The 144179-nt window shown below is 44.0% G+C and overlaps 2 protein-coding genes across 3 annotated transcripts in view; both read right to left on the reverse strand.

Annotated features, from left to right (window-relative positions):
* Positions 1 to 7253: 7253 nt before the first annotated feature.
* On the reverse strand, positions 7254 to 51910 carry CHMP5 (charged multivesicular body protein 5). Its single transcript, XM_068236690.1, has 8 exons — positions 51660 to 51910; positions 46178 to 46282; positions 33367 to 33413; positions 24597 to 24690; positions 19181 to 19252; positions 18963 to 19071; positions 12939 to 13051; positions 7254 to 9832 (listed from the first exon to the last, which is right to left on the reverse strand). Exons 1-8 carry the CDS (start codon positions 51726 to 51728, stop codon positions 9782 to 9784), a joined length of 660 nt encoding a protein of 219 aa, XP_068092791.1. The 5' UTR covers positions 51729 to 51910; the 3' UTR covers positions 7254 to 9781.
* A 74517-nt stretch (positions 51911 to 126427) lies between these two features.
* NFX1 (nuclear transcription factor, X-box binding 1) overlaps positions 126428 to 144179 on the reverse strand; it is a 188055-nt gene continuing 170303 nt past the window's right edge. For both annotated transcript variants that reach the window (XM_068236697.1, XM_068236696.1), the window contains exons 23-24: positions 136600 to 136704; positions 126428 to 129866 (exon numbers count right to left, since the gene is read on the reverse strand). In XM_068236697.1, the coding sequence (XP_068092798.1) occupies positions 129791 to 129866; positions 136600 to 136704 (181 nt within the window). In that variant the 3' untranslated portion in view covers positions 126428 to 129790. The remainder of the gene's footprint in view (positions 129867 to 136599; positions 136705 to 144179) is intronic.

Consider the following 144179-nt stretch of genomic DNA (forward strand, 5'->3'; position numbering starts at 1 on the left):
TTTTTTGTCACAAGTTAGCGGAAAATGACACTTTGTGAAAAAAAACAATTAAAATCAATTTCCACTAAGTGTCATTTTCCGCTAACTTGTGACAAAAAATAAAATCTTCTATGAACTCACCATACTCCTAATGGAATACCTTGGGGTGTCTTCTTTCTAGAATAGGGTCATTTGTGGGGTTCCTATACTGCCCTGGCATTTTAGGGGCCCTAAACCGTGAGGAGTAGTCTTGAAACCAAATGTCGCAAAATGACCTGTGAAATCCTAAAGGTACTCATTGGACTTTGGGCCCCTTAGCGTACTTAGGGTGTAAAAAAGTGCCACACATGTGGTACCGCCGTACTCAGGAGAAGTAGTATAATGTGTGATTTTTTTTTTACACACAATTGTCCATTTACAGAGCGATTTCTCCCACCCAGCATGGGTATGTGTAAAAATACACCCCAAAACACATTATACTACTTCTCCTGAGTACGGCGGTACCACATGTGTGACACTTTTTTGCATCCTAGGTGCGCTAAGGGGCCCAACGTCCTATTCACAGGTCATTTTGAGGCATTTGTTTTCTAGACTACTCCTCACGGTTTAGGGCCCCTAAAATGCCAGGGCAGTATAGGAACCCCACAAGTGACCCCATTTTAGAAAGAAGACACCCCAAAATGAAACTTTGTGAAAAACAAACAATAAAAATCAATTTCCGCTAACTTTTGACAAAAAATAAAATTTTCTATGAACTCGTCATACACCTAACAGAATACCTTGGGGTGTCTTTTTTCTAAAATGGGGTTACTTGTGGGGTTCCTATACCGCCCTGTCATTTTACGGGCCCAAAACCGTGAGTAGTCTGGAAACCAAATGTCTCAAAATGACTGTTCAGGGGTATAAGCATCTGCAAATTTTGATGACAGGTGGTCTATGAGGGGGCGAATTTTGTGGAACCGGTCATAAGCAGGGTGGCCTTTTAGATGACAGGTTGTATTGGGCCTGATCTGATGGATAGGAGTGCTAGGGGGTTGACAGGAGGTGATTGATGGGTGTCTCAGGGGGTGGTTAGAGGGGAAAATAGATGCAATCAATGCACTGGGGAGGTGATCGGAAGGGGGTCTGAGAGGGATCTGAGGGTTTGGCTGAGTGATCAGGAGCCCACACGGGGCAAATTAGGGCCTGATCTGATGGGTAGGTGTGCTAGGGGGTGACAGGAGGTGATTGATAGGTGTCTCAAGGTGTGATTAGAGGGGGGAATAGATGCAAGCAATGCACTGGCGAGGTGATCAGGGCTGGGGTCTGAGGGCGTTCTGAGGGTGTGGGCGGGTGATTGAGTGCCCTAGGGGCAGATAGGGGTCTAATCTGATAGGTAGCAGTGACAGGGGGTGATTGATGGGTAATTAGTGGGTGTTTAGGGTAGAGAACAGATGTAAACACTGCACTTGGGAGGTGATCTGACGTCGGATCTGCGGGCGATCTATTGGTGTGTGATCAGATTGCCCGCAAGGGGCAGGTTAGGGGCTGAGTGATGGGTGGCAGTGACAGGGGGTGATTGATGGGTGATTGACAGGTGATCAGGGGGATAGATGCATACAGTACACAGGGGGGTGATCAGGAGGGAGCAGAGGGCAGTTTAGGGCATAAAAAAAATAGTGTTTACAGATAGTGACAGGGAGTGATTGATGGGTGATTAGGGAGGTGATTGGGTGCAAACAGTGGTCTGGGGGGTGGGGAGGGGGGGGGGGTCTGAGGGGTGCGGTGGGCAATCAGGGGGCAGGAAATCAGTGTGCTTGGGTGCAGACTAGGGTGGCTGCAGCCTGCCCTGGTGGTCCCTCGGACACTGGGACCACCAGGGCAGGAGGCAGCCTGTATAATACACTGTACATTACAAAGTGTATTATACACTTTGTATGCGGCGATCCGGGTGCTAGTAACCCGCCGGCGCTTCCGAACGGCCGGCGGGTTACAGCGCGAGGTGGGCAGAGCCAGTCCCCGGCGGAGGATCGCGTCACGAATTACGCGATCGCTCCGCCCATGCCCGTACAAGGACCGCCGCCTCTGTGCATGCGGCGGTCCTTGCGGGATCCACTTGCCGGTCGCCTCTGTGCAGTAGGCGGTCGGCCAGTGGTTAATGTTAGCTTTGAGTTGCGAAAACTTTAAATTTTGCTCTGTATGCTTCTGCCCAGCCCCTGGAGAGCCTCACTTTTTGTTTTAAAGGGAACCTAACCTGAGGAGGATATGGATTTTTCCTTTTTAAAATAGCCTGACTCTCTTGCTGATCCTGTGTCTCTCATACTTTTAGCCACAGCCCCTGAACAAGCATGCAGATCAGGTGCTCTGACTGAAGTTAGACTGGATTAGCTGCATGCTTGTTTCAGGTGTGCGATTCAGCCACTGTTGTAGCCAAAGTGATCAGCGAGACTGCCAAGCAACTGGTATTGTTTAAAAGAAAACATCCATATCCCTCTCAGTTAAGGTTCCCTTTAAGCCTGATAAAAGTGGGCTGCCATTTATTTAAAGCACACTTGAATTGAAAAAAAAAATAAATTAGATTTTTACTTACCTCGGGTTCCCTACAGTACCCGTAGTCTCTATGGTCTCTCGTCATCCTCCTGCGCGCCACTGCCCCGTCAAAGATCTGCGAGTTGAGCTCTAGTCTGTTATAAACGCTTTTTATATAGATATTTCGTAAAAGGTTTTTTGCTATAGTATATGCTAATTTCCTGGAGTTTTAGAGATATTAGTTGTGAATGGAGAGAACAGTTCCAATCTCCTGTGGTGTTCATTTCGGGGTATATGTGCGTGCAAAGCCAACATTCACTGCTGACTGGGCCGAAACAATGGAGTGGACAGAGTAGTAGAACATGTGCGGCCGGTGGTCAGAGGAGCATGTGGTGCATGTGGTACATGTGCAAGCTGAGCTGGTCTGTAACACAGTGAGCAAAAGCTTTTGGTGAGCGCAAATAGTTACTACACGAGTCCGCTGGTGAAGCGGTGTACCGATGTTGTGGACAACCAATTGTAAGAGGCTTACGGTGGAAGATTGATTTATCATGTTATAAATGGTTTAAAGTAGCAATGCATTATTGTTGTCAGTCTTATCTGTTTATATTCAGGCTGGTTGCACCCTAGGGATTGGGGGCTGCACCGTGATTGCCGCATCTTTCTGTGCCATCACTCCTCTGGGAGATTCTTCATATCAGCCAGGCTCCCCTACTTCATATCCTGATCTGTTGTCACATGTAGTGCCGGATTTTCCATAACCCACTGTAGGTGCATGATGGAGAGGCGGCTCAGTCCTGTCCTCAGCTATGCAGGGTCTCCAGTGCAACATAAATGAAAGGTCACTCTGGCTACCTAATACTTTGGGCCCTTTTCCACTAGCAATCATTAGCACTTGCACTAACCGCTAGAGATGGCAATTCAGCAAGTCCCTGACCTTAGCATCGCAATTGACGCAAGTGGAAAAGGGACACTTGTGGCTACCTGTGTTGGGCAGGGGAAGTAGCAAGTCAGCACACTTGTGGTGCGATTTGTGGGTTCAAGGAGGGTGAAGTCTAGAGTGCAAAAACATCTGTGCCTGTAGACTCCTGTAATGTAAATCCAGGCCTGGTCACTTGGTTTTGCCTTGATCTCTCAATTTCTTTCCACAAACAGAATTTTCTTGAGATTTCTTAAGTCTACAAAATATTATTCACCCAGTGAGAATACGACTCCTCAGGTCCGTTGGACTACAAATAACAATGGTCATAAGCAGGAAGGAGTCTGATGTGGAAAGTCTAACAGAGGGTGCAGTAATGGCGTGCAGCACAGGAGGATTACTGATAATCAGCCTGGAAGACCATGTGGGGAGGGGGAGAGCCTACTCCTAAAGCAATATATCCAACAACTTAACTGTGTGCAATAGTGAATAAAGCTTTGTTTTTATGTAACTGTATTGCACCATAAAGGGTTATTATATTTGAGGTGCATTGCATTTAATGATGGAGAATGCCCATGTGTAGGAGAAGCAATGATAAGGTGAAGGTATAATATTCCACAGGCGCTTATAGCCATTACAGTGTGTGATACCATGGACTTGGTGAGTCGTATTCCTACTGGGAGATCTTGATAGAGGATTGAAAAGGTTGAATTACAGGTAACGTTGAATGTCCATCTTTGCATGCTATTGAGGAAGAATCAATCACTCCAGTTGACTGGAGCACACCAATAAAACAGGTGCATGCGTTTAGGGAATGTTTCTTTAAAATACTTTAAGATAGGAGTTTTAACCTTTGTTTATTCCAACCTGGAATTTGGAAGTTTCACCTCAGCTCTACTGTATATTTCTGTGGTAGAGTAGATAAAGTGGTGTGTTAGAAGCAGTTAAGATACCAGAAAGACCATAATGTAAGCATACGGTTGAGCCTGGTGGATTTATTAACTGGAGACGCCAAAACCATATAGCCTGAATGAGAAGTTTAGTGTCTATGCTTTTTTTTTTCAACTGCGCTGCAAATGTAACAGCAGTGTATCTGCTCTCTGGGTTTGGGGGAACATGAATTGGTTGCGTATAGGCGTGTTTTGGACTATTAAGGTTCGATGGCTCTGAAAATAATCTGCCAACACATTTTGTCTCCCTATCAGGTATTCAGAGGGATGCGGAACATTCTTTTTATAACAGACAAAGTAACGGCTGTGTCATATATGAACAGCCAGAGGGACAAGAAGGCATCTCTCTGGGTCAGGAACTTTTTTCTTTGGGTGGAAAGGACTGTACTGCCCATAAAAGTCATGGACAGTCTGATGTCCTCAGACATTTCCCTTGTTTGAGCAATGATATACATCTACAAATGTGTAGTATGTGTGATTAGGCTTTGCTGGATCTCCATTCTTAAAATGGACCACTGAAGCAAGAATATGGAGGCTGTCATATTCATTTCCTTTTAAAACAATACCAGTTGCCTTTCAGCCCTGCTGATCTATTTGGCTTTTGTGGTGTCTAAATAACACCAGAAACAAGAATGCAGCTAATCTTGCCAGATCTAACGATGTCAGAAATGCCTGATCTGCTGCATACTTGTTAATGGTCTATGTTTAAAAGTACTGGTATTAGAGGCAGGGGATCAGCAGGATAGCCAGGCAAATGGTATTGCTCAAAAGGAAATATGGCAGGCTCCATATCCTTCTCGCTTTAGTTGTCCTTTAAAGGTAACCTAAGGTAAGAGTGATATGGAGGCTGCCATATGTATTTCTTTTTAAACAATGCAAGTTGCCTGGCCATCCCCCTAATCCTTTATCTCTAATACTTTAGCCATTGACCCTGAACAAGCATGCAGATCAAGTGCTCTGACTGGATTAGTTGAATGCTTGTTTCAGGGTTGGGACTCAAACTACTGATGCCAGAAGATCAGCAGGACCCCAGGCAACTGGTATTGTTTAAAAGGTAATAAATATGGCAGCCTCCATATCACTTTCGGCTCCACCTTATAAAAAAACTAATAAATCAAACACACACAAGAAACAGGATGGTGGCTCTCTCACACCCAATTATTACCCCATTGATTGAAAACACTTGGATTTTCATATCATAGTTACATAGTTACATAGTTATTTTGGTTGAAAAAAGACATACGTCCATCGAGTTCAACCAGTATAAAGTACAACACCAGCCTGCTCCCTCACATATCCCTGTTGATCCAGAGGAAGGCGAAAAAACCCTTACAAGGCATGGTCCAATTAGCCCCTAAAGGGAAAAATTCCTTCCCGACTCCAGATGGCAATCAGATAAAATCCCTGGATCAACATCATTAGGCATTACCTAGTAATTGTAGCCATGGATGTCTTTCAACGCAAGGAAAGCATCTAAGCCCCCTTTAAATGCAGGTATAGAGTTTGCCATAACGACTTCCTGTGGCAATGCATTCCACATCTTAATCACTCTTACTGTAAAGAACCCTTTCCTAAATAAATGGCTAAAACATTTTTCCTCCATGCGCAGATCATGTCCTCTAGTCCTTTGAGAAGGCCTAGGGACAAAAAGCTCATCCGCCAAGGTATTATATTGCCCTCTGATGTATTTATACATGTTAATTAGATCCCCTCTAAGGCGTCTTTTCTCTAGACTAAATAAACCCAGTTTATGTAACCTTTCTCGATAAGTGAGACCTTCCATCCCACGCATCAATTTTGTTGCTCGTCTCTGCACCTGCTCTAAAACTGCAATATCTTTTTTGTAATGTGGTGCCCAGAACTGAATTCCATATTCCAGATGTGGCCTTACTAGAGAGTTAAACAGGGGCAATATTATGCTAGCATCTCGAGTTTTTATTTCCCTTTTAATGCATCCCAAAATTTTGTTAGCTTTAGCTGCAGCTGCTTGGCATTGAGTACGATTATTTAACTTGTTGTCAATGAGTACTCCTAAGTCCTTCTCCAAGTTTGATGTCCCCAACTGTATCCCATTTATTTTGTATGGTGCTAGACCATTAGTACGTCCAAAATGCATGACCTTACATTTGTCAACATTGAATTTCATCTGCCATGTATGTGTCCATATAGCCATCCTATCCAGATCCTGTTGCAATATGACACTATCTTCCTGAGAGTTAATGATTCTGCACAATTTTGTATCATCTGCAAAAATAGCAACATTGCTCACTACTGCATCTACTAGGTCATTAATAAATAAATTGAAGAGCACTGGACCCAGAACAGACCCCTGTGGGACCCCACTGCTAACAGTCTCCCATTTTGAGTATGATTGATTGACCACAACTCTTTGTTTTCTGTCCATTAGCCAGTTCCCTATCCATGAACACAGACTCTTCCCCAGTCCTTGCATCCTCAACTTTTGCACCAGACTTTTGTGGGGAACAGTGTCGAAGGCCTTTGCAAAGTCCAAGTATATCACATCTACAGCATTCCCAATATCCATATTAGCATTCACTACCTCATAAAAGCTGAGCATGTTAGTCAAACAGGACCTGTCTTTAGTAAACCCATGTTGATGCTGAGAAATAAGATAATTTTCTACTATGAAGTCATGTATAGTATCTCTTAGTAACCCCTCAAATAGTTTGCATACAACTGATGTTAAACTTACAGGTCTATAATTTCCTGGATCAGATTTTTTGCCCTTCTTAAATAATGGGAAAACGTGGGCTGTACGCCAATCCACTGGGACTCTGCCAGTTGCAAGAGAGTCACAAAAGATAAAATGATATGATAATCTTAGGGTCCACACAAACTGATTTTTTTTTCAACAAAATTACAAAATATAAATGGTCTTATTTCGTTTTAGGCTTTATTAATTTAATTTTAGAACTGGTTTAAAAATCAAAAACAAGGTCACAAACAAGTAAAAATATGGGGGAGGGGGGGAAGGAAGATTACTTCACATGGCCTGGGCTCACAAAAACATGCCTTGCTGTAGCATCCACAATGAACGTCAGTGGTGGCAGCATAGCTGATAACAGAGCTCCAAACCTCAAAGGCTGAACACCTCCCAACAGTGTGAGGTCTTTCCACTCACATAGCACTAGCCTCATCCCTCCAATGAACCCAACACTAACCTTAGGTCTCGAACATGCAAGATAGTATTTATCCCTGATGGAGGAATAATCTAATCACATCAGCCCTTGACGCAGAGCGAACAAGTCTAGTTATGGATCAGAAATGACCATAAACCTGTTTCTTGGTCCTAAAATGATCAAACAAGGTAGTCTAAATGTTGTTCTGCACATAACACTTTTTCTGTTGGGGGGTCAAATCCATATTAGGTACAAACCCAACAAAACTTGTTGGTCACAAAAGATTTGATTGGAGAACCATGATACACACACATACATACATACATACATACATACATACATACATACATACTAGTTTGGCATTCCTGTCCAGTTGATTACCAATTTGATACAACGTTTGGAAAGGTTGATCACTTGAAAGGTGGCCACAAGCTTCCTCCAAAAGCCAGACATAAATCCTATGTTCACACTAACCTTATTACCTTTTCTAAGCAATACCAGTTGCCTGGCAGCCCTACTGAACCTCTGCCTCTAATACGTTTAATCATAGACTCTGAACCAGGCTGCATCTGATATTGTCAGATCTGACTGTTAGCTGATGCTGGTGCTGATAGGTGTACTGCTGAGTGTGGATGTCTAGGTCAGTGGCTGGGTACTGATAGAGGAGTGAATGGGTGCTGATAGGTGTACAGCTGAGTGTGGATGTCTAGATAGGTGGCTGGGTGCAGATAGGGGAGTAAATGGATGCCGATAGGTGTACAGCATGTGGATGTCTAGGTCGGTGGCTGGGTGCCGATAGGGAAGTGAATGGGTGCTGATAGGTGTACAGCTGAGCGTGGATGTCTAGGTCGCTGGCTGGGTGCTTATAGTGTGGATAAATAAGGGAAACAGTGGTGTTGTCCAGATAACTTTGGATTACATTAGAGCAGCCTTTCTCAACCTTTTTACCTTGGAGGAACCTTGTAAATAACTTTTGGATCTCAAGGAACCCCTGCAAACAAGTTTTTGGTCTCGAGGAACCCCTACATTTATTTTTCAGGAGGCTTGGTCTTAAAAGTAGGTTAGGCTGCTAATTTCACTATCTCCTATTACACTGCCACTCATTATACTGTCTCCTGACCCCCCAATTTAGTGCTTCTTGTTACAGTACCACCTATTATAGTGTGCTCTATTATACTTCCCCCCCCCCCCCCACGATGGGGTAAAATGCCAAGGAACCCCTGCAGAGTCCTCAAGGAACCCTGGGGTTCCAGGGAACCCTGGTTGAGAAAGCCTGCATTAGAGGATCATCGAAGACCAGAAATACATTGAAACGTGATGAAGGTTTTCTCTCCCACAGGTATTTAATTTTCTGATAGAAATAAGGCTTTACACAAAATAGATCAGTGCAAGACATGACTTTTTTAATTAGTATACGTATCAGTAAGATGCAATGCTTTATTTTTCATAATTGCCAGAGCTATAAAACCATTTAAGCAGTCAAGTGCAAATATGTAAAACAAAAGTTTTTAAATTATTGTTATGAAATTGTAAATGATATAATACATTTCTACATGTAGCAAGTTGTAGTTAGTTTTATGCCCAAAGTCTGCTTTTACTTTTGTCTCAAATTTGTACTTGTGGCATAAATGAAAAAAATGCAGCAGCAGCCACAGGACCATTGCGACTGCATTAGTCCCGAGCTCCTGTAGGTTTGGTAGAGAATATGAATCCACGTCAGTGCAGCTGTTTGTGTGGATTTTATCTTGTGACCACAGCTTTAGATCATTGTAAGCCTACCACAGGAATTATACGTATATGAAGGCTCCTAATCCACATACGTAACAATGATGCTAGTTTGATCACACAATGATGCTCATGAGGACATAACTTCTGTATCAAGTCAAAAAGGTACAAACCAGGATATACCAGTGAAAGAATAAATGGTTTTACCCACTTCTTAAAATGTATGCAAAGTATACAGGTTTTATCTTCAATCTTAATCCAAGAAGAAAGACGACATTGCTGAATGACCAGTCCAGGTAGAGGGCAAAAAACGGAGAACTATATAGGATGCCTGGGTCTGTGGTGTAAAGATCCTTTTCCAGCGAATCACAAAAAGGTACACTCAATTTCCCCATAAACGATAAAAGGGGGATTTGCGCCAGGTTAAAAATGAGTTTCTGATTTTTGTTCCACTACACAATAGTAATGTTAGATAAATGTAAAGAACAGAAATAAAGACAAAGCAATCCAAAGGGAAAATTGCAGTTCATTGACCCAGCAGTTTGTACCATGTTTTCCACTTATGTAGCAGGGATCTGTGGTAACCCGAATTCATCCACTAGAACGCCATCCTGTAAACAGAGGAAAACAGCATGGAACAGGTTGGCTTGATATTTCTTTAAGACAGTCATGAATGATAGTATCCTCTGAGACAATTAACAGGAACTAAGACAAAGCAAAATAACTGTGGAATAATTGCTTACAGGTTAGGAGGCATGATTTGTTAGTCACAGACTTAAGCCTGGTACACACTTTCAATTATGATTGGCCAACCACTGACCAATTTTACCACTTCCATGTAGTATGAGGGTCAACAGATATGAAATACTTGAGCAGGTTGTGTAGGTAAAACTTCATATTACATGTAGGTGGTATAATTGGTCAGGGACTGGCCAATCATAATTCAAAGTGTGTACCAGGCTTAAAACTACGGACACATCTTCAATTTTGATTGGCCAATTACTGACCAATGTTACTACCTCCATGTAGTATATGGGCTTAAGCTGTTCATAGTATTCAAATCCTGCTGAACCTCATGCTACATGAAGGTGGTAAAATTGATCAGTGATTGGCTAATCATTGGCCAATTTTACCACCTCCATGTAGTATGAGGGCCAACAGATTTTGAATACATTGGGCAGATTGAGTAGATAAGCTCTCATACCACATGGAAGTGGTACAATTGGATGTGAAGGTGGCCACTAATCCAATTTATAGCAAAAAAAAAAAAAAAAACGTTCAAGCGATCAGATAATTCTAATTAGAAGTGAAATAATGTAATGCATCGTTCAGCACACCATCATCGAACCAATCTTTGCATCCTATCACAACCAACAAGAATATCCAAATTCTGGTTAGCCGAAAATCCAATCAGCCAACTTTATAATCATTCGTAATAGATTGTGCCAATCAACGGAGATTTACAACCAATCCCATAACATTCAATCAGAATTATACGATCGCTTGAACGATTTTTCACTAGATTGGACCGTTAGTGGCCACCTTTATGGAGTGAAACCAAAGCTATCCGCAGTACGCTGCAGCACCATTTTGAAAATGTGTCCAGGCGCATGTTCTAGAGGTGGAAATGAGCTCTATTCCCTTACATTGGATGGTGCTGTGCAGCTCCACACCCCACTGCAAGCGTCATGCGTGTCACGCTACACGAATGGGCGTGAAGGGATGTTGCTACACTAGAACTGGCATGCAGCCTCAGTGTTGGAGAATGGCAGCCATTATCTGAGGCAATTTAAACTCCATTCTCCAAAGCTCAGCTATCCAATTTGTCAGTCAGTGAAGACAATCCTGCTATTATTATTTAGTATTGTATATAGAGCCGACATCTTCTGCAGTACTGTACAGAGTATTAACAGTCTTGCTGCTAACTGTCCCTCACAGGGGCTCACAAATCCAAACCATAGTAATAGGTCAATTTAATGTAATGTCCATGGAATCTATGTAATATTGGACCAATTTTATAGGGGGAAGCAAATTAATGTGTGTGTGTGCGCGCGTCCACTACACCACCGTGCTGCCCCATCCTGCTATGGTATGACATGCCTCAGAATATCAAGTGGACACGCAGTACAAAATATTGTCTCATAACACTTGTGACATTTAACTGTTGGCAAGGTTGCATATCATGCATCCTTATCTGCCTGCACACAGGGACTGCCCGCCAAGCCCAAGCAAAGGCTTCTTGCATCTGCACAGGCACAAGCCATCTTGTGCATTGCGGACACATGTTCATGTACAGGAGCAGGCTGTGAGCTTCCAAGGGGTGCCAACATCCAGCGGTGGTCTGCAGGACACTGCAAGACCTCTGGAAGATCTAGATCAGGGGTCTCAAACTCGCGGCCCATTTGCGGCCCTCGATACAATATTTTGTGGCCCTCGCAGGCAAAAGCTTCCTTATAGTTCGCCTCAGTGCTCCCAAATAATCTGCCGCATCCCCGCCGCTAAACAAGGGCTGCAGAGCCCCCAAATCGCCCGGGGGGCAATCCGCCAGCATTTCCTGGAAGGGGCAGGGCTTTCAGTTTCAGCTCTGCCCCTCCTGACGTCAATCGCCGCACGGATCGCCGCTTCTCCCCGCCCCTCTCTGTGAAGGAAGAGTGAGAGGGGCGGGCAGAGGCGGCGATGCGCCGCGATTGGGAAATTCCTTTTGCGGCCCAGCCTCATCCTGACTTTGCCTCCTGCGGCCCCCAGGTAAATTGAGTTTGAGACCACTGATCTAGAGGCTTCCCTCTACCAAGGTAAGTATCTAACTTTTGCCTCCCTTAAAGTTACAAATTTGCTTTAAAGAGAACCCGAGGCGGGGTTCTCACAATGCTAGCTGCATACAGAGGCTGGGTCTGCCTATAGAGCCCAGCCTCTGTTGCCATTTTAATCCCCCCTAAAACACAGCCGCGCTGCTCACACAGCTTGTCAGAGCGGGCTGTGTTTATCTCTTTACTGTCACTCTCGCCGCTCCCCCGCCACCTGCAGAGCTCCGGTCACCGCCCGCGTCCCTTCCCTCGCCGATGATTGGAGGGAAAGGACCTGGGCGGGGACCGGAGCTCTGCAGGAGGAGCGGCGGGAGTGACAGTAAAGAGATAAACACAGCCCGCACAACGCGGCTGTGTTTTAGGGGGGGGGGGGGGATTACAGAGCGCAGGGGGGATTTAGGGGGGATTAAAATAGCAACAGAGGCTGGGCTCTATAGGTAGACCCAGCCTCTGTATGGGGATTGCATTGTGAGAACCCCGCCTCGGGTTCTCTTTAAGCTACACAAAATTGAACTTCAGTAAGGTGCCCAATAATAACCATCTCTGCGGAGAATCTAGCATGTGTACAGCGGGCCCCTAATCCCCCTCAGAGCATTAGCGAGCCATCTTCTAGACTGACTTGACTCGGCTGAGGGCATTATTTTCCCCACTCACCCCACCTGCTCTTGTGTTCCTTGTGCAAAGCTCCATTGGCCCTCCTTCCCTCCCGTATAGCAACAAAAAACATTGCTAGCCATTAGACTAGCGACAAATCTGTATAGCCTTGGCCCTTTAACAGTCAGTTGCATGAGGTATTGAGTCCGGATCCCTGCTAGACGACATGCCTCATACATGTATTCCTATAAATAAGCATGCAACTGGTATAGTCAGAACAATGATCTGCATATTCTTTTTGGGATGATGAATGAAATACCTTGTTTTTAGAGTCGCTGGGAACACCCTCTGGAATAGCTGGGGCTGAGGCTGCTTCATCCAGGTATGAACTGTCTTCATCAGCCAGCAATTCATCTCCCAATGCATCAAGTTCTGTATATAAAGTACATAAACCGAGAAGAGTTTGAAATAAAATAAAATAATTTGCCAATTTACTACAGTCTCATGTCCATGTGAAACAATTACTTCAAAAAGTACATTCACCCTATCAAATCTAACTTGTTATGATGTTTATTTTTATATTGGGGGGACAATAAGATTAGACTTTTCAAGTGGCTTTGTTGTGCAGCACAAATTGCAATTTGCTGGCATACAATGAAAAAAACAAAAAATAAGTAATCTGATCCTAGATCATCTTACTGCTGCCATGTCTACAAACCACAAGATCTATAAGGCCTGGAACCCACTAGCAAGCGCTTTTCTTAGCCTTTTGTGAGCGCTTGTGATTTGAAAAGCTCTTGCTAATGTAATACTATGGGTGTAATCCCACTTGAGCGATAGCATTACATCAGCAAGAGCTTTACAAATCACTGGCGCTTAGAAAGCGCTGCAAGTGGGTTCCAGGACTTAAAGAGAACATTAACCACTTAAGGACTGCAGTCATAAAAACCCTTAAGGACCAGAGCATTTTTTTCCATTCAGACCACTGCAGCTTTAACGGTTTATTGCTCGGTCATACAACCTACCACCTAAATGAATTTTACCTCTTTTTCTTGTCACGAATACAGCTTTCTTTTGGTGCTATTTGATTGCTGCTGCGATTTTTAGTTTTTATTATATTTATCAAAAAAGACATTTTGTCAAAAAATTATTTTTTTAACTTTCTGTGATAACATTTGTCAAATAAAGTAAAATTTCTGTATACATTTTTGTCCAAATTTATTGTGCTACATGTCTTTGATAGAAAAAAAAAAAAATAAAAAAAAAAAATTGGTGTATATTTATTGGTTTGGGTAAAAGTTATAGCTTTTACAAACTATGGTGCAAAAAGTGAATTTTCCCATTTTGAAGCATCTCCGACTTTTCTGACCACCTGTCATGTTTCATGAGGTGCTAAATTCCAGGATAGTATAAATACCCCCCAAATGACCCCATTTTGGAAAGAAGACATCCCAAAGTATTCACTGAGAGGCATGGTGAGTTCATAGAAGATTTTATTTTTTGTCACAAGTTAGCGGGAAATGACACTTTGAGACAAAAAAAAAAAAAAAAAAAAAAGTTTCCATTTCTGCTAACTTGTGACAAAAAAAAAAAAAAAAAAAAAAATGAAATCTGCCACGGACTCACCATGCGCCTCTCTGAATACCTTGAAGTGTCTACTTTCCAAAATGGGGTCATTTGTGGGGTGTGTTTACTGTCCTGGCATTTTGGGGGGTGCTAAATTGTAAGCACCCCTGTAAAGCCTAAAGGTGCTCATTGGACTTTGGGCCCCTTAGCGCAGTTAGGCTGCAAAAAAAGTGCCACACGTGGTATCGCTGTACTCAGGAGAAGTAGTATAATGTGTTTTGGGGTGTGTTTTTACACATACCCATGCTGGTATGAAAGAAGACACCCCAAGGTATTCCATTAGTAGTATGGTGAGTTTATAGAAGATTTTATTTTTTGTCACAAGTTAGCGGAAATTGATTTTTTTTTATTAATAAAGTGTCATTTTTCACTAACTTGTGACAAAAAAATAAAACCTTCTATGAACTCACCATACTACTAACGGAATACCTTGGGGTGTCTTCTTTCTAAAATGGGGTCACTTGTGGGGTTCCTACACTGCCCTAGCATTTTAGGGGCCCTAAACGTGAGGAGTAGTCTGGAAAGCAAATGCCTCAAAATGACCTGTGAATAGGACGTTGGGCCCCTTAGCGCACCTAGACTGCAAAAAAGTGTCACATGTGGTATCGCCGTACTCAGGAGAAGTAGTATAATGCGTTTTGGGGTGTATTTTTACACATACCCATGCTGGGTTGGAGAAATCTCTCTAAATGGATATAAATTGTGTGTAAAAAACAAAACAAACAAAAAAAAAAAAAAAACACATTGTCATTTACAGAGATATTTCTCCCACCCAGCATGGGTATGTGTAAAAATACACCCCAAAACACATTAAACTACTTCTCCTGAGTACGGCGATACCACGTGTGATACTTTTTTGCAGCCTAGGTGCGCTAAGGGGCCCAACGTCCTATTCACAGGTCATTTTGAGGCATTTGGTTTCTAGACTACTCACGATTTAGGGCCCCTAAAATGCCAGGGCAGTATAGGAACCCCACAAGTGACCCCATTTTAGAAAGAAGACACCCCAAGGTATTCCGTTAGGTGTATGACTAGTTCATAGAAGATTTTATTTTTTGTCAAAAGTTAGTGGAAAATGACACTTTGTGAAAAAAAAATAAAAATCAATTTCCGCTAACTTTTGACAAAAAATAAAATCTTCTATGAACTAGTCATACACCTAACGGAATACCTTGGGGTGTCTTTCTAAAATGGGGTCACTTGTGGGGTTCCTATACTGCCCTGACATTTTAGGGGCCCAAAACCGTGAGGAGTAGTCTGGAAACCAAATGCCTCAAAATGACTGTTCAGGGGTATAAGCATCTGCAAATTTTGATGACAGGTGGTCTGTGAGGGGGCGAATTTTGTGGAACCGGTCATAAGCAGGGTGGCCTCTTAGATGACAGGTTGTAATGGGCCTGATCTGATGGATAGGAGTGCTAGGGGGGGGGGGGGGGGGGGTGACAGGAGGTGATTGATGGGTGTCTCAGGGGGTGATTAGAAGGGAAAATAGATGCAATCAATGCACTGGGGAGGTGATCGGAAGGGGGTCTAAGGGGGATCTGAGGGTTTGGCCGAGTGATCAGGAGCCCACACGGGGCAAATTAGGGCCTGATCTGATGGGTAGGTGTGCTAGGGGGTGACAGGTGGTGACAGGAGGTGATTGATAGGTGTCTCAAGGTGTGATTAGAGGGGGGAATAGATGCAAGCAATGCACTGGCGAGGTGATCAGGGCTGGGGTCTGAGAGCGTTCTGATGGTGTGGGCGGGTGACTGGGTGCCCTAGGGGCAGATAGGGGTCTGATCTGATGGGTAGCAGTGACAGGGGGTGATTGATGGGTAATTAGTGGGTGTTTAGAGGAGAGAACAGATGTAAACAATGCACTTGGGAGATGATCTGAGGTCGGGTCTGCAGGCGATCTGATGGTGTGGGTGGGTGATCAGATTGCCCGCAAGGGGCAGGTTAGGGGCTAATTGATGGGTGGCAGGGGTGATTGATGGGTGAATGACAGGTGATCAGTGGGTAATTACAGGGGGGATAGATGCATACAGTACACAAGGGGGGGGGGGTCTGGGGAGAATCTGAGGGGTAGGGGGGGGGGTGATCAGGAGCCCCCAGGGGGCAGTTAGGACCTAAAATAAAAATATAGCGTTGACAGATAGTGATTGATTGGTGATTAGGGGAGTGATTGGGTGCAAACAGTGGTCTGGGGGGTGGGCGGGCAGGATCAGTGTGTTTGGTGCAAACTAGGGTGGCTGTAGCCTGCCCTGGTGGTCCCTTGGACACTGGGACCACCAGTGCAGGAGGCAGCCTGAATAATACACTTTGTATACATTACAAAGTGTATTATACACTTTGTATGCGGCGATCGTGGGGTTAACAACCCACCGGCGCTTCCGAACGGCCGGCGGGCTGTCGTCGCGGGTGGGCGGAGCCTATTGCCGGCGGATGCGCGCGCCCCGCCCCGGAAGAGACCCAGGACCCGATGCCAATGTGCGTTACGTGGTCCTGGGCATGCCACTTTGCCGCCGCCTATATACAGTGGGCGGTCGGCAAGTGGTTAAAGAGAATCTGTATTGTTAAAATCGCACAAAGGTAAACATACCAGTGCGTTAAGGGACATCTCCTATTACCCTCTGACACAATTTCACCGCTCCTCGCCGCATTAAAAGTGGTTAAAAACAGTTTTTAAAAGTTTGTTTATAAACAAACAAAATGGCCACCAAAACAGGAAGTAGGTTGATGTACAGTATGTCCACACATAGAAAATACATTCATACACAAGCAGGCTGTATACACCCTTCCTTTTGAATCTCAAGAGATCATTTGTGTGTTTCTTTCCCCCTGCAGCTATCTTCCACTGAAGTGTCAGGCTGTTTCTTCCTGCAGAGTGCAGACAGCTCTGCCTGTATGTAATTCCTCAGTATGTGAAAGCCCAGCCAGCTCAGAGGAGGATTTATCCAGCTTGTAAAAGATAAGAGAGAAGAGAGAAGCTGCTCTAATCTAAATAACCCACAGGCAGTGTGCAGAGAGGGGCCAGGACGGGGGAGATGCATCACAGAACCACAACACAGAAGAACTTGGCAGCCTTCCAGACACAGGCTGACAAGTCTGACAAGAGAGAGATAAGTTGATTTATTACAGAGACTGTGATAGTAGAACGTGCTGCAGTAAGCCAGAACACATTAGAATAGCTTTTGGAAGTTGTAGGATGATAAAAAACAGGATGCAATTTTTGTTACAGAGTCTCTTTAAGTAAAAAAAAAAAAAAAAAAAAAAAAGGGAGTTTTATTCACCTGGGGCATCCAATAGGCCCCTGCAGCTGTCCGGTGCCCTCGCCGTGTCCCTCCGATCCTCCTGTCCCTGCCGGCAGCCACTTCCGGTTTCGCCGCCAGGAGCCGATAGGCTGGGAACGCGAGTGATTCTTCGCGTTCCCAGCCACAATATCGCCCTCTATGCTGCTATAGCATATAACACATAGCATATAGCATATAGCAGCATAGGGGGCGCTATTGTGGCTGGGAACGCGAAGAATCACTCACGTTCCCAGCCTATCGGCTCCTGACGGCAAAACCGGAAGTAGCTGCCGGCGAGGACAGGAGGATTGGAGGGACACGGCGAGGGCACCGGACAGCTGCAGGGGGCTGTTGGAAGCCCCAGGTGAATAAAACTTTTTTTTTTTTTTTGACTTTAGGATCACTTTAAAGTCAGTTTCCCAACTCTTACTGCTAGCTGTGTTAAGGTGATTATACACTATGCAATGGAGCCTGATCCAGCAAACTGAGAATTTCCAAATCAAGAATCCTTCCGGGAATAGCAGTTCTACGTTTATCACTCGATTTTGGGGGAAAATATATTGTTTTATTGATAATAAAAAAAAAAAAACTGATTGATGTTGTAATTTTTAACCCTTAATTGTTTGATTTGACGTGTTTATCAAATTATGAGTCTATCAATTAAGAAGAGTTGTGCATTGCCTGCATTAAATTGCATCAATGCTGACAAACTCAGCAGGAAAGGAGCCCAGCCGTTGCCTTATAAACTTGTCGAGAAAAGCAATAGACAATCAGGGTGTTTCTGGAGGGAGACTGGTCATATGTGGCTCTTTGGGAAACAGACAATCACATATTAAATTTAAATCACCTACTTTGGTAGGTCAAGGTACTTCTTTGACACTTAACAGAAAATATTTAAAACTGCCCTGAAGATAAACTCAAGATATTAGTAGTAGGTGTAGTAGAAATTGTATATAGAAGTTCTCTGGAGTGCCACATTCTTCTTTTCAATTTAAGAGTGTTAAGTTTGATATCTGAAGTATGCAGATCCACATGTCTAATGTAAAATCTAGTTCATTTAGCTCCCAACAAAAATATATAATTTGTATTTGAGCTTTTCAACACTCTCGTTGTCAAGAAGTTTGCATAGCCAGATAAAAGTGTTAGGTGTCAATTTACTTTTCAGGAGAGCTGCCAGCTGTTTATATTGCAGTTCAACTGTTTAATCTACATAGATAAAGCACTGGGCTACCAACTACTGCAATGAAAAGGGAGTTGTTCCCCACTTTTTATTTTTTTAAATTGTGACACTATCTGCCTCTCCTTTCACCTTTTTTCTAACTTTTTACACTTTTTTTTTCTAACTTAATGATTACTACTTCCACCAAAATGTTTTTTCGTTTAATTGAAGGACCACAGGATAGGCTGCTCTATTGCCTGTGTTCATTTTTATTTTTCCTTACCTGCTTCAAGGTCATCCTCATCGATTTCTGGTGTTCCATAACTCCGGCTCAGTGCTTCTTGGATTTCATTTGCATCTTCCATCATATCTTCCAGTTGATCGTGCAAATCCTACAAACAGTATCCAAGCCTTTAGTTGATTTACAAACCTACACCAATAAATGCTGTAACACAGTGGCATAAACTGCTTTATGCATCATGCAAGGTTCTTCAAGTTTACCTCAATCTGATCAATTTTGACAGTCTTGTAGGCTTTCTTCATTTCCTTTGCCCCAATTTTCATAGCATCCACCTTAAGTTATCAAATAAAAAAACAAAATCAGGCCATTTCTACTTACAGTTTACATAACTAAATACTACAAGGAAAGTCTAGTGAAGAAAATGGTCAGTAGGAAATAGTCTTCAGCTGTCTAGTGTAGGGACAATAGGCCACTCCTATGTGATATTCCTCTAACATGCCAACCTGCACATTACTACATATTTCAGCAGGGGGTGCCAAAACCATAACCTCAATGCAGAAAAGCTACAATTCATTCAGTGAAACACAAATTACACATCAGGGGTTTATATTTTCATTACTAAATACCATGTAAATGTGCATACACTTTAATTACCTTTTATGATTTATGCGACTATTCTTTTAATTAACAATTTGACAAATGTCATCAGTTTTATTTAAAGATTGTTTTGCTTTCTAATTGGACCGGTGTCCTTTATTACAGCTTGTGAAGATTTCATAACCTCATTTGATAGATTTTCATGGTTTCTGCTCTTTGAGTCATGTTGGCTTTTTGTATCTCTCATGAAGTTTATTAGCAATACATCCCTAAATAAATGTCAGCTCCTAACTGCTACTGTCCTTACAAAGCCAAATAAGAGTGCTGCATTCCTTACAGGGATCCTCTGAAATATGGAACAAATAACAGGGCGATCTAGCAGAAAGAGCGATACCTATATGAGAGCTTTAGGCAGGGGGCAATCTTGATTTTCAGATTTCTGCATGCGGTTTCTGACAGTGCTGCATTGCTGTCAGTTGTTTATCTGCATGTCAAGTGTGAACTAGTCCAATTATTAACATTGGTTCTTAGTTTTTCTATGCTGTATTCAAGAGAAAAACAGACAAGTGTGACCCCTGCCTAACAGAAGAAAGCACAGTAAATACACCAACTTTACCTGGCAAATCGCAGCCCATTGCCGATTTCCAGCCAAATACCAAAGTGAATTTGCCGTCAGTGAGGCTAGGTACACACACACACACACACACACACACACACACACACACACACACACACACACACACACACACACCAGAATGACTGAACTGCAATGGAGACTGGACATAAATTTTAACCAATTAGCAGCTTCTAAGAAATTAGCGTTTGAGAAATGTGCACCGCTTTTGACCTCAGCCAGAACTTGTTGGGCTATAAATTCTTGGAATGCTTTGATGTTTCTCTGCTAGTAGAAAATATAGAAACTGAAAGCAAAAGTCCTGTTATCTCACACTGCCCCCTGGTGACAAGTGGCCATAAATACACATTATAGCAGTACTAATTAGTAGCCAGAAAATGTAACAAATTAAAACTAAAAAAAATGTGCTAAAATAAATTGGCCTGGAGCACTTGCAAGGCTTTAAAGGGAAGGTTCAGGGAGGGTGGGTAAAAAATAAAAATCAAATTCCACTTACCTGGGGCTTCCTCCAGCCCGTGGCAGGCAGGAGGTGCCCTCGCCGCCGCTCCGCAGGCTCCCGGTGGTCTCCGGTGGCGCGCCCGACCTGGCCAGGCCGCCTGCCAGGTCGGGCTCTTCTGCGCTCCAAGGCCCGGAACTTCTGCGTCCCACGCCGGCGCTCTGACGTCATTGGACGTCCTCCGTGCTCTACTGCGCATGCGCAGTAGTTCTGCGCATGCGCAGTAGAGCACGGAGGACGTCCGATGACGTCAGAGCGCCGGCGTGGGACGCAGAAGTTCCGGGCCTTGGAGCGCAGAAGAGCCCGACCTGGCAGCCGGCCTGGCCAGGTCGGGTGCGCCACCGGAGACCACCGGGAGCCTGCGGAGCGGCGGCGAGGGCACCTCCTGCCTGCCACGGGCTGGAGGAAGCCCCAGGTAAGTGGAATTTGATTTTTATTTTTTACCCACCCTCCCTGAACCTTCCCTTTAACCACTCCAGCCTAACTGGACAAAATTATTCATCCAAATAGGCTGCGCGCACTCCCGCGGGTCACACGTGCGCTCCCGCAGGCCCCCCGTGTACGCTCCCGCTACCGGCCGTTAGCCCAGCGAACAGTGAAAGGGATTATAGATCCCTTTCACTGATCGGATCCCCCCGGAGAAAAGCCGACAGCGTCTCTCCAGACGCTGCAGCTTTTTTGCGTTCCAAAAAGTTCCCCTGCTTCAATCTTCTTCCTGGGAGCAAGCTCGATCGCTCCTAGGACTATTTGACTGTAAATAGTAAATTACACCCACATACATTTTACATTACACAAATACACTTTTTTACATTAAAAAAAATAACTGTTTACCTCCCACACCAAAAATTACCCACATACAATTTGTAATTAAAAAAAAAATGTTTTACAATAATAAAAAAACCATAGTTACCTAAGGGTCTGAACTTTATAAATATGCATGTCAAAGCAGTGTATGAATCTATTTTTTAAAAATTATTGGCTTGTAAATAGTGATGGACGCAAATTGAAAAATTGCTCCTTTACTTCAAAATAAAATATGGTCGCCATACATTGTGATAGGGACATAATTTAAATGGTGTAATAAGCAGGACAAATTGGCAAATAAAGTACATGGGTTTTAATTATGGTAGCATGTATAAATTTCAAACTATAATGGCCAAAAGCTGAGAAATAATTTTTTTCCATTTCTTTCTTAATATTCCTGTTAAAATTGATTTAGAATAAATTAATTTTCAGCAAAATGTATCACCCACAGAAAGCCTAATTGGTGGCAGAAAAAACAAGATATAGATCCATTCATTGTGCCGAGTAGTGATAAAGTTATTGGCAAATGAATGGGAGGTGAAAGTTGCTCAGATGCAAAAAAATTTTTAACCCTGTAGGCTGAAGTGGTTAAAGAGAACCCGAGGTGTGTTTAAAGAATGTTATCTGCATACAGAGACTGGATTTGCCTATACAGCCCAACCTCTGTTGCTATCCCAAACCTCACTAAGGTCCCCCTGCACTCTGCAATCCCTCATAAATCAGGCTGAGGCTGTGTTTACATCTGTAGTGTCAGTCTCAGCTGCTCCCCCGCCTCCTGCATAGCTCCGGTCCCTGCCCCCGTCCCTTCCCTCCAATCAGCAGAGAGGGAAGGGATGCAGGCGGAGACTGGAGTTCTGCAGGAGGCGGTGAGAGCAGCAGACTGACACTATAGAGATAAACACAGCCAGCTCTGACAAGCTGTTTGTCAGCAGCGTGGCTGTGATTTATGAGGGATTGCAGAGTGCAGGGGGACCTTAGGGGGGTTTGGGATAGCAACAGAGGCTGGGCTGTATAGGCAGATCCAGCCTCTGTATGCAGATAATATTCTTCAAACCCACCTCGGGTTCTCTTTAAATAAATTGGCTGCTAAAGGGTTAATGCAAAGCCTGTATGCAGCGAGTTAGAATTCTGCAATCCGCTACAGCGCAGTACTGTGGACAGGCCCACAGAATTGTATGGGCAGTAAATCGACATGCAATATTATTCTGCAACACAACTAACCACTGTGAACAGGGCCTTAAACATATAGGGGTTGATTCACTAAAAGTAATATTGCGAACAACCTCCTGTTGCTCACGCTAATCAACACAACTTAATTTGGTGTCTCTGCACGCTAGTGGCAGCTTAGCGTGCGTTACTAAACAACGACCGCTGCTTACTAATGCCATCGCGCCCGCTATGTTAATTAACATAGTTAGCTATACAAGGAGAGGTAGATATACAGTATAGTCAGGTCCATAAATATTGGGACATCGACATTTCTAACATTTTTGGCTCTATACGCAGCCACAATGGATTTGAAATGAAACGACCATGATGCGCTTTAACTGCAGACTGTCAGCTTTAATTTGAGGATATTTACATCCAAATCAGGTGAACGGTGTCGAATTACAGTTTGCATATGTCCCTACCACTTGTTAAGGGAGCAAAAGCAATGGGACAATTGACTTCTCAGCTGTTCCATGGCCAGGTGTGCGTAACCTAGATTATCTGACGAAGGTGTGGAACGCCGAAACACGTCATAACGTTACCAGCACACGTTTACCCCACGGTGGGGCACCCAGGATCTGCATCCACCTGATCCACTCAACACCGATGGCCACGGTAGTTTGAGGCTGCACCCACCCGGGAAAGATTGAAGGGCTATACAGTATACGCCCAGCTACATGCTTGTTTGCCTGGTTATCCAGTAAGTGTACCTTTTATTGCGCATTACCATATGGGCTTCCTTCTATAAAATATGTGCAAAGGAAATCTCACTTGCCTTTCTACACAAAAAACTAAAAAAACACCCCTCTATAAATTGCAACTTTCCCACAGCCTAATACAAGTAAATGAAAAGCAGCACCAGTTTATAAAGCATGGCATGAGCCACTGTAGCACACCACCCAGCCACTTTGCCCCATCTACATTACAGGACATGGGACCCCCTAGGTCGTTTTTTTGCAGCATTTTGGGATTGTCCACATTTGCCAAAAATGCTTTGAAAAGCGATTTTTGCAGTGATTGGGGGGGGGGGGGGGTTAAACTATTACAAATTTAAATAAAAGTTATTTACTCTTACCAGGTGTCCATAATTTTCAGCTTCTGTCTGTAGCCCCGTTCCCTAGCATATGAGGTCACAGGCGCTTCACTGATTAATCCTACAGAGCACCTATAACCTCTTCCTTTAAGGGGAGGGGCATCGGGTGGAAGACAGACATCCAACACCGGGTAAGTCTAATATAAAGGTTTTTTTTTTGTTTTGTTTTTTTTTTTAAATAAAAAGCAATCGTGAATCTGAAATGGTGTACAGTTTACTGTACAGTGTTTCTAAGCGCTGGGAAATGTAATCGCCCTAGGAATCGCTGCACACAGTGCTGTGGTGATCTTAAAAGCAATGCAGCGATTTTTAGAGGGTTCCAAGTCTTATGGTGCATACCTCATGGAGGGTAAAATCCTGGCAGAGATGCAACTGCTAGGATTTACTGAACCAAACCCTGGCAGTAAAGTTAATTGCGCCTTTCAGTAGAACTAATGCAGCTCCTTAGGCTAGGTTTGCACTTGTGGCGCACAGGCAACATGCACATCATTTTCCAGCACACCATGCATATTTGTTTCCATTGCAATGCACAGTTTGACAAAATAGTTGGCAAGGGAAATGAGAATCTTGTGTATTGAGTAAAAGAGTGCTGCATGCTGTAAGCAGCATGCAGAAATCACATTAAATGTGAACATGCCCAATCGTTAACATGGGCAGTCACATCTAATGCGGGGAAGAACACCACCTCCATTAGTATGAATCCATCCTTACAGCATTATACAGTCCAATTTAGCACTCAAAATTTGTTTGATAGGCTGAAATCACCAAAGTAAACATATGGGTAAAATTAACACCCGACGCTCCAAAAATAGGAGGTTATGAGATCCATAAAATAAAACATACCGTTGTTTTTGTATCTTTCAGTGTTTGGATAGTATAATTGGCTTGTTCCATGTTAAAAGATTGTTGGTTTAAGTTATCTCTCTGCTGTTCATACCTGAAATGATATGTTTAGACATTGAGCAAGGATGAGAAAAAATTCAAGCAGGTAAAGTTTAGGAACACAAAAAGGTTAGAAACCATTACAAGTTCCTAGGAGTAATACATGATTCAATATTCAACATACCCATGGCTCCATATGTGCATATTTATCAACAGGGTTACCAAATGGTACATCTATTTGCCATACTGGAGAGTTCAGAATAATGAAGGATAATAAGCATTTAAAAATATCTAAAGTAGTGTTGCATTGTCCTCAACGGTAGGCTTGTAGCAACTATACATTTTTCTCCTCTAGCTGGCAGATCTGATTACAGAGGCTGTCACTGGGACAGAAAGCTTAAAGTGTACCTAAAGCCAACTAAAGAAAAAGAGTTTCACTTACCGGTACCTGGGGCTTCTACCAGCCCCCTGTAGCTGTCCCGTGCCAGTCCACACAACCATCCTCTGTTCTCCCGCTGCGATTTAGTTTTGGTTTTGCCAACTAGGAGTCAACGGCCACTGCGCAGCCCTGGCCACGCCTATCCTTTGTGTTCCCATCCACGCTGGATCGTTGAGGACCGGCACCAGCACAGGACGGCTGCAGGGGGCTAGTAGAAGCCCCAGGTAAGTGAAACTCTTTCTTTAGTTGGCTTTAGGTTTCCTTTAATATCTCAATCACTAGCAATTAAGCACTGAATCACTAGTGACTAAGCAAATCAGGGTCAACACTGGTATAAACTCGAGACTGTTGTAGTCTTAAATGGGGGAAAAAAAAAAAAAGATCCCTTTAGTTGCCTTTCATCTCCCCATGACCTTGCCACACCAACTCACCAACTACTTCCATTTCCGCCCTCCTTACCCCGGTCATGTACCACTAGAAATGGTCAATAAGATGCTAAAATGTTCGACTTCCATGAAAATTGTATGCCGCTCTAAACAGGGCCAAATAAACTTGCAGGAAGTGCATTTCATAAATTGTTCTGTGATTATTCTGTGATTGCAATTCTCATTCAAGCGAATGAGAACCATGACGCCATCTCCAGGAAAAAGCTACATGTAGCACGTTTGCAATCATCGGAAATTGCAAACGTGCCTCAATCACTGCACTGTGAGTAATCCCATAGGATACTTGTGCAACAGCTCTTTGCCGATCGCCAGCGGTCAGCAAAGCACAAATGGCGAGCAAAAAGATCCCGAGTGTGACTGAGGCTTAAGAATGTGTACTTGGCAAGCAGGGTTGCTATAGATTTAGTGTGTACATCTACCCTCATACTCAAAAACAGAACCACAATCCCCTGAACATACTGCTCAGCCAGTGCTTAGGTGGATCAGTATGTACAATGGGCCTGGCTCCAGCATATCCAGAAGGCTCAAGCTTCAATGCAGATGTGAAAGGGTACAATTTTTAGTGAACAATCATTTTTCAGATCTTATTGAATAAAAACATAAACTGGAGGACCTAATCAGTCTTAAAGAGACTCCGTAACAAAAATTGCATCCTGTTTTTTATCATCCTACAAGTTTCAAAAGCTATTCTCATGTGTTCTGGCTTACTGCAGCACGTTCTACTATCACAGTCTCTGTAATAAATCAATGCATCTTTCCCCTGTCAGACTTGTCGGCCTGTGTCTGGAAGGCTGCCAAGTTCTTCAGTGTTGTGGTTCTGCTATGAACTCCCCCTTCCAGGCCCCTCTATGCACACTGCCTGTGTATTATTTAGATTAGGGCAGCTTCTCTCTTCTCTTTTACAAGCTCTGAGCTGGCTGGGCTTTCACATACTGAGGAAATTCAGACAAGGGCAAAGCTGTTTGCAGGAAGAAAAGAGCAGCCTGAAACTTCAGTGCATGAGAGATGCAGGGGGAAAGAAACACACAAATGATCTCTTGAGATTCAAAAGGAATGCTGTATACAGCCTGCTTGTGTATGGATGTATTTTCTATGTGTGGGCATACTGTACATCAACCTACTTCCTGTTTTGGTGGCCATTTTGTTTGTTTATAAACAAACTTTTTAAAACTGTTTTTAACCACTTTTAATGCGGCGAGGCGCAGCGAAATTGTGACAGAGGGTAATAGGAGATGTCCCCTAACGCACTGGTATGTTTACTTTTGTGCGATTTTAACAATACAGATTCTCTTTAAACAACTGCATTATTGGTCACTTCCTAAAAGAAATGATTGATCGGCGAGGCGTATGAAAAAAAAAAAAAAATTACTTATTTATTTTTTTATTAAATAAAGTTATAAAAAATAAACATCTGGGGTGCGATCAGACCCCACCAACAGAGCTTTCTCTGAAAAGGAAAAGGAAGAGGGGGGGAAATCACTGGTGTGCCGAGTTGGATGGCCCTGCAGCGAGGCCTTAAAGCTGCAGTGGTCAATTAAGTGAGAAATGGCCTGGTCTTTAGGGGGTTTCACAGGTCCTCAAGTGGTTAAAAGGAAATAAATATGGCAGCCTCCATATTCTTCTTGCTTCAGTTGACCTCTAAATGCCGTGGATTAATCAACCAATCAATCACTGCCGCACGGACGTGAGTCTCACGTCCACGGTTGGTGCTGCTGCAGCCACGTGAGACTCACGTCCGTGCAGTTTGTGGGTCTGCGCATGCGATCGCGATGGTGCCGGCGACAGTGGGGATTGGTGGCAAGGGACAGAAGTCCCCTGAGCCAATCCGTACTTGTCCGACCATTCTTGTTCAAAAACCGTGATCATTCTCAAATGGTGCTGCCTCGCTCCCTCCCGCTCGCTGCTCCCGCCGCCGATCATTAGATGAATAAATGGGAACTAAGTTCCCATTCATTAATCTCCCCTCTAGGTCCATGTGATCGCCAGTAGCAAAGATATGCCTGGGTTACTGCCGAAGAAACACAGCCTAGCATTACTTCCTATTTAGCATACTTATTGTACGCAATAGGAAATAATGCGTGAGGACATCTTGTGGCCAAATAGTAAAATTACACCTACAGACTTTAGGGCAGGCATGGACAAACTTGGTTCTCCAGCTGTTGAGGAAATACAAGTCCCACAATACATTGCAGGAGTCTGACAGCCACAGTCATGACTCAAAGGCAAATACATTGTGGGAGTTGTAGTTCCTTAACAGCTGGAGGGCCAAGTTTGCCCATGCCTGCTTTAGGGACTAAAAAGGTTTTAAAGTGACAATGACGCGAAAAAAAATTATGATATAACAAACTGGTTGTGTAGTATTGGCTAATTAATAGAACATTAGTAGCAAAGAAAATAATCTCATTTTTATTTTCAGTTATATAGGTGTTTTTTTTTATAACATTGCATCATTCTCTAATATGTGTAGTTTACACTCAACACTCAGAATTCTAAATGATTTCACAGAGCAAGCTAATGACCTTTTGAACTTTCCTCTGCAGAAAAAAAATACAGTGACAGACAGTTGAGATAAGCTTCAGAAGACAGAACTCTCTGCTTTTTCAAGTCAGAGAGTTCAGTGAAACTTTTTTGCATAGATAACAACTGGAGTTTCTTAAAGGGAATGTCCAAGCAAAATAAAAAAAATGGTATTCACTTACCTGGGGCTTCTACCAGCCCCATGCAGCCATCCTGTGCCCTCGTAGTCACTCACTGCTGCTCCAGTCCCCCGCCGGCAGCTTGCCGACCTCGGAGGTCGGCGGGACGCATTGCGTACATTTTTACGCATTCCCGCTAGTGCAGGAACATTAACACATACATTTTTACGCATTACTGGTTCAATGCGTAAAAATGTACGCATTGAACCAGTTTCCATGGGAACAAGTAAAAAAAAAAAAATTCAAATTGGACTTTTAGTTTTTGAGAACATTGATTTAAAAAAAAAAAAAAAAAAAAATGGCTTTTAAACTTGTATAAGCAGGTACAGAGGGCAGAGGAGGACACTGGAGGCACAATGTTCCAACTTAAGAACAGATTCAGGTTAAGAACAAGCCTACAGTCCCCATCTCAGTCGTTAACCGGGGACTACCTGTACTGTATCTGGTAGTGGGACAAATCAGTGGCAATATGTTCAAGTTCCCCCGATACCACATAGAATGGAGGTGAACAGGCTTCACACATACAGATTCACCCACAAGTTTAAGTAGCAGTAGCAGCAGTAAGTAATTTGTATTACCAAATGGTCAAAGGACAGTATGCGTTTAAAGGGAACATGAAGCGATAGGCATATGACGGCTGCCATATTTATTTACATTTAAACAATACCAGTTGCCCGAGTAGTGTCTGAATCATACACCTGAAACAAGCGTGCAGCCAATCTTGTCAGATTTCTCCCAGAAACATTTAATCTGCATGCTTGTTCAGGGTCTATGGCTAAAAGTATTAAGAGGCAGAAGATCAGCAGGATAGCCAGGCAATGTGCATTGTTTAAAGGACCACCATCGCAAAAAATTGTAAAATGTAAAATACATGTTAATACATACAAATAAGAAGTACGTTTCTTACACATTAAAATGAGCCATAAATATTACTTTCTCCCATCTTACTGTCAACTTCTGTAGGTAGTCGAAATCTGATAGAACTGAAAGGTTTTGGTCTAGTACATTTCTTCATTGGGGATTCTAAAAGACACCCCTTGAAAAGGATTTATACTTAACTACCGTATTTTCCGCCGTATAAGACGCACTTTTTCTCCTCCAAAAATGAGGAGAAAAAGTCCCTGCGTCTTATACGGCAAATGCTGGGAATCCCCGACTTACGAACACACGCCGATACGAACCGCCGCTACGTCGGGGATTCCCTGCATGTAACTGCTTTCTGTGTGGATTGTGTGTTCCTGATTCCCCCCGTGTGGTCCGCTGACTCGCGCCCCTGCCTGCTTGTGTCCGCTCCCGCAAATGTGCTCTACCCTACCCGCAATTATGCTCTAGCTCCCGCTCGTTTCTGCCACCCTCCCGGCAATTATGCTCTAGCCCCCCGCTCGTTTCTGCCACCCTCCCCGCTTGCGTGTACGCTGCCCCCGATATCCAAATAGTCGCCGCAGTCTTACTGTATCAGCGGCTCCCGGGATCGCAGCCCTGTGGTCTCCAGTCTCATCACTCTAGTGGTGGCTTCTGCAATGCGCGTCATCAGCAGAAGCCATCACTAGAGCGATGAGACTGGAGACCACAGGGCTGCAATCCCGGGAGCCGCTGATACAGTAAGACTGCGGCGGCTATTTGGATATCGGGGGCAGCGTACACGCAAGCGGGGAGGGTGGCAGAAACGAGCGGGGGGGGCTAGAGCATAATTGCGGGGAGGGTAGAGCACATTTGCAGGAGCGGACACAAGCAGGAAGGGGCGCGAGTCAGCGGACCACACGGGGGTGCCAGGAACATATAGGGGCAGCACAATCCTACAAGCCCCTACAGAAATGACACAGAAAGCAGACCACACAGGTAACGGGGACACATGAGGGACAGCTATGGACACAGCTGGGGACACATGGGGGACAGCTAAGGACACATGGGGGACAGCTAAGGACACATGGGGGACAGCTAGGGACACGAGGACCACACTGGGGACCACTGGGAACACCTGAGGTCACATGGAGGACATTAATTGGGGGAGAAAATCTACAAGACGCTCCAGTATATAGACACACAAGGTTTAGTACACTTTTTTTTTACCTGGTTTTTGCCCTCTAAACCTGGGTGCGTCTTCTATTCCGGAGCGTCTTATACGGCGCGAAATACGGTAAGTGTTTTTGAAAATAAAGAAAATCCAGTATGATGACATAGGCTAGTCCAAAACCTGTCGGTTCTGCCAGATTTCTACTACTTACTGTAAGTGACAGCAAAATAGCAGAAAAGTAATTTATGGCTCATTTTATTCTGGAAGAAATGTACTTCTTATTTGTATGTGTTTACATGCATTTTAAATTTTACAATTTTTGCAATAGTGGTCCTTTAATAGGAAATGAATGTCAGCCTCCATATCCTTCTCAGTTCAGGTGAGCTTTAAAAAGAACAGAAACTGTAAAGGATATGGATTTTTCCTTTTAAAATAATACCAGTTGCCTGACTCTCCTGCTGATCCTGTGTCTCTAATACTTTTAGCCACAGCCCCTCAACAAGCATGCAGATCTGGTGCTCAGCAGGGCCGGATTTGTACCTTTTACCGCCCTAGGCCTGCTGTCACCAGCTGCCCCCCACCCCCACCCCACACACACACACATATCAATATGTGAACGCAAAACACAATATTCCTCCGCCCCACCTCAACAGAAAACATAGATCCATATTCTAGCACTGGGTCCCTCTCTGATCAAATAGGTTTTGACCAGAGAGGGACCCAAAAGGGCAAGCGCAAGTTAGGTCCGTGCATGCCCTAGTAGAACTAAGGCACTTAGATTTTTTTTTCTCCATGAACAAGCACTTTATTTTACTGGACATGTAAGGACCTTACTTGCCCATGGCAAGTACAATTACAGTCACACTTACGCACTGAATAAACCTATTAAACCAGAGAGTGATACAGTATTGGAGCTGGGGGGTGGGAAGGAGTAGTAACTGAAGAGGTGGTCAGTGGGAGGAGGGATCAGCAAGGTTGGGGTGAGGAGAGAGAAGATAAAGGGGGGCAGTCAGAACTGAGGTAAGATTTAAGGGAATAGCCAGGGCCAGCGTTTCCATAGCGGCAAACTGAAAACCACTCCCTGCATGTCCCCCTCTATAGAGACACTACAGCTCAGCTGCTAGCATGCTCCTATACCTCCACAGAGGCACTACAGCTCCCAGGATGCCCCTCCCCTTCCAGAGGCACTGCAGTTTCCAACATGCCCCTCCATCACCATATAGCACTGGGTTGACCACCAGGGCCCCAGAGCTGGCTGCTGGGTTACCCATTGTGAACAGTGGTCCCCTGAGATACCTGTAGAGTATTTACAGTGGAGCGCAATCCCTCCATCTGTGTACGTCATCCTTATAGGCCCCTCATCGACTGGCGGCACGTACATACTCATGTGCCGATGGGTTACAGAGATGAGGTGCCTGTGAGGATAAAGCACAGTGGAGCATTTAGGTAAGGACAGGTAAGTGCGGAGTGCTGGGAATACTCTGCAGAAGTTCTGGGGGGCCACGTATCACTTTGGGGAAGACCAGGGTGGGTTCGTGGAGTGGCATGCTTGGAACTGAAGTGCCTTTATAATTGTGGGTTAGTCTTGCTGGGAGCTATGTTGCCTTTAAAGAGGAGGAGGGGCATCCTGGGAGCAGTAGTGCCTCTATGGAGGAGAGAGGATGGACCTTCTTGCTGGGACCTATATTGCCTCTATAGAGGGGAAGGAGCATGCTGGGAGTAGTAGTGCCTCTGTGGAGACAGGGTTCTTGCTGGGAGTTACAATATATTGCCACTATAGAGGGGAAGGAGAATGCTGGAAGTAGTAGTGCCTCTGTGAACGGGCATGATGGAAGGAGTAGTGCCTCTTTGCAGTGGGGGGACATGCTGAGGTGAGGGAGGGGACAAAAGGACCACCTAATGCTGCTTCTGGGGGGGAGGGGTGTAGTAAAAAACATGCAGTAACCACACTAACTCACAAGTATGACGTTGCAGCAGAAGTTATCCCCATTGAGGAAACAGATCATCCAGTTTCCTACATCGTGCTGTGAGACCTCTCATCTGTACACTGGGGAAGGCTGCACAGAGTGCCTTGCTTCTCCACGTGTGAGCTTCGTCCCGCTCAGCTGATCACTCTCTCCCTCCCCCGCACTTTGCTGTCGGGACTCGGAGGAGAGGAGAGAGATGGATGGGACAAATAGCTGCCTGCTGTGGTCCTCCAGATTTGTGCATGGAGGTCTCACTCTGACTCTGGCTGTGCCCCAGCAGCATAGTGCGAGAGCTCCTTACAAGCTGCAGACGCTGTTCCTGCGCTCCCATCAGCTGATCGGCTACTTTGCTCTGGACTCCTCTGTAGCTGCCTGCACACAGACACACGCACGCACGCAAGGGTGCAGCGTGCAAAGCGGGCGGCTGCGGACAGAGAGAAAAGCAGACCTCTGTCCCATTGTGGGGATTGGAAATGTCGCATTCGGCTCCCCACCCGCCCCAAACATTGTTCCGCCCTAGGAACCGGCCTAGGAGGCCTGCCCCTAAATACGGCCCTGGTGCTCAGACTGGATGAGCTGCATGCTTGCTTCAGGTGTGTGATTCAGCCACCACTGCAGCCAAAGAGATCAGCAGGCTGCCAGGCAACTGGTATGGTTTAAAAGGAAACATCCATATCCATCTTAGTTTAGGTTCCCTTTAAGCTCCATCAAGGGATACTTGTATTTCAGAACATGTTACATCCCCAATTTCTACAATTATTGATATCTTACACTAAAAACAGTTAATATGGAGGATCTGTAGAGTTTTTTCTCTTAGGTCATGCTAAAGGTGGCCATTAACGATACGATTCTTTGGATGATCGATTCTCTGATTTAATCGTAAATACTGATCAAAAATGATTGTTCAGGCCCACTAAGGGAAGGAAAGCTGCTATCCAACTTGATCAGATCAAAAGACTCAATCATTTTTTGAATTGGATAGCAGCTTTACATTTTTTATTGGGCCGGAACAAATCATTTCCAATCGAGATTACAATCTAATCAGAGAAATGATTGTCCAAAGAATCATATTGTTAATGGCCACCTTAAACCGCCCATGATGTTACCAAGTCCACATTCAATTTATGAGAACTTTATAAATTGACATTAATGTAAAATAAAGGACTTACATTCTTTTCTGTTTCAAAACTCTCAAGGCTTTTTGCTTGACCATATTCTAAAAAGAAAGAAATACAATTTAGAACCAGATGTTTTTACCGTAACCTGTGTTTGGTCCTGAATGTTCCACCTTAAATTGAACCTATAGCCGGGGGAAAAAAATGAGATTAACTCACCTGGGGCTTCCCTCAGCCCCCTGCAGCCGATCGGTGCCCTCGCAGCCCCGCTCTGACGCTCCAGGACCCGCCGACGAGCACTTCCGGTTTGGCCTTCATCAGCCGACAGGCATGGGAACGCGAGTGATTGTTCGCGTTTCCAGCCTGTATATCGCCCCCTATGCTGCTATTGCGGCCTCCTCCAACATGAAATCTCAGGAATCAGTCGTGTCCGCTGCCTCGCCACTGCCCCCCTAGTGTATAAATGTACCCCCCGTGTGTGCATTTATACATTATCTGTCCTGTGTCGCCCACCGCACAGTGCCCATCTGTCTTCGGAATCCCTAGCAGGTTATTGTATTGAATACAATACAAATAAATAAATATATCAGTATGCCGCCAGATATTGATGACACTGCTGTCAACATCGTCGCCTGGGGAACATGTCACTATCAGAGGTACACGACGAGGGATCAGCACACCAATGGAGAGTATAAGCTGACCCGAGTAGAAGAGCCCCTCCCATGTGGGTGATGCAGAGTGCGCATTGGAAGCTAAGCTTCAACTTCTAATCAGGTCATTTTCTTGGCTAAATTTTACCCAAGGCGAGAGTGTAAAAATTTCACCCTCCAACTTTCCTACCCGTGGGCTCGATAGTTATTTTTGGTGCGGTATTTAGCCCCCCAGTGTAGGTAGCCAGGAATAGGTGCCCCAATATAGGAATTTAGATATCAGTGCCCCCAGTAAAGGTGGCCAGGTATACAGTAGGTGCACCCAATATAGGTAGCCAGGTATAGGTGCCCCCAGTATAGGTTAGCAAGGTATAGGTGCCCACTGTTTAAGTAGTCAGGTCTAGGTGTCCACCGGCATAGGATAGCCAGGTACAGCCGTCCCCCAGTATAGGTTAGGCAGGTACAGCTGACCCCAGTATAGGTTAGCAAGGTGTAGGTACTCCAGTATAAGTTAGCCAGCAATAGGCGCACTAGTATAGATGCCCCCCACAACCCAATCTCTGGCGCTGTTACTTAAAGTGGCACTACAGCAAAAAAACTGTAAAATGTAAAATATGTGCAAACATATACAAATAAAAAGTAAATTTTTTTCCAAAGTAAAATGAGCCACAAATTACTTTTTTCCTATGTTGCTGTCACTTACAGTAGGTAGTAGAAATCTGACAGAAGTGACAGGCTTTGGACTAGTCCATCTCTTTATAGGTGATTCTCAGGGATATATTTATTATCAAAAGCACTTAGTGAATGGCAGTTGCTCTGTCCAACTGCCAATAAACTGTGTAGCGAGCAGGGAAGCTGGCCAGCATCATTGTTTAAATCCTTTTTACGGAATATCTTTATAAAGAATAAAAGCCTTACTGAGAATCCCCTATGAAGAGACGGACTAGTCCAAAACCTGTCACTTCTGTCAGATTTCTACTGCCTACTGTAAGTGACAGCATTACAGGAGAAACGCAATTTATGGCTCATTTTACTCAGGAAAATAAAATGTAATTATTTTCATATGTTTGCACATATTTTAAATTTTACAGTTTTTCGCTGTAGTGCCCCTTTAAGCTGCCTCCTTCCAGCGATAGCAGCAACGTCATGACGCTGATCACGAACCTCAGTGTAGAGATGTATAGGAGCTGTGCTGCTGCTATCACTGGAAAGGAGGCAGCGTAACCACTTCCTGACCGCCGCATGTACAAATGGCGGCCCGGAAGTGGACCCCGCAAGGACCGCCGCATGTACAAATGGCGGCGGTCCTTGTATGGGCATGGGCGGAGCGATCACGTCATCCGTGACGCGATCCTCCGCCGGGGATCGATAGCCGGCAATTTAGCCTCCAGCTCGCCGGCCACTTAGCAGCGCCGGCGAGCGGAGGAATATAAAAATCCGGCCAATCAGTGCGTATAAGGCACTTTGTTAGGTAAACAAAGTGCCTTATACATGCTTCCTCCTCGCCTCGTGGTCTCATTGTTGCAGAGACCACCAGCGAGGAGGAAGCATTCTGTGAGTATCCACAACAGTGCTTTTTTTTGCCCACAGCCCCCCTGATCTCCCACCCCAGCCTTCAGACCCCCCCCCCCCCCTGATCACCACAGCAGACCCCTGCCAGCACCCTTGCACCCCTCTAAACCCCCCCCCCCCCAACCTGCCACTAATTATCGACGCTATCCCTTAGCTTAGGTCCCTAACTGCCTCCTAATCACCCCTGATCCCCCCCCTACCTTTAGATCACCCCCAGACTTCATCCCAGACTACCCCCTGTATACATCTGTATACAGCTACCTTACCCCCTGATCCCCCTCTGATCACCTGTCTATCACCCCTCAGCACCCCCACCCATCAGAGCAGACCCTAACTGCCCTGCGGGGGCAACCGATCACCTGCCCAGACCCTCGATTGCCCTCAGACCCCCCTCCTGATTACATCCCCTGCGCATTGTTTACATCTGTCCTCCCCAGAAATCACTAACTGATCTTTGATCAGTAACCCCGTGTCTGCCTCTCATCAGATCAGGACTCAGTCTGCCCTGTGCAGGCTCCTGATCAACCCCCCACCCCCTCAAATCGCCCTCAGACCCCCCCCCCCCCCCCCCCCCCCCTAATCACCGTCCGAGGGCATTGTATTTGTCTGTGCTCTGATTGTATTCGATTGTGCTGCGATTGTATTTGATTGTCCCGTGATCTGCTTCGATTGTCCCGTGATTGTTTGATTGCTTCTGAGACCCCACTTCCCGCCACCCCCAACCCCACCCTCCCCCCCACCACCTCCAACCACCACCTTCCGAGTGCATCAGTTTTGCTTGTACTGTGATTGGATTCGATTGTGCTGTAATTGTATTTGATTGTCCAGTGATTGTTTGATTGCCTCTGAGACCCCACTCGCCACCACCCCAATACCTCTCAAATACTCCCTTTTGCTAGGTAGGTGCTCTTTTTTTCTGGGTAGTCTCGGAGGAAAACCCCATAAATTTAGCAGTCCACAATGGCAAGAAGGGGGATTTCCGATGAGGAAGTATACAGGTACATGGACCAGTCGGATGAGAGCTTTTGGGTAGTCTCAGCCGACGAATCATCCGGGTCCGAATTTGAACCTGTGGAAAGCAGTGGTTCTCTGACCGAAAGTGATGACGAGGTTTTGGTCCTGGCTAGAGCCAGGCGTACCAGACCCCATGTCGTTAGACCGCAGGTGGCGCAGGATCCGCCTCAAGGGCAGCAGGGTGGCGCTAGCGCTGATGAGAGTTTTCTTGGTGAGGCAGGCACCAGCAGCGCAGCATCTCCTGGACTTAGTACCAGTACTTCCGTAGACCCTGGTGAAGTGGTGAGCGCCAGCATGGAAGTTGAAACTGGTACGGTGGCACGTGCAGTAGTACCCCCGTCGCAGCCACCAAGAAGAAGACGGGCCCGTAGTACCCATAGACTCCCAGAGGTGCTGGCACATCCAGATTGGCAATCCCCTGATTCCGCCGCACCCGTAGTGCCCCCTTTCACCGCCCAGTCTGGAGTCCAGGTGGCGACAGCTCATCTAGGAACGGCCCTAGACTTTTTGCAGCTGTTCATCACCCAGGTTCTCTTGGACTTAATTGTGGTTGAGACCAACCGTAAAGCCACACAATTCATCTCCGAGCACCCGGAGAGCAGCTATGCCCAGCCTTTCCGGTGGAAACCAGTCCAAGTTTCCGACATTAAAATCTTTTTGGCCCTTATCCTTCACTTGGGACTAATGAAACAGAATGTATTGCGGTCGTATTGGTCTACGAACCCAGTACATCATGTTCCCTTGTACCCTGCTGCCATGTCCAGGACATGATTTGAGTCCATCCTGCGCTTCCTGCACTTCAACGACAACAAAACCTGTCATGAAAAGGGCCACCCTGCTTATGACCGGCTCCACAAAATTCGGCCCCTTATAGACCACCTGTCCTCAACATTTGCAGATGCTTATACCCCTGAACAGAACATCTGCGTAGACGAGTCCCTCTTACGCTTTACCGGGCGCCTTGGCATCAAACAGTACATCCCAAGCAAGCGCGCCCGGTATGGGGTGAAACTGTATAAGCTCTGTGAAAGGGCCACAGGCTATACATCTTATTTTAGGGTCTATGAGGGAAAAGACTCAAAATTGGAGCCGGTCGGATGCCCTGACTACCTGGGGAGCAGTGGAAAGGTTTTGTGGGACTTGGTGTCACCCTTGTTCCAGAAGGGGTACCATCTTTATGTGGACAACTATTACACAAGTGTGGCCCTCTATCAGCACTTAAAGTTAGAAGGAATCCGATGCTGTGGCACTGCGCGGCCTAGTCGCCAGGGCTTCCCCCAACGGTTCGTTACCACCAGACTTGAACGGGGGCAGAGGGCCGCCTTACGTACTGACGACCTGCTCGCGGTGAAATGGAGGGACAAGAGGGACGTTTACTTTCTGTCCACCATTCACACAGACACGACAGTCCAAATTCAACGGGCAACTGAGGTCATTGAAAAGCCCCTTGTCGTCCACGACTATAATGTAAACATGGGAGGGGTGGACTTCAATGACCAGAGGTTAGCGCCCTATTTCCCAGAAAACAAGACGCTGGTATAAGAAAGTGTCTTTTTATCTAATTCAATTGGCAGTTTACAACAGCTTTGTTCTCTACAGTAAGGCTGGGAGAACTGGATCTTTCCTTCAATTTCAGGAACAGATCTTTCTGGACCTCCTGTATCCAGGAGGTGCCAGGGCCCCCCCAGGGCATCCTAAGAAAACGTTGTCGTGTCTGCAGCAGTGCTAGAAGAAGGAATGACACCAGTTTTTATTGTCCCAAATGTCCTGACCAGCCTGGCCTATGCATAGGGGAGTGCTTTGAGAGGTACCACGAGCAGGTACACTATTAGAACCTAGGGAACTCCAGACACAGGAGTAGGCACACACTCCGTGGTCTTTCGCACATTGTCCCAGGGGGAGGAGAGGTAAGCTTGAAAACCAAACAGGTAAGCATAAAAGTCGGAAGGAGGATCGGTTTCCATGCTTGATATTGCTGATCTGTCCTGGGTTGGCGATATAAGACGGCATGTTTGAATTTCCCTTGAGTGTGGACACCCCTGGTTTATATGTGATTTACTTTGGGCCTATGATGATACTTTAATGCCACACAGAGTCATCTCTATTGGCAGGCATATTGCTGTATACTACAGGCATAATGCTGTATACTAAAGTTCTGAGGCCCAGTCACATAAGTTGGTGGCTCACCCTGAGTGCAGGGTGGCACGGGGTGTCTCTCTCCTGAGGTTATCACTGCCATTGATGTGGAGGAAGATCTGCCATTGATGTGGAGCAAGGTATGTTTGCCATTTTTCCTTTCAGCCCAGAGTGCATTACCCGTATACCCAATATAAGGAGTATAGCAGAAACTCCTAATAATGGCCATACATGTAATGATTGCAGAGACCCTAAAATGCCAGGACAGACTCCACAAATGACCCCATTTTGGAAAGAGGACACCCTAAAGTATTATGGGAGGTGCACGGTGAGTTCATAGAAGATTTTAGGTTTTTTTAGAATTTTTTTTTTTTTTTTTTTTAACAAAGTGTCATTTTCCGTTAACTTGTGACAAAAAATAAAATTTTCAATGACCTCACCATTACCCTCATGGAATACCTTGTTGTGTATTCTTTCCAAAATGGGGTCATTTGTGGGGTTTGTTAACTGTCCTGGCAAGTGGGCGGGGTGCTAAATTTTGAGCACCCCTGTAAAGCCTAAAGGTACTCATTGGACTCTGGGCCCCTTAGCGCAGTTAGGGTGCAAAAAAGTGCCACACGTGGTATCGCCGTACAGAGATATTTCTCCCACCCAGCATGGGTATGTGTAAAAATACACCCCAAAACACATACTACTTCTCCAGAGTACGGCGATACCACATGTGTGGCACTTTTTTGCACCCTAACTGCGCTAAGGGGCCCAAAGTCCAATGAGTACCTTTAGGATTTCACAGGTCATTTTGCGGCATTTGATTTCCAGACTACTCCTCACGGTTTAGGGCCCCTAAAATGCCAGGGCAGTATAGGAACCCCACAAATGACCCCATTTTAGAAAGAAGACACCCCAAGGTATTCTGTTAGGACTATGGTGAGTTCATAGAAGATTTTATTTTTTGTCACAAGTTAGCGGAAAGTGACACTTTGTGGAAAAAAAAATACAAATCAATTTCCGCTAACTTGTGACAAAAAAATAAAATCTTCTATGAACTCACCGTACTCCTAACAGAATACCTTGGGGTGTCTTCTTAAAATGGGGTCATTTGTGGGGTTCCTATACTGCCCTGGCATTTTAGGGGCCCTAAACCGTGAGTAGTCTGGAAACCAAATGCCGCAAAATGACCCTTGAAATCCTAAAGGTACTCATTGGACTTTGGGCCCCTTAGCGCAGCTAGGCTGCAAAAAAGTGCCACACATGTGGTATCGCCGTACTCAGGAGAAGTAGTATAATGTGTTTTGGGGTGTATTTTTACACATACCCATGCTGAGTGGGAGAAAGATCTCTGTAAATGGACAATTGTGTGTAAAAAAACAAACAAAAAAAATTGTCATTTACAGAGATATTTCTCCCACCCAGCATCGGAATGTGTAAAAATACACCCCAAAACACATTATACTACTTCTCCTGAGTACGGCAATACCACATGTGTGGCACTTTTTTGCAGCCTAGCTGCGCTAAGGGGCCCAAAGTCCAATGAGTACCTTTAGGATTTCAAGGGTCATTTTGCGGCATTTGGTTTCCAGACTTCTCACGGTTTAGGGCCCCTAAAATGCCAGGGCAGTATAGGAACCCCACAAATGACCCCATTTTAAGAAGACACCCCAAGGTATTCTGTTAGGAGTACGGTGAGTTCATAGAAGATTTTATTTTCTTTACAATTGCTTACAATTTAGCACCCCCCAAAATGTCAGGACAGTAAACACACCCCACAAATGACCCCATTTTGGAAGGTAGACACTTCAAGGTATTCAGAGAGGGGCATGGTGAGTCCGTGGCAGATTTCATTTTTTTTTTTGTCGCAAGTTAGAAGAAATGGAAACTTTTTTTGTCACAAAGTGTCATTTTCGCTAACTTGTGACAAAAAATAATATCTTCTATGAACTCACTATGCCTCTCAGTGAATACTTTGGGATGTCTTCTTTCCAAAATGGGGTCATTTGGGGGGGTATTTATACTATCCTGGAATTTTAGCCCCTCATGAAACATGACAGGTGGTCAGAATAGTCAGAGATGCTTGAAAATGGGAAAATTCACTTTTTGCACCATAGTTTGTAAACGCTATAACTTTTACCCAAATCAATAAATATAGGCTGAATGGGTTTTTTTTTTGTTTATCAAAAACATGTTTGTCCACATTTTTCGTGCTGCATTATTTTATTTGAAAAAATGTCAGCACAGAAAGTTAAAAAATCATTTTTTTGACAAAATTCATGTCTTTTTTGATGAATATAATAAAAAGTAAAAATCGCAGCAGCAATCAAATAGCACCAAAAGAAAGCTTTATTAGTGACAAGAAAAGGAGACAAAATTCATTTAGGTGGTAGGTTGTATGAGCGAGCAATAAACCGTGAAAGCTGCAGTGGTCTGAATGGAAAAAAAAGGGTCTGGTCCTTAAGGGGGGGGGTGGGGGGGGTAAAGCCCACGGTCCTCAAGTGGTTAAGTAACAACGTTGGAAATCGGGGGCGCCTAAACTAGTGCTCCTATTGCTGGTTTCTGCAAATGGCTATATAATTTTAAAAGGAGGTAGATGTGTTTGAGAAACCATAAACTCAATGCTTTACAACCACTAATATGAACCATGCTAGTTTCCTGGCTAGTTTGCTTATCCTTTAATGACCCAGATAATTAGGTTAGTGGCCATCTCTGGCTCTACACCTATGTGTGTTGAAGGAGTGTGCCTCAGGTAGTAGTAAGAATCATCAAAATTATTTAAAAAGTGGTCATCATTGGCAGCTAGTGATTTGGACAGAACAGACCTCAGCTCAGCTGAGTGTCTAGGAGTCTAGTTTTGAGAGCACATTACCCTCTTCATGTTCTCTATGTTTTCTCCATGGGTATCACAAAATTCAGAAAGCAGAATCCTTAACCATATAAACAAACACACAAACAGAAGTGTATTTTTTTTTCCTTCTAGATTGTAGGACTAACCTGGAACCTATGCTGACTATAAAACTACTAGAAATTTTTCACTAATTTCCTGTAAAAAGTCAAAAAAGTGAAAAGAGGGAAAATTGACAGAAATAAAAAGGTACTACCCCTTCCCCATTACTGTAAATGGGCCCATTCACACCGGGAATTGCAAAACGCTAGCGATTGGCACTAGCATTTTGCGTTGCGCTTTTCAACGTAAAACATTTTTTGCTGTACATTTTTGCGATTTTTGAGCAATTGCGATTAGTGGGTTTTTTTTACATTGTAATCGCTCAAAACATCGATGCATGCACCGCATTTGCCGCAAATAGCCAATGTTTGCAGCAGTGAGATCACTGCCCTATACTTAACATTGCACTAGCGATTTTGCGATCTCGGGCGATTAGCGGTAAACTGCCTCTAATCGCCTCAGTGTGAGGGGGCCTTTAAGGTGATTTGGCTGGAATAGGTTCCAGAAATTGTTTATGCTCTAAAGTTTTGGTGGTCACAGACCTCAATTAGTTTGCATTTACTTTTAACATGCAACATCTCTTCCTCTGATGCTACGTACACACATGCGACAACGATCGTTCGTTGTCAACGACGAACGTTCTTTTAATTGACGAAAGAACGACCGAAGTAAAGTTAGTTGTAAAAAGTGTGTAACGATCACATCGTTAGAACGAACGTTACACCACGTAAAAGCACTTAATGCGCCTGCGCATAAAATTGTAAAGTTCCTTGGAGAAAAAGTGAAATGCGCATGTCCAGCCTGGTACGAACGATCGTTTCCAACGATGTACCACTTTTGCTAACGATCGTCGGTGGTAAAAATCCGCCAAGACAGAACTTTGTTTTGTAGCGATTTGCCTCGTTCGTCGTTTGCCTTAATAGTCGGTGGTTCGTTTTTTGTAACGATCGTCGTTGGTAAAGATCGGGGAACGATCGTTACAAACGACTATAGTCGCATGTGTGTACGCACCTTTACCCACTACTAGACCAGAGGACTAGTAACCTGACACAGAAACACACCCACTTACTCAGCAAAATGGTATGCGTGCTAAACTGCAGAGTATCTAATTATAAGAGTCAATACAGAGAGCACGTTATCTTGGCTATGTAGCTTTTAAAGTAGCAGCTTCATAAATGCATGCATATTCATGCCACATGATTGAAAAGAACACCGCAGTGCACTAAGGGCTATGCTATGTGTGCAATTCTCTTGTCAATGATAAACTAATACAGGGGAAAAATGCATATTCAACAGCTGTTATAATAATGTTTGGAGAATGATAAAAGAAAAAAGTTTAGTTTAAATTTAAAAATTAATTTTCAAATAAAATGCTGCATATTTGAATACACGTTCAGGATTATTCACTTTCTTTTATTTTACTTTATTTTTGGAAAGGTGGGTTTTGTTCCAGAATTTCCTTTTACAGAATATTCTTTATCAGTTAATTATTCTTGATAAACAGGCAATTCTTTTTACAAAATAGGGAAGGTGGTTCTGCTTTGTCTTCACCAAATAGTATGAAGGTATGTAGTACATACGCTTGCCTAAAGTCAGCAATGCTGACAATCAAGTGTGTATATGGAGGCCCCCAACCCATGAGCGATCAGCCTGGTGGATCTACTTAAAGAGAACCCGAGGCGGGGTTCTCACAACGAAATCCCCATACAGAGGCTGGGTCTGCCTATAGAGCCCAGCCTCTGTTGCCATTTAGATCGCCCCTAAATCCCCCTGCGCTCAGGGAGACCCCATAAATCACAGCCGCGCTGCGCGGGCTGTGTTTACCTTTGTAACGTCAGTCTCCGCTCTACCCCGCCTCCTGCATAGCTCCGGTCCTCGCCCACGTCCCTTCCCTCCCCGCTGATTGGAGGGAAGGGACGTGGGCGAGGACCGGAGCTATGCAGGAGGCGGGGTAGAGCGGAGACTGACGTTACAAAGGAAAAAACAGCTCACTCTGACAAACTGCGTGTCAACAGCGTGGCTGTTATTTATGGGGGGATTGCAGAACGCAGGGGGGGCTTAGGGGTGATCTAAATAGCAACAGAGGCTGGGCTCTATAGACAGACCCAGCCTCTGTATGGGGATTTTATTCTCAGAACCCCGCCTCGGGTTCTCTTTAATGGACTCCAACTACTTTGAAGACGCAGCTCCCCCGTGTGATGTCACACATGCGCCGCTCCGTTGTCCCTCTGCATAGCAACAGTACGCGCCGTCAGCTACACAGCTGACACACATCTGTACTGGCCGGCCCGACGATGTTGCCCAAGGGGATCTGTTCCCGATTCCCGATGAGTGACATACACACCATCATAGGTGTGTACGCACCTTTAAAGATAGACACTTACGTAAATAGTGGAGTGCACAATACTGCTAAAAGAGCACACAACACAGATATTGTGTGTGTTCTGAATAGTTCTCTGCTGGGATAGATACTTATAATTAATCTGAAGTAAAATTTAAAAGAAAAACAGATACTAACCTAAGGAGAGGGAAGGCTCTGGGTCCTATAGAGCCTTCCCGTTCTCCTGCTAGTCTACTCGTTCCCCCGCAGGCTTCACCGTTTAAATCTCCCGCAGCTGGAGACTTTCGGCAGTCTTCAGAAGCGCTCAGGTTTAAGAAGACCAGCGCTCTGTACTGCGCATGTGCAAGAGGGCACGCATGTGCAGTACAGAGCGGTCCATATTTGGAAGCCCGAGTGCTTCCGAAGACTGCCAAAGTATCCCCAACCTGGAAAAGCAGTCCATGACCAAATTGGTTGTGAACTGCTAGCGGGGGAGCCTGCGGTGGAAAACAGGGACTGTAGGAGGATCGGGAAGACTCTACAGGACTAAAAGCCTTCCCTCTCCTTAGGTGAGTATCTGTTTTTTCTTTAAAGAGACACTGAAGCGAAAAAAAAAAATATGATATAGTGAATTGGTTGTGTACTATGAATAATTACTAGAAGATTAGCAGCAAAGAAAATATTCTCATACTTTTATTTTCAGGTACATAGTGTTTTTTCTAACATTGCATCATTCTATAATATGTGCAGATTACACAACACTCAGCATTCAAAATGAGTCTTTCAGAGCAGTCTGAAGTAATGACCTCTCCTCTAGCAGAGGAAAAGTAAATAGTCCAGGAACAGTTGAGATAATAAAAGTCAGATAACAGCCCTCTCCACAACTAACTTAGTCAGAGAGCTTAATGGCTTGTTTGCATAGAGATAACAACTGGAGTTTCTCAACTCTTCCTGTACTGGAAACAATTACACTGATGTATCTGATCTTAATATTTTATTTCTTAGCTGTGCTACACATACAAATCATAATATCATTTTTTTTTTCGCTTCAGTGTCTCTTTAAGGGCTTGGTTACACTGAACCAGATGCTGTTAGTTATAAGCCCTAACTGAGCAGGGCACAGTAGACAGACTATTAGACTTCACACTGCAATATGCCTTGTTATTTTATTTTATTTTTTTTAATGCCTTGTTATTTTTATTTTTTTCTGTCACCGCTTCTCATAAAATAGCAGTAACACAGCTGCAAGAACTTTTATTTTGGTGCTTTGTTTCCAACTTTTTTTTTTATTTTATTTTTTATAGATATGGCAATCGTTTGAATTGATCTGCATACGGATCTCCATCCTGAAGGTGGCAAGATCAATGCAAGTCAATAAAAGGATGTATCACTAGCTGTTTCCTTGCTATATATATTCTCCCCTTTGTAAATCTATAGATCAATGGAAAGCCGAGGGGTGGGAGGGGTGTCCACTGCAAATGGCAACCCAAATTTCCAGCCTAAACTGAGCAAGCTGAGGGAGCGGGTGAGAGTCCTGGTACGCATTGGCCACTATCTAAATGGACAGAGTTGGAGCAAAAAGTTGTACGAGCGAATTGAAGACAGCCTTCAGCCCAACGATCAGGCAAGGTGCACAATGATTCCAGTAAAGCTGGGAAATCACTTTAGGAGGAGTGGACTCACCTTTTCCAATACCCCCCAACTCAGGGATGGTGCATCAAACCAACACGAGGCATAGTGCAAATGAATGCCATGACTTATCTTTCCAAATGATATGTAGATTTCCACAGGGGAGTAAATATAATTTAAATAGCAAAATGGTAAAACGGTATAATGGATAAGTACCCTTTATTATCTTATTATTCTACTGAGAGGGAGAGTTAGGCAGAATATCAATAAAACTTGAGCCTGGTGAGGTGCTCCAGTTATTAATTTTCCCTTAATAGAAACCCTCCTCCTGAACAAGCTAAACGTAGTCGTGTAAACTGTGATGCACACCTAAATATATGACTGATCCTGCAACCTACTGTAGACTGCCAAGCAAAGTCCAGTGCCTAGACAGTCCTTGCTATGGCTCCTCTTATAAGGATGAGTGTATTGATGCTGTGCCCATCCTAGAGTGCCTCCTAGTAAGTTGGGGGGGTTCAGGCACAAGCAGCCACCTTGCTAACATCAGTCTAGTGTGTGTAGGAAGCTTAATCCTAGACTACACAGCTATAACCAGACAACACATACCTTGGAGGGTCCTTCCCTCATTTTCTTCATCTGGTCCTTGTATTTCACAAGTTCTACATCAAGTCGAGAAATTTTTTTGTCAATTGACTCTGCCCTGCCGTCAACCTTTGGGGAAAAAAAGAGAGAGAACTATAACAGCATGTCCTTTAATTTGACATTAATATTCAGAATATTTATTTTCTACTTAAAAAGGTGTAAAAAGTCATTTTGATCAAACTGATGCAATTGTGCCACATAAACAAGGAAAACTGGATCATACTGAATAAATCAGAAATATTATGTACATTTACTGCCACACAATTGGTCTGTAGAAGGCAATTTAAATACAAATAGTTTTTGGAAAAGCCTTACACGATAGGGTAAAAAAAACAAACAGATGTAATTTTCAGATTCGGCATCCCAAAGAAAAACATAGGAAACAATGAGTCTGAGGTACAAACTGCTGGCAGTGCACAGCAATATTACCAACACCAGCAAACTGCTGGCAGTGCACAGCAATATTACCAACACCAGCAAACTGCTGGCAGTGCACAGCAATATTACCAACACCAGCAAACTGCTGGCAGTGCACAGCACTATTACCAACACTAGCAAACTGCTGGCAGTGCACACTGCACAGCAATATTACCAACACCAGAAAACTGCTGGCAGTGCAAAGCACTATTACCAACACCAGTACAGCACATTGTGCGATTAGCGTGACCAGCAGTACATAGGTAATGCACTTGTGTACTGCTTACCAATTTGATCAGAGTCATCAAATCTCCCGAAAAATAAATAAATAAATAAAAGAATCGATGCATGTATGGCCTGCATTCATCCACACTGCTGAGAAACCAATTATCCCACCTATGTCTGAGGTTGCATGGAAAACACAGGCTGCTCGGCAGAAAGCCCATAAGCATCTGTAGGTCATTGGACACCCAGAGCAAGATCATGAACAATCGTTTTGGTTGTAGTTGTGATTAGTTTCAGGAGTTTACCTACATAGTCTATTCATAGTATTGTATTCTAGTAATCTGTAGGCATGGAGGTGGTAAAATTGGCCAATCAATTTCTTTCATTAATAATAAGGTTGCCCTCTCAGTGCTTTGTAGTATGGGAGAAAAGAACTGCTGCTGACTGTGATCTGTGTCTATTTATGAAAAAAAACAAAAAAAACAAAAAACCCTTGTAGTTAACCGGAAAGGATTACAAGTAAAAGTTTTATACATACCTGGGACTTCCTCTAGCCCCATAAACACGGGTCGATCCCACGCCGCCATCCTCAGTCTTCTCCAGCTCCAATACCGGGTCCCGTAACTTCAACCAGCGTGGCCAGTCTGAGCATGCGCAGTGCGCTCTCTCCGGCGGCTGGGACCTACTGCGCCTGCGCAGTACTATTCTCCGCCAGAGAGAGACAGAGTGTCGACTGGCCTTGACTGTCCAAAGTTACGGGACCCGGTACTGGAGCTGCAGAAGGCTGAGGATGGCTGCGTGGGAGCGACCCGTGCAGATGGGGCTAGAGGAATCCCCAGGTATGAATAACATTTTTACTTGTAATCCTCTCTGGGTAACTTTAACCCGAGGGACAATAAAAATTAATCAACAGAAATCCACTACCAATTAATATGTTTAATTTAAAAAAAATGACTAAATTAATAAATTGATAATATAACCGGAAATTAATGATACATTACTATGTCAATTTATAATAGCTTTTGTCTTCGCAAACTAAAAAAAATACACTTAAGAAAAATATAATTTTGTTTTTTAAAGGGCATCTGAAGTGACCCAAAATGTACTAAACCATGTAAATGTGTACATTTTGGGGTTCCTGATGCGCACAGGACCCCTAGTTACACCAGCCTTGATCCAGTGTAGATAGACAGAATTAACAGAGACAGCAGGAGAGCACCTTTGTCTTCTATCTGACTGGCATCAGTCAGACCCATGAACAGGGGGCAAAGCAGAGGAACAGAGGGGAGTCCAGAGTAACGTGGGGACCTGTGAGTATCAGTACCATAATGGACATACTGGATTTACGTGCTTATTTTTGCACATTGCGGGTTATCTCAGGTACCCTTTAACATATAGGTTTAAATATTTGGTACAGAAACAAAGCCTTACTTGTCCTTTATAAAAAAATTATATTAAATATATAACATTCGGAAAAAATTATATCTAGATTGAATAGGTTGGGTATACTATGTAAGAGCTACAGTGTCATAGCACTTAATGAGTGTCTGACGTGAAAATAAAAAGAAAAAAAACAGATACTCGCCTAAGGAGAGGGAAGGCTCTAGGTCCTAGAGCCTTTCTTGTCTCCTCACAATCTCCATTGTTCCCCCGCAGGCTCCCCCGCTATCTCGTTGGGTGGGCTTCGGGAGTCTTCATAAGCTTTCATGCTTCTAAAGCCGGGCTGATCCGTACTGCGCATACGCCCTCTCTCACGCACTCACGCATGCGCAGAACAGAGCAGCCCGTCTTTGGAAGCCATGAGTGCTTGCAAAGACTTCCAAAGTCTCCCGCAGTGGGAGATATGAATGGTGAAGCCTGCGGGGGATCAAGGAAACCGTGAAGGCTCTATAGGACCCAGAGCCTTCCCTCTCCTTAGGTTAGTATCTGTTTTTCATTTTAAACTACAGATTCACTTTAAAGAAAGAGAATGTCCTGGCACTGAGAGGTAGTTGTAATGGCAGTAGTGAAAGGATTAACTGCCAACTCATGGCTGACCTACACTACACAAAATTGATCAGATATAGTCACAAATGATGTGGAATAGGGATTCACAATGCTTGTGTCCAAGCCTAAGGCCTCTATTATATGCTGAAAAACAGATGTGTTTTGAGTTTCCATAGCAGTGTATTGTGAAAAAGCTTTCAGATTTTTACCATACAGTATTTTAAAGAGACTATAGGGATACATGGACTTTACATTGCACATCAGTTGTCCTTTCAGTTATAACTGACAGCAATAGTTTGATTGTAAAAGGAACATTTTACACTACATCAAGTGCTGTCAGTTATAACTGAAGGGACAACTGATGTGCATTGTAATGTTCATGTTTCCTTATGGCACAATTCACATTATGCACATTTTAACTAAAAGCTTTTTCTCAATGCACTGCTATGGAAAGTTAAAACATCAGTTTTTCAGTACCTAGTGTAAAAGAAGCCTAATGCCGGGCATACACGGTAGGATTACGTGCCGGTAGCGGCGCATCACCGCTCGTCCGTGCGGATTGATTGCAGCTCGTCCCTGCGGGCGCCGCTAATGAGCTGCTCGTTTATTGTCATTGTTCTCCCCGCCGGTATCGAGCACAGTATCGATCCGGCGGGGTATCGGACACGTCGGATATTATCAATCGAGCCATCAGGCTCGATTGATAAGCCTCCCTCCTGTCCGTGTATGCCCAGCATTAGGCCCCTCTCAGTTATAACTGAAAGGACAACTGATTTTCAAAGTAATGCCCATGTTTCCCAATGGCACAGTTCCCACTTAACGTGTTTTAACTGAAATCTTTTTTACAATGCACTGCTATTGAAAAAACGCATACAAACGCACACTAATGCATACCAACGCATTAAGAGTAAAAATGCCTTCAGGGTCTATTTCCAATAGCCGCAGATCGCAGCAGTTTCCCACACGCGATATCTGACGGAGCAGTGCTTTTCAGCGCTGCTAGATTTGGGCGCAACCGGCGCCTCCATAGACTACAATAGGAATCACTCCTATTGCAGAGCTCAGTGAGTAACGTCGGCGCTGTCAGAAGACGGAGCCGAGGTTGCTTAAAAACACAATAATTCGGCCTCCAGCAATCGCTGGAAGCCGAATTATTTCATTCCCCCACTATCCATGGCGGCCTGGAGGGGGAATAGTACTTAAAACGGGCCGGACTTGGGCAGAAGCATATACCGCTGTATCCTGCGCCCAAGTCTACCGGCGCCGATTTCAAATGTACTCATTTCTGATGCAGTATTGCAGTCCATTGAAATCAATAGGCTGAATCCAAAAATCATGTGCCGCCCCACAAAAATAGCACTGGCAGCAGTTTTCCGCAGGCCACATCCCATAGCACAGCTATAGTGATTCGGCTGCGTCTTTAGAGCAGCATGGGTGCCAAGTTTGATTCGGAAAGGACACGGCACCCAGTAGAGATAGGCACTTACACTGTGCACTGACAAACAAATGCGTTTCAACTGATCAATTGTTCCATAGCAGTGCATAGTGAAAAGGCTTCAGTTTTGTAGCGTACAGTGTGAAACAGGTCATAGGGAAACAGACATTACCTTGCACAGTTGTCCCTTAGTTATAACTGACAGCAAGCAATTAAGGGCCTGCTTCCACTAGTGTGAGTCAGACGGGAAACTGCTGTCTATTTGGCTAATGGCTTGCTGTCTAGGTCACATGATGTTGCAATTCTGGCCGGACAGTCTTTCCCACAGCACGCACCTGAATCCCTATAACGGTACCATTCTGACGTGTGCTCGCATCACTACAAGTGTCAGTGTGCAGTGAAAGCTGACCATCCATGTAAAGGGCCATTAGTCCTCTTTCAACCTGCATGCTGAAAAACTGAAGCATTTTAACTGATCAGGTGTTCCATAGCAGTGCATTGTGAAACAGATTTTATTTAAAAGCATGTAATGTGAACAGAGTCATAGGGAAACATGGACAATACCTTGCACATCAGTTGTCCATTCAGGTATAACTGACAGCAACTGATTTGATGTAAAAGGACCCTAAAGTAACCAAAACTATCACAAAAGCAGGTTTTAAAAAACACACAGATATGAGTCTGACTCTAGTCTACTTTAGGAGACCCAGCAGGAAACCTCATAGGGAACAGTTCTTCAATCACAGTACCCACTTACAGCAAAAAGTGTTGCAACTGGCCAAATAGTGTGGGCACAGTTTACTACAACCTATTGGAAATCTAGCCGTTCAAAAAGGTGCTGTCCAACCAATCACGCTAGCTGAATTTCTCTTTCAGTTTTCTGATATAGATATATATCAGATGTGATAACTCCACCAGCAGAAGCCCACACATCTGTAGCAGAGAAATATCAGTGATAGGGCAAGTATGATTTTCATAACTGATTTCAGAGTGGTGTGATTCACTAATGAGAGTATGATCACCTGAGTGTTGGAGTCACAGTCACAAGACCCAAACAGTGGACCAGGAAGCAATGGCTCTGCCCTCCCCTTTCTCTCTCGCGTAGACAGGCCTGTCAAAACCAGCCGAGCAAGAAGCGGCAGCGACAGCCTGACAACCGTGACGCGTTTTTACCTCCAGCCCTGACACTGACCCTAGTGGGGGTCGTGAGATTCATGGCAGTAGATGCACTGTGGCTGGGGGGAATGTCTGCCATTGTCAAGGGAGAAGGAAGGAGTAGATCCAGAAACAATAGCCCATAAAGACCCAGTAGATTTGTCTTTAGTAAGTGCCCCTCTCTCCACCAACTCCATTGTGTCTCCAGCCTGACAGGCAGCCACTTACATTCCCGATGCAGTCCGTGAGGGTGGGCGGAGGAACTTTTGGCTTCGACTTTCCAAAGATCCTGTTCATGTTGAACGTAGAGCGGAGCCAAGGTGTCTTCTGCTCAGTCTTTCCAGATGCCCAGGACTCGGAGTATTACCGACCCCGGAAACAGCAGGCGAAATAACACAGAACTGCCGGCCCCGTGACGTCACCGAAACTCCAGCCCAGCCATAATCATTGTGTGGCCTCAGCCTGACAGAAACCCTTTCTCCACCCACATGGTATGCGGAGATGCACGACGCTAGAGGCCCAACGCCGCTATGTCACTGACTGTGATACGGGCGCCATCTTACTGAAGCCTCTAACGTTATTATGTCCCCTTTGAAGAACTATATACTGTACAAGTAAAGAAAAAGTGAATCGCTCTTTTTTGGTCTTGGTTCCACTAAGGAACACTTGGTTCACTCATAACAGAAATAATGTGCATTTTCAATTTTTTACAAAATGCCACACAATCAGACTCATTTATTTCGCCAAGTACAACGCAGGTTGTACCCGGAATTATTTTTGGCACATACATCTAATGCAAGTCTTTTGTCGCTGTTGTAAGATTTTTTTTAAAGTGATTTTCCCAAAGAAGAAAAAAAAGGCCTACATGTATGTTTTTTTCGGAACAGAAATGTGATTTGCGTGTTATGTAAGTCAGTGCATACACTGGGAAATCGCATTTGTCGTGGAAAAGTCACATCCGATTTTTAAGATAATAAAAGATAGTGCCGTAAATATGCAAGGGTAAATCGCATTCTGAAAAATCTTATAAAAACACAAACAGAATATCCACAAATACAAAAAAAACACAGAAAAAGGTGTCCGAAAATCTTAGGGATAATTGTGAAGGCAACCATAAACTACTAGGACACATAAAGTATTGTGTATTTATTTACAGTAACCAGACATCCCAGTTTACCTGGGACATGTCCCAGAATTAGGGTCCGTGTCCCAGGTACAAATATGTCCCAGATGGGCAGTTGAATGTCCTAGTTGCATACCTCCCAACTTTTTGAGATGAGATGAAGGGACACTTAAGTCACGCCCCTGCCACACCCCTGGCCACGCCCTCACCACGCCTTTAGTCACGCATACCATAAAGATTTCATAAGAGAAATATGTTGTTTTATAATTCAAACCACATTGGTCCTTTCTATCCTGGTTCATTTTCCTTCATAGTAACATTTTACAATTAGTAATATATCAATTTAAAGGTTGGGAATAAAGTTTAGAGTCAATCAAACACATTTTTAGTATAGAAATATATATATTAGAAATATAGAAAGAAAGTCCTGAAAGAGGGACAAATGAGGGTGAAAGAGGGACAGAGGGACAGGGCTCCCAAAAAGGGACTGTCCCTCCGAAAAAGGGACAGTTGGAAGCTATGTAGTTGTCAGACTCTGTGGCTGCACAATTGGCTCCCATGTTCCATGCCTCCCACCTGAAAATCTTGGCCCACCCACAGATTAGAGGCATGGGGGAGGCACTCTCTCTTTCTTCTTTTGTGTCCACCACTTACAGTGGCTTGCAAAAGTATTCGGCCCCCTTGAAGTTTTTCACATTTTGTCACATTACTGCCACAAACATGAATCAATTTTATTGGAATTCAACGTGAAAGACCAATACAAAGTGGTGTACACGTGAGAAGTGGAACGAAAATCATACATGATTCCGAACATTTTTTACAAATCAATAACTGCAAAGTGGGGTGTGCGTAATTATTCAGCCCCCTTTGGTCTGAGTGCAGTCAGTTGCCCATAGACATTGCCTGATGAGTGCTAATGACTAAATAGAGTGCACCTGTGTGTAATCTAATGTCAGTACAAATACAGCTGCTCTGTGAGGGCCTCAGAGGTTGTATAAGAGAATCTTGGGGGCAACAACACCATGAAGTCCAAAGAACACACCAGACAGGTCAGGGATAAAGTTATTGAGAAATTTAAAGCAGGCTTAGGCTACAAAAATATTTCCAAAGCCTTAAACATCCCACGGAGCACTGTTCAAGTGATCATTCAGAAATGGAAGGAATATGGCACAACTGTAAACCTACCAAGACAAGGCCGTCCACCTAAACTCACAGGCTGAACAAGAAGAGCGCTGATCAGAAATGCAGTCAAGAGGCCCATGGTGACTCTAGATGAGCTTCAGAGATCTACAGCTCAGGTGGGGGAATCTGTCCATAGGACAACTATTAGTCGTGCACTGCACAAAGTTGGCCTTTATGGAAGAGTGGCAAGAAGAAAGCAATTGTGAACAGAAAAGCATAGGAAATCCCGTTTGCAGTTTTCCACAAGCCATGTGGGGGACACAGCAAACATGTGGAAGAAGGTGCTCTGGTCAGATGAGACCAAAATGGAACTTTTTGTCCAAAATGCAAAACGCTATGTGTGGTGGTAAACTAACACTGCACATCACTCTAAACACACCATCCCCACTGTCAAATATGGTGGTGGCAGCATCATGCTCTGCGGGTGCTTCTCTTCAGCAGGGACAGGGAAGCTGGTCAGAGTTGATGGGAAGATGTATGGAGCCAAATACAGGGCAATCTTGGAAGAAAACCTCTTGGAGTCTGCAAAAGACTTGAGACTGGGGCGGAGGTTCACCTTCCAGCAGGACTAAACAAAAAGCCAGGGCAACAATGGAATGGTTTAAAACAAAACATATCCATGTGTTAGAATGGCCCAGTCAAAGTCCAGATCTAAATCCAACAGAAAATCTGTGGCCAGATCTGAAAACTGCTCTTTACAAACGCTGTCCATCTAATCTGACTGAGCTTGATCTGTTTTGCAAAGAAGAATGGGCAAGGAAGTGGGCGCCGGAAGTTAATACTTCCAGCGCCCATCAGGGCAGCCACGGTCACATAGGCTCTCGTCCTTAGGCTTAGTTACTTTAGTTTTTAGTTACTTTCCACTTTTTTTTCTTCCGTGTTTTAGTTGTAGTATAGTTTAATTTTAGATTTAGCCTAATTTTCTCCCGGCGCAGCAGCACTGCTCCTACCAACGCCTGATATCCTTCCGGGACCGCTCACGTGCTGCCCAGCTGACTCTCCACCGGTGATCAACCAAGGGAGCTCGGGAGCTCTGCCTCACCCGACAGGGGCTCCACGGACTACTGCCTTCACTGCTGAGGACTGCTCCACCTGAGGATTCCAGTGCCCACTCAGAAACCGCGCTGCTCCACTGCCCCTCCTGAAAACACCATCGAACAGCCCCGTGATCTGCTGCCACCCGACAGCATCTAGCACCCTCCGGTCACGCTGCCACGATCACCTGCTGCCACCCGACAGCATCCAGCACTTTCCGGTCACGCTGCCATGATCACCCACATCGGCGAAGAATCAGCCCGACACCATCTCCTCCACAGCGCCACCCACGTGTTTGCCGGCCTCCATCCTCAGGGCCACCCACGTGCTGCCGGCCTCCATCTTGGCCTCCACAGGGCCCACACTGCTGAAGGCGGCACCGCTGCCCAACATCCTGCATTAGCGGTGCTAAATTTCTGGCCCCAGCCCAGCTGCTGAAGTCCTCCTCCTCCATCTGGATCGAAGCTCTGTCTGCCTGCCACCTCGCTCCAACACTCGGCTTCCCAGCCCATGCTGATGATCACTCACCTGCAGGTCCCCCACGTGGCCCCCTGTCCAGGCACTGCTGCTGCTGTCCTCCTGCACTGTCCTGCATTGATCTGCGTTCCCAGCCTCCACAGTCATGCCCTGACCCCCGCAGATGGCAACCTCCAGAGCACTCTCACCCCTTAGGGACTTTTGGGCCCCCTGAACCACCGCCACCGCCTGCTCAGATCTGGCCAGGGAATCCGGGCCAGGTAGCTGCTCTCTCGGACACAAGGTGAGACCCCAGCCTGCTATACATGGTGATTGCCTGATATGTTGATCTGCTAAATGAATCATGTTCCACTGCCCGCTTAACGTCACAATTGCTACAAACCCCTGCCCGCATGAATACTATTATCCATGTTCTAACTACCACTACCAGGGCCGTTTCTTGGGCAGTGCGGGCAGGGCGACCGCACTGGGCGCGGACCAGCAAGTAGATGAAGGGGGGCGCAGGCAGAAGGACATTACCACTAGGGAGCTGGTGACGTGCGGTGCAGCCAAATGGAAGAAGAAAGAAGATTACCAGCGCAATCACCTTCCTTGACTCCTCCTAGGCTGCCTGTGTCAGACTCATCATCATGTCACCACCACGTGATGACACCTGATGTCTTGTAGCGGTACTGCAGGCTGTGAGTGCGTGGCACCCATGGAGAAGTCGGCTTTCCAGGCTCTCCTCGCCTGGGTGTTTTCCTGCTTCCTCCTGGATGAGCGGCTGGTCACTAGAAAGTAGGCAGATCTACTTGTGACCTATGGCTGTGTTTCTATTCCTAAAGAGTAAGGATTCTCGAGTCCACAGGGGTGGGAGGAAGGGGGCGCAATTTTTACACCCTCACCCTGGGTGCAATTTAGCCTAGAAACTGCCCTGACCACTACAAACTGTTAACTGCCCCTATAAACTGCTAATCTTGACCCATAACCTGTATAAGCTGTGAGGAACGATGAACCAATTAACTACTGCCAGTATAACTGCCTTGAACCTTGACCATGCCATATTACTGCTATGAACTGCTATGAACATTGTACTACTGCCTGTATAAGCTGTGAGGAATGGCGAACCAATTAACTACTGCCAGTATAACTGCCTTGAACCTTGACCATGCCATATTACTGCTATGAACATTGCACTACTGCCTGTTGCACTACTGCCTGCCATACTACTGCTATGAACATTGTACTACGGTCCTGTTGCTGCATAACTGCCATGTCCCCTGGCCCTGTGCTTCTGCCTGTATAACTGTCTTTTGCTTTAACCTACTATATTGTATGTTTGTGTCACCTCCTTCATGTGCTGCCCTTAGCCCTGTCAACGCCTCACAACCGTGCTGCGCGACTCATTCTGTCGACTACCAGGAACCCAGCTAAGCCATTCCCACTGCTTGCCAGGTGCACCCTGCACCATCACTGCCTGGGCTCCCTGCCCCTCATCGCGCCCTGCATCCCCGGTGTGTCCCTACCACCACCTCAGGCCACAGCATTCATAGCTATGGGAACGAAGTCAGCTTCACACCATATCACCATCCTGACAAGAGAGGAGCTCCTGATATGGGAACCCCTCGCCAGAAGCGACCTACCCGAGGGTGACCCCCTGTGGGACGCAGTCACTGAACACATCAAACATCTCACAAACAGAACTGAAGGTGCCCCAAACAAACGTTACAGAGGGAGAAGAGCCGGTGCACTTGTGAGACTCAAGAGGAAAGGCCTTCACTCCTCCATTCCTGCCATCTTACTAGCAAATGTTTGCTCTCTCCCCAACAAAGTGGATGAGCTGCTCCTACTACTTGGTAGCAAGTCCTCGGTCAGCAGGAACACTCCGGTTCTCTGCTTCACAGAGACCTGGCTGAGCGAACGCGTCCCTGATCACTCCCTGCAAGTACCAGGCTATGACCTCCTCCGAGCTGACCGCGACCCTACACTCTCTGGTAAAAAGAAAGGAGGGGGCATCTGCTTTTACATAAACACGACTTGGTGCACCAACACCACCTCCCTCAGCAAGGTCTGCACCTCGGAAGTCGAGATCCTAGCCATCATCTGCAGACCACTGTACTCCCCCAGGGAGTTCTCATCCCTCGTTCTTGTCTGAGTCTACATACCACCCGATGCTAGCACCAAGGATGCTCTGCGAGCACTTAGCGACAGCATCTCACGGTGGGAGACCGCCCATCCAGAAGCCCTCTTCATCATCCTGGGCGACTTCAACAATGCAAACCTGCGTCAGGAGATGCTCCGCTACAAGCAGCACATCACCTGCCCCACCAGACACAGCAACACCCTGGACCACTGCTACACGGTCCACAAGGACGCATACAAGGCCACCAAGGGTGCCCCTTTGGGGAACTCCGACCACAACCTAATCCACTTGATCCCAACCTACAGGAGGCTCATGGAGACTGCTAAGCCCACTGTCAAGACTGTCAAAAAGTGGACAGAAGGGGCCAAGCTGGAGCTGCAGGCGTGCTTTGATCTCACCGACTGATCATCCCTGGAGGCACCCACCCTGGACGAATGGTCAGAGAATGTCACCTCTTACATTAGCTTCTGAGAAGAAATGTGCATCCCCTCTAAGACCTTCAAGGCCTTCCCCAATAACAAACCTTGGTTCAATAATAAGCTACGCCAGCTTCGCAAACGCAAGGAACAAGCGCACAAGTCCGGCTCCACAGAAGAGTGCAGGGAGGCCAGGTACGCCTTGAAACGGGAACTGCGAGCTGCAAAGAGAGCCTACTCTGACAAGCTGGGACTCCGCCTCCAGTCCAACAACTCGAGGGAGGTATGGCAAGGCCTCAGAGCGGTCACCAACTTCAAACCCCCTCCTCAACAGGTGATCCCGAGCACACAACTGGCTGAGGAACTTAACAAGTTCTACTGCGGGTTCGAGCAACAGCTTCAGCAGCTCGGTCCCCCGGGGTCGATGATGATAGTGGCACCCTCTGCACCGAGAGACCAAAACAGTGCTGCACCAGTTGCAGTCCAGGAAGTGGAAGTTCTCAGGCTGCTTCGCAAGCTCAACCCCAGGAAGGCTTCAGGCCCGGATGGTGTCTCAACAAACTGCCTAAGGACCTGTGCGGATCAGCTGGCCCCGGTGCTCACCACTCTGTTCAGGAAGTCGCTAGCGGAAGGCACAGTCCCCTCCTGTCTCAAGAGGTCCACAATCATACCAGTCCCCAAAAAGCAAGGCAGCACAGACCTCAATAACTTCAGACCCGTGGCCTTAACACCTACCATCATGAAGGTTCTAGAACGGCTAGTCCTCGCTCACCTCAAAGGCACCACCGATGCACTGTTAGACCCTCTCCAGTTCGCATACAGGGCTAACAGGTCCGTAGAGGATGCCATAAACGTCAGCCTAGCATACATCATGGAGCATCTCGACAAGCCTGACTCCTACGTCAGAGTCCTGTTCCTGGACTTTAGCCCGGCCTTCAACACGATCTGCCCAGACACCCTGGTCGATAACCTGGCGCAACTCGGTGTTGACCCCATGCTTCGTGCATGGATCAAGAGTTTCCTCTCAGACAGGACACAACAGGTCAAGCTCGCCAACTGCGCCTCTAGCGTGAGAACTACCAACACGGGGGCACCTCAAGGGTGTGTACTGTCCCCGCTTCTGTTCTCCATGTACACAAATAACTGCACTTCCTCCTCGGACTCCGTCAAGGTCATTAAATTCGCTGACGACACAACAATCATAGGTCTTATCGGCAGCAACGGAGAGGGAGACTACCGCAGTGAGATAGAGAGAATCTGCAATTGGTGCAAGGGCAACAACCTTGTCCTTAACGCAACAAAGACTGTTGAGCTGATTGCCGACTTCAGGAAAAACCCTTCCACCCTCCCATCAGTCTACATAGGTGAGACCGAAGTCTCCAGAGTTTAATCGGTCCGGTTCCTTGGCACAACCTTATCCACTGATCTAAGATGGAGGCTGAACACCATCACAATTCAGAAGAAGGCACAGCAGCGGCTATTTTTCTTGCGCCAACTCAAAAAATTCGGCATGCCTCGGGAGCTGCTCACCAGCTTCTACACCGCCACCACAGAATCTATACTTTGCTCCTCAGTCATCGTCTGGTATGCCGGCGCAACGGCTAGCGACAGACATAAACTGCAAAGAGTCATTAGTGAGGCGGAAAGGATCATCGGATCGCCCCTGCCACCTCTCGAACTCCTTCACACAGCCAGGATGAGGAAGAGGGCCACCAGGATCTCCGGCGACTCCTCCCACCCTGGCAGTCGCTTCTTTGAGCTCCTCCGATCTGGGAGACGCTTCCGAACTATCCCATCCAAGACCACCAGGCGCAGGAACTCCTTCTTCCCACAGGCAGTTCTGTTGCTCAACAACACCGACCCCTGACACTTCCCTCCTAGTCTACAATCAGCAGGATTGCCTCAGGTGTGGCTCTTCTGCTTTCTCTTCTGCACCCCTACACACACACACTGCCTTCTTCAGCATCACTCACTGCCTCCTCTCTCTTGCATCTCTAACACAAAAAACAAGGATAATGCTATCGTACTGTCTAGGCTGCTAGTACGTTTAATTTGTAGCTGTAAATGTATTGTTTTGTTAATTGTTGTCAGTATGTGTAATTGTAGCCATGTATGTAACCTGTACAACCAGGGCTGGGCCGAGGCAGAGGCTGCAGAGGCTCCAGCCTCAAGGCGCAGTGTAGGAGGGGGCGCACAATTCATTCAGCTGTCATTCCCAATTGTGTTTGAAGCAGAAAGAAATAAGAAAAGGGGATACATGACAGTGACTGCAAGCCAGATAACTAGAGATTAAGGTGTTGGGGAGGTTGGGGGTCATGGGGCACCTATTAGTCTAATAGCAATCAGTGTGTGACGGCTGGGGTGGAAGGGATGGAGGGGCGCACTTTGGTGTCTCAGCCTTGGGTGCTAAAGGACCTTGTCCCACCTCTGTGTACAACTGTTGATATGTACTTTGCCTAAGCCATGTGTACCACAAGCAATTCCGAGTACGGCTCCACCGCACTTGGCGAATAAATCCTTCTTGATTCTTGATTCTTTACATGTGGAAAGCTGGTAGAGACACACCCTAAAGACTAGCAGCTGTAATTGCAGCAAAAGGTGGTTCTACAAAGTATTGACTCAGGGGGCTGAATAATTACGCACACCCCACTTTGCAGTTATTGTTTTGTAAAAAATGTTTGGAATTATGTATAATTTTCATTCCATTTTGTATTGGTCTTTCACGAGGAATTCCAATAAAATTGATTCATGTTTGTGGCAGTAATGTGACAAAATGTGGAAAACTTCAAGAGGGCCGAATACTTTTGCAAGCCACTGTAGCTGTTTCTGGGCAGCAGCATACTTAAAATTGCAATGGTGGGCTCATGCTGTTTAATTACACGTGGGGAGATTCTGTCTAATTACATTTTGGGTTGTGGGTGTACAATGCTTAAAAGAAACCTGTAAGAAGAGACAAGGTAAAAGTTACTTAACTCAGTAGAGGAAAGAGGCTTCCAGAATAATTCTTGAGCCCATCGTTCCTGTGCAACGGCCCTCTAAACCAGTGTTTCTCATTATTACAGTAGCAGTAGGGTATTGTACCGTGTTAGCCATCAGTAAAAGCAAGAAGTTTTAAATCAGGATGATACCATTTATTGGCTAACTACAAATGAATAAGAATGAACAAGCTTTCGGCCTTGCAGCCTTCGTCAGGTTTACATCCTGTTAGTTTGCAAGCTGGTGGTACAGACAGCTTATATACATGCAACATCAAAAGGGAAAACAGATATTTTTTTAAGCATAAATACATCATGAAGATGCCTTAATACAAACAGACCATCTTACCCCATTTAGATGGTCTGTTTGTATTAAGGCATCTTCATGATGTATTTATGCTTAAAAAAATATCTGTTTTCCCTTTTGATGTTGCATGTATATAAGCTGTCTGTACCACCAGCTTGCAAACTAACAGGATGTAAACCTGACGAAGGCTGCAAGGCCGAAAGCTTGTTCATTCTTATTCATTTGTAGTTAGCCAATAAATGGTATCATCCTGATTTAAAACTTCTTGTCATTATTACAGCAAGTACCCCTTTGTAAGAGACAGGGTTTGCTGAATACCCCATAATATGAGCAAGAACATCTCAAGTACCTCTTGATACATGTGCATTTGTTAGGCGTACTCAATATTAGCCTGCACCTTCTCTTAAAACATTTCTTTATGCTTTTAAATTGATTATTCAGGCTCATTTGTGCATTATTTTATTTTAAATCCATTATTCAGTGCAATAGATTAACTCAGAAATGTTCCAGTACCCCTTAAACCCAGCCCATGTACCCCAGGGGTGCACAAACCACCTGTTGAGAACCTAGGCTATAAACTAGCGCTTATCCTATTTGTTCTTGTGGCTGCACTCCTGTTCATGTACAAGCGTTGATGTACTGCACATGGGCGAGTACAGTCCACACCTATGCAGTAGCTTGAAGCTACTCGTGCATGAGAAGCATTATGGTACTGTGGAGGTGCGGAGACTATAGTTACACATGCAGATAACGTCTCACTAAATTATCTGTGAGGCTCTATTCACACCTGCGTTTTCAAAACGCCGGTTGCAGGAGTGATTTTTCCACGATTTCACGCGGAAAAATCACTGAGCACTGCAGCGATTTTGCACCGATCACGTTTTGCACTTCTATAGCACTGAAACGCGATCGCCTGGAAATCGCTTGAAAATGGTGCAGGCTACGCGTTTGCGCTTGGCATTTTTGCCCGTTTTTGGGCGATTTGCGCAAATCGCCTAAGAACGGGCCCATAGGGTTTCATTGCGCTAGTGCTTTTAAAAAGCGCTAGCGTTTGAGTGTTTTGCCGAAATCGTGGCAAAACGCTCTAGTGTGAATGGGGCCTGAATGGTTTTTTTTATTGTGTCGTTAATTTATTAGGATGGCTCTAATGTTCCTCTGTAGAAATTATACAGTATGTATCAGCAGCAGATCTCTCCTTGCTCTCTATATATTTTTCAATGTTAATCTGTTTTAGTATGCAAAAGGGCAGTTTCAAGGCAAAATAGCACTCATGGCAAGTTTGTAAAGTGCTCCCCCCACCCCATCCCGAGCACAATGTTGCAATGTGGTAGCCAGATGTACCCACCAGTATCAGGTAGCCCCCCTTCCCAGTAGTTGGTAGCCTGAGAGGCACCCAGTGTAAGGGCTGGTGCACACCAGAGCAGTTCTGTAGCATTTTTAAAACACTTGCAGGGGAGAAAACCGCTTGGCTAATAAAAGTGAATGGGATGGTGCACACCAGAGTGGTTCGTTTTTCCCCCAAACGCAAACTCCTGTCCTGCAGCATTTTTTTAGATTTCTGAGGCATTTCTGCCTGTAGGAAAATAGAAAACTGTAGGAAAATAGAAAACTGTAGGAAAATAGAAAACTGCTCTGAAAACTGCTCTGAAAAAACACTAGATCAGAGCAAGGTTTTCCGAGCGTTTTTGTTTCAGAAGCTGTTCAGTAACAGCTTTACTGTAACAAAATATGACAGCTGCTACACAAAAACGCTCCAAAAAAACGCTAGGCGTGTTTAGAAACATGCCTAGAATCGCTCTAAAAATCTGCTTTAAAAACCTCTAGCGTTTTGCGGATCTGCTAGAGGTTTTTGGTGTGCACTGGCCCTTAGTTAGCCAGATATGACCCCCAATATAGGTAGCCAGAGGTACCCCCAAGTAGGGGCTGGGGAGGGAGTGAACACATGATTGGGGGTGCTGGGAGGGAGTGAGCTGAAGGTGTGGACTGAGGAGGGAGTGAGCACATAATCATGCTCACTCGCTCCTCAGTGCTGGGTGGAAGGGGGTGCACTGGGAGGGAGTGTGCACGTGATTGTGGGTCCTGGGGGTAGAGGATGTGCTGGAAGGGAGTGTGCACACGATTGTGGATGCTGGGGGGAGAAGGATGCTTGGAGTGAGTGTGCACATGATTGTGGTGCTGCGGGGGTTAATTTCAGACAGAAAGCTGTTCCTCTCTCCTTCACCCACTGTGCTTTCAAAGGCTGGGGCAGTGCATTGGCTGGGCAAGTGAGTCACTGAACTTGCAGGCATTGGATCCCCGAAGCAGCCTACAAGTGTGTAATCATGATTCACATATCTGCGTCTGTGTCAGTTCCGCTGCACACATCTGCCTGGCTCTGATGCTCCCCCCTCCCTCCCTGCAGCCACCTGCCTCACCCGCCCTTAGAAACTGCACTGGTATGTAGTATATTATCCTGTTACCCTTCTCCTGTAGTGGTGTAGCGTTATGGTGGCTTCCTGTACTGGGGGATAGGCTGGCTACTTATACTGGGGGCACTTATTCCTGGCTGTCTATAGTGGGGGCACCTATACCTGGCTACCTATACTGGGAGCACCAATACCTGGCTACCTATATTGGGGGCACCTATCCTTGGCAACCTATACTGGTGGGAACCTATACCTGGCTTCCTATACTGGGGGGGTGGGGGCACCTATACTTGGCTTCCTATACTGGGGGCACATATACCTGACTACCTATATTGCGGGAACCTATACCTGGCTTCCTATACAGGGGGCACCTATACCTGTCTACTTACCTACCTATACTGAGAGTGTTTTTTGTTGTTGTTGTAGGTGCACCGCAGCTATAACGTGCGGTGCAGTTCGATCAATACAAAATTTTGCGGCACATCCTCACAAGTTTTCCTCAGGCAGCAAAAACTCTAGAACCGGTCCTGCTGACTGCTTGGTACAAAATTAGTTTGCGTAAGATAGTTTCCCAAAACAATTTTATTTTTAAATAGATACATTTATACTCTATAAGGGCCTGTACACACTGCTGCGCTTGCGTTGCGTTTTCAAAAACGCATGCGTTTTTAAAAACGCAAGGTCTTTTGAAAAAGAATGAAAATCGTGATGACTTGTACACACTGGTGCGATGCGTTTTTAAAAAAACGCAAACGCAGTGCCTGCTGCGCTTTTTTAAGCGCAGCGCATGAAAAACGCATTAAAAACGCATGCGCTTGCGTTTTTTGCCTGCGTTTTTCAGAAGTCAGTATCCCAGAAGACTCTGCAATCTCCTGATTCCTGTTGAAATGTAAACTAGAAAAAAAACAAAGGATTCTTTAGCCAATCAGCAATTACAAGAAAAACGCAAACGCACAAAAAACGCAGGCAAAAGCGCATGCGTTTTTAAAACTACAGGCACTTTAAAAACGCATGCGCTTGCGTTTTTGCCTGCGTTTTTCAGTGTGTACAGGCCCTTAGTGTCCCTGAAGTGTCTGTATTACAGATGCAGGTGCCAAATTACAGAAAGCCTGCCTCCTTCTCATAGTCATGCATGACGCATCATTCCTTATTGGTCCTGAAGTGCACAGTTTTCCGCTGGCCCGACACCACTGATGTTACTGTGACTAACAGAGGTGTCGGGCCAGCAGAAAGCTACGCAGTTTGGGACCATGTCAAGCTACGCATGGAAAGCTATGCAGTTTGGGACCATGTCAAGCTACGCATGGAAAGCTACGCAGTTTGGGACCATGTCAAATGAGGCATCAGCCACCACACATCTCTATGAGAAGGTGGCAGGGAGGAATGGCCTTTAACCAGAGATGGGCTTTCTGTAGTTCGGCACCTGCATCTGTGTGCTTAAAGTGTTTAAAAAAAAAACTCCTCCTACCCTTCTCTCTGACTGCATTCTTTTTTTTAATGTCCTAAACTTCAGTACCTGTATTTTTCTATCTACTCCCCCCCCCCTTCCCCAAAAAAAATGCTGTTTGCTGCCTGTGCACAGTAAATTTTCTGGCCATTTGCGCATGAGGCCCATTGTGTGGTGTATATATTTTTTATTTCCTTTTTTCTATGTTATTCAACTGTGTATTTACAAATGATTCTTTGGTGTATATGCAGAGCCTCTGTTTGGGTTCAAGATGTGTTTGTAGTCTCTGGGGGGGCTCAGCGCATCTCTGAGCTGAGGCCATTCAGAGGCGGCCTGGTGATGCGCTGATCCCACTTTTTCTGCGCAATTCTTAATTTTACTGGTAGCGCGCCCAGGCTATGCATATGCATAGGTAGGATTTAGTTGGTGTTAGGTCCCCTCCCATGGAGGAAAAACTTCTTTGACAGTGGGAGGGACGAGTACCTAACAAATTGCATGCAAGCTGTTAGTGGAAACTAACATCCTCCAAGTGGTAGACAGGTCGTATGTGTGCTCATTGTGTATTTGTATCCCATGAGTGGGGTCTGCACTTTTTTGCAGGTAAGCATTCATCTGTTTTTAAGTAGCGCTGTTCATTTCTTTGCTATGTTTGATTTAATTCTGGTCAGCTGCTCCCACTTGTTAGTTTTTCTTTGGTGTATATGCAGAGCCTCTGTTTGGGTTCAAGGTGCGTTTGTTGTCTCTGGGGGGGCTCAGCGCATCTCTGAGCTGAGGCCATTCAGAGGCGGCCTGGTGATCCCACTTTTTCTGCGAAATGATTTATACTGTATATGTCGTGGAGCAGATCTGCCAGCTTCAGAGTGCAAAATGTTGAAACTACGTTCACTTTTGTACAGTTCTGATCAACTTCTGTACCATGCATGAAGAGGAAACGTAAAGTTTCAAAAGCAAGAAAGCTGTATACAGTTATCATTAAAGGTATTACCTGAATCAGCATAACTTAAAGGACACTAGAGGCGAAAATAAACAAATGAAATAAACAATTTTATCTATTTTCCTTCTCCTAAAAATGACTTTTATTTTATTTGATGTTTAAATCTACTTTTTAAGTTTTAACAGTTTTTGGTCAATGACACATTCATTGAAGTATGTCAGAGCTAAAATCTATGAACTATTGACCCTTTTATCTTTTTTCTGCTCTCAGAAGCCAATTTCTAGGAAAGTGTTTTTATAGTTGGAATTGCTTATCAGTGAGGGTCACACTGTAGTCACTTCCTGTCTGAGTCAGGACTGAGTCAGCCACTTACATACCTGATATATACCCATGTCTATCTCTTCATGTCATACGTCACTTCGGGTATCCTTTAATTTGAAGTCAGCTGACAAGTTTTTTAGGTAGACATTTTCCACAAAATTCAAAAAAATACCACTAGATGTCACTGGGACTCATTTCTTTCTGAGAATAATTGTCTAAAATGTGTGCTTTCTACAAACTTCCAAACAATATCTTTCACATGAGGTTAAAATGAAATGAAGTGCCCCTAGGGGTTACTTACCTACGAGAGGGAAGCCTCTGGATCCTAAAGAGGATTCCCTCGTCCTCCTCCGCAGCCTCCTTCTAGCGCTGGGAACTCCAAAAAGGAGATTGTCAGCAGCTCGCAGAGGCATGCTAATACCGCCCCACTCTGCTTGCTTTGGAAAAAGCCAGGCTGGATCGGATCCACGCTACTGCGAAGGCAGGAGCACCTGTGCAGTAGTATGGACCCAATCAGGCTCAACTATTTCTGCCCAACCTGGATGGTGCTATTGCTCGTGTGCATGGAGGCCACTCTTCGGGGATCCCTGGAACAGGCTGGCTGAGGAGGATGGGGGAAGCCTCTTTAGGATCCAGAGGCTTACCCAACCCAAGGTGAGTATTGGGATATATGATTTCAGAACCTCACAGGTTTACTTTAAATGTGTTAAAGACAACAAATATAAAAGCACAGGGCTAAGTATAAGATAAGTGAGGCTACGCTGGCATTCGTGAAGCTATAATTGAGGGTTGACCATTGGGTAAATCACAAAGGGCTTCTTGGTAGATCCCACACTGCCCACCAGAGTGACGTATTCATTGTACTCTGTTTGACTTGGATGAGCTTAGTGCAATACACTGTTCTGAAGTTTTTCACAGCAGTGTAGATATTTATGATGTTGCAAGGTGGGGTGCCATATAGTTAGAAGAATTACAAGCCACTGCTGATTACAGTTTTGAAGGATACTGATCATGATACTGTAAGCATGATATTGTGAATCTATTTGGCTTATTGAGGAGGACTCTATGATATGCATCTAATTGGTGGCTTGTGGTAATCACTGATGGACTGCCCTTGTGCATGTGCTGCAGGTGGGGCTTGCATCTGTAGGTAGAGTCCACCTGGTTGATCATTTTCAATTCATAATTTTCAAAGTAGTTTGCAAGCTGAAAAAGTGTGGGCACCTGCTATAATCTATATATAATAGATATGTTCCTTTATTAATTGTAGAAGGGAAGGGAGTCATTTGAAAAGTTATAAGCTCAGTGGCAGACACAGCCAACAGTGGGCCCCTGTCCAGAAAAAGCAAAGAGGGCCCTATGCCATGCTGCCCACAGCAAAAAGAGTAGTCATAAGAAATTATGAAGGAAATCATGGCTATAGAATATAACCACATGAAACATGGATTACAGTATCTACTGTAGGCACTGTAAAAATATGACACACTCGACTATTCTTAACCCTTAGACTGCCACTGATGGCTATATTGGTGTTCTGTGTTTTCACATCAATATGCCACAGATTTCTAAAAGCTTTTTACTACAAAAATACTTCTGTCTGTAGCAGAAGTCTATAGGCACTTTGCCACGATAGCCTAAAAAAGTGTTTATTACAAAGTTTTGGCTCAGTGCCAACTTTCTACTTTACTTGTTGTATGCAAATAATTTTAAGTTAATGCAGAAATATGCAAAGGTTACTGCAAACCTATGCAGTTTGAATACAGACCAGTGAAATGCTTTTACTGCAAGATTCGCAAGCTTCGACTAGAAACATAGCTGACACTGGTGTGCAGCTTTTGTAAAATAAAAAAAAAAAATTTCTGGCAGTCTAAGCATTAATACTCAGCCACAGGCAAGTGGGCAAGCGTTAGGAGGATCATAACAACGTGCGGTTACCGAGCGCACTGTGTGCATGGTTTAACGGTGGTGGGTGAGGACCTAGTTGACCCATATGGTGCAGCGTTTTTTGCATAGGCCAAGGCTGGGCGATCATGCTGCACTGAACCACGGGTCTGGTCCCTTATAATTAAGAAAAGCAAGCGCTCCTGGCCAGGTAGTGGTTTTAATATGTTTGTTTTTAAATGTTTTGTGACCAAACAAATTATGTAGCTAAGGCGACCAATAAATTAATTAATATATATGCATGAGACAGCAATTGAAATAATTTTGTTGGAAGCAAGATACATAGTAGTTTGTTGCTGGCTCCTTGTATAGTAGCACAATCTTAATGTGGTGGCTCTCCGGGACTTGTAATTTTTGGATATTACTGTTCTTCGTGCAGCAGTGTCATATACCGTATACAGTTAAGAACAAAAAAAAATGGCAAAACTAAGTTACTAAGCATGTAGTTGATGGCAAGCAAATAATACCAGTTGCTAGTTATAACTAGATTTGAATGGCAGGCATGTAGTTCAACATAAGTATGTAAGTATAGGGGTTCTGGTGTTCAGTGCTATTCATAAATAGAGATGGTCAATAAGATGCTAATAATTCTGGCTTAAATGCAAATAATATTAACCACTTCACCTTCAAGGTATTTCCCTCTTAAAAACTAAAGCAATTTTTACTTTTCAACAGTGCATCCATTCATATGGCAATAACTTTATCAGTACTTATCACACTAAAATGATCTATAGATTGTTGGGTTTTTTTCGCCACAAATTAGGCTTCCTTTGGGTGGTACTTTTTGCTAAGAATTATTTTATTCTAACTGCATTTTAATGGGAATAATAAGAAAACATGAAAAAAAAAAGATTATTTCTCGGTTTTCAGCCATTATAGTTTTAAAATAAAATGCTCTACTGTGGATAAAACACACACATTTTATTTGCCCATTTGTCCCAGTTTGAAATATTTCCCTAGTACTATATATGGCGCCAATATTTTATTTGGAAATAAAAGTGTATTTTTTTTAGTTTTGCATCCATCACTAATTACAAGCCCATAACTTAAAAGTAACAGTAATATACCCTCTTAACATACATATTTAAAAAGTTAAATCTTTAAGGCTAATAATTTATGTATTTTTTGTGTATTATTATTCACATGAAAATTCGTATACACCCGCATAGCGGTACGCGAATTCTTATGGCTCTGCCATGCGAATTTTTACCGCGTACGAAAACGCTCAGAAATCCTGACAAGTGGAAACAGTCCCATCTACTTGTATTGGCTATGCGAATGTGCATGCGGCAAACACATGCGAATTTGCGATAGTGGAAACGGGCCCTTAAAGGAAATCTGTAAGAAAAAAACCCCTCTGGAGCTATACTTACCTCAGAGGGGAAAGCCTCTGAGGCTTCCCCGTTCTCCTCCGTCCAGGTGATCCAGCACTGGAAGCCCCCAAATGTTGGAGAGGTAAATATTTACCTACCCTGATCCAGCGCAGGTGCAGTAGCAGTTCTTCGTTGATCGTGTCCTCTCTACAGCACAGGTGACTCATGCCTGCGCAGTAGAGCAAATCATATGGGGTTCGACCATTTCTGCCAGAGCCTGAGCTGCTACTGCGCCGGGGAAGGTATTTATTGCAGGCGCAATATTGTCGGCTGTGGTTTCAGGGGCTTCCAACGCTGGATCGCCAGGGCGGAGGATGACGAGGTAACCTCATTAGGAACCAGAGGCTTCCCCCTCCTGAGATAAGTTTACCCCGAGGGTTTTTTTTTTTTACAGTTTAATTTTAAAAAACAACTAAAGCTAAAAGCTCACCAATAATAATTTATAAGGGATTTAAGATGAAAGCCTCTATATTTGGTCTGGTGCACACCAAGTGTTTTCAAAAACGCTGCCGCTTGTGAAAATGCTTGGCTAATGTATCTCAATAGGTTGGTGCACACCAGCGGTTTGAGGTTTTTAACAAACCACAAACATGGTTCCTGCAGCATTTTTGCTGTTTGCAGATGCGTTTCTGCCTCAATGTAAAGTATAGGAAAAGCTCAAACCGTTCTGAAAAATGCTAGATCAGCGCTTTTCCAGGTGTTTTTGTTGCAGTAGCTGTTCAGTAATAGCTTTACTGTAATAATTTATGAAATCTGCTACACAAAAACACTAGGCATGTTTAGAAAACCTCTCTAAACATGCCTAGAATCGCTCTGAAATCTGCTTCAAAAACCTCTAGCATTTTGCGGATCTGCTAGAGGTTTTTGGTGTGCACTGGGCCTTTCTCTCATTTCAATTTCCCTTTAAAGAGACTCTTAAGCGAGTCTAAATTCACTATTTTAACATGCAGCCATGTAAAGAACTATAACCCCAGCTAAAACGCTGCGGGATAGCGGCAAAATGAGGAGTTAATACCTCCCAAATCCCCTCTGCAAAATCCACGACTTTCTTGGTCGTGAATTTCGCTCTTCCTGGAGGCAGAGCTATGAGCTGTAGCTCTGCCTCCATGCGCGTCAATCGCTGCGCGGATCTCCGTCTCTCCCCGCTCCTCTCTGTGAAGGAAGATTGAGAGGGGCGGGGAGAGGCGGCAATCAGTGGGGATTGACGCGCTGAGAGGCAGAGCTACACGGCTTAGCTCTGCCTCTTCAAGAAGCGCTCCTGGACCCCGGGCACCCCGGAGTGGATTTGGGAGGTATTAACCCCTCATTTTGCCGCGGGATAGCAGCGTTTTAGCTGGGGTTATAGTTCTTTACACAGCTGCATGTTTAAAAAGTAAATGTAGACTCGCTTCAGAGTCTCTTTAAAATAAACTGATGAGTTAATTGTGTGTGTAGTAGTAGCAATGGTACATAAAACATTCTTGCTCTGGAGTTTTTTTATTTATTTATTTATTTATTTTTCTAATGTAAGCTCTAAAATGTGAACAAGGAGAATTAATGAGCTTTTGACCTTTCAGCACTATCCTGATATCAGCAGTGTGGGCTGGGGCACACTACAAGAGCTTTTTAAATGTTAGATATTTTAACCTTCCTGGCGGTAAGCCCGAGCTGAGCTCGGGCTATGCCGCCGGAAGGCACCGCTCAGGCCCCGCTGGGCCGATTTGCATAATTTTTTTTTGCTGCATGCAGCTAGCACTTTGCTAGCTGCGTGCAGTGCCCGATCGCCGCCGCTACCCGCCGATCCGCCGCGCCGCAGCCCCCCCCCCCAGACCCCGTACGCTGCCTGGCCAATCAGTGCCAGGCAGCTCTATGGGGTGGATCGGAATCCCCTTTGACGTCACGACGTCGATGACGTCGGTGACGTCATCCCGCCCCGTCGCCATGGCGACGGGGGAAGCCCTCCAGGAGATCCCGTTCTTTGAACGGGATCTCCTGATCGCCGATCGCCAGAGGCGATCGGAGGGGCTGGGGGGATGCCGCTGAGCAGCGGCTATCATGTCTCGCTACATGAAAAAACAAAAAAAATTAAAAACAAAAGATTTGCTGCCCCCTGGCGATTTTTTAGCAAACAGCCAGGAGGGTTAAAAGCTCTTGCTAATGCAGTGCTATGGGGGATTTTTTAGAAAATCACATAGTTTCAGTGAGAACAGACACCAGCTTTTAGGGCTTGTTCACAGGAAGGGCGTTTTTGCCTTTTTTTTATTTTTTAAAACATATTTTATTCATTTTTATACCTTCAAAGTGCAAACATCATACAATTTGTACATGGTACATTTGGAATAAAGAAAACATCTGTTTCTTGCCTATAAGGCTCACAAATAAAGATAATTATAGAAAAAGTCAGTCTGTTTGTTTTCTTTTGGTGATTGCAAAATTATTAATCTAGTAATGGAAACCAATATACAGTTTACAAGGTATTTTGATTTTACTAGTTCACACCTTAAAGGCAAAACGAACCCCCCAAATAACCCCCCCCCCCCTCCCACCCAACCTAAAGTAGCTAACCCCCCCAACATTCCCCTTCTCATCTCTCTAACTCCAAATTTATAAATTTTCCCCATGTCCCCGGCATGGGTATGAATGATAGGATATTATGTGACTGCTATTTAAGATATGTCAGTATGTATAGCCAGTGCTCCAAGGGTGCCCAGAAGATCTTCTGTAGCATACCATCCCGTATATTTAAATGGTTCCATTAGAGACACTATTTCAGATCTGGAAAAAGTGCTAACAATAAAAGGCTTCCAACGTTTAAAAAATTTCTTTGAGCATTTTTCCCTGTGTATTAAGGCATCCAGCTTTGCCATTTTGAAGAGATTCTGCAATTCCGCTTTAAGGTCCCATAGGTTTGGTGTAGTTGGATATATCCATCTGTTGAAGATGGTCTTTCTTGCTGCACATATTATAACGTGGGCCAGTTCTGATGGGTACTTGGATACTTCTCCTGGTTCTGATGGTGGAGGTGTATAATTAAAGAGACAGAGGAGATAATCTACAATCATTTTTTTGTGACACACTTTGTTGATAAATTTGTTGACTGCTAACCAGTATCTTTGAATCTTAGGGCAGAGCCAGATGCAGTGTACCAAATCAGCTTGGGACTGTTTGCACTTAGGATATTGAGCTTTATAGCCTGATGGTGGGTTTTTATACTTTATATTGAATGCTTACTTTGCATAGTGGATGAGTAGAAGGTGTGATTCCCTCCACGTTTCGTTGGGAATCAATCCTCTAAGCTTATTATTGCCTTCTAGTATTTTATCCCCAAGGAGAGGATCAGCGAAATGTTTGCTCCATGCTTTATAATTATTAGTCAGTAGCTGTTTTTTCTGAGTGTTCAGGAGGGTCTGGTGTGTGGCTGATAAGGATGCCTTGTCCCCTTGAGCATTAATGAAGATGTCAAAAGGAGTAATAGCTGCTACAGGTCAGATATCAATTAGTTGTGCTCTCACAAAGGATCTAATCTGTGCATAAAAGAGAAAGTCACTTCGAGGGATTTGATAAAGTTGACGGATTTCAGCAAAAGTTCTCCATGTATGATTAGTTAAGTTGAATAGTTGGCCTAATTTACATAGTCCAGCTTTCTCCCATTTTAAAGAGGTTTCATGTTGCATACCTGCCGTAAAAGCTGGAGTACCTCACAATGTCAAATATTTTGATATTCTCCATGGTAAATTGTGGAGTTAACGTGTCTCCCTCCAGGCAAGTATTGTGTCTCTCATTAGGATGCTATTTTTGAGACGTAATGGTAGGTGGGACCAGGAAGCATGTAATAAGCCTGCTGGTGTCCACGGTTCAGATATAGCAGCTTCTAATTTATAATTGGAGAAAGCAGAGGTAGAAAATAACCAGTCCCTTACATGTCTCGTCAAACAGGCTATGTTATAGCGTCGGATATCGGGTCTCCCCAGTCCCCCCACATCTTTGGGTAAGAATAGTTTTTTAAGAGATATTCTGACTTTTGTATTTTTCCAAAGGAAAGACACAAAGGCTCTGTTGATTAATTGAATATCTTGATGTTTAAATAATAGTGGTAGAACTTGCATAGGGTAGAGTAATTTGCCAAAGCTTACCATCTTAAGGAGAACAGCACGCCCCATCAGATTAAGTGGCAGATTAGTCCATCCTTTAATTTGTTGGGTCACTTTTTTAATCAGCGGAGTGATGTTTAAATTATATAGTGAATGCGGGTCGGGGAGAATCTGGATACCTAAATATGTAATAGGTCCCTTGGTGACGTGTACATTGAGGGTAGTGTTGGAGGTGTTAATTCCCATGTATGTTAATGGCATGAGTTCACTTTTGGTGCTGTTAACTTTAAATCCGGAGACTGTTCCTATTTGTTGTATCAAGTTAAGTATGTCTGGGACTTGTGTATCAGGATCCTTTAGAAACAAGAGTATGTCGTCAGCAAATAATGCCTGAGACACACACCTGTCTCCTATGGTAATACCTGGATTAATTTGCATTAGTAGCCGGGCCAAGGGCTCTAGTGAGATATCAAATAGCAGGGGCGAGAGTGGGCATCCTTGGCTGGTGCCCCTATAAATTTGAAAGGATTCTGAAAGAAATCCTGGCATGTGTATCCTTGCTTGTGGTTTAGAGTACATTTGTCTTGTCAAGTTCAGGAAGGCCCCAGAAAATCCCATTTTACAAAGTGTCAGATCCATCCAACCCCAATGAACAGCATCAAATGCTTTTTCGGCATCCAATGTCAACAAGGCTGAATGTTTAAAAGATTGAGGGTAGGCCTTTACATGTTCCAAGACTGCCAGAACCTTCCTGATATTGGCAACCGCAGAGCGCCCTTTTATAAAACAAACTTAGTTAGGGTGTATTATTTTAGGGATAATATATGACAATCTCGTGGCCATAATTTTAGTTAGAGCTTTCATATCCTGATTAATCAGAGATATTGGTCTATAAGAGTTTGGTGATAAAAGGTCTTTTCCTTTTTTGGGTATTAGTTTGATATGGGTAGTTTGACCTGATTGTGGATAACCTCCTCTTAATATTTTATTAAAAAAACAGATTTGTAGTTGTAGCGCTTCAGGTTAAATTTTCTAGTCAGGCTGCAAGATATAAAAGGGGTTAAGCTCTCCACCCCTACGTTTTTAAAATTATAAAAGACAATAATACCTGCGCCAAATACAGTAAAATACCATACTTTTTATTAGGAACCGATAGATTAAAATCAATTGTAGCAACCTCCACCCGATAGATATTAGAGGAAGAATGACACCTTTGTGTTAATTGAAATCATAGCCACATTCCCACCGTTAAACTCTCCTTTATGATTCCACACTCTGGCGTTTTCTATCTGCCTATACTTGTTCTGTCAGGGTACCCACTTGGATAGTTCTCATCAAAGACACAATCTTCTTATTGATGTGTCCTAGTTTTTCAATTGTATATTTTGCAAAAATATGTCAAGCTTCACAGTCACTAATAGACGTTCTTCCACTTTGTTCAATATAACTTGCAATGGAGATGGTAAATACAGTCATTAATACTTGCGGAGGTGCACCTCGCTTTAACTCACTTAATCGTGATGATCCAGGAGAGGGGAGAGGAGAGGGTCTCAAATTCCTCGTGATTTATGGACGACAGAGTTCCTCTTTTTTCAGCAGCAGGGAGTCTCGGCCGAAGACTCACCCGGGCGTCCTTCCAACAAATGCTCCCGCTGTTTTCCGTAGTCCGGACCCAACAGATTGACAGACCTCCGGCGTACTCTACCGGATGTGCGGGTGACGTCACCACTCTCAAAGCCAATCAGCCGACATGTTTCGGTAGGCACGCCTACCTTCCTCAGGGCTACTCCTCATTGGGTCAATCGCTTCTTATACTCTCTCCTTCTCTCCGCCTCTCCTCCCTTTCCGTAACTTGCATATGTATCCATAGCATCTTAGCCTATTGGTGTCTTACGGAATTCCGTTCCGTCATTCTGTGTTTCTTCTTATGTTTACTCGAATGCAAACAACTCCACGTCCAAATTTAACCCTTTTGGGGCCAAGCTGTTCAGAGTATATATCCACTTCGTCTCTGCTCTGGACATTTTCTTAATGAAGTCTCCTCCTCTCCATTCTTTATTCACATTCTGAATAGCAAAAAATCTAAAACTTTGTAGACTGCCTCCATGCAATCCAAGGAAATGTTTACTTAGGGGATATTTTTTGTTTTTACTTTTTATATTGTTAATGTGCTCCCCTATTCTTGATAGCAATTTCCTTTTAGTCCTCCCCACATATTGTTTATTGCAACCACACTCTATCACATATATCACTCCAGTGGTGGTGCAATTTAAGCTGCCCGTTATGTCGAATCTCTCATTAGTAACTGTAGATGTGAAATTAGTAATCGGAACTTCATATCTGGTGCTCCTGCAGGGCATACAGAACCCACATCTCTTAAAGGAACCTGATTTCATTTTTGGTTCATTTCTACATTCTACAACTGTGGGTGCAATCATATTCTTGAAGTTAGAAGCTTTTTTAAAAACAAATTTTGGTTTTTCTGTTAAAATACCGTTTAGAGTCTTATCTTGTTGCAATATGTGCCAATATTTTTCCACTATATTCCGTATGGATCTAGTTTGTTGGTTGTATTGCATTTTTATGCAGAGTGGTGGCATCTCTTTGTTTTTAATTTTATTTTTCTCAGTCAGTAAACTTTCTCTGGGACAGGTCTTAATCGTCTCAACTACCCGTTCCAATTCACAGGCGTCATAGTTCTTTTCTAAAAAATCTTTTCCTCAAAACTTCTGCTTGCTCTTCATAATCTGTCACTTCTGTGCAGTTCCTTCTAACCCGTGCAAACTGATTCTTTGGAATATTGGTCAACCATTTCAAAAGGTGACAGCTCTCTAAGTAAATATAACTATTAGTGTCTACCTTTTTAAAATGCGTCTTTGTCTTAACTGTAGCGTTCTCTATAAAAATATTTAAATCAAGATAGTGGACTTCCTTCTCACTGTACTCACAGATAAATCCTCCTATGGAAACGTTTCATTGATGATACATTGTTTATATGGAGGGGGGGGGGGGGGGGGGGGGGAAGAAAAATTAAAGATATTCCTTGATTGGTTGAATGTCAAAAATAAATATAATCTGACCTTTATCTGTGAGTACAGTGAGAAGGAAGTCAACTATCTTGATTTAAATATTTTTATAGAGAACGCTACAGTTAAGACAAAGACGCATTTTAAAAAGGTAGACACTAATAGTTATATTTACTTAGAGAGCTGTCACCTTTTGAAATGGTTGACCAATATTCCAAAGAATCAGTTTGCACGGGTTAGAAGGAACTGCACAGAAGTGACAGATTATGAAGAGCAAGCAGAAGTTTTGAGGAAAAGATTTTTAGAAAAGAACTATGACGCCTGTGAATTGGAACGGGTAGTTGAGACGATTAACCACCCTGGCGTTCTGATTAAATCGCCAGGGTGGCTGCGGGAGGGTTTTTTTTAAATAAAAAAAAAAACTATTTCATGCAGCCAACTGAAAGTTGGCTGCATGAAAGCCCACTAGAGGGCGCTCCGGAGGCGTTCTTCCGATCGCCTCCGGCGCCCAGAATAAACAAGGAAGGCCGCAATGAGCGGCCTTCCTTGTGTTGCTTACATCGTCGCCATAGCGACGAGCGAAGTGACGTCATCGACGTCAGCCGACGTCCTGACGTCAGCCGCCTCCGATCCAGCCCTTAGCGCTGGCCGGAACTTTTTGTTCCGGCTACGCTGGGCTCAGGCGGCTGGGGGGACCCTCTTTCGCCGCTGCTCGCGGCGGATCGCCGCAGAGCGGCGGCGATCAGGCAGCACACGCGGCTGGCAAAGTGCCGGCTGCGTGTGCTGCTTTTTATTTGACGAAAATCGGCCCAGCAGGGCCTGAGCGGCAGCCTCTGGCGGTGTTGGACGAGCTGAGCTCGTCCAGACCGCTCAGCAGGTTAAGACCTGTCCCAGAGAAAGTTTACTGACTGAGAAAAATAAAATTAAAAACAAAGAGATGCCACCACTCTGCATAAAAATGCAATACAACCAACAAACTAGATCCATACGGAATATAGTGGAAAAATATTGGCACATATTGCAACAAGATAAGACTCTAAACGGTATTTTAACAGAAAAACCAAAATTTGTTTTTAAAAAAGCTTCTAACATCAAGAATATGATTGCACCCACAGTTGTAGAATGTAGAAATGAACCAAAAATGAAATCAGGTTCCTTTAAGAGATGTGGGTTCTGTATGCCCTGCAGGAGCACCAGATATGAAGTTCCGATTACTAATTTCACATCTACAGTTACTAATGAGAGATTCGACATAACGGGCAGCTTAAATTGCACCACCACTGGAGTGATATATGTGATAGAGTGTGGTTGCAATAAACAATATGTGGGGAGGACTAAAAGGAAATTGCTATCAAGAATAGGGGAGCACATTAACAATATAAAAAGTAAAAACAAAAAATATCTCCTAAGTAAACATTACCTTGAATTGCATGGAGGCAGTCTACAAAGTTTTAGATTTTTTGCTATTCAGAATGTGAATAAAGAATGGAGAGGAGGAGACTTCATTAAGAAAATGTCCAGAGCAGAGACGAAGTGGATATCTACTCTTAATAGCTTGGCCCCAAAAGGGTTAAATTTGGACGTGGAGTTGTTTGCATTCGAGTAAACATAAGAAGAAATACAGAATGACGGAACGGAATTCCGTAAGACACCAATAGGCTAAGATGCTATGGATACATGAGACAAGACAAGACAAATAACATTTATATCGCGCTTTTCTCCTGGCGGACTCAAAGCGCCAGAGCAGCAGCCACTAGGACGCGCTCTATAGACAGTAGCAGTGTTAGGGAGACTTGCCAAAGGTCTCCTACTGAATAGGTGCTGGCTTACTGAACAGGCAGAGCCGGGATTCGAACCCAGGTCTCCTGTGTCAGAGGCAGAGCCCTTAACCATTACACCATCCATATGCAAGTTACGGAAAGGGAGGAGAGGCGGAGAGAAGGAGAGAGTATAAGAAGCGATTGACCCAATGAGGAGTAGCACATCCGGTAGAGTACGCCGGAGGTCTGTCAATCTGTTGGGTCCGGACTACGGAAAACAGCGGGAGCGTTTGTTGGAAGGACGCCCAGGTGAGTCTTCGGCCGAGACTCCCTGCTGCTGAAAAAAGAGGAACTCTGTCTTCCATGAATCACGAGGAATTTGAGACCCTCTCCTCTCCCCTCTCCTGGATCATCACGATTAAGTGAGTTAAAGCGAGGTGCACCTCCGCAAGTATTAATGACTGTATTTACCATCTCCATTGCAAGTTATATTGAACAAAGTGGAAGAACGTCTATTAGTGACTGTGAAGCTTGACATATTTTTGCAAAATATACAATTGAAAAACTAGGACACATCAATAAGAAGATTGTGTCTTTGATGAGAACTATCCAAGTGGGTACCCTGACAGAACAAGTATAGGCAGATAGAAAACGCCAGAGTGTGGAATCATAAAGGAGAGTTTAACGGTGGGAATGTGGCTATGATTTCAATTAACACAAAGGTGTCATTCTTCCTCTAATATCTATCGGGTGGAGGTTGCTACAATTGATTTTAATCTATCGGTTCCTAATAAAAAGTATGGTATTTTACTGTATTTGGCGCAGGTATTTTATTAAAAAGCTGACATAGGGTGGGTGTAACTTGGTCTTTTAGGGTTTTAAAAAATTCTGCCGGGAGACCATCAGGGCCAGGTGCTTTATGGTTGGAAAGAGTTTTGATGGTACTTATAATTTCGGCCTGTGTTATTTCACTATTTAGTTCTTCAAGATCTTGTGCGGATAGTTTGTTTAACTTGGCTTTATTTAACCATTCCTCGGAGGTTTGGATATCAGTAGGTTGAGGTTTGGCATATAATTGCTTATAATATTCCCGAAAAGTGTTAGTAATGTCTTTTGGATGTCTAATTATGGCTCCCGTTTTATTGCGGGTTTGTAGTATTGGCTCTTGCGTTGTATTGCCCCTAGCTATAGTGGCTATCAATTTTCCGGATTTGTTCCCATATTTAAAGAAGAAGTGTTGTTTAGAAGTTTGTGTTTGCATTTCTTTGATTTTAAGCCATTTATCTACTTCTAGTTTACATTTAAGCCATTCCATTCTAGTAAGGGGACCTGGGGACACCCGATACTGCTGATATGCTGACCTGACCCGAGAGACTACGTCTATATACAGTATGAGGAGTGAGCCTGTTTTCTATTAAAGGAAACATGAGCCATTATTCTTCATCTGAGAACTGCTTTTGCCGTATCCCAGAATAGGAATGGAGTGCCGGAATGAGCTGAGTTATCAGAGGTGTATTCCTCCCACCAAGTTTGAGCTAATGCGTGGAATTCATCATCCCCATAAAGTTATAATGGAAATTTACATATTATACCTGAACCCCTAGGGATTTGTTCTTGTAATTCGATCGTTACTGGTGCGTGATCAGAGATTAGGATATCATGTATTGTAAAACAAAGTATATTCCCTCTCGTATGAATGTAGGTATCTCCATGAGTCAGTGAGTTTGAGGTTTTGAGCAAGATTAGCCAAAGGTGTTACATTGCTCCTTCCTTTTCTATGCCCTCCTCCCTCCAATTTTGTATCCTCGGTTATATCCATCACCTCATTCCTGTCACCACCCATTATTGTTTTATCTAAATTTTCGGTCTGCAGCCTCTCGAGCAGTGCAGCATAGAATTTGGCTTTACCTTCATTGGGACCATATACATTGTATATATTTAAATATTCGCCCGGAAAATGTACACGAATTGCCACACAACGGCCAAGGGCATCTGAATATAAGTGTTCAATTTTCCCTGTAAGCGTTTTACTTATCAAGATCATGACCCCTGCTTTTTTCCCCACCGATGGTGACCCTAGGCAACTCGCCACCCACCCCTTCTTCATATACTTATAATCCTCGCTACTCAAGTGAGTTTCTTGCAATAATGCTATATCTATACAAAGTTTTTTAAGATGTCTCAGAATCTGGCCTCGCTTAACAGGGGACCTCAGGCCTTTAACGTTCCATGAACATATTTTAAGTGGCATTTGGTAATATAAAAATTTTAGATGCAGTTATTACGTGTACATCCTCCATGCACCCGGGCACAAAACAACATTGCATGCAGTCACTTATATCATGTACGATTTGTAGAGCAGAGAGATGAGATTCAAACCAAAACCAACCCCTAACATTAAAGTAAAAGTAATGTGTCTTCCCATCGATCCGAATAAACAGCAAAAATGCTGTAAACAACACGATCGGTGGAGACAATCGATTTAGAGAATTGGTGAAAGGCCTCACAAATAGTGTATGGACTTCACTTCTTCCCCACATATGTCAAAAATAGCATCCTTGCCCCAAAAACCCATATTAGCATTCGCAGCAGTATGAAAAATAGTTGCATTGCAGTATAAGATTATATACTCAAGTGTCCCCAGATAGTTGAGACGAAGCTGGAATAGGAGATCCAGGATTTTCCCTTGGTGAGCTTTGAGATGGCGCAGGTGAATTCCTCCTTCTTGCTTCAGGAGACTTAGAGAGCGATTGAAGAAATTTGTCTGCTTCTTGAGGAGTTTTGAAGGTAAGAATTTGGCCCTCCGCATCGGTGATTCTGAGTAGCGCTGGGTATAGTAGTACGAATCTCACTCCCCTCTTCACCAAAGCAGAGCATACCGGAGTGAAGGTCTGTAAAAATGCGTATCTTCGCTCCTTGGTATTCCAGTCCATCTTCCGTAGCTTTATAGGCTCTGAGAAGTCTGGCCTTGCCTGTGTAGTCTAAGTATTTTACCATCACCATCCTCGGCAGGGACTTAGCTTTGTTGGTTTGTTTAAGTACTCCGACTCTATGAGCTCTTTCTGTTTTACAGCTGCCTTGTATGGATAGAAGGTTCGGACGGATATCTTCACTAAATTCCTTCAATGCTTCGGGCTTGATGCTCTCCGGTAGGCCTACAATGCGCAGATTGCTGCGACGAGAGCGATTTTCTAGGTCTACTATTCTCGAGTGGTATGTTTCATTTTGCTTTAATGCTTCTGAGAGATCTTTAGAAGTGGCGGCGAGATCATCCTCACACTTTGAAATACGTTTTTCGGCCTCTGCAAGCTGTATCGAGTGTGTGCGTACCTCGTTAGTAATGGCTGCCAAGGATTTAGTGATCGCTGCCTCTATGGCATTGTGTAGGTCTGGCATGAGGCATTTGGCCACTTCTTTCGCCATCTGTCTATAGCGATTCGCTGTGGGTGTCTTTCTGAGGCGTCTCTCCTCTCTGCCCGAGTCTTCATCCCACTCTCGCTGTGAGGAATCTTCTGTAGCATAGGCCTCAGGGAGCGCCATCTTGTCTCGTGTTCGTCCGCTCCCCTCTCCCTGTTTAACAGACGCCCGCGTCAGGTAGCGGCCCATATGTTTCCTTTGAGGCTTGGGAGGCTCCAGGGCACCTGGGGAGGCAAATACCAGGTATTTTGATGCAGTTTTGCTGCGTATGCAATGGGTATAGCGGAGCTCCGTTCTTCTCAACCTCTCATGTAGGCGCCGGAACCGGAAGTCCGTTTTTGCCTTTTTTAAGTGCCGGTGATTTTCAAAAATGCCCTAAAAGCGCTTGTGCAATGATTCCCAATGAGAGTGTTCACATCTGAGTGGTTCGATCCTGATCTGCTCACCAAAGCGCTGCCTGTACCATTTTTGGGGCGAATAGCCTCAATGGAGGGTATATGGAAATCGCAAAACGCTTGAAAAAGCACTTTGTATAGTGATTTCCCCAGTGCTTTTAAGACGTGAACAAAAATCGCTCTGCACATGCAAGAAAAATGTGTCAAAAGATGGGCAATTTGGGTAGATTACAGAGAATCAGATAAGGTCAAAACCTCTCTATCTTCAGTTCAGACCTAAATTAATTGATAATTTCCCCTGCTCCCAGTCAGTAGATCTTGGAGCCAGATACTATTCTTTATGGGTTGTTGAGAACTCGGACGGTACCCCTTCTTAAAATATAAAATCAGGACACACGCTACTCCCATCATTATTATTGTTATTTTCTATACCCATTTACTTGCATGGTGGAGATATTGGCTCTTGTTCAATACTGTATTTTATCTGTAGTACGTCCGTTTGTGTTAAATTATCGTGCATATACAACCATGCTTCATACTGCAATGCCAGGGGAACCCTTGTGATGTTAATGTTTTTCCCTACCCCACCCTACCCTTACTCCCTACCCGATTCACCCTTTCCTTCCACCCCCCCATACTCACCCTCCTCTTTCCTCCCCTACCCCATTGCCTCATCTGCGCAGGAGACGCCATTCCGTGGATCCCTACTTTACGTGCTTATCGTGGTGTTCTTCCTAGTTCACTGCTATGTATTATACACAGATGTTGTATTAAATACTCACTTGCAGAATCGCTGTCATAATGTTGGACATGTACTTATCTGAAATTCCATTATGTTCCTCGGAAGCCGTCCTGTATAAATATGGCAATGTTATTTGTTCCTGTTTATGTCTTAAAAATTTCAATAAAAACATATTCTTAAAAAAAAAAAACGCTCTGCAAAAGCGCTTAGAAAATCGTAGCACGCAGGTAAGTGCCAGGAGGGACTAAAATAAAAAAAAAATCACTCACAAAAATCACAAAACGCTGGCCTCAGCGATTGTGATTTTAGATGTGAACAAAGCCTTAAAGTCACAAATTGCTCTGAAGAGCTCTTCTGGTGTGCCCCATCCCTAAGCTCAACCAGATACAAGTGTTTGGCTTCTATTTTTCCAGAAGAGCTTAAAGGATACCCGAAGTGACATGTGACATGATGAGATAGACATGGGTATGTACAGTGCCTAACACACAAATAACTATGCTGTGTTCCTTTTTTCTTTCTCTGCCGGAAAGAGTTAACTATCAGGTATGTAAGTGGCTGACTCAGTCCTGACTCAGGCAGGAAGTGACTACAGTGTGACCCTCACTGATAAGAAATTCCAACTATAAAACACTTTCCAAGCAGAAAATCGCTTCTAAGAGCAAGAAAGAGATAAAAAGGGGAGGGTCACACTGATATTTAACTCTTTCAGGCAGAGAAAGAAAAAAAAGGAACACAGCATAGTTATGTGTGTGCTAGGCACTGTACATACACATCTCTTCATGTCACATGTCACGTCGGGTATCCTTTAAAGAGGAAGTCCAGTGAAAATAATGTAATAAAGTGCTTCATTTTTACAATAATTATGTATAAATGATTTAGTTAGCTTTTGCCCATTGTAAAATATTTTAAATCCCTGATTTATATTCTGACATTTATCACATGGTGACATTTTTACTGCTGACAAGTGATGTAGCTCCTGCTTGCTGTTTTGGCAGTTGGAAACAGCTGTAAACAGCTATTTCCCACAATGCAATAGGGTTCACAGACAGGAAACTGCCAAGAGTACATACTACTCTTGTAGAATTTCTTTGTGGGAGGGGTTTACCACAATATCAGCCATACAGTGCCCCCTGATGGTCTGTTTGTGAAAAGGAATAGATTTCTCATGTAAAAGGGAGTATCAGCTACTGATTGGGATAAAGTTCAATTCTTGGTGGCAAACCTTTAAAAAAAATTATAAAAAAAAAACACTACCTAGGGCCGGTTCTACACTTTTTGTTCCCTGAGGCAAACTTGTGAGAATGATCGCAGAGCACCCGACAATTTGCACGGCATGTTATATAGTAGCTGCAGTGCGAGTTTTGTTACATAATGCTATTATGCCATATGCCATGTAATATTTCTGCTTAACTTAATGTTCTCAGTCAGCAAGGGAGCATATGCAACAACCTAAGACATGACATGCTGCAGCTCAACACAATAACACACTAGCTGGCTGTGAGTCTGTGACAAACAAACTGCTCACCCTCAGCCATTTAGCCGTCCTCCATTCCTCCTCAGTCAGGACAGCAGTGCCACCTCCTCCCTTCTGCTGTGCAAGTCAAAGGAAACACTGCTGCTCTTCTGCCTCCTCCCTCCTCACTCACAGTCCGACTCCTCACACAGCACAACAAGCTGCTTTTCCCCAATGATGACCTCTTCACCTCGCTCACTCGCCTCGATTTTCCTCCTACTCTGACTGTGTAAACACACTACAAACATGTTGCCCCTTGCCTGATGCAAGTGTTTCACCTAGCTTCATGAGAGAACCGGCCCTAACACTACCTGATCTGGGTGGCCAGTCCAATCTGGTAGATACCCTTACCGCTGATCCTGTGTCCAGTTTTCATTTTTTATCGGGGTCACGATCCTACACACACAGCTCTGTTTTCTCCTCTGAGAGCACATAGAGGAGGGGAAAGGCAATATTGAGTAGACCTCTATACTGCAGCACATGGAGACACCTGCTAGGTTCCTCTGTCTGCACTCATGCTGTCAGACGCATTGGACACCAGCAGCGCAGACAGAAAGACACACTAATTGGAGATGATACTGTGGGAAGGGATGGGGTTTAGTAGTACTAATTATCACAGTAGAGCCTGTTTTTTTAGAGGACTAAGGCCTATTTCATAGTGCTCATTTGCAATGCAGAATAATTCTGCATGTAAACTTACTGCCCATACAATCTCATGGGGATGTTAACAGTACTGTGTTGTAACAGATTGCATTATTCTAACTCTCTGCATGCAGGCTTGATATTAACCTCCTTAGCGATAATCACGAGTTCAGTTCAGGATGGAAAAAACATGCCAGGAGCGGTAACCCCGAGCTGAAGTCATGGTAGTCACCGGGAGGTCTATGCAGAGCAAGGCTTGCAGCGGGATCCAGATGTCGGTCGCCATTCTTCTTCCTCTCCACTGAGGCTCTGCTTCCCCCTGGTGAGTTAGCCGTCTGTCATGACGACAGCTAGCAATCTCACTATAGGGTTACAGCGCGACTCGGAGGACGGAGGGAAAACTGCAGCGCTGGATCCCAGGGAGGTGAGTGAGTGTAGGGCTGCTGTAGAACTCCCTAGCAGCACAATTTTTTCCAGGTTTTAGGATCTGAAAGCATGCAAACACATTGCACTGCTTTTGGACCCTAAAATCCGGAAAGAATCATAATGCCAAGGGGGTTAAAATATATGTGCAGTCTCCGTTGCAGTTCACACACATTTTAACGTGTGCCTTATGCAAATGACCACTGTGAATCCAACCTAAAAGTCAGAAATGTAGTCACCCCCAATGATTTACAAATCAGACCTACATTTCTAGACTTGTAGTCTAGTATATATGGTAATTTATAATAGGAAGACAAATTTAAAGACCTATAAAACACGAGTCTTCTTTGCTGACCAATTCATATACAGTACATATATCACATACATAATTCATGGCAGTGATTAGATATTGCAACTGGCTCGCTTTTCCATTAAATTAGGTAGAAAAAAATTGTGTATATGTCAATCTATATACCGGTATGTGCAATGACAAATCGCACAGTATATATAACCATTCCACGGATCAGTTTTTCATCCGTGCCAGTGTGAACCGGGCCCATTTGTGGAAAACAGTCTGAACACCATCATTGCTCACTGTGCAATGCTAACCCAAACTATGACATGCAGGTATCTAGAAGCACACTGGTGATGAGAATATAATAAACAAGAGCTGCAGTACAATATAATAATCCTATGGGCTGAGACACTTCTGCATTGCTGCGTTGATTCCAGCAACAACTATTACGTGTGATGTGTAAGAACACTACCTAAAGACCGCCTAACGCCAATGGGCATGATCAAGACGGCAGCCCCAGGACCACCTAACGCCAATTGGCGTCAAGTCTTTGGGTGGGGATTTGCAGGAGATCACGCACATCTCTGCATTAGTGACACGGCTTTCCCCCTGGGAGACATAACAGTGATCGGCTGTCATGGCCTGAAGCCTAAGACAACCGATCACGCTGATTGGCTGGCGGGGGGAGGGAGGGGGGAATAAAAAAATAAACAATTTAAAAAACAGGGAAATTTATTAAAAAATAAATATTTGTGTGTGTGTGTATGTATATATATATATATATATATATATATATAAATTGGGGGAGCGATCATCAGACCCCACCGACAGAGAGCTCTGTTGGTGGGGAGAAAAGGGGGGGCTGAGTTGTGCGGCCCTGCAGCGAGGCCTTAAAGCTGCAGTGGCCCATTTTGTAATAAAATGGCCTGGTCTTTAGGGAGGTTTAAGCCCATGGTCCTCAAGTGGTTACGAACAGTAAATGTAAGAACAGTGCATAGACCAGGGCTGGGCAAACATTGCGCAGCCCAGGCCGCATTCCTACAATTCTTCCTCTCCTACCTCCCTCTCTGCAAAGTCACGAGCGGAAGAAAATGGAGGGCATGACACTCCATCAGGATGTGCCAGCGTGTCATGTGACGCCCTGTCACCATGGAGATGCAATGTTGGAATTGGCGATCAGGTGAGTTTTAACTCACTGTTATCACTGCTCGCTATCATGTGGGGTCGGGGGGGTGGAGAGGAATCCGGCCACGCATCGGCGGTCCGGATTTACAACACATTCGGCCCGCGGGACTTCATTTGGCCAGCGCTGGCATAGACAGTACTAGCTCATGCTGAAAATCAGAAAACACACTGCTGCATGTATTTTTGTCCACAGTGCAGCATTGCCCCATTCACGATTATTAAAGGACTATCATGAAAAATTGTTAAATTTAAAATACATGTTAACATATAGAAATAAGAAGTATGTTTCTTCCAGAGTAAATTGAGCCATACATTTTCTCCTATGCTGCTGTCACTTACAGTAGGTAATAGAAATCTATCAGAACTGACATATTTTGGACTAGTCCATCTCTTCATGGGGGATTCTCAGCAAGGCTTTTATTCTTTATAAAGACATTCCCTGAAAAGGATTCATACAATGATGGCTAGCCTCCCTGCACACTTTTTTTTGGCAATTGGATAGAGCAACTGCTGTTCACCAAGTGCTTTTGTTACAAAAATGCATGCCCATTTGCACTGCATAGTCTGTAGAAGTCCAAAAACATACATTTGGTTTTTTTGGTTTGTTTTTTACCCTGAACATGCACGTCCCTACTTGCCTGGCAAAGGCAATCCTTTATGGATAAAAATGAAGACAATCTCACAACATTAAATGTAGAATGCTGGTCTTTATTACAGATTATTAGTCATCTGGTGCAATTAGTTGAAAAACATTTGTAAATTATTTAGAAAGCTTTTGTATACAGGAGAGGGATTTTGCTAGCCCTCACTTATACTTAACACAGCATACTTACAAAAAAAAACAAAAACTGAAGCAGCAGATGTCACAGTTAAATTGATATGGTTTGCAGGGGCGTAGCAATAGGGGGTGCAGCGGTAGCGACCGCATCGGGGCCCTTGGGCCAGAGGGGCCCCATAAGGCCCTCCCTCAACTACAGTATTAGCTCTCTATTGGTCCTGTGCTCATAATAATCACTTCTATAGATACTTTGAATAGTGGTAATCATTAACACACTGTTCCCCATCCCCTTCTTGCACCTCTGATACTGTAGTTGCCATTGGCAGGTTTTGGGGCGGCGTATCAGTTGTTATGTATAGAGTGCTTGGGGGGCCCCATTGTAAAACTTGCATCGGGGCCCACAGCTCCTTAGCTACGCCACTGATGGTTTGGAAACATTTATTTTATTCAAACTGTACATAAAGCACTGCATGTCTGGCGCACACACTGACACACACATGTTCACTATTCACTGAGGAATTTGCACAAAAGCAATTGTCAGAACAGTCTTTTCAGCAGTCGCGGGAATAGCCATTCACTGGGTTTCACTCTACTATTAGCGCTTATGGTTGCAACACCTGCACGCTGGAAGAGCATGGCTTTATCACACCATTTCTGACACTGTGTGGAGTATTTTCATTCTATTATGAAACATAAACAGAATGAAGAGAGCAGTTGCCAGGGTTTATATTTTTGTGATGTATTCACCACACTTGAACAAACAGGTAATTAGTGGGATTTATTTTTTTAAGAAAGCAAAGCTCATTACGGTATACAGTATTTCTTGTCAATAGCAAAACTAATTAAGATGTTGACTACAAACTATAAAAGCTTTTTTCATATTATGGTTGCAAAAGCTCTATTACATACTACATTGCACGGATTCAGGATATTTATTTTATACATTGTTATAAAGAGAATTCCATGGGGTGTCAGGTTCACAGTTGCAAAAGTTTAAACATCTTTCTTCAGCCAACTGTCAAGTTGCTTACATGGAAAAGAGGAGCATGTTAATTTGGGTCCTGGGATTGACAATTTTCGGAATATTTTTTATGACATTCTAATACAGTAATGGCTTACTATTGGTAATTTTCCTGCTGATATTTCCATTGTTTATGACCTTAAATTAACCCTCTCTTTACCCCATCACCTCACATTAACCCTCCCATAACTAAGCCTAACACTAACCTATAACAGTAGCCCCATCGCCTAACACTAACCTCTAATACTAGGTCACTCGGCTATACTGTAGCTGAATCCATCACCTGAAGTGGTGCACCAGTGCCCAAATGTATCCCCAAGCACCTATAGTACACAGGCGGTACTCTACTATATTGTAGCCAAACCTCTCTACACTGCTGCATATTCAGTCACCTAAACTACACATTTAGCACTTGGCTACACTGTAGCCAAGTGCTGCCAAACCCCCCTCAGCTGCTGCATGAATGCCCAGTACCTATACTACACAGGCAGGACTCTGCTGTTGTACCACAGCACTGTTTAAGCCAACACCCCCTTCAATACAGCTGCCCACTGGTGCTGCATGATGCCCCAGCGGCACTAAACTCCCCTCTTTATAGCTTTATGATGCACCTGCGCTCCTACACCACACAGGCGGAACTCAGCTATTCTGTAGCCAACCACAGCCAAACAACACAGCTCACAACCCAAAGTAGGGTGCCAGCTACCAAATTAAGGCCGCGTTCACATTGGCATTAAAAATGTTCTGTTTAGTGGAACGAATCCGAATTTATCCTATGCAAAACAATAGGATCCGTTCACATTAGAATGCAATGCAAGTAAAAGTGAATGAAAAACGGATGCCCCAAAAAAAAAAACCTGATACATTTTAATAGAAAACAGATCCGTTTTTACAGGATCAGTTTTCCATCCGCTACAGTGTGAACTCGACCTAACTGCTGCTATTGAATAGCGCCACGGAAGATGCTGGCGCTATATAAATCAATAATAATAATACTACTACTAATAACAGGCAATCGCTACCACCCACATTACCTGCTTCAGTCAATTTAGCGTATTTGAATCAGGGATAAGTAACGATCACACAGCTTGGTAAAGCGAAAACTAAACCAAAAAGTTTGAACAAAACATATTCTAACAGCAAACAAAACTGACAAACCAATATAAAAGGTGTAAAGGAAAAAAGTGTGGGATGTGTGGAAACCGCAAGAAAAAAAAATGCAAACATCAGGAACTGCACATGTAGTGTTTTAAAATACCAAGAGATAATGGAAAAGTATTATTTGCAAGCATGTGTTACCTTTAGACAAACACTGGTAGAGCAGACAGGGAAGGAGAAACCTATCCCTACTCACATAGGTAGTCCGATCCAGAAGTGGTTGCAGCACACAAAAAAGTCAATAATAAAAGAGTAAAATTAAATGACCTGTAATGACAACAGGACCAACCAAAGAATTATAAAATAACATACTAGATACTTATAGGCAGGGCCGGGCCAAGGCATAGGCTGGAGAGGCTCCAGCCTCAGAGCGCAGTGTAGGAGGGGGCGCACAATTCATTCACCTGTCATTCCTAATTGTGTTTGAAGCAGAAAGAAATAAGAAAAGGGGATACATGGCAGTGACTGCAAGCCAGATAACCAGATATTAAGGTGTTGGGGAGGTTGTGGGCCCTGTGTGCACCTCTTAGTCTAATAGCAATCAGTGTGTGACAGCTGGGGTTGCAGGGATGGAGGGGCGCACTTTGGTGTCTCAGCCTTGGGTCCTGGAGGACCCTGTCCCAGCTCTGCTTATAGGTTATTTTCCCAGAGCTGAGGAAGTGGCGTTATTCTCAAAATGCATAGTTGTCTATTAATACATCTTCCTATGTGGAGATAGTTTGGGTTATTATTGGAGGTGAAAAATTGGATCCATTTTACAATTTTTAGGGTTAATTATTTATTCTTGGGTGCCGCCTCCTTTTCGTTGCAGAAGAAACATGACATAAAGCCTTTTTCAAGAGCTAAATGTGCTTGCCCGTACAGTACAGCTAGCTTGCTCTCGTCTCTGCTTTCAGTTGGTGGGCAAGTCAAGATGTGACCACATTACTCCCAAATCAGGAAAAACAAAAGATGTTGTATTACATTTCCCAATAGAAACCAGGTGTCTACATGGGAAATCAATAGTAGAAAAGAGACGGCACACCACTGGCTCTGCAAACTTTGCTGTGTATTGGCGAACAAACACTACATGTTACGGATCATCGATCCTTCATCAGGTGTATAACAACAGTGAAATGAGTACAACCTCATATAAATACACAATCAGGTTTGAGCCACCACACCCTTATCAGCTCCACCCACCAAAACATTTAACCCCCTGATCCCAAGTACATAGTTTCATAATAATTGAGTCCCATTAAAACAACCTGGTCATATGGCACTCCATATTGGCTACCAAAAAAATGTCCATCAAGACTGACCGTACTTTCTGGCACTTCCCCTCGAGGACTGCCACAGAACCACCTGTGAAAAAACATGGGGTTATAAATAACAAGCCTATTATCTACGAAACACATCCTATATGGCACTTTGTGACCAACTATTGGTATAAGTAAGTTACAGAAAACATTTTACAGAAAACATTTTAGAGGCAACCTTTCATTCATGCCTCTAGGAGTCACTACATCCAAATTATGGATCCACCTTGATTCACGTTGTTTTAGTAATTTCTCTTGATTTCCTCCTCTTTTGGAGGTAGCAATAGCCTCCAACACACACCACCTCAGTTGCGCAGCATTATGACCCGCAGAAAAAAAGTGTCTGGCCACTGAGGTATCGTAACTTTTTCGTTCACCCTCAGCATACCTAGTGATGGCCCTTTTGTGTTCTTGTATGCGGGTCCTGACAGCTCTAGTGGTCTCTCCCACATACATGAGGCCACACCGGCACTTCAGCCCGTATACCACCCATGCAGTGGAGCAATAGTGCCTGCCTTTAATGGGAACCTCTTGACCCGTGTGTGGGTGACCAATCTTCTCCCCCCTGATGATGCCACTGCATACATTGCAATTGAGGCAAGGGTAGACTTACCCTTGCCTCAATTGCAATGTATGCAGTGGCATCATCAGGGGGGAGAAGATTGGTCACCCACACACGGGTCAAGAGGTTCCCATTAAAGGCAGGCACTATTGCTCCACTGCATGGGTGGTATACGGGCTGAAGTGCCCGTGTGGCCTCATGTATGTGGGAGAGACCACTAGAGCTGTCAGGACCCGCATACAAGAACACAAAAGGGCCATCACTAGGTATGCTGAGGGTGAACGAAAAAGTTACGATACCTCAGTGGCCAGACACTTTTTTTCTGCGGGTCATAATGCTGCGCAACTGAGGTGGTGTGTGTTGGAGGCTATTGCTACCTCCAAAAGAGGAGGAAATCAAGAGAAATTACTAAAACAACGTGAATCAAGGTGGATCCATAATTTGGATGTAGTGACTCCTAGAGGCATGAATGAAAGGTTGCCTCTAAAATGTTTTCTGTAAAATGTTTTCTGTAACTTACTTATACCAATAGTTGGTCACAAAGTGCCATATAGGATGCGTTTCGTAGATAATAGGCTTGTTATTTATAACCCCATGTTTTTTCACAGGTGGTTCTGTGGCAGTCCTTGAGGGGAAGTGCCAGAAAGTACGGTCAGTCTTGATGGACATTTTTTTGGTAGCCAATATGGAGTGCCATATGACCAGGTTGTTTTAATGGGACTCAATTATTATGAAACTATGTACTTGGGATCAGGGGGTTAAATGTTTTGGTGGGTGGAGCTGATAAGGGTGTGGTGGCTCAAACCTGATTGTGTATTTATATGAGGCTGTACTCATTTCACTGTTGTTATACACCTGATGAAGGATCGATGATCCGTAACATGTAGTGTTTGTTCGCCAATACACAGCAAAGTTTGCAGAGCCAGTGGTGTGCCGTCTCTTTTCTACTATTGATGTCCTATGCGCTGTACAGGCAGTCCAGCTGAGACTAGGCACCGGCTAATGTGCAGGTACTTTACAGACCTGAGATACCGTTTATCCATACTTTCACTGGTTGTCTACATGGGAAAACCTGGACTGGATTATTTTATTTTTAAAAGTCTTCTATTTAGCGATACTCATGGGCAGCATAAGAACATTTTGTACGGCTCTGATTAGTGGTCACACTTATATTGAACCAGAAAGTGATCTCAGCAAATGACTGCCTTGCAAATCTATCAGATCACCTTGATGAGGTCGCAAGATACATTACTAAAAAAATGATCTTTGCAGAGACAACTATCCAACTCAACTTATAACAATCCTTTCCAGAAATTTGATTTATTCTCTATCCAGAGGCTGCCCTTATAAGCAAATACGGTATCTAACTTTGTTTGGGATACATTCGCCTCAGGGTCAAATTTTAAAATCACAAGCGACAGAGTGAAATGGAAAGCCAAATTTATAAAGCTGCTAAAAAATGTAGATCAAGGACTGAACAGGGATGACAATTTTTGTGCTTGTATGATTTTGGCTGAATGTAATATTTCTCTCTATTGTATTTACTCTGCTACTTTGAGTACATTCTGGATTTAGGATCTTTTCAGACATTCCTAGGCATGTGAAGAATTCACTGTAGGTCTTGTCATAAATAACTGTACAATGGGGGGCATGGCCTGGCTATGGTGCTGTGAGGACGCGCGGCTCTTAGCTCCTCAGATCTTCGCTGATCCTGCCGAGAATCCTGAACCTTTTGTCAGCATTTCTGTCTCCTACTACCGATCTGCTACTGTTGAGCTGCCTCCAGAGATGCAGAAATCCTCTGCCAAAGCGCCGTGACCCGTCACTGAGCGGCTTGCTAAGTTTGCCCACGGAGCTGCACAAGATGGCGGCAGTCCGCTCCCTGGACCCTCCGAACGGTCCGCTCTGGATGACACCCTACCGCTGGACTCAGACAACTGCCCAGCCTCCTATCCTGACTCTCCTAATGAAGATCGCAGTGAGTACATGCCCGAGGCTGGAGCTGAGGAAAATACAGCCTCATCAGCGGCCATTGCTGATATAAGCCCTGACGCAGTAGAAGAGCCGTCTAGACTGCAGCTATTAGAAGCTATCTCAAAACCTTTATTACTGGTAAATTTGACACAGTACAAACAGAGCTGTCATTTGTCAAAGCAGATATGATTAAAATGAGAGATCGTGCAAAGGAGGCAGAAAGGAGGATTGGGGAGTTAGAAGTTATGCCTATGCACACAGACCTGACATATCAAGGCAAGTTAGCAGATGCTCATACTGCCAAACTTACTGATCTGGAGAACAGATCCAGGAGGAGCAATTTAAGATTTGTAGGCTTCCCTGAAAAGTCGGAAGGGTCATCTCCTGAAGTTTTTCTGGAAAACTGGATTACTTCTGTTCTGTCTGATTTTCAACCTTCTTGAATGTTCTCAATTGAGCGGGCGCACAGGATCCCTGGCGGCCCACTCAAGCCAGGAGCGCAACCGCGTCTATTGATAGCCAAATTCCTAAATTACAGGGATAAAACTGACATTCTGAAAGCTACTAGACAGATACAAGACCCTCTGAAGTATAATGATGCCCAGATTCATATTTACCAGTACTTTTCAGTTGAAGTACAAAATCAGAGGCTTGCCTTTTTTGATGTGAAAAAGCTACTGCGTGAAAAGCAAATTTCCTACAGTGTCATGTTTCCGGCGAAGCTGAGAGTTGTCTCCGAGGACAAAGTTCTATTTTTTGCTTCTCCAGGTGAAGCCACGAGCTGGCTTGAGGGCAAAGGAACTGGTCGACAGCGTAGGCGCCATTAAATCGCTAATGGTTTTGACTCAAACTATTATGTTGCCTCTCTTTTTCTCCCTACGAATCGTTCATGTTTGTTTTATAAGAATGGGACCCTTTGATATGCGGTTGCTGTTTTTTTTTTTCTTTCAGCAGTTACACTCTCAGGTTCACCATGTCATGATATCTCTACTAAAATAACAATGCAATATACTGCTATGTTTAAAATATAAATGTGTGATACCTAATATTCTTCTCTCTTATAGGAGTGTCTTCAATGGCTATGTGTTTAACTACTGAGCGGGAATTTTGCAGTATAAATAATCTTTGCTGCGTAGCCCTGTTAGTCTTGGCGGGCATTGCAGGGGCGAGGGCTCTGCACCTAAATGGGTGATATTCCGGGTTAACGGTTATATTTTTTGAACTATGTGAATGTTCACCTGCATATTTATAGATAAAGTCTTTGACTGTTAGATTTATGACTCACAAGGAACGCTGACATGGGGGAATTTATTTGTGTAGTTCATTGGAGATCTGGAGTTTCGACTCTAGTCTCACGCCTCACTAATGCTGCACAAGTTGGGTAGTAAAGCGGGTTGTAGTTGAGGACAACTTGCGGGGTGGGTTAGGGTTTGTGGGGAACAGGTTGGGGGATGGGGTCTGGGTACAATTGATAGTGCATATGACAGGAATTCACTCTTGCTGTTATTTACTTTGAATACTAGTAACGCAACATGCTTGATTTTGGACAATGGCTGATCTCCGTTTGATATCTTGGAATGTCAGAGGTATGAACCATCCCATTAAGAGACGTTTAGTTTTTGATCATTTAAAGAAGCTTAACCGTCATATCATATGTCTGTAAGAGACACATTTGGTGGGCTCTAGGTTGACAGCGATGAAAAAACCCTGGATTGCTAATGTGTATGCATCTCAATTTTCCACATATTCCCGAGGTACAGTTATCCTAATTGCTAAAAATGCCCCTATTAAAATCCTGTCAGTACCTAATGATCATCTGGGGCGGTATGTTGTTATACAGTTGCTTTATGAGGGTCATCCTCTAACTGTGGCATCAGTGTATTTTCCCCCTCCATTCCATGTTTCTGTTTTGGATAAGTTAATTTCAGTCATACATGGCCTACCCTCTGGCCCTATTTTATTATGCAGTGATTTCAACGCTGTCCTAGATCATACTATGGATAAGTCTAGCCCGAGGGAGCATAGAGGTCAATCTGCCTTTGGGGATTGGGTTAAAAAACATAATCTATTCAATATCTGGAGGTGGCGTAACCCAGATAAGATTATATACTCCTGTTTTTCTGACTCCTCAGGTTCTATGGCCCGGTTAGATTTAGTCATGGGATCGCATGATTCATTAAACAAAATCAAAACATTAGAATATAAAACCCATGGAATTTCTGATCATTCCCCCGTCCTCTGTACAATTGGCTCCTTGTCTCAGTCGTATGCTGGCTCCTGGAAAATGGGTCATGTTTGGTTACAAGATGAAACTGTAGTCAATCACTGTCTTTCCATGATGACTGAATATTGGCACCTGAACGAGGGTACTGCCTCTCAGGCCATTATTTGGGATGCTTCTAAAGCGGCTCTCAGAGGTCATTTTTCTCATATTAAAGGGATCACACTGAAGAATGATGAAGCCTATATAGGCAAAACGGAGAATATTATGACCTCTGCAAAGTCGGAATATGAACAATCCCCTTCTACAGATAGATATCTACGCTGGGCCAAAGCAAGAAGGGATCATGAATTAACCTTGCTAAAAAGGGCCAAAAGACGTGAGTTTCTCACTCACCAAAGAATGTTTGAATGTGGAAACAAATCCAGTAAACTATTGGCCTCCATGCTCAGAGCCCAATACTCATCCACTGCTATTCCTAGAATTATCTCAGCGAATGGACTTGAATGTTGCACCTCCGAGAGTATACTGGAAGAATTTAGGTTATTCTATAGCAATTTATATAAACAATCCTCAATGTGTGACCAGCAGTCCTTACATGGTTTCTTGCTGGAATGTTAACTACCAAGGGTGAATGATGAAGATAGACAGCTCTTAGATGCCCCTCTGACCCTAGGAGAAATCACTGCAGCAATAAAAGAGTTAAAGCCATATAAAGCACTGGGCCCAGATGGTATTCCATCTGAAGGGTATCTCAAAAGTTCTTCTCTATCTGCCCCTGGCTTACTTCAAACGTTCAACAATGCCCTGACGACAGGTATTCCGCCAGACTCTATGCGGGAAGCACATATTACACTACTTCTTAAATTAAAATTTTAGCAAACATTCTAGCCAGTAGACTGAAGTTGGTGATTGAGAAACTAGTTTTTCAAGATCAGACCGGTTTTATTCCCTCCCGTTCTACTAAATTAAATCTCAGACGACTTTTCACTAACCTCCAGTACTCTCATAACAACTCAGGCTCCAGAATTCTCCTTGCTTTGGATACTAACAAGGCATTTGATACTGTCTCATGGCAATATCTAATGGAGGTCCTTTCAGCATTTAGATTTTGGGATACATTTAAGAAGTGGGTGAAAATACTGTATACAAAACCCTGTGCCCGGGTTCGGGTTAACGGCCATTTATCAACTATATTTGAGATCGGGAGGGGCACTAGGCAGGGATGCCCTTTATCACCCCTGCTGTTTGCATTGGCTATGGAACCCTTGGCCGCCTATATTAGAGATGATCCGGGCATAGGGGGTTGGGTCATTAAAAACGTTCACGAGAAAATTTTGCTATATGCGGACGACGTTCTTTTATATTTAGATGGACATGGGTCGTCACTATATAGAGTGCTGGGGGTTTATGAGAGGTTTGGGAATATTTCCGGTTTAAAGGTAAACTGGGCCAAATCTATTCTGTGTCCGGTGGATTCGTTATCCCCAAGTTCCTTAACAAGAGATCTCCCCCTACAAGTCAGCCCTTCCTTCAAATATCTGGGTATCTGGATTACACCCTATAATGATGATTATATTAAGTTGAACCTACTCCCAGTTATGCAAAATATTGAGGATAAATTAAAGAGATGGTACTCTCTGCCTCTGGACCTTATGGGTAGAGTTAACACTATAAAGATAATAGTGGCCCCTAAGCTTCTATACGTTTTGCTTATGTCCCCTATTTGGGTTCAGAATCAGTCATTTGCAAACATAAATTCTATAGTAAAAAATTTTATCTGGGCCAATAGAGCTCCTAGGTTGTCATTGAATACGCTACGCCTACCAGTAAGTAAGGGCGGTCTTGCATTACCTCATTTCCAGCTATATTATTTTGCGGCCCAGCTAACGTATGTGTATAGGTGGCTACATTGTATTAGAGATGATGCATCTTTAGACACGGAGGCTGACATTGCTTATTCGTACGAGACCTTATGTAGCTTCATATACAGAGGGGAGGGATTCTCCTCTTTGGGGGTGGAAATTCTAAAATATTCCCTTAAAATTTTCCACAAATGCCAGAAGTTGGTGGGTGAAGGTAGGACACCATATTCCCCCAGCGCTCCTCTTTGGTGCAACTCGAATCTACCAGAATTTCAGTCTATGGAGAATGTAGGTTTTTGGGTTAAAAGAGGGGTAAAATACCTCAATCATCTATTTGCTAATGACAAATTTAAATCGTGGCCTCAATTTGTAAGAGAATTTCAATTACCGATCTCAGCTCGTTTTCAATATTTCCAACTCCGCCATGCAACTAGATCCCAATTTGGTAGTCTTAATGTGGAGTTGCGCCCGGGAATTGTTGAATCGTGGCTATTGAACAAGGATTCCAGTAAATTAATATCCAAATTTTACTCTAACCTGCTCACTTCAATATATAGGTCTAAACTGGCCAATGTTAGAACTAAGTAGGAGGACTGGGGGGAAGAAATTTCTTCTTTAGAATGGGCAGATTTTGAGGAGACTTACATGAAGACTGTAATTAGCTCTAGAGCAGGGGCGGATCAAGACCAAGTTGCGCCTGGGGCAAGGTCAGGTTTTGGCGCCTAAAGGTCAGGTTTTGGCGCCTAAACTGCCATTCATTTTGCCGCCTTTTTAAGAATTCAACAAACTTCGCCTGGGGCAAGATACCCGCTTGCCCCCCCCCCCCCCCCCCTAGATCCGTCCTTGCTCTAGAGACAAACTTATACAGATGCGTTGGCTTCACCAAACTTACTACACTCCTCAAAAGATTTCTAAATTTTCGCCAGACTCTAATGACGCCTGTTGGAGATGTGGGCATCGCCCCGGTAATTTTAAGCATATGACCTGGGACTGTTAGTTGACACAGTCCTTCTGAAACAAAACCATACAATTTATAAATGACGAGCTGGGTATTCATGTGGTCTCCTCTTATAAACACTGTATATTAGGAATGTTGGAGGATATCTCGTTAAGCAATATGAAAAAAACGCTAGTTCGTCTATTGTGCTTTTATGCCAGGAAAACAATAGCTATAGAATGGAAAAAATCCTCTGAACCTTCTATGTCAGCTAGGAAACAATTGATAAATTCAGCCCTCCCGTTTTATCAATTAACATGGATGATTAGAGGATCTACCGTATATACTCGCATATAAGCCAACCCCCCAACTTTTACCTGAAAAAAAAACAGGGAAAAATGATTGACCCCCCCATATAAGCCAGGGGTCCCCCCAGTGTGTCCCAGTATAGCTAGTATAGTGCCCAGTATGGGTAGGTAGTGCCTCAGTATAGCTAGTATAGTGCGCAGTTTAGCTAGTATAGTGCCCAGTATAGCTAGTAAAGTGCCCAGTATTGGTAGGTAGTGCCCCATTATAGCTAGTATAGTGCCCAGTATAGCTAGTAAAGTGCCAAGTATTGGTAGGTAGATCCCCAGTATAGCTAGTATAGTGCCCAGTATTGGTAGGTAGTGCTCCAGTATAGCTAGTATAGTGCCCAGCATAGCTAGTATAGTGCCCAGTATAGCTAGTAAAGTGCCTAGTATTGGTAGGTAGTGCTCCAGTATAGCTAGTATAGTGCCCAGCATAGCTAGTATAGTGCCCAGTATAGCTAGTAAAGTGCCTAGTATTGGTAGGTAGTGCTCCAGTATAGCTAGTATAGTGCCCAGTATAGGTAGGTAGTGGCTGGTATAGTACCCAGTATAGGTAGGTAGTGGCCAGTATAGCGCTCCCCCCGCGGCCCCGCTGCTATTACCTGCTTTAGGAAGCAGCGGCTTCCTAATCCGGGTTCCCCTCTCATGTTGCGTATAAGTGATCACAGCAGCACGCCCAGCGCTCCTGCTGTGTAGGTAGGGGGCAGGAAAGAGCGGTTCCCCTGGTAACGGCGATACACATCGCCGCTACAGGGAGCCGCGCTCTTTCCTGCCCCCTGCATCGTCACAGCAGCAGCGCTGGGCGCGCTGCTGTGATTACTTATACGCAACATGAGAGGGGAACCTGGATTAGGAAGCCGCTGCTGCCTAAAGCAGGTAATAGCAGCAGGGGGGGGGGGGGGGGATGTGCGGACCACCGACCACCAGGATTCCAGGAAAGACTCGCATACAAGCCAACCCCCCAACTTTTGACCCCCATTTTGGGGGTCAAAAATTCGGCTTATATGCGAGTATATACGGTAGTTTTAAAATTTGATAAAGTATGGGGTGTGTGGCTTCGTTGTGTTGGATCAACTAGTGACAATATGGATATTACGCCTAATATTATTGATATTATATAATTATCTCTTTATTCTGTACAGATTGTCGCTGCACTGATGGGAATGTAATAATGTACCTCTGTATCTCATTGTCTTTATTGATATTATTCGTATGAAAGTTATGTACTGATATTTTTGATATATACTTCATGTCATTTTGCACTGTCAATTGTCATGTGGTTTGTGTTGTCTTGTTGAAAAAACAGCAAACATGCACCCTTTTTTATGTACAGTTGTAACCAATAATTAATAACATTAATTCTTGCACTACAATCCCACCCCCCCCCCCCCCCCCAACCACTGCTCCCCTCCTCCCCCTCCCCCCCAACCAACCAGGCCTTCTTCTGACATCCACATTATGCAAGTTCATCTAAGATTTTGTTCAGTACACAGGATGAAGAAGGTTTTGCTAAATACTGAATGTTTCCTCTTTGAATCTTTTGAAGTTAGCCAATAAATGGCATCACCCCATTTCAACATTAAAACGCATTTAAACATCTTTTTCTCCCCTTGCGTGTATTCTGTTTTTGAAAGATCACAAAAAAAAGTCTGCATTTGTATAGCGCTGCGTAATATGTTGGCGCTTTATAAATACAATAAATAATAATTATAATAATTTGTAAGATGCCTAGAGGCCCATACAAACGTCAAAGTAATATCACCAGAAATGTCCTCACAGATCATTCTGGGCAGCAGCTTTGGAATGATCTTCATACAAAAGCATTGTGTGGCTCCTGGCTATGCAGCATATACTGCTCTATGAAGAGAAGAGGGGTTGGGCCAGCAGGAGTGAGTTGCTGGTGCCCAAGGTGATAATAGTCATGTAGCATTGAACATGTTTTTACAGAATTATATATACTATTGGAAAAGCTGCCTAAAATGACCTCTAAAGATCACTGATCTATGTTGCAAGTATGTAAGGGCCTTTAGTGGGCATGTACAGTACTATCGACATCAGCTGTGCTCAAAATAAGCATTTTCATTCAACCACAATTCTACTGGCTCTGAAGTTGTTACTATGTATTCAAGTAATGTCTTTCAAACGTTTAAACACACCGGTCTCATTTCTGGGCAAATGCTTAAATATTCCAGAACAAACATTCACCTACATTTATAAAACGTGTTGCCATGCCTCAAAAGAACAAGCCATTTTATAGAAATAAAATAAATATAGGTCTCAGTTCACCCGAGAAAACCAATTCCAAAGAAAGGTGTTTTTTTTTTCAGGTGTAGTGTACCAATACTTTGTCTTCCTGCAGGCAAACCAAATAGAATTCTTAGTTATCAGCAAACAGCAAAATTGTACACCATGTAGTCTATATCAATGTAATTCCCACAATACAGTCCACTTTTGGAGGTGCCATCTAGAAACCTCAAAAACTCTACCTAGATGTGACTTAAAGAGAACCCGAGGTGAGTTTGAAGAATATTATCTGCATACAGAGGCTGGATCTGCCTATACAGCCCAGCCTCTGTTGCTATCCCAAACCCCCCTAAGGTCCCCCTGCACTCTGCAATCCCTCATAAATCACAGCCACGCTGCTGACAAACAGCTTGTCAGAGCTGGCTGTGTTTATCTCTATAGTGTCAGTCTGCTGCTCGCCCCGCCTCCTGCAGAACTCCAGTCCCCGCCTGCATCCCTTCCCTCCCTGCTGATTGGAGGGAAGGGACGGGGGCAGGGACCGGAACTATGCAGGAGGAGGGGGAGCAGCTGAGACTGACACTACAGATGTAAACACAGCCTCACAGCACGGCTGTGATTTATGAGGGATTGCAGAGTGCAGGAGGACCTTAGTGGGGTTTGGGATAGCAACAGAGACTGGGCTGTATAGGCAGACCCAGCCTCTGTATGCAGATAACATTCTTTAACACACCTCGGGTTCTCTTTAAAGAGTAACTGTTAGACCCCAAAGTGAAATTTAAATCTGTACAGCAATGTTTTATTTAGTATTAAAGTGATCAAAAAAGCCAATGCGTTCTGCAAAAATCAATATAATTTTGCTACTATGTAGCCTTTTGCCCACGCTAACGACGCAAAGCCGCATATCAGCACTTCCAGCGGGAGCACCGCAGAGCAGCCGCTGCTCTGCGGTGCTCCCGCTGGAAGTGCTGCTGCTCTCTCTCCGTGTCAGAGCGGTCAGCTGTTTGTGGTGCAAATAGATCGGCACCTGGTCCTGGGGGGGAGAGGGGGTCGGGCAAACATAGGCATGCTCTGCATGCTCATCATCAGTATCTGATATGCGGCTTTGCGTCGTTAGCGTGGGCAAAAGGCTACATAGTAGCAAAATTATATTGATTTTTGCAGAACGCATTGGCTTTTTTGATCACTTTGAAATTTAAATCTTTACAGCAATGTTTTATTTAGTATTAAAGTGATCAAAAAAGCCAATGCGTTCTGCAAAAATCAATATAAGTAACTGTTAGCCCCCAAAGTGAAATTTAAATCTTTACAGCAATGTTTTATTTAGTATTACTTTGGGGGCTAACAGTTACTTATATTGATTTTTGCAGAACGCATTGGCTTTTTTGATCACTTTAATACTAAATAAAACATTGCTGTACAGATTTAAATTTCACTTTGGGGGCTAACAGTTACTCTTTAAGTTCATGGCATGTTCACCGTTGCTCTGGGCAATTTTTATTGACATTATATACCTGTATTACTAGTGAAGTAAGCCCATTTAAAAATGGGCTCTAGGTCAGTCCTTGCAGTTGCAGCACCTGGCCCTGTTCTGCATCCTGTCCCAACGGCTGTCAGTGCTTGACATGCGCTGTAGCGCAAAAGCACTGACACACGGACAGGACAAATTATTATATATATATATATATATATATATATATATCGCATTTGCTCAGCAAGAGAGAAATATTTAATATTAAGAGAAAACATCTAACACTTGTATAGGATATGTGAGGTTATATAATTTTAATATCTGTATTGGTAAACCTGTGAACATATTGAAAGTTGTCTTTTTTTATGGTTATGTTAAGATCACACAGGACCAAAGATGCTTGGGCACATTACCACGTGTGATATAAACTGATATATGCAAGTAGTGGCATATGAAGACCACTTAATTTTTGGCATTTGGTTCTTTGTTTAGTTGGTTCTCTTTGTCCAACATTTAGCCAAAAAGCTGGGTAGACTGCACAAAAAAATGACAACTACTTTTATAGTTAGTATCTTTCAGTTAGCCATTTTAAAGTAGTTTAAATGACAAATGGAATTCTCGTTTTGTGCCCAATCCAAAGAAATGTCATGCAGTTAAGATACAATTGTGTCTCCTTCTGTCTTCACATTGCTGTATGGTTTACTACATAATTATATGTACTTTTTATTGGATGAGCCTGTGTATTCATTATACCTGCTTTCAGGGCGTAGGGAGGTGGGGGCAGGATGGGACATCTGCCCCCCCCTCACAGCATCAGGGGGGGGCGCTTTGGCAGTGAAAGCTTGAAGCCGATGTTTTGTTTCATCCCAGCCAGGACAATGGATAAGTGCAGCAGCTGCAGTGCAGATTACGGAACTCTGCTGCCCCGCCTCCCTGTCTCTCTCCTGGATGTGTCTCACACACAGCCACTTCTCGCTGCTCTGCCGCGCGAGATTCAAAACGACAGGATTCAGGAGTAGAAGCTTCTGCTGACTGTGACTGCCTAGATCTGAGGGGCGGCAGAAGAGGTGTAAGTCCAGGCACCTCTCCATTGCGTGACACGTTGGGACGCAGCCTGCAGCTTCTGTGCAAGACTGCAAGTCAGTGAGAGCTGTGTATGAGAGCAGCCCTGCCCCCCTCCTTCTCCATCCTGGGGTTATGCTGTGTTCTGGGCTGGCATGGGAGATCAGAGAAGGGAGACCTCTGTAGTGCCTTTCAGCCTTCCCTTTCAGGGACACTTCCTCTCCCTACCCCCTTCACTCAGAGCAGCACTGATAAGAACCTGGACTTGCTGAAATTAGACTTCAGGGTCCTAATGCTGCCATGCTACTTTCTAGTAAGTACTACAGCAATTTGTGTTTCACTGCCAAGATGCCTAGAAGTTATTATTATTTAGTATTTATATAGCGCCAGCATCTTCTGCAGCGCTGTACAGCAAGTATATTGTCTTGTCATGTATTGTGTAGTGTATGTATTGTAGTGGCAGGCCAATTTTGAGGGAAGCCAATAACTTATCTGTATGGTTTGGGGATGGGGGAAGAAACTTGAGTGCCCAGAGGAAACCCACGCAGACAGAGGGAGAACATGCAAACCCTTTGCAGATAGTGTCCTGGCTGGGATTCCAACTGGGGACACAGCACTGCTAGGTGAGAAAGCAAACTGCTACACCATCATGATTTACTAACCATAAATGAGGGGAAAAAAAATCATTATTACTTACCTGGGGCTTCATCCAGCCGCCTGTAGTCCTTCAGGTCACTCGCTGTCCTCTCAATCTGCTCTATTGTGTGCCTGTCGAAAATCTCACCAACTGGACCAATAGTGGGCTATTGCCCATGTGCTGTCCTAGCCACGCGCCTCCTCAAATCACTCTCCTGTGGCTGAGAGCGTTCTGTGCATGTGCAGTTGCAAGCTTTACAAAATGTGGATGCCCAAAGTGCTGCCAGCCACAGGAGCTCAATCAAGGAGATACGTGCAGCTAGGACAGCACAAGATGTGACAGTTGCACAACAGACCGGACTGTAAGGACAACAAGGGACCTGAAGGACTATAGGGGGCTGATCAACTTTTTTTCCTCACTTAAGGTTTCCTTGAGGCCTGTTTTCCACCAAGTGTTGCGTTTGCAGTTTGATGCTCCACCCTGTCACACCACAACGCAGAAAACAACATTCATATGACCCTGTGCCGACAGGGTCATATGCATAAGACCGCAGGCCAATCGCCACCTGTCGCCCTCACCTAGTGATGCGCTTCCTGCCAGACTGAAAGTACATCACTGGGATTCCTGGGTTTCCCCATCGTAATCGCATGCACGCTGCACCACTGGCACTAACAAATTTAAAATCCCTGCATCGCCAATTTACTTATATGACTTTAGCGGAAGTCCGCCGTTAATGCGCTTTGACTTTGTGGTGATTCAGCAGCCAATCGGGAACTTCTGGTGCGACGCGTTAAGTGCGTTAGGCCCCCTTGCCTTGCATTGTCATTGTGTTACCCTGCAGCAAAACAGGGCAAGTGTAAAAGGGACCTGAAGTTAATTATTTATATGTATATGTATTGATTTAGCATTGACATGTTCAGCACTTTATCATTTAGGATCCACAATCATGTCCTTCAGAGGGGTTTACACTACCTTATTATGTGTTTGGGTTATTTTTTTCTTTGAAAGGAGAACATTGTCTTATTACATTTAGGATCAGTTTGTCGGAGCAGTGCTTTTCAGCGCTGCTAGATTTGGGCGCAGCCGGCGCCTCCATAGACTACAATAGGAATCACTCCTATTGCAGCGCTCAGTGAGTAACGTCAGGGCCGTCAGAGGACGGAGCCGAGGTTGCTTAAAAAACACAATAATTCGGCCGCCAGCAATCGCTGGAAGCCGAGTTATTTCATTCCCTCACTATCCATGGCAGCCTGGAGGGGGAATAGTAATTAACACGTCCGGGACTTGTGCAGCAGCAGGATCAGCTATATACCGTTGTATCCTGCGCCCAAGTCTACCGGCGCCAAATTCAAATGTACTCCAATTTGACGAGCTGTGTTTTGGGAGGAAATTTGGCCCCACTGCGAGTTACACTTTTACCTTACAGTTATCTCCACCCACATACTGTCATGGCCCTGGCCAATTACCGCTGCTGCCATGTAAAGCATGCTGCACTCTCTCCTTTCCCCAAAATTTCACCACAACACACTTAGCGCGCCACCCTTCAATTTTTTCTGTTTGATTGGGGGGGTGTTTGTCTCTAAATAATCAGCGCCGGGCGTCAAATAACCCAGGTACGCCGCTGATCAGGAGTCCTATAGTCCTATTACTGAGGAACAGCAAGTAGATAGCAGGAGAGGAATGCTCTGGTTGCAATTAAGATAAGCTCCCTTCTCCTGCGTGTGATTGCCTGGCTCACTATTCTTGATCTCTTCTCTGCCTCATTTGCCAAACAGGACAAACAAAAAGAATGCAATCCTGGTAAAACTAATACTGCATCTCCTTTCCTTCTCTCTCTTCCTGTTTTCCTTTCTTTTAACTTTCCTCCCACTCTCTTTTCTTTCCCCACTATCTCCTTTCCTTCTCTATATTTCTCCTTTCCTCTTCTTCCCACTCTCTCCTCCCTCCCATCATCTTCTCACAATTAAATCACCCTAATCTTGTGATCTGTAATCCTAAAGGTGCCCATACATCGGAAGATGAATGGGCAGATCGACCAAGAGACAGATCTCTCTCTCTGATCAAATCTGATTGGAGAGAGATCTGTTGCCTGCCCATATACCGTAGAATCAGCTTTGAGACGCTGCATTCTCCACCTCACAGTCCCTGGCGCTGTCCTATCAGTGCACGGTACAGTATACTTTACCTGTCCATGTTTGCCGCTGGCTCTGTCTTCACGTGGTTGCCGAGGTATACATGGGCGCTTGTGTGACGTCATACACTTATCCACGTTATGCTGGCAATCTCGCCTTTGGGTGCGTGTATGAAGACAGAGCCAGTGGCGGACACAAACAAGTAAAGTATATTGCAACGGGCAGGAACATTTTACATTAGTGGGGATAGCACCAGGGTTTCTTCGCGTTCATCACTCACTTACCGCCGCGTACCCGTTCTGGCAAGTCGGCTCTACATCATGTTGCACTGTGCAGGCTTCCCCACGGGGCGCAAAAATTGTCTTTGTCCCCGGGTGCTGAAAACCCTTGCTACGCCTCTGCTGCTTTGTTTACTTTGTGCCTGAGGCAAATAAAATGGAACATTTTTTTTCATGAACTTGCAGATCTGAAAAGTTGAAGTAGAACTGATAAAGTGGTAGAATAAAGCACTGGTATTGATAAGCCTTATGCCTAATACACACAAGGAGATTTTCTGGCAGATTTCTTCCCAGATCGATTATTTCCAGCTTATCCGATCTAATTTCTGATCAATTTTTCATAGAAGTGAACGGAAAATCGATCGGAAATCAGATCGGACATGCTGGAAATAACCAATCTAGCAAAAAACATGCCAGAAACTCATCATGAGTATTAGGCATTAGCTCAGGCACCAACTCACCATTGACCATTTTTTCAAAATGTTGCCTCAAAACTGTGCAATAAAGTTCAACTATGCATGAGGATGACACAAAGAATCATGAACGGTTATAAAATTAGAACTTAGGTTTTTTTATGGTGTCTCCATTCCCGTGGGGAAACTCTGCCACAGGGAATAATGCTGCCCCCGTCCAATTCGCTTGCCACAGCAATTTGGCAGACATTGCTGTCAGTTTTCGTGCAAGTAGGAGTGAATCCTCTGGGATTCGGCTGCGTACTCGCAGAATAGGAAGTGCCACCGCGCATTTTATAGTATATTATAGTATATATAGTTGCTAGTGGAAACGGGCCCTTATAGTTTAAAATACAGAGTGTAGTTTATAAACCGCAAATATGACATAATGATGAAATGTTTATAAAAGGAATAAAGTTATATAACTAAAAAGAGACTCTTCTTTGCTAATGTTCTATTCCAGGGGTAGGGAACCTATGGCTCGGGAACCAGATGTGGCTCTTTTGATGGCTACATCTGGCTCACATACAAATCAGTAGAGGTTGATTCACTAAGCTACACTGCTCAAGCAGTGCAGCTTAGTGTGGCAGCGCAAATAAAATTTTCAAGGTAGGCACGTTACTCCTGTAGCATGCACTACTAACTTACTCACACTACCCAAAAATGAACGGCTGCTCCAATTGTCCCACTTTGGCCACTGTCAGGTCCATTGACTTTGTAGGACGAGATCCCCTGCACTTTGGCCCAATAGGCTGCTTGTCAAGTGACAGGCAGCCTATTGGGCCAAAGTGCGGGGATCTAGTACTACAAAGTGAATCAACTACCACATCAGCTAGCTAATTGTACAAGCTGTTAATCGGTATATCTCCTCTCTTGCTCTTGGGGAAATTGCTGATGTTGATGAAACCTAAGAGAAGCTAAAGACGTGTCTGACAGTCCGCTGCTCGGCACATCAACTGTATACACATCACCATGGCAAAAGTGACGAGAGCCCTACTGTCCAAGTTTGAAACATATTGTATGGCTCTCACGGAATTACATTTTAAAATATTTGGTATTTATGGCTCTCTCAGACAAAGAGGTTTCTGACCCCTGTTCTATTTATTATCCGTACTACATATACAATTCATGATATCAAAAGATTTTGTTTGTTTCAGGTTTGCTTTAAGCAGTGGTAGTATTTGTGTGCAAATACAAAACAAAACTGAAAATGAGTATTTGTGTGGTTGGCTGAATAAGGGATACAGTTTTCTGATATTTAGCTAGGGAGTGGGAGCAGAGCTTATGATGGCAGGGCAGGGGGTTGTGTGCTTGCAGACATTTTACTAAAGCAGTCATGTTGATGGATATTTAGCTGGTGAGAGAAGGAACAATCAGAGACATTTCAGTAGCCAAAATAAGGTTTGACATTAAACGCCATAATGAATAGAGTTGATCTTCAGGCACTGCGTTCTTTCTCAGCAATAGTGTAATTTCACTTAAAGGGAACCTGAAGGGAGAGGGATATGGAGGTTGCCATATTTATTTATTTCCTTGTAATCAATGCCAGTTGCCTGGCAGCCCTTTTGATCTTCTGGCATAATAAATGTCAAAACTCTGGAACAAGCCAAACCCCGGAACAAGCATATGACTAATCCAGTAAAACCCGAGTCAGCGTACCTTGTCATGGAACAGCCGTGAGAAACGCAGGTGAATCGGAAGATTCGCAGTCGAGTTTCTCATTTCCTGGTGCGGTTTGTGCAGTCATGGCAAGCGATCAGAGACTGACATTCCTGTTTTTTTTAAAAGACAGTTCTTTTCCCTCCTTTACCAGCTGGCAGGAAACCTGGCCCTGTGACTTGCTAATTAAGCCAGAGGTGTAAAACTCAGTTTGTTCAAGCTGATCTCACACACAGATGTTAATTAACAAAACCAGGAGTCTTTTCAGAGCCAAGGAAGCTAATCCCAGCAGGAGGCAGACTTGGCGGAACCATTCAGCCAGAATAGGAAAGCATGGAGTTATGATCTTTATGCATGTTTTAGAAATACCATTCATAGGAGAGATGTGAAAGTTATCTCATGCTGTTGATCCAGATCTTGTGAGTATTTTGATATTAAATTGGGGCCACTGACATAACCAGAACTCAAGGTAATGCACTGTTTTGTAACCGGGCATGCAAACGTGCCCAAGTTTGGTATCATATGAACTGGCATATTCTGAGGAATATGAATATGTGATGGTCATGCGTGTGTGGAACGCATAAGCCGAGATATGACAAATGTCATATTTGGTGGGCATGGGAAACCCACCCAGGAGCTTAACCGCCCCTGTCCAGCCCCTGGGCTGAACCTGAGACTTCACCCAAAGATGGCGGTCAGTCAAAAGTGTTTGCGAGGGACTCCTCCCTCATTCCTCCACATTCCACCTTCATGGGAGCATTGGCAGCCATCTTGTCTAAACTTTGCTCTGAACTGAACTGAACTGAAACCAAGAACCTTATGATTTTCCCAGAAAGGACATCTTTCCACAAACTGAGCATTTTCTCCCTTTTTATTTTTCATACTGGCTATTAATGTTTCTATAATTGTTGATTTTAATAATTTCCTGTATATATTAATTATTTATATTGCATTTCAATAAACCAACGATATCGTCAGTTGTTTGTCCAGCTACCCTATTATTCAGCCACACACAGAAACTGAACCCGGGTCTCTGAAGAGACGCTACTATTGTCACTAGCTAGACAGAATAGAGTGTGTTTAACTGTTTTTATTTGCAGGTCTAGACTTAGTCAGTGGGTTCCTCTGTCCCATGGTAACAGAGGTGGTGGCAGTTATACCCTGAAATAGGGTGTAATTTGTAATTACCGTAACTCACAGGCTCCCTTCTAGTCGGTCTGCTGCCAAAATTCCAGCAGTTTCTGCGCACCACCTGCGACCACAGCTTGCATGGTCCGTGTGCTGAAACCGAGTGGAAGGCAATTAGTGTTCCGGCCACTAGGGGTCCTGTGACATACCTGATCTGCTGCATGCTTGCTCAGGGTCTATGGCTAAAAGTGTTAGAGACACAGGCTCAGGAAGTCTGCCAGGCAACTGGTATGGTTTAAAAGGAAATAAATATGGCAGCCTCCATATCCCTTTCACCTTGGGTTCCCTTTAAAGACCCAGGTAAGCCAGCAACAGGATTGCCAAATCATCCCTTTAAAAATACTGACATTTTTAAGCTATGCAGGTTTTAGGGCTACGTACACATAATCCGTGCCTAAACTGCATCCTAAATACAATAAACTTTTGCTCTTGGGTCCCCCCTACCCCCCGGATACATTTTCACACCTTATCAATAAAATGCTCGTTTATCCACCAGCAAGCAAGAAAACACTTTCAAACATATTTTGATATCAGTTTTCCACCTTGCGTTTAGTCATTTTAAAGTGCTTTAAAGTTATTGAGTTGAAAAGATGAACAATATCTCCTGGGAGAAAACATTAATTGAATGGGGACCTATGAGTGCAGATAATACAAAGACCCATGGGCAAGGTATATAAACTTACCAGTTCTTAAGGTTTTTCCCTGCACATACTGTAGAATGTAGTAACAATTTAAGGCTAGGTTTACAGTGGTCAGTGGCATATTGAACTGCAATGGAGACAAGACAGACTAATGCGAAGCCTCCATGCAGTGAGTTAGAATAATCCAATCTATTACAATGCAGTACTGTGAACAGGAGCATAGAACTGGGCAGTGAGCTGACGTGCAAAAATATTCTGCAATGCAACTAAGCACTGTGAACAGGGCCTTAGGCAGGGAACACACTTGACTGATTTCATGCGCGTTTTCTGCACAGAAAGACGCATGTTAATCAATGGGCTAGTTCACACTTAATGCGCTTTTCACGCACAGAAAATAAAAACTGACATTATGCACATTTTGTCAGCTTTTTCTATCAATTACATCAGCTGCTGTAAAAAAAACATGCGTGCTTTTCTGCACAGAAACACACTTAGGCCTAGTGCACACGGTAGCGGTTTTGGTGTAGTAGATTTCATGTATTGTTACAGTAAAGCTGTTACTGAACAGCTACTGTAACAAAAAACGCCTGGCAAACCGCTCTGAAGTGCCGTTTTTCAGAGCGGTTTGCGGTTTTCCTATACTTAACATTGAGGCAGAAACGCATCCGCAATCCAAAATCTGCAGCAGCCCGGGAGTATGCGTTTCTGCAAAACGCCTCCCGCTCTGGTGTGCACCAGCCCATTGAAATACATTACCCTAGCAGATCCGCACCCGCAAGCGGATCGCAAACTGCAGCCAAACCGCTCTGGTGTGCACTAGGCCTTAGTGTGCAAGAAACATGCAGAAAATGCACAAAAAACTGAAAGACAAGTGTGTTCCCTGCCTCAAGCTGGCTGCACACATAGGGCTTGATTCACTAAACCGCAATAACTCAAATATCACACCTTATCAAAATTAACATGCCTTATCAGAGTAGCATAGCGAGCGCTACAAACTTATGCCTGTTAATTGGCAATGGCAATTAAGTTGTGATATCTTTGATAAGGTGTAATATTTGAGTTATCACGGTTTAGTGAATCAAGCCCCTAAAGTGAACAGCTGCGTTTTATGTTGTGTGCGTTTTTACTGCAATTTTGGTGCATTTGCGTGCGTTTTAATGAGTTTGTGGTTCGCATACACAAAATGCATGTGTGTTTTGTATGCATTTTTTTATATTTTCATTTATGCAAATCACTAGGAAGACAACCGGTAGCAGAAATAGAGCATAAAAAATATTTTTGGGAAAAAAATGCATATACAAACGCATGGAAAACATGAAAAACGTATACCATTGCCTTTCTTTATGTACGTTTTGATGAGTTTATGAATATTATGCAACACAACATGCATTTTGATCTGGAGTGCATGTCTATAACTCAAAGTGCACACAGAAGCTGTTACCATCAGTGCCTGCGCTGTTTTCCATAGAAAATACAGGTGGAACGCACAGTGAAGCACAAGTACCGCTGGGAAGTATGCCAGTCAGCACGCAAATCAGGATGCGTCTGAGGAAGTGACGTCACTGGTGGTGAGCCGCAGCTCCCGGAAGCCAACCAGCGTGAGCCGGTGAAGTGAGCGAGCCCCCGTCATCGCAGACAGAATCACCGTCCGGGTATCTGTCTGAAGATACATTGATCTATCCAGTTAGAACGTGAGGAAGTTCGGTAAGATAAACCAGATAAGAGGTATCTACACTAGAGTCCGTTTGAGAACTTGCAATACCAGTTAGTGTTTACAATCTTTTGGAACTTTGCATCCTTATTGATACTATTGGAGCGTGGTTGCATTACTGAATACATCTTGCTGGAAACTGATTCCTGACTATTAATGCAGACTTCTTCACTGAGCAGCATTTTTTTGAACCAATTTTATGCATATGCACAAAAACTATTTCTCCCTCCCTCTTTTTAATACATGCACATTTTTAAAGGGGACACCAGATTGCTCTATTTGGTGTGAGTGATTGAATATATGTAAATGAGATTGTTTAGTCTATTACGTGTTTAATTATTGACGGTATATGGAAATAGCTTTTCCATCTTTTTAAGATATTTAGAATCAATAAATTCATGATTATTTTATATCCAGCGCCTCTCTCAGCATCTTTCTTACAGTATTTTTAATTTTGGTGGGCAGGGGGTGACCCCACATTTAAGAGGTAGCAGCAGGAAAGCCAATAGCAGTGCCTAATCAACTCCCCTTAGTAATAATCTTCTGAACTACTGTTACTACAATCACTATACATTCCTCTCGTCTCCCTAGTCCCAGAGAAGCACTGTGGCAGGGCCGTTTTTAGCCAAAGGCATTCCAGGCCATTGCCTGGAGTGCCATTGGTCCTGGAGGGCACCATGCCCCTGGATTAAGTCCCATCCCTAAATGAAACTGCACCTCCCGCTGGTGTTCGATCACCTGCTTCTGCTGCGCATGTTCAGCAGCAGGAAGTTCGGTGTTCTGAACAGAAGCAACATCGCCAGTCCTAGAAGAGCAGAAATCACAACATAGTGTAAGTTGCAGGCAGCCTCCACTATGTAATGTTGTGCCACCTCGTCCCTCTGTCCCCTTGGTACCTCCCTTCTGTCCCCCTTTGTTTCCCTCTGTCCCCCTTTGTGACTCCTCCTGGCCCCTTGGCCTTCTCCTGTCCACTTTTTTTGCCTCCTCTCCTCGTGCCTCCCTCTGTCCTCCTTTGCGGCAACTCCTGGTCTCTGTCCCCTTTATGCATCAATTTTCTTTGCAGAGGGCGGGGGTGGGTGTAAGGACCTTTCATCTGGGGCAACAAAAATGCTAGAAACGGCCTTAAACTCCTACCAATGCAGAATGAATGATTTTTATTTTTATTTAGATTTCTCAGTTTTATTTTATATTTAACTATTTCAGCCTATGGGGATTTTTCACCTTATAGATGAGAGGAGTTTTTACATTTCAGCGCTCCTCCCATTCATTCCCCAATAACTTTATCACTACTTATCACACTGAAATTATCTATACCTTGTTTTTTTCCACCACCAATTAGTCTTACTTTGGGTTGTACATTATGCTAAGAATTATATTATTCTAAATGCATTTTAATGGGAATAAGAAAAAAAAATCATTATTTTCCAGCTTTCAGCCATTATAGTTTTAAAATAATTCATGCTACCATAGTTAAAATCCACACATTTTATTTGGCCATTTGTCCCGGTTATTGCAACATTAAAATTATATCCCTAGTATAATGTATGGTGAAAATATTTTATTTGGAAATAAAGGTGCATTTTTTCAGTTTTACAGCCATCACTAATTTTTAGACCATTATTTAATAACTAGTAGACCTAAGCTCATTTAACCACTTGCCGACTGCCTACTGTATATTGGCGGCGGCAAAGTGGCAGCCCCAGGACCACGTAAGGCAGAATGGCGTTGGATCCTGGGGCACTGTTTTTCCGGGGATCGCGTGCTGCGATGCGCGCGCATCCGCCGTTAATAGGCTCCACCCACCCGCAACATGGAAGCGCCGGCGGGTTGTTAACCCGACGATCGCCGCATAGGAAGCATATAATACGCTTTGTAATGTTTACAAAGTGTATTATACAGGCTGCCTCCTGCCCTGGTGGTCCCAGTGTCCGAGGGACCACCAGGGCAGGCTGCAGCCACCCTAGTCTGCAACCAAACACACTGATCTGCCCCCCTCCCTGATCGCCCGCAGCACCCCTCAGACCCCCCCCCTGCCCACCCCCCAGACCACTGTTTGCACCCAATCACCCCCCTAATCACCCATCAATCACTCCCTGTCACTATCTGTCAACGCTATTTTTTTTTTTAGTCCCTAAACTGGCCCCTGGGGACTCCTGATCACCCCCCCCCCCCACCCCTCAGATTCTCCCCAGACACCCCCCCCCCCCTGTGTACTGTATGCATCTATTCCCCCTGATCACCTGTCAATCACCCATCAATCAGCCCCTAACCTGCCCCTTGCGGGCAATCTGATCACCCACCCACACCAATAGATCGCCTGCAGACCCGACGTCCGATCACCTCCCAAGTGCACGGTTTACATCTGTTCTCTCCTCTAAACACCCACTAATTACCCATCAATCACCCCCTATCACTGTTACCCATCAGAATAGACCCTAATCTGCCCCTTGCGGGCACCCAATCACCTGCCCACACGCTCAGATTACCCTCAGATCCCCATTTATCAATTTGCTAGTGCATTATTTACGTCTGTTCTTCCCTGTAATAACCCACTGATCACCTGCCAATCACCCATCAATCACCCCCTGTCACTACCACCCATCAATCAGCTCCTAACCTGCCCCTTGCGGGCAATCTGATTACCCACACCATTAGATCGCCTGCAGACCCGATGTCAGATCACCTCCCAGGTGCACGGTTTACATCTGTTCTCTCCTCTGAACACCCACTAATTACCCATCAATCACCCCGTCACTGCTACCCATCAGATCAGACCCCTATCTGCCCCTAGGGCACCTAATCACCCGCCCACACCCTCAGACCCCAGCCCTGATCATCTCGCCAGTGCATTGCTTGCATCTATTCCCCCCCACTAATCACACCTCGAGACACCCTTCAATCATCTACTGTCACCACCTGTCAACCCCTAACACACCTACCCATCAAATCAGGCCCTAATTTGCCCCGTGTGGGCTCCTGATCACTCGGCCAAACCCTCAGATCCCCCTGGGCGGAGCAGTGCTTTTCAGCGCCGTTAGATTTGGGCGCAGCCGGCGCCTCCATAGACTTCAATAGGAATCATTCCTATTGAAGCGCTCAGTGAGTTACGTCGGCTCCGTCAGAAGACGGAGCCAAAGTTGCTTAAAAACATAATAATTCGGCCTCCAGCAATCGCTGGAAGCCGAATTATTTCATTCCCCCACTATCCATGTCGGCCTGGAGGGGAATAGTAATTAAATCGGCCCGGACTTGTGCAGAAGCAGGATCAGCTATATACCGCTGTATCCTGCGCCCAAGTCTACCGGCGCCGATTTCAAATGTACTCCCCCCCTCAGACCCCCTTCCGATCACCTCCCCAGTGCATTGATTGCATCTATTTTCCCCTCTAACCCACCCCCTGAGACACCCATCAATCACCTCCTGTCACCCCCCCTAGCACTCCTATCCATCAGATCAGGCCCAATACAACATGTCATTTAAGAGGCCACCCTGCTTATGACATGTTCCACAAAATTCGACCCCTCATAGACCACCTGCCATCAAAATTTGCAGATGCTTATACCCTTGAACAGTCATTTTGAGACATTTGGTTTCCAGACTACTCATGGTTTTGGGCCCGTAAAATGCCAGGGCAGTATAGGAACTCCACAAGTGACCCCTTTTTAGAAAAAAAGACACCCCAAGGTATTCTGTTAGGTGTATGAAGCGTTCATAGAAGATTTTATTTTTTGTCAAAAGTTAGCGGAAATTGATTTTTATTGTTTTTTCACAATGTTTCATTTTTCACTAACTTGTGACAAAAAATAAGATTTTCTATGAACTCACCATACACCTTACACACATACACGGAATACCTTGGGGTGTCTTCTTTCTAAAATGGGGTCACTTGTGGCGTTCCTATATTGCCCTGGCATTTTAGGGGCCCTAAACCGTTAGTAGCAGTCTAGAAAACAAATGCCTCAAAATGACCTGTGAATAGGATGTTGGGCCCCTTAGCGCACCTAGGCTGCAAAAAAGTGTCACACATGTCGTATCGCCGTACTCAGGAGAAGTAGTATAATGTGTTCTGGGGTGTATTTTTTACACATACCCATGCTGGGTGGGAGAAATCTCTCTGTAAATGGACAATTGTGTGTAAAAAAAAAAATCTAATATATGTCATTTACAGAGATATTTCTCCCACCCAGCATGGGTATATGTAAAAATACACCACAAAACACATTATACTACTACTTCTGAGCACGGCAGTACCACGTGTGGCACTTTTTTGCAGCCTAACAGCGCTAAGGGGCCCAAAGTCCAATGAGTACCTTTAGGATTTCACAGGTCATTTTGCGACATTTGGGTTCAAGACTACTCCTCACGGTTTAGGGCCCCTAAAATGCCAGGGCAGTATAGGAACCCCACAAGTGACCCCATTTTAGAAAGAAGACACCCCAAGGTATTCTGTTAGGTGTATGACGAGTTCATAGAAGATTTTATTTTTTGTCACAAGTTAGCGGAAATTGATTTGTATTTTTTTTTTCACAAAGTGTCAATTTCCACTAACTTGTGACAAAAAAAATCTTCTATGAACTCACCATACTCCTAACGGAATACCTTGGGGTGTCTTCTTTCTAAAATGGGGTCATTTGTGGGGTTCCTATACTGCCCTGGCATTTTAGGGGCCCTAAACCGTGAGTAGTCTTGAAACCAAATGTCGCAAAATGACCTGTGAAATCCTAAAGGTACTCATTGGACTTTGGGCCCCTTAGCGCAGTTAGGGTGCAAAAAAGTGCCACACATGTGGTATCGCCATACTCAGGAGAAGTAGTATAATGTTTTTTGGGGTGTATTTTTACACATACCCATGCTGAGTGGGAGAAATATCTCTGTAAATGGACAATTGTGTGTAAAAAAAAAAAAATCAAAAAATTGTCATTTACAGAGATATTTCTCCCACCCAGCATGGGTATGTGTAAAAATACACCCCAAAACACATTATACTACTTCTCCTGAGTACGGCACTACCACATGTGTGGCACTTTTTTGCAGACTACCTGCGCTAAGGGGCCCTAAGTCCAATGAGCACCTTTAGGCTTTACAGGGGTGCTTACAATTTAGCACCCCCCAAAATGCCAGGACAGTAAACACACCCCACAAATGACCCCATTTTGGAAAGTAGACACTTCAAGGTATTCAGAGAGGAGCATAGTGAGTCTGTGGCAGATTTCATTTTTTTTTGTCGCAAGTTAGAAGAAATGGAAACTTTTTTTTTGTCACAAAGTGTCATTTTCCGCTAACTTGTGACAAAAAATTAAATCATCTATGAACTCACCATGCCTCTCAGTGAATACTTTGGGATGTCTTCTTTCCAAAATGGGGTCATTTATACTATGCTGGAATTTTAGCACCTTATGAAACATGACAGGTGCTCAGAAAAGTCGGAGATGCTTCAAAATGGGAAAATTCACTTTTTGCACCATATAACTTTTACCCAAACCAATAAATATACACTGAATTTTTTTTTTATCAAAGACATGTAGCAGAATAACTTTTGCGCTCAAAATGTATAGGAAATTTTATTTAATTTGAAAAATGTCAGCACAGAAAGTAAAAAAAGTCATTTTTTTGACAAAATTCATGTCTTTTTTGATGAATATAATAAAAAGTAAAAATCGCAGCAGCAATCAAATAGCACCAAAAAAAAGCTGTATTAGTGACAAGAAAAGGAGGTAAAATTCATTTAGATGGTAGGTTGTATGACCGAGCAATAAACCGTTAAAGCTGTAGTGGTCTGAATGGAAAAAAAGGCTCTGGTCCTTAAGGGGTTTTATGACTGCAGTCCTTAGGTGGTTAAAACCCGGCTCTAGGTCTGATTTTTTTTTTTTTTTACTTCGCGCCACACGCACCTGCCGCGCGTGCACCCGTCCAGCTCACTGGCCCCATCCCAATTGTTGTCCGGGTCCGTGCTGCGAACATGTTCATTAGCAAAAAGCACGGACCTAGCTACACAGGGATAGCGTGACGCAGGGACACGTGTTTTATTATAGAGGATTATAGGCCCTCTTGACATAAATATTTCCCCCCCCCCCCTAAAGTCAGTAGGTGTATTTTACTGTTTGGCCACAAGATATCCCCACTGAGCAAAATTCTATGTAGCATACAAGTACGCTACATAGGATACAATGTACTGCTTCATTGTAACTACGACCTGTGACCACACCGGTACTCTACGATCCTGTCCTCTGCCGCAGCTCAGTTCGGCGACTAAGCCTAATCACTGGCCACAGCGCCTGCCCGGCCTTGGCCGCACACATCCTCGTTCGCGCTCCCGGTGCCGGGAGCGTCATGCGCAGGTGCACTACTAGAAAATCTCTACTGCGCCAGGATGCACTCGGCGCTGGGAGCACGAATGAGGACACGCGCAGCTGCAGTGGCTGTTGACAGACTCAGTCAGTGAAACAGGCAAACTGCAAGGGGGGGGGGGGGCAATAGGTAAGGAAAACGGTTTTTTCTTACACTTATTTATCCCTTTAAAAAGCCTGCATGGTATCCAGACACACAAAGCACCTATGAGAAAGAAAAGCTGTGAAATGTTCCATGGCAGGCAATCATAACAAAGCTCTATTTTACAAGGTTTTTCTGCTGAAGGCATGTTTGCACTGAAGACTTCTGTTACTGGGGACAGAGACTATAGCTTGGCTATTACTGGCTGTTGTCCTAACAACCAAAAGGAAAGTCAGCCTATAAGAAATCTAGTCCTCCTTTGCTTTATCAAAGCTCAATGCTGAGGATAGTTTTAAATGTAAATGAGGCAACAGAGCATCTGTCATCTCAAAGCTAGAAAATGCTTATGCGCAATAGAAGCCTATGATGAGAATATTCAGACTAAAAGATACACTATTTGCCAGAATTAACTTTTTCAGTGCCATTTTGCAGATCTCATCAAGTACTAAAATACTGATGGTGACTTAAGACAGACTAAAGGTAGCCATATATATATAGAGAGATTCTCATTCAATCAACAAAGCGATAGTTTATTAAGGAATAGACTTTAGTATGGTTAATTGAAAGTCGATCGTCTAGTGACCCACACACTACAAACCATATCCTATGCGATTCACCTTCACATTCGATCTGACCTATGTTGTGTCTCTATGCTCTGAATGCAAAGTCCATCAAATGACATGTAAACAGTAGTCAATTCCTGTTTGATTGACTGATATCTTGCATCATGCTCGATCAACTAAGCTGGTCGATTTGACATGAAATCAGCCACTTTTCATCAATTAGGAATTCTGGAACACACTATTCTCTGTCGATTCTATAAAATGATCGAATCGAATGGTCGATCTTACAACCAAATCGCTAGATGTATGGCTACCTTAAGCAAGCGACTTGCAGTATGGAAAGCAAATAAACACGATTTGCCACACACAGATGAAGGCTTGTTTTAAACAGTTTACTAGTATTCTTCCAATGCCTAGTAATACAGCTGTATTTTTGCTGTATTGTATAAAGGTCTGCATGAGAGCATCAAAGTGGAAAATGGCGTTTTGTAGGTCTGATGCAGCAAATAGATAAAGCAAAATTCTGACTGTGTGTTTTAGAGTGTACCTGAGACAACCAAACAAGGATATATACTTAACAGGGGCTTCTAGCCTTCAGAAGTCTGTGGGCTACCTCAGTGTGCATCTGGTCCCGTCCACTCTCTCCCCCCCTAGTCCGCACTAAGTCCATCAGGGACTTGGTTGCACTCCTGTTCTGGGAGCATTCTGCGCCAGTGATGTTGCAAGCCTTAACTAGCTGCGCAGGTGCAGAATGCACGACCAAGGATGCAGTCCTTAACTACTGGGGCTGGTTGCGGGGGGAACAGACGTGATCGGACGCACACAGAGGGAGGCCACAGACTATGGGGGCTGGAGGAAGACCCATGCAAGTATACATCCTTGTGTTTGATTTATCTCAGGTTTACTTTAGGTAAAACTACATAATTGCTTTTGACACCCAGTAATTAGAAGACACATGCTAAAACATACACCATTCTTCCTCCAGACTCAAAACGCTTTATGCCCATGGAAAGCAGAAGGAAAACAAATAAAAAAAAAAGTTAATGACTTTTTCACAACCATCTTTATTTCATAACTAAAGGCTAGTATTTGGTAGAAGGAAGAAAATTGTCACTTCTACGTGACAACTACTACTTGTCTATGCTGTACAAGAGGAGGCCCTTTCCATTTCCCCATAGGTCCTTCTGTTCTGCTGCTCATTCAGTGATCAGTCCTTACTGCTATGCAGACACAGGTTGTGCTGATCATAGCTCAAGCAGGGATGATCAATGGAACACCAATTCTGAGTTGATGAACATTTTACATTTCAAACCAGCGTCCATTTCCAGGCTACATAAATTTGCAAAAAAGTAAGAAATTCTGCATCTTGCTGACCATGACTATTCTCACGTAACAGCAAGACTGGTCACACATCACCAAGCTGATCAGTTTTATCACACCCTTGTGGTAATAGGGCATATCCAAGCAATAAGGGCCAGTTCACACAGACTTCTGGCGGCATCTCGGCTAAATGCTTGTTTGCATGCTAGCAGAAGCTGCAATCATTTTTCACCCCCTCAGGGAGACATGGGAGCACGGCAGTAAGCGATCCCTGGAGGCAACCTGTGTTCAGAATGCGGCGTTCAGGCAAACCGTACCGATGCTGTCCCTTCATTTGAATGGGCAACGTTTTAATAATGAGCGCCGCAGCTCACGTTGTGCCCGTGTGAACCGGCCCTTAGACATAGCATATATTGTGGTTAGTCTTCTGTCCCTGCTGCTTAGACGTAACAAGACTACAATCTTGTTTGTACAACATTTTCAAAGTGTATGGCCAACAAAATAACTGCCAAAGATTTTTTACCCCCTTCACCCATCAGACAACATGTTCTTCGCAGTTAAAGCTCCACTATTGTGAAACTATTGTACAATTTAAAATACAGTTCATAACCTATCATATTTTTACTACCTACCATAGGTGATCGCTACTATGGAAAAATAATTTATAATGCATTTTACATATATACATTTATGCGTACATATATATTTTACATTGTACAATTTTTCATTATAGTGGTCCTTGAGGGAATTTTTTTTTCTGGTGACAAGTCCCAGGACCTGGCAATATGATGTCTTGAACAAATAGTAATCGGCAGCTGGACAGCTTTACAGCCTTTTACTCCTCCTGTTTGGGACTTCAAGGACAGATGAATGTGGCTATGTAAAGCCAGCTCATGAAAATTCCACTCCATAAGGGGTTGTACAGCAACAAAAACATGTTTTTCTGACAAATCTAGAGGGAAGAACTTTAATGGCCTGCATTTCATAGGCTACAAAAGCTGTAGTTTGGTGTGAAGAAACTATCCCAAGACCTGTCGGCAGCATTCTTCGGAGGCGCAAGCTGAAAATGGACGTGCGAAAATGTGGGTGCCGGTGAAGACGCTAGCAATATTACCAATATTCTACTATTGGGCACTGGCCAATACTGGTGCTGGGTGTAGAATATCTGTATTTTAACTGGTATTCTATCCTTTTACCTAACCTTTTCACACTAACCCTCTGTCTACCCACTCCTAACACTAACCTAATCCCATTCTGCCTGCGTCACAATCTCCGCCACTAAAGTGTACCCAAGGCGACATGTGACATGATGAGATAAACATGTGTATGTACAATGCAAAACATTAATAACCAGGCTGTTTTGCTTGTTTTATTTTGCTGCCTGAAAGAGTTAATTTCTAGGCATGGAAGTGACAGCGTCTATCTTGTTGGTAGCTTGTCAGGAATATATTAAACATCGCTGATGCAAATTACAACCATAAAAGTTTTCCTGGCAGAATACAACTTCTGAGAGCAAGGGGAGATGAAAAAAAGGTCAATTTTCATGTTGGGACACTTAATAGGCTGCCACTGAGCAGAGACAACACCACATTTATTCTACTTTGTAAATTAAAATAAAACCATGAGATTAAAAAAAAAAAGTTATTTTTCAGATTAGGAGAATAAATACAATTGTTTATTTTGCGTTAAGTTTCCTTTCATGCAAAGACCCTCGCAGCACATCTATCTAAAGGTTTGTAAAATAAAAAGTAAAATATTTACACTGGGCTTTAAATTCCATTGTTCCCAATCAGGGGCGTCGCTAGCCCTATTTTTTTGGGGGGGGGGCGTGCCCCCAATCTGTCCTGGGGTGCCACGGATCTCCCGGCCGCCGCTGCCCCGCTCTGCCCTGCTGTGCTGTGCTGCCATTCAGACCTCGATCAGCGCCGGGCGACCAGATAGAGCGGGCGCTAGGACCTAGCGGACACCGCTGATATGCGGAAGTGACATCACTTCCGCATATTTGTGCCCGGCGCCCGCTGATCCTGAGGTCTGAAGCGGCAAGGTAGGTGGGGTGGGGAGCACGCCTGCCACTCACTACCTAACGGGGGTCCCTGTCACTCACTCACTACCTAACGGGGGTCCCTGCTGTTACTCACTATTTAACTGGGGGTCCCTGCTGTCACTCACTATTTAACTGGGGGTCCCTGCTGTCACTCACTAACGGGGGTCCCTGCGGTCACTCACTACCTAACGGGGGTCCCTGCTGTCACTCACTACCTAACGGGGGTCCCTGCTGTCACTCACTACCTAACGGGGGTCCCTGCTGTCACTCACTACCTAACGGGGGTCCCTGCTGTCACTCACTACCTAACGGGGGTCCCTGCTGTCACTCACTACCTAACGGGGGTCCACGCTGTCACTCACTACCTAACGGGGGTCCCTGCTGTCACTCACTACCTAACGGGGTCCCTGCTGTCACTCACTACCTAACGGGGTCCCTGCTGTCACTCACTATTTAACTGGGGGTCCCTGCTGTCACTATCTAAACGGGGGTCCCTGCTGTCACTCACTACCCAACTGGGGGTCCCTGCTGTCACTCACTACCCAACTGGGGGTCCCTGCTGTCACTCACTACCCAACTGGGGGTCCCTGCTGTCACTCACTACCCAACTGGGGGTCCCTGCTGTCACTCACTACCCAACTGGGGGTCCCTGCTGTCACTCACTACCCAACTGGGGGTCCCTGCTGTCACTCACTACCCAACTGGGGGTCCCTGCTGTTACTCACTACCCAACTGGGGGTCGCTGCTGTCACTCACTACCCAACTGGGGGTCCCTGTCACTCACTACCCAACTGGGGGTCCCTGTCACTACCTAACTGGAGGGTGCCTGTCACTGCCTACACTGGGGGGCTCCTGTCACTAACTGAACTGGGGGGCTCCTGTCACTACCTAAACTGGGGTACTCCTGGCGCTACCTTAACTAGGGGGCACCTGTCGCTACCTAAACTATCCAAGCCAGCCAGCCCAGCATCACCACCAGCCAACCAGCCCAGAATCACTATCAAAAAGGCCACAGCATCACCACCAGTCAGGCCAGCATTTACTTCAACCAGCCAAGCACAGCCCTGCATCACTGCCAGCCAACCCAGCCACAATATCGGCCACAGCATCACCGCCAGCCAGGCCACAGCATCACTGCCAGGCCTTTCAGCTCACACATCATCCCCAATCCAGCCAAAAACAGTATTGCCAGGTACAGTAGCCAGTAGAGGAGAATTCAGAAGCCAGGTGAGAGGTGTCTACCATATTAAGGGGGCATTCTGCCTATTTATGTGAAATGCTGTCTATTTATGTGCCTCATGACTGCTGAATTTGTCTTGTTGGGGGCCTCATGATTGCTGAATTTGTCTTGTTGAGGGCTTCAAGATTGCTGAATTTGTCTTGTTTGGGGCCTCACGATTGCTGAATTTGTCTTGTTGGGGGCCTCATGATTTCTGAATTTGTCTCGATAGGGGTCACATGATTGCTGAATTTGTCTTGTTGAGGGTCACATGATTGCTAACTGCGAGACTATTGAAAAAAATGAATCATCATCATATGAGACAATAGCATTAAACCTACTTTTTTAGCTTTTTAAAACAGAAAATAAAACTGGGAGGTTCTAAAAAATGTAATACATTTTTCAGGAGTAGGATGGATGAAATTGTTTATCTTCACAGTTTATTTTCAACTTGGATTTTCCATAATGTTCATGTATGAGTTAAAACGTTTGTACAGTATTTAGTTTAAATTGCTGTTGCCACTTTGCGATAGATAAGTGACTTGTGGGTTGCAGTTTGGGCCTCCAAAAAGTTCGCCACCACTGTCCTAATCTAATGTATGATTGGCCCCACCCACGGCCACGCCCACCCACTGCATGACCAAGCCCATTTTTTTGCCGCAGCGCGCGCCGCACATAGCCCCCCACCTAGTGCCCCCAGGTGCCACTGATCTCCAAGGACCCTTGAAACGCCCCTGTTCCCAATGGATTTATCATTTTTACACAGCAGAAGAACAGTATCTTTTTTTCCTGGGGACACTGGAACTTGCCAGTTAAACTAGAAGTTTAATCTCCCCAAAAATGAAATAAAATTACTAAAATGTCATAGTTTACAGGTTTTTAAAAATATTCATCAAGCACTAAATCTGTTCAATAAATAACAGATCAAAAATATTACTATACATTCCCTTTAACACATAACCGTGAACAGATACCACTTTTCATATTTTATATAAAAATAATGTCATAATACCTAGTAGCAGCTATATCACGGTTAGAATTACCTAGTGCTATTATTTTACACTACAGTTCATTAGAACCAATAGTCAATATCAAGTTAAGAATGTTCTTAAAGAGAAACCGTAAGGGTATTTCCTATAGCTATATATTGATGTATAATGACTGTAGCCCCTTAGAACTCTCAGTAAATTAACATTCTGCAGATATCACCTTTAGGTACTAAAGATGTTGCCGCCTGTGATAAATTTCAGAAAGTAAATCACAGAAAGAAAAGACATTACAATGGGCAAACACATAATAATTTATAAATGAATATTGTAAATAAAAACAAAACAAAACACAATTGTATTAATTATGTTGTTTTGACTACAGTTCATCTTTAAGAAAGGATGGATAAAATCTCAGAACACCATCTGCATGCAGATTTTGAACATTCTCACAGTGTTTTCAGGGGGTTTACTCTTTACACTCTGGTTCTTTCGCACATCACGAAGGCATGTTGGGTATGTTAATGGTCTTCCCTAAAATTGTTCTTTGAATAGGTCAAAGGTATTAGAAGCCCCTCTGAGGGAGAGTCATTTTTTAAATCCAGGATGAAAAAAAAACAAAACTGAAGGCCAGGTGTTCATGTAGCAATTATTGCTGGACAATATTTGCATCTCATAAAATATACCTTCACTTGCTGATGGTCACTCAGATATTAGTGAGGGATGTTGAATGTATACAACAATTACTGTGACCAAAAATAATCACACCTTATTCATAACAAAGCACTACAAATAAAAACTCCTTCCACGCAATTCACAACTGCTCTTCTGACTTGGTAAACAGTGTTATGTTCCCTTACAGCAGTGATCCTCAGTCAATGTGAGCCATGCTTGGCTCTCAGCTAGCTCTAAGATTGTTAGCGTATCTACTAAGCATGAATTCAGCACAGAAGCCCGCAGCACACCATGAGGAAATAAAATCCAGAAAGGTTTAAATAACTGAGGGCTTCTGTGTTGAATTCAAGTCGTCCTGTGGTTGGATTGCCACACACCACCGGTGAGTTAGGGGGTCAGAAGAATCCTTGTATTTTTTCTGTATCTACTAAGCAGACAACACTGATCCTCGTAAACACCTCCCTCTATACATGACTGCAACAGGCACAAAGAAGAATAAACTAATGCATAATATTTCTTAATAAAATCTTTAAAAACATTAAAAACAAGAGGTTTTAGATTTATTTTTCATACTTTGAGTATTTACCATTCATTTTTTATTTGAAATACAGCTTATGAACCGACATTACTGTTTTTGGGCTCAGCCTTAAAAGGTGTACAATAATAATAATCAATCTTTAAAGCAGAATTACAGTCTGATATATTATACAATGGAAACCGGTCTCCTAGCTCATATAGCTATATTGCCTGCATCTATCCCATAAAAAATGTCTGCACAGGAAACACAATTCTACCCCAGGATACAGTGTAGGTCGCTCTGGTATCAGCTAGATCTTCATGTCATACCCTCGTTAGAGGCAGCCATCCATGGAAAGCTGGCCATATACTATTCAATTACCACTCAAAGTTTTTGATCGATAGTAAGTGACAATATAGACTGCCATTGTTGGTTTTTAGTCATAAAATTAATCACAATATCGAATTAAAAAAAAGAGCAATAACTGAATAGTGTATGGCCAGCTTAAGGGAAAAAACAGACATTCTGCTGATTACAATCAATACAGCTGTCATCCACAAGATTTCTTATCTGATCAGTTAAGCACTCTTTACATCAAAAAAAATGTTCTTAGATTGGGTGTGGCACATTTCCTGTAGGCGTTTTCACATATTATTATTATACATAAGGTTTAAAGGAAAAGCCTTGCATAAGAATTGCCCCCCACAGATGACAGTTCCGGGCTGAGTACTGTACAGATGCGTTGCTAGCCTATAGCTATGGAGAGGGAGAAGGGACAACAAACGGTGCATGGGGGAGGAGTAAGGAGGAAGCGAATGCTCTTGGCCAGCCCCTCAGCTGAGACAATCCGGCACTCCCCATCCCTCATTAACGCACCACGGCCATCGTACACGAGCTAGATTCTCAGCAGCAGCGGTGCCGACCAGCAGAGAACCATCTAGCACGTGTGCAACAAGTAAAACTACACAAATCAACATTTTTTCTTTTTTCATAACAAAATTCTGTTCTTAGAAATTTTAATGGTGTGGCAAATCTACTGGGGTAGAGGGGAATTTTCGACTGTAATCCCACTTTTAAGGCTAACTTGCTGTAACACTATGAGTCCCATCCAAACCTGAATTATTTTGGGTGCCCGTACAAATGCTGAGTAACATGGCATTTTATCTCTGTCAGAAGGGGGATGAAAGTCAGTATTTTGAATATTAGGAGTATCCGGGGGACTGTAATAAATGCACAAATACACAGACTTTTGTAGTCCAAAATGACTTTTCATGATCACTTCAGGTGACATTCTTATGTCCGTATAAAAGTAGTTCTATGACCACTACGGTCATATTTTATCTACTCAGCAGACGATCTCTGTAGTTTGAGGCAGCGGCTCACAGTGATATCCCTTCTTCACATGCTCCCCTTTTTACTCTCAATAGGATAGTATGCGCTGCTCAACAGAGATCTGAGAAAACATTTCTGTTCAGTAATAGCTGATAAGCCGACACCTGAAAGGAAACCTTAAAGTACTCCTGAATTGGGAAAAATTTTGAATGAATTTGTCATCGGGTTCCTCCTGTTCCCCATCCCTCTAAATATTTAACTAGATCCCTCTAATATTTTCAGGATGTTCCCCAGGCATCATGGAGTGATTCAGAATTGTGAAGGTGCAAGTTGTTAACCACATGTGCACAGCAAAGGTAGGCGCTCCTTCATGAGTGCTTTCTTTCATTGTACAGATGCAGTTTAAGGCCTGCACATGTGCAGTTCAGAATCACTCATTGCTGCTCAGAGGAACTTTCAGAAGGCTGGGAAGAGAAGAGGACAGGCATGGGGGAGTGGGAGGGATCCTGAAGACAAGCAGCATCTTAAAGGACTTACGAGGCGAATAAGCAAAAAAAAGGTAAATACCTATGCTGCATTATGACCCATCCGCATCCCCCTTTTCATTCTGCGGCGTTTCTATTTGAAAGTCCAGGATCGGGGGCTGCGCAGCTCTACATCCTCCCCCTGCTCCGACCTCTTTACCTGCAGTCTCGCGTACATAAAACACGCGAGACTGCCGGTAAAGAGATCAGAGCAGGGGGAGGACGTAGAGCTGCGCAGCCGCATTTGCGGCAATGAGAACTGCGCAGCCGTGGCCGGACCTGGCGACCATCTTTAGTGGGGAAACTAAGGACGACCCGAGGGATGGGATGGGATCGGGCCCCCCCCCCCCAGCCTGGACTTTCAAATAGAAACGCCGCGGAATGAAAGAGGGGATGCGGATGGCGCCCCCCAAGGGTCATAAATCAGCATAGGTATTTAACTTTTTTTTGCTTATTCGCCTCGTAAGTCCTTTGAGACCAAGGAGGAGGTCATTAACCAACCATGGGCGTCATTCAGTATTTTTCCCCCTCTTCAGGAGTGCGTTAAGAGTTTACCAAAGTGTGTGCTGGTACAATAAAGTTTGTTTGCATAAGCAAAAAAAAAACGATAAATGTGTCAAATCTAATTTCATCTTTCCTGCCCAGGAAACGTCTATAGTAAGCTGAATCATTAACCATATTTAATGAGAGTTTTAATTTACACACTTAACCTGCTCCACACACATACCTAAAGGCCCAAGAAAGTAGTATACAAAATGCCAAGCAATAATACTCTGCTCTGCAACCCAATAACTATAAAAATAAAGGCAGCTATGCTGTTCTATGCAACCCATTTGCAATATTTTATTGTAAGGTCCTATCTCAATCCCAATTCTCAAGGAACCTTTAAAGTTCATGCTATCTCAATGCCTCCAGATAAAGAAATAGGTGAGTTAAATTGTGACATTTTGAGAATTTTTGAGAAAGTGCATCCGGCATTTCACCTGTTTTGTTTAGAGAAATGAAACACATGCACCATTATGTGTATGTGATGAATGCACTTCAGAAATACTGCGCTACTGGATACTTCAGTAAATTTGGGCTTAGATGCCGTTAATGTTTGTTTTTTTCTTACATGCGAATGTTGAAAAATTCAATCACCATTTAAGGTTTACATTCAAAACCTTCAGCTTGACAAAACAGGATTATGAAGAATATCATCTATTTGATCATTTTTTAACAGGTAGTATTTGATCAAATTTAGAGCCACTTATATCTGTGGTTTGGAAATTCAGGCACAAAGAATGTCTATATTGCATTGTTGAAATGGTTAGTACACTCAGAAAGGATATCCTGAATTGGTATTGTGAATGTTTTTGGTTTGTAAAGGTGTTTGTGTTGTTTTGTGCCAAAATCCTAGCATTGTCTTATGTGTGTTTAACATGACAGTGGCCACCAAAAGCTCGACGTGAAGACTTCACAGCTTTACAGCCACAAGCACAGGCTAATGAACCCTGTCATATAATAATGATGTAGAGCAGGATCATCACTAGTCTTGCACATCAAAGTAGTCTATGATAGGTTCTTCTCTTGCTTCTTTATGTGCGCCACCGCTTCCTCCATTCCTGAAATACAATATGGAAATATGGTTACGTGACAGATTGCATATTTTCCTTCGTCCCTTCCCCCTTAACCACTACTTAAGGACTGCAGCCTTCCATTCAGACCACTGCAGCTTTAACGGTTTATTGCTCGCTCATACAATCTACTATCTAAATGAATTTTACCTCCTTTTCTTGTCAATAATACAGTTTTCTTTTGGTGCTATTTGATTGCTGCTGTGATTTTTAGTTTTTATTATATTCATCAAAAATGACATGAATTTTGTCAAAAAAAATTGATTTTTTTTTTTATTTACTTTCTGTGCTGACATTTTTTAAATAAAGTAAAATTTCTATATACATTTTTGTCTAAATTTATTGTGCTACATGTCTGATCAATAAATAGACACTTATTGGATTTTTTTTGTTTGGGTAAAAGTTATAGCGTTTACAAACTATGGTGCAAAAAGTGAATTTTCCCATTTTCAAGCATCTCTGACTTTTCTGAGCACCTGTCATGTTTCATGAGGTGCTAGAATTCCAGGATAGTATAAATACCCCCCAAATGACCCCATTTTGGAAAGAAGACATCCCAAAGTATTCACTAAGAGGCATGGTGAGTTCATAGAAGATTTAATTTTTTGTCACAAGTTAGCGGAAAATGACACTGTGAAAATAAATAAATAAAAAGTTTCCATCTCTGCTAACTTGTGAGAAAAAAAAAAAAAAAAGAAAAAAAAAAAAAAAGAAATCTGCCACGGACTCACCATGCCCCTCTCTGAATACTTTGGGGTGTCTACTTTCCAAAATGGATTAACCCTTCGCACTCTCACATGCAAATGTTCAAACAAATGCATTCACAGATTTACTCATCCAGGCACAACTGTTATCCCTACAGCTAAATTAAAAGCCAGGGTTTTAGTTCACAGAAGAATGCATTCTTATGCTTAGTCACCTATACTGCGTAGAAGTACCCAGGTAAACATAGGTGTCCTAACTCTGGCCCTGTAACATGCATAGTGCAGACATGCAAACACATTCATTGCATCAAACCTATCAATGGATTAGGAGCACACATCCTAACTTCCTCTCCTGGGAAAGACAGTGCATCTTACCAATCGCACAAGGGAGCTAACGTTATGTGTCCATGTGCACCATGCGCATACACCAGCATAAGCTGTCTGCATGCTGACAAACATACAGGGGAAGGGGGGAGTGCACCGAATTAGACCCTAGCCACAGGGGTCAATGATAAGAATAAACATACATATATCCAGGCACATCGCCTCTAGTTAGGACATTAAATAAATTATTAAATTTCCCTAATAATTTATTTAATGTCCTAACTAGAGGCGATGTGTCTGGATATATGTATGTTTATTCTTATCATTGACCCCTGTGGCTAGGGTCCAATTCGGTGCACTCCCCCCTTCCCCTGTATGTTTGTCAGCATGCAGACAGCTTATGCTGGTGTATGCGCATGGTGCACATGGACACATAACGTTAGCTCCCTTGTGCGATTGGTAAGATGCACTGTCTTTCCCAGGAGAGGAAGTTAGGATGTGTGCTCCTAATCCATAGATAGGTTTGATGCAATGAATGTGTTTGCATGTCTGCACTATGCATGTTACAGGGCCAGAGTTAGGACACCTATGTTTACCTGGGTACTTCTACGCAGTATAGGTGACTAAGCATAAGAATGCATTCTTCTGTGAACTAAAACCCTGGCTTTTAATTTAGCTGTAGGGATAACAGTTGTGCCTGGATGAGTAAATCTGTGAATGCATTTGTTTGAACATTTGCATGTGAGAGTGCGAAGGGTTAATTGATTTTTGCTGTTTCTAGCCACACCCCCTTCAGCACCTCCCTTTCCCTAATAATTTATTTAATGTCCTAACTAGAGGCGATGTGCCTGGATATATGTATGTTTATACTTTCCAAAATGGGGTAATTTGTGGGGTGTGTTTACTGTCCTGGCATTTTGGGGGGTGCTAAATTGTAAGCACCCCTGTAAAGCCTAAAGGTGCTCATAGGACTTTGGTCCCCTTAGCGCACCTAGGCTGCAAAAAAGTGTCACATGTGGTATCGCCATACTCAGGAGAAATAGTATAATGTGTTTTGTGGTGTATTTTCACACATATCCATGCTGGGTGGGAGAAAGATCTCTGTAAATGATATTTTTTTTTTTTTTTTTTTTTTTACACACAATTGTCCATTTACAGAGATATTTCTCCCACCCAGCATGGGTATGTGTAAAAATACACCCCAAAACACATTATACTACTTCCCCTGAGTACGGCGATACCACGTGTGACACTTTTTTGCAGCCTAGTGCACTAAGGGGCCCAAAGTCCTATAAGTATTTTTAAAATTTCACAGGTCATTTTGAGGCATTTGATTTCCAGACTACTCCTCACGGTTTAGGGCCCCTAACATGTCAGGGCAGTATAGGAACCCCACAAGTGACCCCATTTTAGAAAGACGACACCCCAAAGTATTCCGTTAGGAGTATGGTGAGTTCATAGAAGATTGGTCAAACACTGCGTTTTTAGTGTATCCTAGTGACCCTAATATAGATCTGACTGCGATCAGTAATGATCACTTACAAATACTATATAGTAGCAATGCATATTAGCGACAGTGATGATGCTAAACAGCAACTAATTAGTGACTGCGGTGTGGTGGGCTGGGTGCTAACTGACGCTAACTACCCAACGAAGGGCCCTAGCTAAATAACTGGCCTAATTGTTAACACTATTGATACTAAAAAAGTGCCAGTTTTCACTGATCACTGTTTTTAGATCACTAGGATAGTGACAGGGGGATGATCGGGGGGTTCTGAGGGGGATCGGAGGGTGTGGGCGTGTGCCCGCAAGGGGCAGATTAGGGTTTGATCTGATGGATAGCAGTGACAGGGGGTGACGGGGTGATTGATAGGTGATCAGTAGGTGATTACAGGGGAGAATATATGCAAGCAATACACTGGCGAGTTGATCAGAGGGGGTCTGAGGGCGATCTGAGGGTGTGGGCGGGTGATTGGGTGCCCGCAAGGGGCAGATTATGGTCGGATCTGATGGGTAGCAGTGACAGGGGGTGATCAGTGGATTAGAGGGGAGAACAGATGTAAGCAATACACTGGCGAGTTGATCAGAGGGGGTCTGAGGGCGATCTGAGGGTGTGGGCGGGTGATTGGGTGCCCGCAAGGGGCAGGTTAGGGACTGATCTGATGGGTGGCAGTGACAGGGGGTGATTGATGGGTGATCAGTGGGTGATAACAGGGGAGAATAGATGTATACAGTACACGGGGGGGGGGGGGGGGGGAGGGGGAGGATCTGAGGGTGTGTGTGTGTGTGGGGGGGGGGGTGATCAGGAGCCCTCAGGGGGCAGTTTAGGACCTAATCTAAAATATAGCATTGACTGATAGTGACGGGGTGATTGATGGGTGATTGGGTGCAAGTGGTCTGAGGGGGTGATCAGGTGGGGGTCTGAGGGGTGCTGTGGGCGATCAGGGGGCAGGATCAGTGTGCTTATGTGACTATTATGACTATTACAAGGGCTGCCTCCTCCCCTGGTGGTCGCTCGATCACTGGGACCACCAGGGGAGGAGGCAGCCTGTATAATACACTTTGTATACATAAAGTGTATTATACACTTTCTATGCAGCATATTGGGGGTTAACAAAACGTCGTGGGTGGGCGGAGCCTAATGCCGGCAGATTAGTCCCCCAGGTGCCGCCGATCAGTGTTACGCGGTCCTGGGGGTGCTACCTTGCCGACGCCCATAGGTAGTGGGCGGTCGGCAAGTGGTTAAAAACCCTCTTGCTGGACTCCTATTCTCAAGAAAATGCCAAACAAAGAGAATTAAAAATGAAACAAGGAGAGAATGTAAGGAAAAAAAGAGCCGAGGGGGGTGGGGTCGGTTGGGTGAGCCTCTGGATCCAAATTAAGCTTTCCCCTTCCTTCTGAGTCAGCCCAATCCAGCGCTAGACAAAAAAATAATAATCCTATTCAGACTCCAGCAGAAATAGTAGTGCATGTGCAGTAGAGTGGACCTAGTTCCGCTAAAGCCTGAGCGGAGAGGCTCTACAGTACAAGGGGATCTTGGGGGGTCCCAACACTAGGTCCCCTATGCTGAGGAGGAAGGGGGAAGCCTCGACGTAAGCATACATACACATATTATAAGACACATACACTACACAACACATACATAGACATATGACTATGGTAGGGACTAGATTGTGAGCCCCTCTGGGGGACAGTTCGTGACAAGACAATAAATACATAAATAAATAATGATAAGCACCCCCAGGGGCTTTTTTTTTTTTTTTTTTTTTTTTTTAACACTACAGGTTTACTTGACGTCTTGCTATGGGGAACTAGGCTGAGCTTGGTTCAGATTCTGCATATATATGCACCATAACCGCTTCTAGATCTTGGAAGTTGAAGTCTACACTTAGTTTAAAAAGACTCTGTAACACAATTTTCAGCCTTATTTCTTATATCCTATAAGTTCCTATACCTGTTCTAATGTGGTCTGTCTTACTGCAGCCTTTCCTAGTTGCACAAACGCTGTAATATCTCTGTTATCTAATCTAATCTTCTTTCCTTTGTCAGGTTTGTCGGCTCAGGCTGAATGTGCTGCTCTGCTGTGATAGGATAGAAGTTATACACACCCTCTCCAGGCCCCCTGCAGGCTCTGTATGAGTCATAGACTGAGCTTATCTGAGCCTATTACAAGCTGGTTAGCAGCCATGTCTTTTGTTTGTAAAAACTGCCTAAAACTGGCAATTACAAGCCAGGATTGCAGCAGGGAGTGGCAGAAACAGCACAGAGGGGCCCAGGAGAACATAATAAATTGAATGGTATACTTTTTCTTGTAAGAATTTTAGAGTACAGATTCTCTTTAAGAATGCTTATTCCTGCCAGGATGGTGATTTCGTACACAGTAGAGAGGAATAGCACCATACCTAAACCAAGCTGCACCTGACTGACACCAACTGCATACAGTTGCAAGGCCTCTAAAAGAAGCAACTGTGCTTGTTACAGCTGAGACAGGTGCTACACACCTACACTAATAGTTCATAATAGTAATAGTTCACTAATAGTACACAAATGTTCACTTCTAAAATAATTTGCAAGCAAAGGGTTTCGTACTAGACTCTTCCACCATGAACTGTACAAAACCAAGTTCTACCTTTTTACAGGGTATAGATTTCACCTACTCTGCACTGTGCATTTACACTGTTCCCGTCATTCTGATGCCACTGTGGCCCGCTCTCTCTAAGGTTCTACTGACAGCTGAGCTCAATGTGTCGGCTTTTGACTCTGTGATCATTGTGAGCTAATGAAAGTGATCACAGGAGGTTAAATGGTGAAACGGTTAAAGCAAGGCAGGAATAAAAAACAAAACAAACAAAGAAAAAAAAAACATTCCTTGAAAGAACAAACTAAATCAAACTACTACTTTCATGTTTCATATGTGATCATTGTTGCTTTCCTTTTCTGTTTTCCTTTGAAAATTATTTCCTTTTTTGCAGTGGCGCTGCCAGCATACAAGCAAGCCAAGCCCCCGCTTGGGACCTCACGCTGCGGGGGGGGGGGGGGGGGGGAACCTCGCTTGCTGCGGGTGTACGGGCACCAGGCAGAGCTGCGGGGAGAGAGAAGTTACTTTGCACTTACCTGCCTAGATCCTGCACAGCTTCTATGTACTTCCTGTCCCGGCCGGCGTCTGTCGCTATGGTAACAGCGCCCCATGTGATGACGTGACCACGTCATCACAGGGGGAGCTCTTACCGATGTGACGCCCGCCAGGAGTGGCTGAAGATAGAAGCTGGTTGAAGGCAGGTAAGTGGAAACTCCTCGCTCCCCCCGCCTACCTATCTAATCTATACTGGGGGCATATACCTATCTAACCTATACTGGGGCATATACCTATCTAATTATACTGGGGCATATACCTATATAATCTATACTGGGGCATATACCTATATAATCTATACTGGGGCATATACCTATATAATCTATACTGGGGCATATACCTATATAATCTATACTGGGGCATTTACCTATGTAATCTCACTGGGGGCAACTATATGGGCTACCTATACTGGGGGGGGGGGGCTATAGCTGGCTACCTATACTGCGGGCACCTATACCTGTCTCCACGTTGGGGGCGCATTTTATGCCCACGCCCTGGGTGCAATTTAGCCCAGAAACTGCTAGTATTTGGCTCCACCCACATGTTTTGGCCATGCCCACTTTTCGCTGCAGTGCCGCTTCTTTTGTGGATGGGGGCCTCAAGTTATGGACTGCTTGGGGTCACCAAAACCTTAGCACCCCTGCTTTTTTGTAAAGATGTTGCTGACCCCTGGATAATGTCAGCACTCCATGACGATTAGAAACGTGTGAGCGGTCTTCCCAGTCTCAGCATGTGAGATGCAATTAACTGCGCAGCTTTCACTGTATGTTGTTTAGGCCAGTCAAAGCTGCGGCGTTTGGTTCACTATGCAGCAAAAAGTCTGCTGTTGCTATGGAGATGCATCACTACCAGGGAGGCAGCCGAGGAGCAGTGGGAGAAAGCCTCCAAATTTCTCTTTCCCAGAAACTAGAGCAAGATTAACTAGGTGTGAAGATTAAAATTTTGAGTGAACCATTTTAAATTGTTATAGCATTTAGTTATAGGTACAAAAGTTTAATAACTTTTTCAAACCACTTTAATGCATGCTGTACAGTAAATTGTTAATATGTATGTATCATACCTGTCAGACAGATGCCTGTAGTGGGGAATAGGTGGAGGCGGCTTGTTCTGAATTTCTCTTTCAATTACGGTCATAAGGGAAATATTAGGACATGCAGATTTGCCTCTACAAAAAACAATGCAAACAAACTTCATACATGAACTTGGACAGGATAATTTCATAAGACACTGCAGATAAAAAGGTATTCAGCACTAAAGTCAAAACTTTGATACTGGGTAAAGCTGAACTCTGGACCACTCACCCATTAGGGACCTGTAAAATTCTATTGGCATAAAAAGTAATTACTTGTGAAGATATAAGAATAACTGATAATAAAAATATGTTTCTCTTACCCCAAATGACTGTACTATCTCTATGCCGCTGCTAGCCCCGCCCCGTTACAAATCGGGCCCTGGCAATTTTTTTTCTAACTTTTTGCTGGGGACACAGAAGAGACTGGTCAGCCTCCGTACAGAGTCCAGCCCACAGATTTGCTGAGGCTGCCAAATACTGTGAGATCACGCAGTGGAGTGGACCAGCGTGAGTGAGAGAGACTTGGTGGTGCGGCTGCTTTGTGGAGAGAGGCAGAGATGTGGTAGCAGAGAGAAGGAATATTCGCCGAGTCAGAAGGAGGATCGTGGGGACAAAGCGGCTGGCAGGCGGAGGATACAGAGGCAGCTGCTTATGATGTGATCAGTCCTGACTCCTGCCTGCAATCTCTACAGAGCATGTGTGAGATTTCACATACTTATTTGCATGAAGGGGAGGGCAGAAGGCTGGAGGGGAGGACAAATTCTGGAGGGGAGGCACAAAGCTGAGGGTGTACCGTTTCTGGCTTCAGCCTGAGAAGCAAGATGGAGGTGCTACAACAGATATAAATGTGTGTCTATTCTATGCACTACAGTGCCCCAGAGGTAAACTTTATATGTACATCTAACTGTACACAGTGCAAGGACTACGTATATGTATTATTAAGAAGTCAGTGCATATCAAAGAGGAATAAATACAGTCAATAAAACGTCACCACGGTGATATTCCAACCTCACATGGTCTCGTGGCCAACCATCACCAGAAATGAGTAAGAGGGGCTTACCAGCTGCCAACAACCCACATTATAAGGTTGTATGTCTCGCATAGATTGCGCTAGATTGGGAAAACGGTCGGAAAGAAGACAGGCGGCACCTTTAATGTCTTATTGGCTGTGGACCAGCTTACATGCACAAGTTTTTATTAGGGGTTCCCAGGTCCTGGGCCCCGTATGCAAGTTTTTATCTTGTTTTTATGTTGTTTTTATGGTCTATACCGATTGCTTTTACAATAAACGGTTTACACTTAAGGTAGCCATACACTGGTCAATTTGCCATCAGATTCGACCAACAGATAGATCCCTCTCTGATGGAATCTGATCAGAGAGGGATCGTATGGCTGCCTTTACTGCAAACAGATTGTGAATCGATTTCAGCCTGAAACCGTTCACAATCTGTGGTGGTGGTGGTGCTGCCGCCACTCCCCCGGGCCCCCGCATACATTACCTGCTCCGCCGGCGCGACTCCCCAGGTCTCTGCTGTCTTCTTCTCCGCTCTGGTCTCCGGGTCCGGCATGCTTCACTTCTTCATGTCTGGGGGGAGTTTAAACAGTAGAGCGCCCTCTACTGTTTAAACTTCCTGCCGGGACAGGAAGAAGTGAAGCATGCCGCAAGACCAGACCAGAGCGGAGAAGAAGAAGACAGCGGAGACCTGGGGAGTCGCGCCGGTGGAGCAGGTAATGTATTGCAGCTGTATTGTGTCGGTCGTCGGGCACTTGAACGCCGCTAGCGACGCCCTCCCTACCCGCGGGCGATCAACGGTAATTTCCCGTACGGTGCGATCGACGGGATCGATCTATTTCGGAACGAAATAGATCGAAATTTAGCATGCAGTGTGAACGATGTGACAGCAGATTCGATCCCAGTGATCAAATCTGCTGTCGATTGGCGGGGAATCGGCTAGTGTATTGGCCAGCTTTAGAGTTGCTGTATTTTGTTGTGTTTATATATTGGCCTTCCTGGATACCATACCATATATCGGAGTGAGGCAGTGGTGGAAGTTTGGATACATATCTGCTCGAGGTTCGTTAGGATTACCACTGAATGCGAGACATAAACCTTATAATGTGGGTTGTTGGCAGCTGGTAAGCCCCTCTTACTCTTTTCTGGTGAAGTTTGGCCACGAGACCATGTGAGGTTGGAATATCACCGTGAAGTTTTGGCTGTATTTATTCCTCTATGATCTGCGCTGACTTCTTAATATAAATTTTGTAGACTTTGGACGTTGTTCATTCTCGGCAGCGATCATATGTTTTATTTCCTTGGCGCTGATAAACTGTTTGCTTACATATATGTATTGCCATTCAAAGTTTTTTGGGCAAGAGGTGCTCTTTAACTTTTTTTTTTTTTGCCAATTAGGATGCTGGGGATTGTAAAGGCTTTATGTGCTGATTATCTGTACCCACAATTTAGCTTGAGGAAGGGCAAAGAAATAATGAACTTTGCAAACTGATCTCACTACTTTTGTTTGGCTAACCGCCTACAGACTTTAGAGAAAATATTCTGCCCATTTATAAAAGAACCACAGGCTCACTCATTTGCTATACACACAAAAAAAAAAAAAAGTTATTTTTACATAACCTAAAAGGTGGTTGCACAGAGTTCAACTTTACCAGTATCAATGTTTTTGTAAGGGTGGCGCTCAAGGCTTTTTGCTAACATTTCTTTGGTAATTATAGTTCTGCCACATCAGTCAAGAGCTGGTGGCTAAATGTATTTTTTTGCCAGACACTATGTCCAGTTAAAGGACCACTATACCAAAAAAAAAAAAAAAAAAATAAGGGCTAGTTCACATTTGTGTCCGCGATCCAGTGGCCTAAATTTTCTGCAATTTGCGCTTGTGATTCTCGTTCAATAGAACAAGAATCACAGCGCGATCGTCCCCAAAGTGCTGTATGCAGCGCATTTGCAATTGATCACAATTGCAAACGCTGCAGTGAGAATGTATCCATAGGGATACATTAGCAGAGTTTTGCTGATCACCAGCAATCAGCAAAGCACTGCAAAAGCGCCCAGTGTGAACCAACTCTAAGCAGTTAAATCTGACAGAACCAACATATTTCGGACTAGTCCATCTCCTCATTGTTTTTCTTTGTTTTCAAAAGCATTTCCTGAACAGCAGTTGCCAAGTCTGACTGCCAAAATATTAAGATACTAGACAGCCTCACTACTCACTTGCACACTATTTTGGCAGATAAACTTAGCAATTGCCCTTCAGGAAATGCCTTTGAAAACAAAGAAAACCCTGAGAACCACATCATCAACAGACAGGTCCTCTATATGTAAAATACTTTCTGATTCTTTGTTACATCTCCAACACAGCTTTCATCTGCCTCATGTTTTTAGTGCTTTGCACTGTAAGATATCGTCCTCTGACAAGTGTAACCACTTCCCTTGCACAGGCCATTTCCCCTTAAAAACCACAGCAATGTTCAGATACCACACTCCTCCCATCAATAAGCCAATAACTTTATTGCTACTTATCACACCAACATTATCTATATCTTAAATTCTTTTGCGGAACAAAGTAGGCTTTGAGTGATACTTTTTGCTAAGAATTATTTTATTTCCTACGCATTTTAAAGAGAATAAGAACTTTAAATAAAAAAAAAAAAAAAAAACGACATTTCTCAGTTTTCAGACATTATAATTTAAAATAAAAAGAGCTACTGTTTATAAAACATACACATTGTATTTACCAGTTTGTCCCGATTGATAAGTGTTATAGAAAAAACAAATATTGTCGAAAACAGAATTCCAAAGTTTATTTTTAGCTCTATATCTACATATAAAGGTGGGAGATTGCCAGATTTCTGCCTACTTTAGAATTCCATGTAAAGACCAGACCACAATCTATACAATGTTTTCTCTAGCTTCAAACAAATGAGGCGGGGCATCAAATATTCATTCCAGGGTCCAATCTAAATAAAGTTTTAGCAAATTTCTACAGTGTTACAAGATAGGACTGTAATTTACATTAAATATACTTAAATACATTTTTTTAAAATCCTAAATAAAACAGTATATTTTCCCAAGCATCATCAGTCCTATGGTTTCTTTTATGTCTTCATAGCAGTCTATATTTAACATTAGTCTTATTTTCATTAATCTATGCAATCTAAGTAGGAATTTTCGATTCAAGTTGTAGAATGCCCTTTCAGCGCTGATGGGAACTTTTTTTGTTTTTTTTGTTTAACAAGATTAATAAAATTAACTGTTGTAAATTATCTCAAATTTGTCTAACTTTTTTAAAACCATCCTTGACAGGAACTAGCATTGAATTTTTAATAATATGTGCTAGAATCTTGGAATGAAGTTTAAGGCCCCGTTCACACTGCACACGTTTCCAGCCGTGTTTTGGAAATGCGCGCAGGAGGCAGACACGCACGACATCAGACAGTGCATAGAGTGCACCGTCTGATGTTCACACTGCATGCGTTCCGGACCTGTGCGCATGCTGCACGCATTTTTTGTAAAAACGCGTGGCTGTCCCATTCACTTTTCAGTGATGGGATCAGCCACGCAACACAAACGCGGATGGCGTGAGTTCACATGCGTTGCGCTCCGCACGCATGGCCATCCGCGTTTGTGATGTGAACGGTGCCTAACATCTATGTTGATCGATATTGGACGATAGCACGTAATACAAGTAACAGGATCTTTATTCTCCATCTCTACTGCTGAAATCAATGCCTTGTTAAATTAACCTGTGAAGATTGTAATATACAAATACTGGGAGTTTACCATCTGGCAGAAATAAGCAAACAATTTATAAAATTCTGATGTGAAGTGGTCTGGCGCAGGACTTTACCTGCTGGCAAGGTTTTGTGCAGGATTTAGAAAAACTATTTCAGTGACAGGCATTTCTAATCATTCTTTCTATTGGTAAAGAAGAGGGATGAGGCTTAGTTGAGACAGTCTATAATACCTTTTTGTTTTGCCGGTTTTAAATTATATACTGTAGATTTTTAAAGGATTCTGAAAATCTTCCAATTAATTTTTTTCTACATAGATTTCTAGTTTTGTCTACTTCTAATAAGGATTTCAGATCTTGTCAGATTTGTTGGATCAGACAACATGTTTTTCAGCTAGTAAATTAATTTAGTTATTGCCTGACTTTCTCAAATTCTTCGGATATCAAAATTCATGGTTTTCTGGAAGTCTACCATTTTCTGTAGTTTAGAGGAGGGTTTCATAATGTGTGCCTTCTTCTCCAGCTTTCTCTGCACAGTGTCTTACAAGGAAGCCCCTAAGAACACATTTCAAGGTTTCCCAAAGTTGTTTCAGTGATATTGGGTTTTCTGTTGATTTCAAAGAAAACCCTTAGGGCCCGTTTCCACTTGTGCGGTGCGAATCGCCGCGGTAAAAATTCGCATGCGGATGCAAATTTCACATGAGGTTGTATGCGAATTTTCGTGCGAATTCGCATGAAGATTCGCATGGATGATGCTGTATGTGAATTTAACCATGGCAGTGCCAGTGTGCTTTTCCATTGATTTCCATGCGAATTCGCATGAAAATTCGCATACCAAAGCCGCAGGCGATTTCCCTATTAAATACATTAGCGGCGATTCGCATGCATTCCACACGCAGGTGAATTCTGAGGGCTCTGCTGTGCAGAAAAATCCTGCACAGAAAAACGCTCAGGAAAACTGACAAGTGGAAACAGGCCCATCCACTTGTATTGGCTGTGCGAATCTGCATGCAGGAAACGCATGCAGATTCGCGATAGTGGAAACGGGCCCTAAAAGGAGCCGAAGTGAGAAACATATGGAGGCTGCCATATTTATTTCCTTTCCAACAATACCAGTTGCCTGGCAGTCCTGTTGATCTTTCTGGTCAGTAGTGTCTGAATTACATACCTGAAGCAAGCATGCAGCTAATCTTGTCAGACATCTGATGTGCATGTTTGTTTAGGGTTTATGGCAAAAAGGATTAAAAGCAGAGATCAGCAGGACAGCCAGGCAATGTGCATTGTTTAAAAGAAATAAATATGTCAGCCTCCACTTGTCTCTCACCTCGGGTTCGCTTTAATTTCGTGTTTGATTTTTTTTGTTCTGAGCCTCCATTCAGCTAGTTCTCCATTTAAGCTTCAGAGTCTGCCTTTTAGTTATTTAGCGCTCCATCAAACCATTAAAATTACATGAGTGTAATCTGAGAATGTAACATTCGTTATTTTAACCTTGATTATATCTGTTATCTGAACCCGTGGGAATAAGAAAATGTCTGTTCTAGAATATACATTATGAGCTATTGAAGAGAGAATATTTCATGCCAAGTAAAAAGTTTGTTTATACTTTCGAGCATACATTACTTGATTTACAGCATACATTTCCATCCAAAGCTGATCAAAATAATTGATTCGACATGCTGGAGAGATCTCGCTCAAAAGAGCACAGTAAGCTGCACGGTGGTAGCAGCGTTGATTTCTTGACGATTGATGGCCCCCTGGCCGGTCTTCCACTGTGTCAAATGTGTACTTCACGGATTGTGTGTAGGGTTGCAGGCTCACCTTTCAGCCAGCATGCTTCCTCCTGTGTATGCCTTCCTCCATTGTAGCCATGGGAATCTGTACCCGGTGACCACGCCGCATGTAAGTGATGCCAGTACATGGGGCGGGGTTACAGGTGCCGTCAGGAGCAATGTAGAAAGACGCTGGACACAAGAGGAGGGGCACTAGCAGAAAGGCGAGTCTGCTACACTTCACACAGTACACATAGATGGGGCAGATCTGGTGGGTATGGCAGGCGGAGACGGCTCCACTTTTTATGCTGTCCCTATTTTGGAGATTTTAGATTTTCCGTTGAACAGTCAATTTCAGGGTCTATTTCAGGTATTATTTTACCTTTAGCCATCAATTCAAGTAAAATTAAATTGTGTCTGGCCACTGCTTGGCTGCGTATATATTGGCTAAGGGTGAAAATTCTAGTGACAAATGGCCAATGTTCAGTGAGGGAGGAAAGGGCTGGCACAGTTTATGGTTCAGACCCAAGTCTTATGCCACAAACAGTTGCACGTGTTCACTTTAAGTCTGCCCAACAAGAATGAAGAACCATAGTGGCGTCACTTAAAGGGAAGGTCCAAGCAAAAAAAAAAAAAATGAGTTTAACTTACCTGGGGCTTCTAACCAGCCCCATGTAGCCATCCTGTGCCCTCATAGTCACTCACTGCTGCTCCAGTCCCCCGCTGGCAGCTTTCTGACCTCGGAGGTCAGGGCCGCATTGCGTACATTTTTACGCATTCCCGCTAGTGCAGGAACATTAACATATACATTTTTACGCGTTAATGGTGCAACGCATACATTTTTGTTCCTGCACTAGCTGGAATGCGTAAAAATGTATGCAATGCGGCCCTGACCTCCGAGGTCAGAAAGCTGCCAGCGGGGGACTGGAGCAGCAGTGAGTGACTACGAGGGCACAGGATGGCTACATGGGGCTGGTAGAAGCCCCAGGTAAGTGAAACTCTTTTTTTTTGCTTGGACCTTCCCTTTAAGTGCTACCATGATATAACAGGGACA

Source organism: Hyperolius riggenbachi, chromosome 5 (assembly GCF_040937935.1).
Source record: "Hyperolius riggenbachi isolate aHypRig1 chromosome 5, aHypRig1.pri, whole genome shotgun sequence".
NCBI lineage: Eukaryota > Metazoa > Chordata > Amphibia > Anura > Hyperoliidae > Hyperolius > Hyperolius riggenbachi.

Bases quoted from the DNA above. Each gene is read 5' to 3' on its own strand.
- CHMP5 (XM_068236690.1), bottom strand. From the start codon at position 51,728: ATGAACAGGATCTTTGGAAAGTCGAAGCCAAAAGTTCCTCCGCCCACC. The intron at 24,691-33,366 runs GTAAGTCCTTTA...ATATCATTTCAG, and splicing joins GTTTTGAAACAGAAAAGAAT to GTATGAACAGCAGAGAGATA. The intron at 19,072-19,180 runs GTAAACTTGAAG...TACTGTTTGTAG, and splicing joins TCAAAATTGATCAGATTGAG to GATTTGCACGATCAACTGGA.